The 135,761-nt window shown below is 50.4% G+C and overlaps 7 protein-coding genes across 22 annotated transcripts; 1 reads left to right on the top strand and 6 right to left on the bottom strand.

Moving 5' to 3' along the window:
• Positions 1-3,610: 3,610 nt before the first annotated feature.
• Positions 3,611-27,299, bottom strand: ARF3 (ADP ribosylation factor 3). The gene is made up of 5 exons (XM_066368820.1): positions 27,071-27,299; positions 8,451-8,691; positions 7,508-7,618; positions 7,150-7,274; positions 3,611-6,486 (listed from the first exon to the last, which is right to left on the bottom strand). Exons 2-5 carry the CDS (start codon positions 8,596-8,598, stop codon positions 6,325-6,327), a joined length of 546 nt encoding a protein of 181 aa, XP_066224917.1. The 5' UTR covers positions 8,599-8,691; positions 27,071-27,299; the 3' UTR covers positions 3,611-6,324.
• Positions 27,300-31,485: 4,186 nt separating this feature from the next.
• WNT10B (Wnt family member 10B) lies at positions 31,486-37,148 on the bottom strand. Its single transcript, XM_066365780.1, has 5 exons — positions 36,917-37,148; positions 35,899-36,018; positions 35,501-35,763; positions 33,406-33,779; positions 31,486-32,758 (listed from the first exon to the last, which is right to left on the bottom strand). Exons 2-5 carry the CDS (start codon positions 35,970-35,972, stop codon positions 32,300-32,302), a joined length of 1,170 nt encoding a protein of 389 aa, XP_066221877.1. The 5' UTR covers positions 35,973-36,018; positions 36,917-37,148; the 3' UTR covers positions 31,486-32,299.
• A 9,889-nt stretch (positions 37,149-47,037) lies between these two features.
• Positions 47,038-50,046, top strand: WNT1 (Wnt family member 1). The gene is made up of 4 exons (XM_066365778.1): positions 47,038-47,141; positions 47,877-48,130; positions 48,823-49,088; positions 49,558-50,046. Exons 1-4 carry the CDS (start codon positions 47,038-47,040, stop codon positions 50,044-50,046), a joined length of 1,113 nt encoding a protein of 370 aa, XP_066221875.1.
• Positions 50,047-62,198: 12,152 nt separating this feature from the next.
• Positions 62,199-67,478, bottom strand: DDN (dendrin). 4 transcript variants are annotated; one of them, XM_066368812.1, is made up of 3 exons: positions 67,409-67,478; positions 65,595-65,666; positions 62,199-65,187 (listed from the first exon to the last, which is right to left on the bottom strand). In XM_066368812.1, the coding sequence occupies exons 2-3, from the start codon at positions 65,639-65,641 to the stop codon at positions 63,273-63,275; spliced, it is 1,962 nt and encodes a 653-aa protein (XP_066224909.1). In that variant the 5' UTR covers positions 65,642-65,666; positions 67,409-67,478; the 3' UTR covers positions 62,199-63,272. The 4 variants fall into 4 exon arrangements, with proteins under 4 accessions (XP_066224909.1, XP_066224908.1, XP_066224906.1 ...); XM_066368811.1 differs by having other exon boundaries at positions 65,595-65,765; positions 67,409-67,428; XM_066368809.1 differs by lacking the exon at positions 67,409-67,478 and adding an exon at positions 66,492-66,660 and having other exon boundaries at positions 65,595-65,765.
• Positions 67,479-68,966: 1,488 nt separating this feature from the next.
• Positions 68,967-86,809, bottom strand: PRKAG1 (protein kinase AMP-activated non-catalytic subunit gamma 1). 2 transcript variants are annotated; one of them, XM_066368807.1, is made up of 12 exons: positions 86,691-86,808; positions 81,143-81,191; positions 72,535-72,644; positions 71,890-71,971; positions 71,736-71,794; positions 71,552-71,597; positions 71,397-71,451; positions 70,661-70,787; positions 70,388-70,553; positions 70,185-70,222; positions 69,823-69,969; positions 68,967-69,691 (listed from the first exon to the last, which is right to left on the bottom strand). In XM_066368807.1, exons 1-12 carry the CDS (start codon positions 86,697-86,699, stop codon positions 69,587-69,589), a joined length of 993 nt encoding a protein of 330 aa, XP_066224904.1. In that variant the 5' UTR covers positions 86,700-86,808; the 3' UTR covers positions 68,967-69,586. The 2 variants fall into 2 exon arrangements, with proteins under 2 accessions (XP_066224904.1, XP_066224905.1); XM_066368808.1 differs by lacking the exon at positions 72,535-72,644 and having other exon boundaries at positions 86,691-86,809.
• Positions 86,810-86,951: 142 nt separating this feature from the next.
• Positions 86,952-129,098, bottom strand: KMT2D (lysine methyltransferase 2D). Of its 10 annotated transcripts, XM_066368805.1 has the most exons (57): positions 127,526-129,097; positions 122,888-122,973; positions 122,517-122,643; positions 122,107-122,330; positions 121,871-121,980; positions 121,532-121,694; positions 120,474-120,639; positions 120,262-120,376; positions 119,986-120,140; positions 119,637-119,782; positions 117,955-119,493; positions 116,743-117,860; positions 115,841-115,954; positions 115,384-115,494; positions 114,685-114,789; positions 112,934-113,115; positions 112,589-112,753; positions 112,385-112,494; positions 112,239-112,286; positions 111,376-111,597; positions 111,031-111,150; positions 110,833-110,946; positions 110,495-110,625; positions 110,264-110,411; positions 110,010-110,075; positions 109,722-109,832; positions 109,368-109,499; positions 109,185-109,269; positions 108,694-108,935; positions 108,513-108,586; positions 108,270-108,320; positions 106,331-108,145; positions 106,047-106,229; positions 105,833-105,969; positions 103,752-105,601; positions 101,800-101,923; positions 101,583-101,667; positions 101,411-101,492; positions 101,068-101,300; positions 98,493-100,964; positions 98,166-98,303; positions 97,892-98,032; positions 97,601-97,768; positions 97,286-97,445; positions 96,570-96,645; positions 96,213-96,388; positions 95,978-96,108; positions 95,198-95,330; positions 94,992-95,119; positions 93,702-94,842; positions 92,677-92,813; positions 92,447-92,577; positions 91,906-91,953; positions 90,484-90,769; positions 90,177-90,250; positions 89,972-90,080; positions 86,952-89,834 (listed from the first exon to the last, which is right to left on the bottom strand). In XM_066368805.1, the coding sequence occupies exons 2-57, from the start codon at positions 122,934-122,936 to the stop codon at positions 89,742-89,744; spliced, it is 16,494 nt and encodes a 5,497-aa protein (XP_066224902.1). In that variant the 5' UTR covers positions 122,937-122,973; positions 127,526-129,097; the 3' UTR covers positions 86,952-89,741. The 10 variants fall into 10 exon arrangements, with proteins under 10 accessions (XP_066224902.1, XP_066224898.1, XP_066224893.1 ...); XM_066368801.1 differs by having other exon boundaries at positions 97,286-97,376; positions 98,166-100,964; positions 127,526-129,098; XM_066368796.1 differs by having other exon boundaries at positions 98,166-100,964.
• A 3,044-nt stretch (positions 129,099-132,142) lies between these two features.
• Positions 132,143-135,487, bottom strand: RHEBL1 (RHEB like 1). Of its 3 annotated transcripts, XM_066365775.1 has the most exons (8): positions 135,283-135,487; positions 134,598-134,669; positions 133,950-134,017; positions 133,590-133,672; positions 133,444-133,500; positions 133,192-133,239; positions 132,765-132,846; positions 132,143-132,604 (listed from the first exon to the last, which is right to left on the bottom strand). In XM_066365775.1, the coding sequence occupies exons 1-8, from the start codon at positions 135,332-135,334 to the stop codon at positions 132,515-132,517; spliced, it is 552 nt and encodes a 183-aa protein (XP_066221872.1). In that variant the 5' UTR covers positions 135,335-135,487; the 3' UTR covers positions 132,143-132,514. The 3 variants fall into 3 exon arrangements, with proteins under 3 accessions (XP_066221872.1, XP_066221873.1, XP_066221874.1); XM_066365776.1 differs by lacking the exon at positions 133,444-133,500; XM_066365777.1 differs by lacking the exon at positions 134,598-134,669.
• Positions 135,488-135,761: the final 274 nt, after the last annotated feature.

The following is a 135,761-nucleotide window of genomic DNA, read 5'->3' as shown; positions in this document are numbered from 1 at the left end:
AGGGAGGGGGGTTCAGATAAGACAAGTTCGTTCTGAAACCTTCCACCTGGACTGGCCAGACCTCCTCAGAGACAGCTCTCAATACCTGGTTCGAAGGAATGGTGGTGGGAGGAAGTGTGCATGGATAGAACTGTTTATTCTGGGCACAGATAGCCAGAGTTCTGGCTTGAGTGTCCTCTCTATTCCACCACATCCAGTTCAGAAGCCAGATTTGCTCCTAATCTATATAGAATCCAGATCCTCTCTTCTGTAGCCCATGGTCAAAGTGACATACAAGCTGACATTCACTTCATCAAGCCTTGATGGTGAACAGTACCAATCCAAGTTTCTCACTTCTAGACTTCCAGCCACTGCCTTTTCTATACTCCAGGATTGGATTTCTTCATACCGAACCCTTTTCTCAGGAACTCAGAGTCATTCTTACTGCCATCCCCTCAAACAGGGCCAGCAAACCCAATCAGAATGAAAAACTTGTAGCAGAAGGAAGGTATCTGGATCCTACCACTCCCTAGTGACCAGGAGGATATACCATCCCTCCAATTACCAGGTTAAAGGAGAGAACTGGACTTTAGCCCTCCTACCTCCACGTAACTTCAGAACTGGAAAAAGGCTGTTCTTAGTAGTACGGACTGCCTGCCCAAAGGCCACCCTCTCTGTACCAAGCAGCAGCAAAAGAAAGGACACCCTCTACAGTTATTTCCCACTGTCACTATTCCACATGCTGCCCTAATGGATATCCCAAAGGATTCCAGACCACCCCAGATATGGATCCCTAGATCTCTCCCTCAGTATAGTAGTTGACTATATTGACTCCATTCTTAGCACAGGTTTGGAAACAGAAGGTACTAAATAAATACCTCCCAATTTCCTGCTCTGACAAATCTAGGCACTTGGACTAGAAGTGATGCATTGAATCCCAGAGCCTTCAGGCCTTACACCTCTAGTCTTTGAAACTCATATATATTCAGAGTCATTCTCCCCACTGCTGCCCCATACTCTGGAAAGAAGGAAACAGTTTTATCCTCAATCCCACCTGGACTCATCCAAGGCCTCCCACTGGCTTTCTCCAGGCTTATTTTGGATGCACCCTTGCTCAGATAATCCTAAAATGGACCCTGGACCCAGGTCCTGACAAGTTGTGTCTGAAGAGCTATTCATGTTCTGAGAAGATGGAGCTACTATTTGTCCTAAAAGCTGGGTGCTAAGCACCTACCTTTCAAGTTAAACCCCCCTCTCTCCCCCATGTTCTCCAAAAGAAGCTGGAAGGTTTAAGCAACTGCTACAAGAAGGTTTCCTTCACCTCCTTCCTGGCATCCTAAGCTGAGTGCTAAGGGTCAGAAGGGACTAGGTCATCCTGTTTCCCAAATTTGTTCAGGGGTTAGAAGACCCCCCGGCTTGCCATCCAGCTGAAGTCTTCTCCATTATCACTATCTTATGAGTGACTAGAGCTCTAGAAGGTATCTATTTGTTATACAAATAAAGAACTTATGGAGGGATCTCCTAACTTATCAATAACCTCAAATAAGACTTTTGAGGAGCCTAGAAGGAAAATGTCATCAGATCTGGAGGCATAAATGGGTAATGCTTAAAGTTTATGGTGTTGAAAAGGATGTCTGGTTGGAGCAATTTAAGAATTTTATGAGGGTAGAAGCACTGGTCCTTGAGGTGATGGCTTATTTTAATACCAGGAGAGGGGCTGAAAAGAAAAACAAGAAAGAGAGCAGGGAGGTAACTGAAATAACATACTTCACACTGACACTTGGGGCTCTTAAAGTTATTACATGCCTACATTCTGTCCCTTTACCACAGCATCAGGGTGGGAAGACCTCTGTACCCAAAGCTTAAGAAAGTGGTAAGGGCCTGACCAGACAGCGGTGCAGTGGATAGAGCATTCACTTGGGATGCTGAGGACCCAGTTTCAAAAACCCGAGGTCACCGGCTTGAGCACAGGCTCACCAACTTGAGTGTGGGGTCACTGGCTTGAGCATGGGATCATAGACATGACCCCATGGTCACTGGCTTGAGCAAGGAGTCACTGGTTCAGCTTGGAGCCCCCCACCCCCGTCAAGGCACATACGAGAAAGCAATCAATGAACAACTAAGGAGCCACAACGAAGAATTGATGCTTCTCATCTCTCTCCTATCCTGTCTGTCCCTGTCCGTCCTTCTCTACTTCTCGCTAAAATAAATAACTAAAAAATAAAATGGTAAGAGCGAGGAATAACTGCCTGGCTCACCCAGGCCTTACCCACCCCAAGGGCAGCACTATTCCTTTGTTTGCCTGGAGCCAGACAACAGTAGCAGGAGAGGAAGAGAGTAGTGATTGGAGTAGGGTTGGAGGATGGAGGCTTTATGAAAAGGGGTTTTTTCCCCAAAAAAATGTTTGTGGAATCCCTAGATGAGGCTGGAATCTTGTGTGTGTGTGTGTGTGTGTGGCAGAGACAGAGAGAGGGACAGATAGGGACAGACAGACAAGAAGAGAGAGAGATGAGAAACATCAATTCTTTGTTGTGGCTCCTTTAGTTGTTCACTGATTTCTCATATGTGCCTTGACCGGGAGTCTATAGCAGACCGAGTGACCCCTTGCTCAAGCCAGCGACCTTGGGCTCAAGCTGGTGAGCCTTGCTCAAACCAGATGAGCCCGTGCTCAAACTGGTGACCTCGGGGTCTCGAACCTGGTTCCTTCACATCCCAGTCCGATGCTCCATCCACTGCGCCACCGCCTGGTCAGGCAAGGCTGGAATCTTGACAATATGGAAACACAAGCTTCAAGTAGAGTGGATGAAAGGCTATCAGTTGTAAGAAGGATCAAGTTCATTACATTACCTTTACCCTTCATGTTCACTCATTGCCAAAGTCCAGAACTAACTGGATGAGGGAACTCCAATCTACGGGTGAAGGAACCGTTTCAACTAAAAACACCTGATGCACAGGGCTGGAGAGGTCTGTGAAGGGAGGTAATACGGGGCCCTCTAGTCACTGAAGTCCCTAAAGTCTACCAAAAGGTGATAAATATGGCTAAGTTCAGGGTTAAACCTTTTCAAACTTTAGGAACAAAGTCATAACGACCTCACATTCCGGTGCCCAATTCATTCAGGCCTCCCTCTAAGGCAGTGGTCCCCAACCTTTTTTGGGCCATGGACCGGTTTAATGTCAGAAAATATTTTCACGGACCGGCCTTTAGGGTGGGATGGATAAATGTATCACATGGCCGAGACAAGCGTCAAGAGTGGGTCTTAGACAGATGTAACAGAGGGAATCTGGTCATTTAAAAAAAATAAAACATCGTTCAGACTTAAATATAAATAAAATTGAAATAATGTAAGTTATTTATTCTTTCTCTGTGGACCGGTACCAAATGGCCCACGGACCAGTACCCGTCCGCGGCCCGGAGGTTGGAGACCACTGCTCTAAGGTACGATGGGAAGAAGGAAGCAATGTGGAAATGCACCTGAGTTCTTCCATAACCTCACTCTCCCCCCATCAAGTGCCCTGCACCCCTCTGCTGAAGGAGCAGTCCGGAGACAGGGACCAGAGACAGAACTGCCCTCACCATTAAACCACTGTCCCATGGCTGCTGCACATCAAGGATAAAGGTCTGCTCCAAAGCTGCATAAAACATGTTTAATTTCCAACCATGGTCACAGTCATCGCGTATCCCACATTTTGAGCAAGGAGTGAGAAAGTGAGTTATTAAACATACACGGTCTACATTCCAGAGGAGAAAAAAAGAAGAGGAAAACCAGTTCAGAACTGCAGTTACCACTATAAATAACACCACAAACAAAGTTTGGGGGAGAAATGGAGCTATCTTCATGGAAAAGAAAGGCTGGAACAAAGGAAAACATAAAATTAAACCTACCAGAGGAGAGGCAGGGAGGGAGTAGGCAGAAATGGAATGAAACACCCAATCCCAAAAGAACTTTTAGGTGAATGGGAATGTAGAATGGTCCACCCCTGCTAAGGGTCTAGCAACCAGGGATACTACCAAGATCACTTACTGCCCCCTGCTGGTAGGATCTTAAGCAGCACGAAAGCAACCTCCAAGGCTGCTTCCTAACACCCTTAGCCCCACTGGTCCCTGTAGCCCCTCCAAAACCAGGTGGGGGTGAGACTGAAATGAGGAAAAACTATTTGGGACTAGTATCTAACTATGGAAGGCCAGAGTGGGAGTGAGGTGGGAGAAGAAGCAAAGTCCTCACTAACCACAAAGATATAGAGTGGGGAATCCTCAGTAGGAAAGAAACAAGGAAAGGGAAGACAAATAGGCAACAGCACTGAATGAGTTAGAAGGCAAAGGAAAGAGTTCACAGAGAGGCAGCAGGAGCAGAGGAAGTCTGAGGAGAGACACAGGGGAAAGAAGTGTGGAGGGAAGCATCTGTCGGGTCAGGGGAGTGAATACACGTTAAAATGAAATTCAAGCTCCAGCACCGCACTTTCCCCCCTCCACCAAACACACACATACATACACACAAAAGCCTAGAGAGCAAGAGACCTGCATACGCACTGCATCTTGGGTAAGTAAAACAGCATTAAGGAACTGGCACTGAGGGAGATACCCCTGGAACCTCTCTTTCACAGTTCAATCTGGGGTGGGGTAAAGGGTACTAATCCGCCTGTTATAAAGGTGGCAGGAAGCCTGGCCCCACGGTGTGGGGCTTGGGACAGCCCTCCTGGGAAGGGGTCCCTCATCCATGCTGTGGGGGCCCTGGGCCCTGACCTTAGCAGAAAGGCATGGGCGGCCATTTGGGAGCTCAGGGCGCAACCAGCACACACAGGAGCCCACAGAAGAGCCACGGCTTCACAGAAACCGCAGAAATCAGGACCTCAGGGACGAGTGTGCCCCCTGTAGACAGAGGGACGCAGTAGCAGCAGCTTCTGAACAACCGTGCAGTAACAGGGAGAGGACCCTGAAGACCACTGCATTACACCAGCACCAACAACCACTCTAGAGTTCTAGTTCGCCTCCAACCCACAGATCCATTTATATGCATGGGTGAAGAGGGCAGGGAAAAGCTGTTGGAATGGAGGTGGGAGGAACAGCAGGATGGGCTGACAGTCTGGAAACAGAAAATTTCCATCCTTCAGCACATCCTGGACTAGAAAAAGAGAACTGGAGAACAGAGGGATCGATGTTGAGGTCTGCTATGCCACCCCAACTCCCCCAGTCCCCAATCACCCGCCAGCCCAGGACTACTACTAGGGTGAGAAAACCTCTGACAAAGGACAGATGAACCACCAGCTCCCAAGATCAGAAGACTGGAGGGCAAGGAGGAGGGGGAAGGCAGGAATTGGACCAATCCATGCCTCCCTCATCTAAAAACAACAGGATGAAGATGGAAAACCTGAGGCCCTCCCCTAGTACCCTGGGTCCCATACATACAATATGGTCTTGCTATCTCCACCTCTCCTTCAAATTCCTAAGGAACAGATAGATCTAAAGATGAGGGGGAGGATCAGATGAACACACTGAGCTGGTAAGAGTGAGTGGGCCCCTTTCTCCTTCCCACCAACAAGGCATGACAGAACGGCATCTCTTTAGGAACAGTCATCTAGAGATAAATGCCACCCTCTTCCTTAAGCAGGGTGAAGAGAGGAGTAACAAGAAAGATGGTGATGGAAAATCCATCATCTGTCCTATCACCCAAGAAAACCTACCTGCAGAGAAGAGAGGAACCAGTGTAAGCCTGGGGCAGCCTTCCCTCCACCTCATTCCCTTTATCTTACCAACATGGGAGAGGCAAGTGATACACTGGAGTGGGCAGTGTCCTGGCTCCAGCCCTGAGCTGCATTCCACCTCCTCCACCCTTCTCCCTGGCCCCTACATATATATCTCTCTATACATGTATATACACGCGCACACATGCACGCACACAAAGAGAGGCTCGTGCAATTTCCATGTAGAACAGGGAGAGAGTGGTGAAGGGGAAAAAAAGATGGTAGGAGAGGGGCCTATAAGGAGAGGGAAGGGACTCAGATGCCAAGAGCACAGCAACCAGAGCCAAACGAAGCAAACAGAGAGACTACCCCTCCCGACCTCCCAAACCTCAGAGGATGGGGGGGGGGGGCATCCCATGAAACCATAACAACCTTGTTTTTGTTTAAAATCTGGTAAATTGGAATGATTCATCATGACAGCAGTTGGGGACTGGTCATGGGCAGGGGAAAGGAGGGGAGGCAGGAGAGACAAGGCTCTTGTTGGGCATACAGACATGATACCCAGGGCCCTGCCCACAATGGCAACAGGAAGGATGGGGTAGGGTTGGGAAGGGAGACAGTAGGTGTTAGGGGTGGGTGGGGTGGTCAGATGGGGCTGCCTGGCTCTCACTTCTTGTTTTTGAGCTGATTGGCCAGCCAGTCCAGGCCTTCGTACAGCCCGTCCCCACTGGTGGCACAGGTAGCCTGAATGTACCAGTTGCGATGACGCAGGGAATGCAGGCCCAGCTTGTCTGTGATCTCAGCAGCATTCATAGCATTCGGCAAATCCTGGAGCACAAGAGAGACACACAAAAAGGAGCCTCAGGGTCTTTCAAAGGCTTCTAGAGCACCCATTACAACATGATGTATACCAGAAGACTGGAGGGCAAAGAGGAGGGGGAGGGCAGGAATTGGACCAATCCATGCCTCCCTCACCTAAAAACAACAGGATGAAGACGGAAAACCTGAGGCCCTCCCCTAGTACCCTGGGTCCCATACATACAATATGGTTTTGCTATCTCCACCTCTCCTTCAAAATCCTAAGGAGCTGCTTTGGATTTAGTCATCCCAGAACCCCAGATCCAAAACATTAGATAGAGGTCATTCCATTGGGTTGGCAGAAAACAAATATGGGAATGGAAGGAAAGTGGAGAGGTGATTCAAATTGGGCAAAGAATCAGTTCCATCTGACCAGAGGGGTGAGGGCAGTTCCACTAAAGTAGACAATAGGGAAGATGAAAGAGGGATTTGAGATGATTTATCTACCACACCAATCCCTCAGGATGGAATGTTGCTAATTAAAGTCAGAGTGGGAGACAAGAAGAGCATAAAAAAGCCAGCTAATCCTATTTTATAGGATTAGGGGTTTCCCAAACAGTAAGTTTCAAGGCCCTGGACTACCGAGGCCAGCTTGCCCTCTCTCTCAAATCCAGGGGTCGGATGAAATCTCACCTGTTTGTTTGCAAAGACAAGGAGCACAGCATCCCGGAGCTCATCTTCTGCCAGCATCCTCATCAGCTCCTCCCGGGCCTCATTTACTCGCTCTCGATCATTGCTGTCGACCACAAATATCAACCCTAGGGAGGCAGAGCATGGGCTGCACAGAGATGACAGATGAACTCCCCTCCCCATCACCATAAGACAACACCCTCCTTACATCTTCCAAACATTTGCAATATTTGTTCCTCTTCTTCCACCCATAGGAGCTACAGCAGGGCCAGAGTTGGCTGCCCATAACCAAGAACAACAGCCAGTCTCCACTCATACCCAACCAACCCATGCCGGTCCCTCGGAAATTCATATGCCATACCTTGGGTGTTCTGGAAGTAATGTCTCCAGAGAGGCCGAATCTTGTCCTGACCACCCACATCCCAAACTGTGAAGCTGATGTTCTTGTACTCCACTGTCTCCACGTTGAACCCTTTGGGAAAAAACAGGCAATGGCCGGTTGGCCTCAAACATGAGGCCTGCCAACAATGCCCCAATTGGTTCATTTGTTTCCCCCAGCCTTGGTCACGATCTAGGCAAAGGAAAGAAAGCTAAGGTTTCCTTAGACCTGGTGTTCCTTGATCTTATAGCCTAAAGGTCAAAAAGAGAAACTAAGGGAAGAAGTGGAAGAGGATGAGGAGGACTAATCAGGAGGTTCATGATTGTATGGGTAATGTGAGCAAACCTTCCCCACTCATTCTCAGTCTTTGGTTTTCCCTTTTACAAAGAAATGACTCAGAACCACTCCAGTACGTTGGCCACCAGAGTCTTTTTTAGCTAAGATCTGGGGCCTCCAAAGCAGAGTGAAGAAAAAGAAGTGAGCTAAAGTTCTGGAGTCCCAAATTCAGAACTATCTACAGATGATGATCTGGAGCCTCATCTATAAGCCAAATGTTCTCCCTCCCACAGGCAGGTCTTACCCAGGATCAGGGCCACTGAGGATCTAAACTGAAGCATTTTAAGGCCTCTGGCAAGTACATCAAAGCCCTTCATTCACTTGCTTTCCAAACAACACAGAGCACAAACCAACTCAGTACCTGAGGGCAACTGTTGAGTGCCAGGTTGCAGAAGTTCCTGCATTAAAGAAGACCAGAGTAGGTAGGCAAACAGTGGCCCAGCACCTGCTAGTAAGCTAAATAACCATTCTTCCCTGAACCCCACAAATTGCATGGACTTGCCTGGTGGCCAGGTGGGGGAATCTAGGAATAGGCCCCGGCCTGACTCAGCTGCTGGAGTGAAAGCCTATATCCAAGCTGTGTCCTTACCAATGGTAGGGATTGTGGTGACGATCTCCCCCAGTTTCAGCTTATACAGGATCGTGGTCTTTCCTGCGGCATCCAGGCCCACCATCAGGATGCGCATCTCCTTCTTCCCAATCAGGCTCTTAAGAAGATTTCCAAAGATATTACCCATGATCACACCAGCTGCTTTCTGAAGACAGTAGGGGCCAAGTGGGGACAGTGGCAGTCTGGTTTTGGCCTGGTCCTTGGGATGGAGGACTTGATCCTAGGCAAAGAAATGTAAACTCATTACCACCGTCTGCTTGTCAGTTCATACAAATGGGATTTGTCAAAGTCGAGGCTGTTGATAAGCTGAGAGCTTGAGGGACAATGAAGATTAAGACCCACTTGCCCTGGCTGGGTAGCTCAGTTAGTTAGAGTGTTGTCTTCATAAGCCAAGGTTGTAAGTCAGGGCATATAACATATGAGACTCACCAATGAATATGTAAATAAGTGGAACAATAAATCAATGTTTCTCTCTCTCTCTCCCTACCCCCATACTCTCTCTCTAAAATCAATAAATTAATTTAAAAAAGATTAAGGCCCCCTCAGACACATCCTGGGCCTTTGGGAGAAGAGACAAAGTAGTGAAACACTCAGGACCCCTGCTCTACCAGCAATCTACACATGACTGTAGGTGGGTTATTTCACCTCTCCATATTTGCACCTATAAATGGAAGGATGTTGAAATAGATGATTTCTAAAGTTACTTCTGTTCTGACAATCTACACTATACCCCAAGGTGTTGAAAGATCACTAATGCCCCTCCCTCCGACATTACCCTGAGACTTCTGGAAAGGGTGGGAGAGGAGGGAGTGGAATGAGGAGTGGCTATCTGTGCCTCCTGAAAAGGTTCAGGCTTGCCAGGTTCCCAAGGTTTATGCTCTGTTCTAATTAAGAGACCGCTTCTGTCTTCCTATTTCTGTAATTCTACCTTCTTTCTACACACCAAAATAAGAAGGTAGCATGCCTAAAAGAGTATGATCCTTTCCGCTCTGTGAAATGCTGGCTGCCAGAGTGGCACCCTGTTCATACAGCAGTGCCCAAGAGCCGGGAAGTGGGGTGGGAAGAGACTACTCTCAGCCAGGGAAATCCTAGGCTTGCCATGGCCTATCCATGGACAGATGCTCCACATGATCACCTGCAATGAGGATTTCTTCCCTAACCCTCCTCAGTTTATTTTTCTTTCTTTTTTTTTTTTTTTTTGTATTTTTCCGAAGCTGGAAACGGGAAGAGACAGTCAGACAGACTCCCGCATGCGCTTGACTGGGATCCACCCGGCACGCCCACCAGGGGGCGAAGCTCTGCCCACCAGGGGGCGATGCTCTGCCCCTCCGGGGCGTCACTCTGCTGCGACCAGAGCCACTCTAGCGCCTGGGGCAGAGGCCAAGGAGCCATCCCCAGCGCCCGGGCCATCTTTGCTCCAATGGAGCCTAGCTGCGGGAGGGGAAGAGAGAGACAGAGAGGAAGGAGAGGGGGAGGGGTGGGGAAGCAGATGGGCGCCTCTCCTGTGTGCCCTGGCCAGGAATCGAACCCGGGACTTCTGCACGCCAGGCCGACGCTCTACCACTGAGCCAACCGGCCAGGGCCCTCAGTTTATTTTAAAACCAAAATCAGGTCAAGTTGCTCCTCTGTTCAATGTGGCTGACAAGGTCCTGCACAATCGGCATTCCCCCCCCCCCCCCCCCCCCGCTTCTCTCATCAGATCTACTGCTCTTCCCTTTGCTTATCCATTTCAATTCCCCAACACATTCCTGCCTCACAGCTTTTGTAATTGCTATTCACTCTGCCTGAAATGCTTCCTCTCCCAAACAATCTTCATGGAATACTCCCTCACTTCTTGCAGGCGACTGTTCGAATGTCACCTTATCAAAGAAGCTTTCCAAACCACCTATAAAACACTCTTTCTCTCACCCCCCACCTTTATCCCACTTTTCCTCTTAGTATTCATCATCTTATGACACATCACATATTTGTTTCTTGCTGTATTGTTTTTCTCTTTCTACTATGATGTCAGTTCCTTATCTATTCTGTTCCCAGTACCCTGAATAGCACCTGGCACATAGCAGTTGAATAAACTAACTCTCAGGGTCTCTACTGACCTCACCAGCAGCTTACCCAGATCAGATGCTATGCCTGATACATGGTAAGCCCCCCTAACTGACACCTACTGAAAAAATGAAAGGAGCAGGAAGAATCACTATAAAGCCTGACCAGGCGGTGGCGCAGTGGATAGAGTGTCGGGCTGGGATGCGGAGGACCCAGGTTCGAGACCCTGAGGTCGCCAGCTTGAGCGCGGGCTCATCTGGTTTGATCAAAGCTCACCAGCTTGGACCCAAGGTCGCTGGCTCGAGCAAGGGGTTACTCGGTCTGCTGAAGGCCCATGGTCAGGCACATATAAGAAAGCAATCAATGAACAACTAAGGTGTCGCAACAAAAAACTGATGATTGATGCTTCTCATCTCTCTCCATTCTTGCCTTTCTGTCCCTATCTATCCCTCACTCTGATTCTGTCTCTGTAAAAAAAAGTTAAAAATAAATAAAATAAATAAAATTTTAAAAATAAAGAACCACTATAAAGGTACAAAATGCACACCCCAACCAATGGCCCCAAAGGACAGGATCATAGAGTCATTTATTTCCTGTTGTTTTGGGGTTTTTTTGTATTTTCCTGAAGTTGGAAATGGGAGGCAGTCAGACAGACTCCCGCATGCGCCCGACCAGGATCCACCCGGCATGCCCACCAGGGGGCGATGCCCATCTAGGGTGTCGCTCTGTTGCAACCAGAGCCACTCTAGCACCTGAGGCAGAGGCCACAGAGCCATCCTCAGCGCCCAGGCCAACTTTTTTGCTCCAGTGGAGCCTTGGCTGCAGGAGGGGAAGAGAGAGACGAAGAGGAAGGAGAGGGGGAAGGGTGGAGAAGCAGATGGGTGTTTCTCCTGTGTGCCCTGGCCGGGAATCGAACCCGGGACTCCTGCATGCTAGGCCGACGCTCTACCACTGAGCCAACCGGCCAGGGCCTTTGTTTTTTGTTTTTAATGAGAGAGAGAGGGAGAGAGAAAAGGAAGGACAGACAGGAAGGGAGAGAGATGAGAAGCATACATTATTTGTTGCAGTACCTTAATTGTCCACTGACTGCTTTCTTTCTTTTTTTTTTTTTTTTTTTTTTTACTGCTTTTCCCATATGTGCCTTGATTGGGGGGGGGGGGGGGCTCCAGCCAGGCCAGTGACCCCTTGCTCAAGCCAGTAACTTTGGGTTCAAGTCAGTGACCTTGGGCTTCAAGCCAGTGATCATGGGGCCATGCTTATGATCCCATGCTCAAGCCAGCAACCTTGCACTCAAGCTAGCAACCCTGTGCTCAAGCCTGATACATCCACACTCAATCTGGCAACCTCGGGGTATCGAACCTAGGTCCTCTGTCAGGCATTCCCTCTCTTCTTGATGACATGGAACAGCCACAGAAATACATCTTTAAAACAATAATGGGCCCTGACTGGTTTGCTCAGTGGATAGAGCGTCAGCCCAGCGAGCAGACATCCCAGGGCACACATGAGAAGAGACCATCGACTTCTCTTCCCCTCTTCCTCCCTTCTCTCTACCCCTCTCACAGCCAGTGGCTCGACTGGTTCACAAGTTGACCCTGGACGCTAAGGATAGAACAGGTAGTCAGAGCATCAGCCTTAGATAGGGGGTGCCAATGGGTCCCAGTTGGGGCACATTCAGGAGTCTATCTCCCTTCCTCTCACTTAAAAAATAACCACCAATAATAAAAAGGGGGTTCATAATCGTGCCTGCCAGCCAGTTCTCTGTGCTGGCAGGAGACATGCGTCGGCAACCAGCTTATTCAGCAATCACCATATGCTGGCTTCTGGCATTCTCTATAGAGTCTGGGAACTAGAGACACATACACACACCCCAAACCCAGCAGGCTAAAGAACAGGTCAAGACAGAGTGCTCCCAAACTCAAAAATGTGAGAAGTGGATAGGGAGGAATCCTATTTACAAACTAAAGTAGGGGGGTTTGGTGGGAGTTGAGTTGTTTTTCCAAAAACTATTTCAGGTTTATTTGTTTTTTTCTTATTCCCTTCAGTTTGCAGCAAATTCCAGACTAGTACAAAGGAGCCAGATCAACAGCCCCTGGAGACCAAAGTACTAGTTTGTCCAAAAACAGAAACAATGAGTGCTTATGGAATGCTTCATCTTCAAAGGCCTCCTCAGACATCCACTAATGAGCCAGGCGTGGTGCTCCTGGTAGGTTTCCTAGATGAGCCCTGCCCCTGACCCAGAGCACTCACACCCCAGGGAGAGGACATGGCTCAACTTTAGGGCTCAGCTTCAGCCAAGTCACCCACTAGATATCCTCCCTGACCATCCTGCTTCAAACCAACTAGGCAGACCAGACAAATTCCTGAGAATCCCTGAGGCAGGTGGAAATACCTGACCAGCTTAATACGATCAGATCCCACCAAAGTTGGCAATTGGTGGCAGTCAGACTGCTGGTTCTACTACTATCACCTCCAGAAATTTACAGTATTTCCCCATGTACAAGATGCTCCCATGTATAAGACGCACCTTACTTTTGGGACCCGAAATTTGAAATAAAGAAAAGAATTACATAAAGTTACTGAAGTCAAGTTTTATTCACCATAGAATTCAGACAACTCCACATTACTGTCAAATGAAGTAAAAAAATAAATCTACAACCTCTGTGTAAGATGCACCCAGTTTTTAGACCCCAAATTTTTGGATAAAGGGTGCGTCTTATACATGGAGGAATATGGTAAAACTCCCCCAAGTCCTCCTGGTTTTCATCTTGTTTCCTGCTCAGGTAGCCTTTCCTTTAGCTCCAAATGATACTCTAGCTTTAAAGGTTAGGTAATAGTGTTTGACCCAATTTCTTTATTTTTTTCTTTAAGCCAAAGGAGGGGCAGACAGACAAGAAAAGAGAGAGAGATAAGAAGCATCAACTCATAGTTGCAACACCTTAGCTGTTCATTGATTGCTTTCTCATATGTGCTTTGACTGGGTGATAGGGGGACTCCAGTCAAGCCAGTGACCCCTTGCTCAAGCCAGCGACCTTTGCCTGACCTGTGGTGGAGCAGTGGATAAAGTGTCAACCTGATAAAGTGTCAACCTGGAAACCCTGAGGTTGCTGGTTTAAAACCCTGGGCTTGCCTGGTCAAGGCACATATGGGAGTTGATGCTTTCTGCTCCTCCCCTCTTCTCTCTCTCTCTCCCCTCTCTATAATGAATAAATAAAATCTTTATTAAAAAAAAAGCCAGCGACCTTTGGGTTCAAGCCAGCAACCATGGGGTCTATGATCCCATGCTCAAGACGGATGAGCCCACATTCAAGCTGGCAACCTCGGGGTTTCGAACTTGGGTCCTCAGCATTGCAAGTTGACACTCTATCCACTGCGCCACCGCTTGGTCAGGCTGACACAATTTCTTTTCTTTTTTTTTTAGGCTGACACAATTTCTTAACTGAATTTATACCATACATTTATTTATCTTGCTGTCCTTCATAAGTGGAACTATCACTGATTAAATTATTACTAACCATGAGTACAGCAGTGGCTGAAATTATCCATCACCTCAGAACATGCATCTAGTGTCCTTGGGTTTGCTTCTTTGCTATCATGTAAAGTCTTGGTTAAAAAGCTGATCCCCCCTGGCCTGCCAGGTGGATCCTTGTCGGGGCGCATGTGAGAGTCTGTCTCTCTCCCTGCCTCTCACTTAAATTAAAAAATTAAATTAAAAAAAAAAGCTTACCCCAGTGTTATATTTATTTGTTTCCTGGCACAGCACAAGGCGCCTGAATTTCTGAACCACTCATGTGGCACATACCACCTTTTAGAGCTCTTTTCTTCTTTTGTTAAGTCTGTACATTGACCGTCACCCCAATTTAACTGTGTGTTCGCCATGGGCCAGGACTATGCCTTTTATTTATTTTGTATCTGTCCTCACTCTGAGTGCCAAACCCTACTGTAGGAGTTCCACCAAGCACACTGGATGATTTAAGCCTCATCTGAGGATGTTCTTACATCATTTCTTCTGTCCTAGCAGTACTTGGTATCTCTAGGTAATGCACAGATGGTTGCTTAGACATCTTGTTGATACTTGGCCATTTTCTACACATACCTGACTTGGGAACTAGATTGGGAACACCATGAAAAGACTAAAGGACTAAAATTGGTGGACTTTTCTCTTGCCATTTCATATGCAATGCAGCTGGTGAGTAACTGATGAAACAGCCAAGTAGTTACCATGTGTCCCTTGGCGCAGTCCAAGGCTTTGAATTAATGGACAGGAGCTTGATTCAGATGAGCATTCCAAAGTGCGTACTAGCTTTCTTGTTTTAGCATTCTCTGCCCCTGCCTATTACCAGAGAGCAGGCTGCCCCTACCAAGAGGATGGTAGTAACTAACTTTGTGCTATGAACATGAATCTTTGGCTATAAAGCCAATTCTCACTTTCACCATAAAGCATTTCTAGAAAAAGCCCTGGGGAGCAGGTATTATAAAAATAAGTAAATAAATAAAAAGCCTGATGGCATCCCTGTGTACTGTATAGCCTATCATTACTCTCTTTTACCACAGATGGTACTCCTGTGTGGAGAGGGCAAAATGCCAGGGTTCTGTGGGCTGGTGGAAACCAGGAATCAGCAGTTAAAACTGAAGGTGAGTGGCTCAAGATGAAAAATAGAATACAGTAATAGCTCTAGTAACAAAGAGGCTATCTCAACGTTCTATTTTACAGTGACAAACTTTGTTATCATCAGTGGTAAAAATGACAACAGGAGCTCTAAAAATGTGTTCCAGTAAAATCTGTGTGGGACCCTGCAGGAGTTCAATCAAACGCATCGGCTGATTTAAGCTTCACCTAAGGATGTCCTGAGTGAGGACCACTCACTGTTTCCAATCTGCCCCCTCATCCCCACCAGGAAAGGCAGGCTGTTGCTGTTAACTGGCTGCTCAGCCATCTTGGCTTATGTGTGTTGCAGGAACATGCCTGCCTCACTCGCCAGGTGATTTCAAGACTCTGGCAATAGGCTCAGGCATGTATTTTGAGACACCTCTAGGAGACTCTTGATCTGACACCACCTCTTCCTCTTCAGGCTGCATGAGTCCAGGGAAAGGAAGACTACTCTCCCAAAGCCTCTGCTGCCACTCAGGATACACTAAAAAGCAGCTTTGTTCCAGATAATTTTCAAATTGAGATATCACTAATAGAGGTGCAATTTTCAGCACAGCCAATGAAACAGACCAATAAAATTTAAGTAAACAAAAACAGGGTCTGCGTGTGTTTAGTTTCCTTAGTGCAGCTGGCTTGTGACTGACCTCTGTAAACATCCCAATTTTTTGTCTTAAGAGCATTGTAATAAGCACATAAGAACTCCTAGATAGTATCTCAATGACTTCTATTGGACTCAAAGATTTCCCAAAGCCAAGAAATAGCTTCTGATGTCAGCTTCCATCCATTCATTAAATATTTATTCAGTATACTGACCTAGGGATATAAAGAGAAAGAAAGTTTCTGTCTTCATGAGACTCAGTCAATGGAGAGAAAAACTAGTGAACAGATTACAAAACAGTGTGAGAATAAGAGTGGAGTAAGCACATAGTATTATAGAGACAGAGAGCTGGAGCAGTTAATCAAGATGAGGGGGTAAAGAACAATTCCCAGACATATACTCAGGTCACACCTGAGCTGACTCCTGAAGGAAAAGTAGGAGGTAATCAGACAATAGAAAGGGAATGGGGAGGCCCTGGCTGGATAGCTGGTTGGAGCATCATCCGGAAGCGCCAGGTTGCCAGTTTGATCCCACATCAGGGCACATATGGGAACAGATTGACGTTCCTCTCTCTCTCCCTTCTCTCTCCAAAATCAATAAACTAAACTTTTTTTTTAAAGAGGGAACAGGCCAGAAGGAACAGCATTTGCAAAGGCATAACAAGTTGAGTTAAAGATGGCAATTTTTTTTTTAGTGAGAGGACAGGAGATAATGAGACACAAATGCCCTGACCAGGATCCACCCAGCAACCCCCGTTGCAAGCCAATACTCAAATCAATCAAGCTATCCTCAGTGCCCAGGCCAACACTTGAACCAATCAAGCCACTGGCTGCAAGATGGGAAGACAGAAAAGGGGGAGAGGGAGGGGAAGAGAAGCAGATGGTCTCTTCTCATGTGTGCCCTGACCAGGGATTGAATCTGGGATGTCCGCATGCCAAGCAGAATATCCACTGAGCCAACCATCCAGGGCTGGCACTTTTCCTAAAAAAGATTTCATTTTATTTATTTTAGAGGGGTGGGTGAGGTCGAGGGCAAAAAGCAGGAAGCATCAACTTGTAGTTGTTTCTCATATGTGCCTTGCCTGGGGTTTCGAACCAGCAACCTCAGCATTCCAAGTTAATGCTTTATTCACTGTGCCACCACAGGTCAGGCAAAGAGGGCACTTTTTATGAGCAAAAGCCAAGTGCAACTGGGAGGTAGTTCACTGGGATGCAGCATGGTGAGTAAAAAAAAGAAGTGATGAGGCTAGAGAGGTAAGCAAGAGCTAGATCATGAAAGGCCTTAAAGGCCATAGTAACATGATCAGGCATGTGCTTTAGAAACACTACTTCTGGCCCTGGCCAGTTGATTCAGCAGTAGAGTCAGCCTGGCATTTGGAAGTCCCAGGTTCCATTCCAGGTCAGGGCACACAGGAGAAGCAACCATCTGCTTCTCTACCCCTCTCCCTCCTCTCTATCTTCCCCTCCCATAGCCACGGCTTGAGTAGTTTGAGCAAGTTGGCCCCAGGAGCTGAGGATGGCTCCATGGCTTCACCTCAGGCGCTAAAATAGCTCAGTTAATGGGCAACAGAGCAGTGGCCCCAGATGGGCAGAGCACTGCCCCACAGAGAGCTTGCCAGGTGGACCGGGGATGGGGTGCATGTGAGAGTCTGTCTGTCTACCTCCCTGCCTCTCACTTAATAAAAAGATAAAAAGGGGAAATAAACACTATTTTGGCAGCAGTTTAGGGAATAAGTTAAAAGGGAAAAGACTAGAGGCAGAGAGAATACTGGGGAAGTAAGGTAATACAGATGAGAAATCAAAAGTTCTTAATTATAGAGGACAGACTTGAAACATCAAAATAGTAGAATGCCCAGGATTAAATGACTGATTAAATATAGGAAAGAAGAGAAGTGAAATATGATTCTCAGGTTTTTGGCCTGGATGATTCAGTAGCATTTCTTTAAACGAGAAATAAGAGAAACGGATCTGAGAATTAACATGTTTGTTTTTGGATTAAACACTGATTTTCAGGTGCTATGGCATGAAGCACAACAGAAAAGTCTGGACTGGATAATTGGGAATCATCTACACTAATGATTGAAGCCACAGTAGAATCAAGATGATCGATGTTTCAGGATGGCTGCCTACCCAACAGCCATTCTTCCCCTTCTTTCTTTCCCTTAATTTGTTCGGATGTTGGAGCAGTGGAGTATGAGATACCCTTCCTCAGCCTTAGGGTATGAAAACTGATCAGCCTAAGGGATGTGGGCATTCCATTTCCCTTGCCAGTAAATGAGTCACAAATGGTCATGTCCTAATTCTAGCCAATAAGATGTGAGCAAAGTCTCCTGGGAGCATCTGGGGAAGTTTTCTACAATCTTACAAAAGGACATATGGCAATGTTCTCTTGTTCAGCTTTGGATGTTGGTAGATATAGAAAGATAAGATACTAGAGTAATCTTGAGACCAGGAAGGGATAGACAAAAGAATTCTACAATGCTGGAGGAGAAAAAGGGAAAAAAACTTGGGTCCCTAAAAATACTGTCAAGCTGGTGGATTAAAAGCAAACAAACAGGCCCTGGCTGATGGCTCAGTGGATAGAGCATTGGCCCAGCAATGGACATCCCGGGTTCAATTCCCAGTCAAGGCACACAGGAGAAGCAACCATGTGCTTCCCTTCCTCTTCCTCTCTCCTTTTCCTCTCCCTCTTCCCCTCCCACAGCCAGTGGCTCGATTGGTTTGAGTGTGGCCCTGGGTGCTAAGGATAGCTAGGCTGGAGCACATCAGCCTCAGCCACTAAAAATAGCTCAGTACTTAAGCAGTGGCCTAAGATAGGGTGACAAGGTGGATCCTGGTCAGGGTGCATACAGGAATCTGCCTCGCTATCTCCCCTTGAAAGAAGGAAAGGAAAGGAGAGGAAAGGAGAGGAAAGGAGAGGAAAGAAGAGGAAAGGAGAGGAAAGGAGAGGAAAGAAGAGGAAAGGAGAGGAGAGGAAAGAAAAGGAAAGGAAAGGAAGGAAAAGGGGAAGGGGAAGGAAAAGGGGAAGGAAAAGGAAAGGAAAGGAAAAGAAAAGAGGAAAACAAAAAAGAAGTGCTGAAGTGCTCTGTTGCCTGACCACTTTGTGGGGCAGTGGATAGAGCCTTGACCTGGGATGCTGAGGTCTTAGGTTTGAAACACCGAGGTGGCCAGCTTGACTGCAGGCTCATCCAACTTCAGCGGGCTCGCCAGCTTGAGCCCAAAGGTCACTGGCTTAAAGCCCAAGGTCACTGGCTTGGCTGGAGCCCACCCCCACTCAAGGCACGTATGACAAACAAACAATGAACAAATAAAAGTTATGCAACTATAAGTTGATGCTTCTCATCTCATTCCCTTCCTTTTTCTCTCTCACACAAATAAAGTGCTCTATCTCTAGATGACTTCGTGTGTGTGTGTGTGTGTGTGTGTGTGTGTTAGAAAATATACATAGCACAGCCTGACCAGGTGGTGGCACAGTGGATAGAGCGTAGGACTGGGATGCTGAGGACCCAGGTTCGAGACCCCAAGGTCGCCAGCTAGAGCGCGGGCTCATCTGGTTTGAGCAAAAGCTCACCAGCTTGGACCCAAGGTCACGGGCTCGAACAAGGGGTTACTCGGTCTGCTGAAGGTCCACAGTCAAGGCACACGTGAGAAAGCAATCAATGAACAACTAAGGTGTCACAATGCACAATGAAAACTAATGATTGATGCTTCTCATCTCTCCGTTCCTGTCTGTCTGTCCCTGTCTATCCCCCTCTCTCTCTCTGTCTCTGTAGGAAAAAAAAAAAGAAAATATATAGAACTCAAACTTTACCACTTAAACCATTTTTAAGTGTACAATTCAGTGGCATTAAGTACATTCACATCACCACCATCCCTCACCAGAACTTTTTCATCTTCTCAAACAGAAACTCTATACCTATTAAACAAGAACTTCCATTCCTTCCTCCCCTGACCCCATCTCTGGCAACCACCATTCTACCTTCTGTCTCTGTAAATATGACTCCTCTAGGTACCTCATATAAGTGGAACCACACAACATGTGATCTTCTGTGTCTGGCTTATTTCACCTAGACTTCTTGCTATATGCTGCAGTAAATCCTCTTTTTGTTTGAGCCACAGATGTGTTTTCTGTCTCTGGGCAAGTGATACATCCTAACTGATATATCTAGGGTGAATGTATACGGTGGGACAAGAGAAAAGGCCAAAGGCAGAAACCTGGGGCACATCACCATTTAAACCAGTTGGCAGAAAAGGAGATCGGGAAATAAAGTAAGAAGAAACTTGTGGCCCTAGCCAGTTGGCTCAGTGGTAGAGCATCGGCCCAGTGTATAGATGTCCCATGTTTGATTCCCAGTCACGGCACACAGCAGAAATGCCCATCTGCTTCTCTATCCCTCCTCTTCTTGCTTCTTTCTCTCTCTCTTCTCTTCCTGCAGCCATGGCTCCATTGGAGCATGGTGGCCCCGGGCACTAAGGATGGCTCCATGGCCTCCGCCTCAGGCACTAAAAAATGGCTCCAGTTGCAAAGGAGCAAGGGCCTCAGATGGGCAGAACATCACCCCCACTGGGCTAGCCGGTGGATCCTGGTCAGGCCGCATGTGGGAATCTGTCTCTGCCTCCCATCCTCTCACTGAATTTTAAAAAAAGAGAGAGAGAGAGAAAGAAGAAACTGAGAGGTAGAAAGAGAATCTAGAGAATAAGACATCATAGACACCAATCAGGAAAGAACATTAAAAAAGGAAGGAAGGTCAAAGGCTGTAGAAAGGTCAAATTAAGATAAACCTGGCCAGGTAAATTAGTGCAGTGGTCCCCAACCTTTTTTGGGCCACAGACTGGTTTAATGTCAGAAAATATTTTCACAGACCAGCCTTTAGGGTGGGACGGATAAATGCACAAAATAAAATTATGCGACCAGCGTAAAAACTGTGGTATGTTTAAATATAATTGTCAGCCTGACCTGTGGTGACGCAGTGGATAAAGTGTCGACCTGGAAATGCTGAGGTCGCCGGTTCGAAACCCTGGGCTTGCCTGGTCAAGGCACATATGGGAGTTGATGCTTCCAGCTCCTCCCCCCCTTCTCTCTCTCTGTCTCTCCCTCTCCTCTCCAAAAATGAAAAAAAAAAAAAAAAATATATATATATATATATATATATATAATTGTCAAACTTATGAGACAAACGTCAAGAGTGAGTCTTAAACGGATGTAAAAGAGGGAATCTGGTCATTTTTTTAAAATAAAACATCGTTCAGACAAATATAAATAAAACGAAAATAATGTAAGTTATTTATTCTTTCTCTGTGGACTGGTACCAAATGGCCCATGGACCGGTACTGACCCACGGCCCAGAGATTGGCGACCACTGGATTAGTGGATCAAGTATCATCCCCATGTGTGCTGAAGTCACAGGTTCCACCCCCAGCCAGGGCATGTAAAAGAAGCAATCAATGAGTACACACCTAAATGGAACTAAGTATGAAACAAGGAGTTGATGCTTCTCTCTCTCTTTCCTTCCCTCTCTCTCTCTCTTCCTTCCCCTCTCTCCCTCCCTCTCTCTCAAATCAATGGAAAAATTAAAAAATATATATATATTGAATTTTGCTAGTGGGCAACCAAGGATGACCTTGTCACAAATTAAAACATACTATCTAGCTGCCTGATCTGTGGTGGTGCAGTGGATAAAGCGCCGACCTGAAATGCTGAGGTTTCACCAAGCCTGGTTTGAAACCCCAGGCTTGTCTGGTCAAGGCACATATGGGAGTTGATGCTTCCTGCTCCTCCCCTCTTCTCTATTTCTTCTCTCTAAAATGAGTAAGTAAAGTCTTTAAAAAATATTTTAAAGAAGAAAAACATATCTAGCTAAAATGAGGCTCCACTTAACTCAATTATTGGTGTACAGGCTCAGGCTAGTTTACTTTCTAGCCCAAGAAGAGACTCCAGTGCAGGATAACCTGAAGAAGGCCACACTATACACAAAAAAGGATCCTAAATTGCCATGACTGATGGAGACCTTGTGAAGGCTCTTGTTTTCCCATGGACAACACTCAGCAAGTGAGTCAAAACAGAGCATCAGGTCTGTTTCAGAATAAATGGCTTACCCAAATAAAAGTGACCAGATTAGCCTGACCTGTGGTGGCGCAGTGGATAAAGCGTCAACCTGGAATGCTGAGGTTGCCGGTTCAAAACCCTGGGCCTGCCTGGTCAAGGCACATATGGGAATTGATGCTTCCTGCTCCTCCCCCCCCTCTTTCTTTCTTTCTCTCTCTCTCTCCCTCTTCTCTAAAATGAATAAATAAAAATTAAAAAAGAAAGTGACCAGATTTAAAGAAAACTAGACTCATTTGATTCTTTGGGACATTCTGTGGTACTGCTCTCTAATCAAAGCTTTCGGTTTGCCCTAGTCTTAAAATCTGACCAGCTACAACTGCTCAATCTGCTGATATTCAATGGCTGTTCCAATGCCCACATCTGTAGGCTTGAATATCGGAAACACTATACTTTACTAATTACAAAATCACTGAAATTCCATGAGTAGTCAGCTTAAGGTTCTAATAAACCTTTGCCCCCAATCTGGTCCCAGAGCACAGGTCAAGATGGAGCTTTCAGCAAACAGATGAAACAGTAAGCCAGGATTTGGACAAGCCCAATATTGACAGAGCGCTCTAAGGGTACAAAAGACAGGAACTGACCACCTTGGGGAATAAGAGCTGTTTGTGATCCCTTATCACCTCAAACACATTTCTACTCTAGGACTCACCACAGTATGTTTTATTCTCATGTTTGTTTCACTCTCCAGAGCTGTTACTTCCCAAATAATATACCTTTAGTGCATTCAGGGCAGCTGGAGATACTGATCTCGTCAGTCCTGTATGGCCAGGCATGGCTTGACATGGCCAGGTGCTTAGGCTAGCCACCCCAGGTTTCAAGCAGCTCTGTCTGTTCCACTCTTACCATTTTTGGTGTATGCCATGATGGGGAAAAGTTTGGGAAGTACTTCACTATACTATGAGCCCCTTGCCAGCAGGGACCATGCCTTACTCATATTTCATGTCTCCAGCATCCACACTGTAACCTATAGCTAGTGATTTGACATTCTTGTTGTTGAGAAGCACAGTACTACTGATGGTAGCACAGTACTACTGATAGGAGGTTGAGGAAGACACTCCTCTTTAGGTAATCCCCAATCCTTTTCCTGTATCTGACAAATTTAGGAAGTCATTTCTTTCTTCTCAGAGCCCTAGGGTTCCTTGGATGAGATTCAGAGGCTGCCTGGGGGAAGAAAGAAATCATATGAAAGGCTCTAATTATGCTAACTCTCCTCCACCACCAGAGCAACTCCACTTTTACTCATTTTATGTATTAGACTTCAAATAAGATTTTACATAAGGTAATGTTTGATTGCTTTAAAAAAATGTGTGTGTGGAGGGGGAGCAAAAACCACCGCAACAGAGCACAAATGTTCTCCTGCATTCTACTCATGTTAAAGTATAAACATTCACACTGGACACTCTTGTGTTTAAGCTCATAAAGGAAGAGTTATTCCTTACCAATAATGGGAGAACTAAAAGGTAGTACCATGAAACCCATCATTTCATCTTTCTTTGGGAATATGGTGATAATGGTGGATCCCTGAAATCTCAGCCATTTCCTTTCTGGTCCATACGGTGCAGCAGATTCTTTGTAGAAGTCCATGACAAAGGTCTAACACAGGCATGGAATCCCTTTCTCAGTTCTTACCCAGACAACAATACAAAGCCTTTAAACATTTGTGGAACTCTTTCCAAATGCTCCCCTTATCTTTTCATTACCAAGAAGCTTTATCGGTACTCGACCTGTATTTGTGACAGATGTTGGAAAAGGTATAGTTACACAGATTATCATAACTCAGGACCTTAATATAATACATTCTGAAACATACTCAGAGGCAGACATTTAAAGCAGACAGGACTAAATGAAAAGTGGTCCAGAAAATGGAGGATGTTGAAATGCTCATCAATACCTCAAATAATAGGACCCACAGATCTTAATCCTGAACTAAGGCAGTCGGGGTACACCTTTCTGGAAGAGTCAACCATTACCTCAGAGTTGTGCTTTTCTTTTTTTTTAAACCTTTATTTATTTATTTTTTAAATTTTTATTTATTCATTTTAGAGAAGAGAGAGAGAGAAGTGGGGAGAGCAGGAAGCATCAACTCCCATATGTGCCTTGACCAGGCAGGCCCAGGGTTTTGAACCGGCAACCTCAGCATTCCAGGTCGACGCTTTATCCACTGCGCCACCACAGGTCAGGCTTTTTTTTTTTTTTTTTTTAACATGAACACTATTCTCGAGCCCCCACATCCTCACCCAAGCTGATGGCTCAGAGCCCCTGCCTTTCTCCAGCTTCACCTCCCACTCAGGCAACAGGAGCTGACTCTGTGAAGCTGATGCTGAAATGCTGAAAAAAGACTTCACTGCTGCTCATAAGCCTCCACCAGCACAGAAAGTCATGGTAGCAGCCATCCCTCTACACAGGCACCTCAGGGGTAAGCTGTTCTTTGGTAAAACTTTAAGGCAGCCCCGAGTGCTCATATTATTATTACCATTGTGATGATGATTATTAAAAGCAGTTAACATTTATTTGGGGCTTACTGTGGGCTTTGTACAATACTAAATGTTTTATGTACGCTAGCTCATTTAATTCTCATGCCAAGTCTATGAAGTCGATGCTATCATCATCACACTCTTCACGAATGAGGAAAATAAAGCTAAGAAAGGAGAAGTAATTTCACCAAAATCATGCAACTAGTAATAGCAGAGGCAGGATTTGAATCTAGTTTTGTCTGATTCCAAGGTCCATACTCTCAATTACTGTATCATTTTGCCTCTAAATTCACCTACAACAAAAATCATGAGGAGCACCAAACAGCAATACACTTTCAGTCTCAAGCCTCTTGGCATCCATTTCTAAAGATATACAGGGAAGCAAATTCCACAATTTCCCTCAGTTATTTACTCAGCTTTAACAAACTTGGTTTTAAAGAAGTTCCTTCTTCTAACCAACAAATCCCGCCCACTGTCCTCTGAGTCCATTTCCTCTTATGACTCCAGTGGAAGAGAGTAGCAGAGATGAGCACACACAATATAACCCTTTGTGCACTTGTCTTCACTTCCCTTCTTTCCAGCCTGCTGCCTGCCTGGCTGCCTTTATACTTGCATTCTGTTTAATAACAGCCGCTACAATTCATGAGCACTAATTCTGTGCCAGGCACCACATACATACATTGGCTCCCTCCTGGCAGACAATCCTTTGAAGGACTTACAGCTAATGGAGAAACCCCTTTGCCCAAAACAGGGGAGCAGGATATCTGAGATTTGAGATAAACAATGACTCTGTAGTCTAGTAATATTTTTCTTTTTGGGTTTTAGTTTCCATTATCCACGCCTGTTTTGTACCTCTTAGGAAGGTGGAGAAACCAAGACTTCTTAATCACAAAGGCCTTTAGCTATTTTGCTCAGCTATCTCCAAGAACTCTCCCTAACAGCCAAGGCATCTCTTTCTCCTTAAACAGGAATCAAAAAGCTTGTTGAACAAAGGCTTGACTTCGGGGGTGAAGGGTTTGAATGCACAATGTGGTGTACAGATATGTGTTATAGAATTGGGCACCTGAAAACTGTATAATTATTTTAATTAGTGTCACCTAATAAATTCAATTAAAAAAAACCAAACTTGTTGAGTCCTACCCATTCACACCCTGTATTCATCATGACTGCCCACTGTGTGGAAAGGCCTTGCGGGAGATGAAAGATGAGCTCCAGTTCCTGCACCCCAAAATGTTTATCTCCTTAGAAAAGCAAGATACGCACATGAAAATTTTGACTATGTGAAGGACTAATTTTATACTAGGAGGCAGAAAGCACGTGAATGTGTGATGATACATGGGGCCCCTTTCCAGATGAATGCAAGGTCAATGATTCATTCTGTGAAAAAGTCAACCCAATTGATCAACTTTTTTCTTAGAATAAGCTTTTTTTAAAGACATGTTATTGAAACTCAAGTCTAATATGCAATGACCAATTCACTGCCCCACTGCAATCATAGCAAGTGGAGACATCCCAAAAATAAGCTCAAGACAAAACTGCAGCAAATTAAACACAATGAAGGAAGTATGCAGAGACTCATTCTCTCCTGTTGCACTGACCCAAGCAATCAGACTCCTGCAGCATATCTCCTACCAATAAAACTTTCATGCCATAGACCAAGGGTGACCCAATCCAACAGCAGCAGAGACAGGTTTTAAGTTTCACTTCTCCCTCACCCAGATGACCTCACTATTTCTTCTCACTCCTGACCACATACCACACTCCTCCTGGCCTGGCCAGAGGGAGACCGGCAGTAATACAATCCAGAAAGAAGGAAACTCTTCCAAAAGAGGAGCTACCACTTTGCTAATCAAGATGCCTGTTTCGACGGGGAACTCCACCTCCCCCTCCTTTCCTCAAACACTGGTGTAAGCAATGGCTCCATTTTCTGTTCCGGGAATCCTGGTACTTCCTAGAGAAAGAAAGCGGATTGGAAGACACAAACTCAGAGCCAGCGACAAGACGCTCCCTCCTCCTCTGAGACCGCCCCCGCTTTGCCTGGGGGAGGAAGGCACCACCTCTTTTCTCCGAAGCTAGATCAGATACCCTCCCCCTTCTGCCTCCTCTCCTGCCGCTCCCCACCTGCTGCCCTCTTCCAATATGCTGATCCCAAGACTCGAAAGCGCAACCTCTACCAGAATAGTGCCCCTTGGGTGTTCCACTAGCCTGCCTTGCCGACTACCCCCTAAACACCTCCCCATGCACCCTTGTCCCATAAGGGCAGTGGGTGTCAACACAGCAAGGATTCTCTCTGGTCTCTTATTACTAACGTGGAGGGAAAGAGGGAGTAAAAAAAGGCAGCATCCCCCAGCACTTTAACAGGAAAAGGACACAAAACACCCATCACCGCCCCCGCACTACCTCTTCCTGGACTGCTCTCCTCCTTCTCAATTCCGACCCCTCCAAAGCCCACCTTCTGCAGGCGAGGTGAACCTAACTGCAGCCCAGGTCGCCCCCTTGTGCGAGGCGGAGGACAAATTCGTCTGAGCCCCCAACCCCCACCCCAGCTCCGCGTCCTTCAAATGCGGGGGCAGGCGTGAGGCTGGCCCAGAGCCCCCTCTCCCATCTCTCGGGTCGAAAGGACTACACGGACCCAAGCCTGGCAGTGCCCAGCATGGGGTTCTATGTCCTCAGCCCCGACCTCGAGCCTCTCTAATGGGGCCCGCCTTCCCTTCCCTCCCCAGCTCCTCACCTGTTCCGGCTTCCAAGCTCCGCCGCTGCGGCCGCCGCTTCCGCCCCCGCAGGTTCCGCTCGGCTTTCGCTCAGGTCCCTCGGGCTCCCTCAGCCGATCTGCTCCCCTGGCCCAGCTCCCCGATTGCCTTCTTCCTTCCTTCTACCAGCACCGGAAGCCGCGACAGCGACAAGAGCTGTGCGGCGCACCCATACCCCCAGACCGGTATACTTCCCACCTCCTCGATCACGCGAGAGCTGCGCGGCAGCGAGAGGCAGTTCTCGCGAGAGCCATCACCATGGCAGCGGCTGCAGCAGAGGCAACAGGGTGCTAGTGTTGAAGCCCGGGCTGGGGCTGTTGTAGGGACTGAAGGCTGTGTGCGGTGGAGGCGGAAGCCGGGCAATGAGGATGAAGCAGTAGGGGGAGTGAGGTGACAATACGAAGTTCCAGGATGATACCTAGAATTTAAGGACTGTGGCCGTAAGGCTCCTTGGAACAGGAGGCCCAGGGTCGGGGGTATGAGTGAATAAACCTTGCTGTGGCCCACTTAACTTCTCCAGACCTCATCTTTATTTACTAGGGCTGGCAACATCCACCTGAGAACTCTCCTACACCAGTGTTACTGCTCTCTCTGGGATCTGAATCAAGATATCCTTTCCAATAGGGAAGAGAAGGGAGAGTGATGAATTTAAGAGACTGAAGGAAACAACTGAACTCTGGGCCAGTTAGGAAATTGGAATGTTGAAGGTTGAAGCCTAATTCAGAGGTGTGGTTTGAGGAAATGTACCTAGATGATTATGAAAATTTAGTACCATAAGGAAAGTGAAACGTTGCATCCATGTTTCTCTATTCCTGCCAACCCTCACTTCCTTTATACTCACTTCTGCACCTAGAGCTGCAGAGCTGCGTTAGAACACTAAAGGCTGTCATAGAAGAAGGGCACTAGCAATGCTAAGAACAGAAGAAGGTTTTCTAAGTTCCCTCTCTCTACATTTACAGCAGTATAAGGGAATACGTGCTCTTCCCTAAGCCCTGAACCAAAATCGTTGCTTTTCTGGATTTTTGGCCTTGTTTCTTGTTTCCTTCCAAGAGGAAATAGGCTGGTAGGTAGTCACACTATGTCTGCCTCTTACTCCCATCAATCCCTGGTGTATGCATTCACCAGTCTCTTTCTCTAATTTCACTTTGTTTTCTTTCATATTTTGACCGGTGAATAACATGACCCTAGAATGTGAAGCTAAGAGGACCCTAATTTAAGATGGTGAGGGATGAAATGGATAACAAAGAGCGTGTTTATAACAAAGAGAATTGTATCTGTCCCAGGCCATTGCCATTAATGGCCTTTAACTTGCTAAGCTTTCTGTTTTAAATGGCAAAAGACTCCTCCAGTATTATTACAGACACCTAGAGTGGGCCCTCCACATAATACTTCCACATGACTACTTTACTCTTTCCATTTTTCCCCCCAGAATTTTCTAGGAACACCCCACCAGGTTATGCCCCTATACTGATCATAAAAACTATGCTTTACAACCCCCCTCCCTAGTACCCAACCACAGCAACATTACTTGAGGCATTATTATAGTAAGCAAACCTGTCAGTGTTACTGCCTAAGACTTCAGATCCTCCCAAGATTGGGTCTCAGGTGTGACAGGATGGAAATGATGTCAGCCTAATATGGTAAGCAGCAAGTACCATGGTACTTCAGCCAGAACTGATGGATGGGGCTGGAGAATTTCCCAGCCCTTCATCCTTCACTCCTTTGGAATCTTGAGAGGAAAGTGTCTGTTGCAGCATCACTAGGTGCATCCCATGGTGCAAACAAAAGCCAAGATAGGAGAGATGCCGCCCAGCTGTCAATTAGCCAACCAATGCCACTCCCCAGCTTCCTGATCACTTTAAAGGCTAACGGAGAAGAGCTCATTTAGGGCTGAGGAAGGCAAAGAGGCCTGACTTAACAGTTATCGGCTTTTCTCCCTCCCTCTGGCTTCCACTGGAGCCAAGTAAAAGCTGAAATTGTAGCCACCCACACTGTGGGTTGCACACTCCCACTCCTGCCACTGACCCGAGATCTGGGCCTGAGCCCAGAACGTGTGCCAGGAGCAGGGGTTGGGGGGTGTTGGCCTTGCTGACAAAATCCACTTGGAATGTCTCAAGGTTGTGGTTTGGGACTTAAGTTTGCCACAGAGTGTGTCTAACGAAAGATGAGAGCTAGAGAGGAGCCAAAGGGAGTACAGAGGATGGAAACCAAAAAAAGCTGAAATATTCTTACTGTGACTCGACCAGAGATTCTCCTCTCTCTTCCTGAGTGTGCGAGATTCCCATTCTGAATATTCCTCATCATTATTCTCTCTCATATTCTATGTCCAATCTAGCTGCATCCCTCTCTCGCCTACTCTCCCACCCCCACCCCGCCACATACTCACTGGACTCAGTCAGTGCCTCCATCAAATTTCCAAACCCAGAATTATCAATGCTCAAGTGTATATTTGGGACATAAAATTTTGCCATAAAGTACTGCCCTAACCTAACATTCCTCTAAAATGTTCTTACTACCATTATTTCATCTGACTTTGAGAGTAATTTGGGTAGCAGATATATATATTAGCTAGAGCAGTGATTTTCAACCTTTTCACCTCATGGCACACATAAACTAATTACTAAAATTCTGTGGCACACCAAAAATATATTTTTTGCCAATCTGACAAAAAGTAGGTACAGTTTTGATTCATTCACACCAGACAGTTTTTGTGTTGGCTGTTATTTTTTTATTTGATAATTTAGGGGAAAGAAGTCAGTGCCCCTAACTAAAAAGTATTGCAGTTTTAAAAATTCTTGCAGCACACCAGTTGAAAATCATTGCCCTGGAAGATTATAACAAACTACTGCTCTACATTCTACATTCTAGTTGTACATTCCTTGGCCCAGGAGATGACCTATAGAGTCAATATCTTGCAACCCCACAAACAGTCACTTGTAAAATTCTAAATGTATGGTGCATATCCTTTTTCCAAGTGGAACATAATGGTTTGTTTTCAAATATATTGGGCTAGAAATAGAAAGATTGGAATAAAAAACATCTTGCTGGCCCTGGCTGGTTGGCTCAGTGGTAGAGCATTGGCCCAGCATGTGGATGTCCCGGGTTCGATTCTTGGTCAGGGAACACAGGAGAAACAACCATCTGCTTCTTCACCCCTTCCCATTCCCCCTTTTCTTTCTCTTTGCCTTTCTCTCTTCCCCTCCCTTAATCATGTCTCGATTGGTACCAGTGCAATGGCTCAGGCACTGAGGATAGCTCTGTGAAACCTCCACCTCAGGCACTAAAAATAGCTGGCTTGCAAACATGGCCCCAGGTGAGCAGAGCATTGGCCCCAGATGGGGGTTGCCGGGTGAATCCCGGCCTGGGCGCATGCAGGAGTCTGTCTCTCTATCTCCCCTCCTCTCACTTGGAAAAGAAGAAAAAAAAAAAAAGACATCTTGTTTTCTCTAGTTATGGTTATCTCCTAAAAGATAAAGGAATTATTTCACTAAGGTTAAATGCAGCAGAGCTCTGAATAAGGAAGGACAAAATACATACACAAATAATTCAGTAGGAGAGCATGCTGGTTTTGCTGGTTTCCAGAGCAAAAAAAAGCTTCCATTTTGACCATGGGAGCCCCTTTTATGTGTTTCCCATTAGTCTTGTGTCTACTTCCCAAGTTCTCTAATTTGGAGCCAGAGAAAAAAGCACCTGCTCTTTTGAGTCCAGGTTTGATGTTGAGATACCTTCAGGAACTGAAACCCCTAGAAAAGAGGTGACCTCATGGTGTGGAGCAGGGGTCAACAAACTACAGCTGGAGGACCAAATCTGCTCCCGCAGACTGTTTTTGTGAATTAAATTTTATTAGACATCTTTTTCTTATACATATGGTCTATGGCTGCTTTTGATCTACAACAGTAGAGTTGAGTAGTTAATCCAGGGTTGAGTAGTTGTGACAAAACCGACAAACCTAATATATTTACTACCAAGACCTTTACAGGGAGCCCTGGTCCCAGGTAGGTCAGTTGGTTAGAGCATCATCCAATATGCCAAGGTTGTGGGTTCAAGCCCTGGTCAGGGCATATACAAGAATCAACCAATGAAGTTGACATTTCTCTCTCACTCTCTCTCTCTCCTCCCCCCCTCTCTCCTTTCTCTCTAAAATGATTAAAAAAAAAAAAACTTTACGGGGGGAGGAAAAAATCCAAGCCTTGTTCGAGGGCAGTGACCAAGGCATTATCTGGCATTGAGGCACACAGAGAGTAAAATGTTTGGATATCTAGCCCCTCATACGTAGAAATCCCCCCTGTTTTTTCACACTAAGAGTTGACAACTACTTCACTGAGGACCATTTCAAAGGTTTAAATCCTTTGTGAAACCAGGCAGGATACACATAAATAAAGTCATTGAATGTAGGAGGGTAGGAGAATTCACCTGGAAAAAAAAATCCAGGGACTGGGATCCCAAGTGTGGGCAGAAATACCACCATCTGCACCCACCAATCCAGTAACTTAATTTATTTTAGTTACAAACAGAAATCAAGAACAAGTCTCAGTACAATAAATTATCCATTCCCACCCCTTCTGCTGAAGAAAGATAGAGAGGCTCAGAGAGCTGTAGGTAAAACTCTTCCTTTGGAGGGTCCCGTTTATCAGCTGAATGGGGGGCAGATGGTGTCTGGACAGGTGACTCTGAGGACTCAGGGGAGAGCACCCCCTAGCACTCTGTCCCATCCCTAAGAAAAACCTCTGTACCACTGCCTCCCATTACCCCACAAGAGGGGGCTTAGGCAGCAGTAGAGAAGTTTGAGAACAGTAAATGGAGTGAGTGGTTTCTTTCTAGATATAGGTCTCATAGTTCTACACAATGCCTGAGGCTAGCCCTCAAAGAAGAAGAGTGGTTAAACTTTAGGGTCTCCTCAGCCAAAAGGAGTGTAAATCAGAATTAAAGGAATCTCAGGGTTGGGGAGAGGGAGGCAATACAGTGCATTTCACCTTAGTCCATCCAGGTGTTTAAGGAGCAGAAGAGGGGTGACATCTTCTCCCCAAGGCCTTTCAACTGTGAGGAGAAGGCCACATATCACAGACTCCATCTGACCCCCACAACCCCTAAAGCTGTTTCCAGGTAGATACTTTGAGCTTCCAGAGGCCAAGATTGACCTTGGACAAAAATTAGAGCAAAAGGCTGTAAAGGTGCCCCTCCCCTTCCCCACCCTGCTGTGAGGCTGACCCTCACTTACACACGTTGACCCACTCTGTGACCTTGCACTCATCACACAGCACGTAGCAGCACCAGTGGAAACGGCAATGACAGCGCTCTACTCTTGTCTGCCGAAGCACATTGTGCCCACGGCCACAACACAGGCTGCCACAGCCATCCAGCAGGCGGCTGGTCTTGTTGCAGGCCCGGCCCCGCGTGCCCGGGGAGCCCACAGTGGGGTCTCGCTCACAAAAATCAGGAGACTTCTCAAAGTAAACTAGCTCTCCTGAGAGGCGACGGGGACGCAGGCGGGGCTGGAAGGCTCCGGAGTTGCGGTTGTGGGTATCAATGAAGATGGCCCTGCCCAGTCGCTCCCTCAGTGCTGCCCCCACTGCTCGGAACTCTGGAGCTGCCCTCCAGCAGGTCTTGAACTGGCAGCTGCCTGATGTGCCATGGCACTTGCATTTCCGCTTTAGGTTTTCAGTTACCACCTAGAGCATCAGAAGGGAAGAGGTGAAGGAAAGGGCAGCAAGTGGGTAGAGTACAGAGGCACAGAAGAAGGGAGGGAACAGAGAAGCACAGGAAGGGACAAATGGAGGCAAGAATGACCAAATGACTTTGGAATATCAGAAGAAAAAGAGGCTGATAGCCTGACTCCCTCATTATATGGTTGGAGAACTGAAGCCAGAACAGAGGGATTTGTCCATCTTCAATCACTAGTTGGTAACAGAAACTCAATTGATAACTAGCTAGTAATAGGGCTGAACTCCAGTCATCCTAACTCCCAGTCCACTGCTTTTTCTAGAGTGAGCACTGCTAAAATGGGGAGTCTGGGCCCTGAGCACTCCTAAATCCCATAAGGAAGACAGCTGTAATAATAGTTACTGTGTAATGAGCATCTGTCAAGGATGAGGGACTCTGCTGGGGGCTCCATTTGCTAGCTCACTTTTAATGACATTGTAAAGTAGGTATCTTTAGACTCTCTTTACGTAGCAAAACTGATGTTAAGTGACTTGCTTGAGGCCACCCAGATGGTGACAATCACCTATCATATCTCATTCTCTTAGTCTGCTGTGCCTCTCAAACTCTAGCCAGCCTAGAGAGCTAGAGAAACCCAGGATAAGTTGTACACACGTACCTGTCGCCCCACCCTGTTGTTGTGGATTCGCATTCGTGCCTGGATGTCCCGGGGAGCTTCCCTGGAATCCAAGAAATCCCGAGAGAACTTCTCTCCAAAGTCCATGTCATGGTTACAGCCACCCCATTCCCATGTGTCCTGGGGGCTAGGGTTGGGGCCCGAGCCAGGGCCTGGGCTGGGCAGGGAGTGGGAGAAACTCTTGCCCCGGGACAGTGCCTGCAGCTGCAGCAGTTTGGCCCTCAGCCGATCCTGCTCACCACTGCCCTTCCAGCCGCAGCCGCAGCTCACCAGCTTGCCCAGGCTGCAGGCTGTGGCTACCGCGTGCATGACCCCAGCAGCCAGCATAGAGAAGGAAAAAGCACTCTCGCGGAAACCTGGGGAGAAAAGGGTGTGATTGTGGGGGTAAGGTTGACAGGCAGCTGAGAGTAGGGAGGCAGAGGGAAATAAACAGCCACTCTCCAATTCCAAAAATTCCTAACTGAATCCTGACCCTGCTGTTACTAGCTGAGTAACTTCTTGCGGAACTGAAACAAAGTCTCTGTTTCCTCATTTATAAAGCAAGAGGATGGGTTGAGATGATCTCTGAGGCTTCTTCTTACTCTGTAAACCTGGGGTTTTCAGGTGTGGATGAAAGAGCTAGCCTAGAGGGAAAGACCCCTGGGGTTGGGAGCTGACTACAAGGGAATCCCTGTGGTCTTTGAAGATGTATTCACTGACTTCTACATCTGAAAGCCTTAGAAATTCCCCAGCCCTAAAGGGAGCTTGGGTGGGGTTGAAGCAGAGGCCATTGGGGTTCATTTTTTTCCTTCTTCCTCAGGGTTATTTTAAATCAGTCTTTTAACCAGCCTAACCTCCACCACCCCAAAACCCAAAGCACTGGAGATGTAGAGCTGTCCTTCACCTTTCCTGTTTCTAGTTTTATATTTGTCCTTAAGACTGCTCTTTATGTTTATCCTAACCTGCTGTTACTCTATAAAATGCTAGGAAGAGGAGAGATGTGGGAGTGATTTTCCCTAAGGCCCTCTTAAAATGTTGGCTCTTTTGTTTTGTTTTTGGGGTCACAGAGGCTCAGGATAACCAGCCTTTCCCAACCTCAGGTAGACGTGCTTCTCATTTGGGCATCAAAACTTTCCCCTACAGAATGTCCTGTGGAGAATGAAGGGATCCCTCACTTCCTTTTAGAATTCTTCATTTTCCTGGAGCCCGGAGAGGATGGAGATTGCAGTTCCATAGGGGCCAGGCCTTTCCCACCCCAGGATGCAAGTCTCCTAGCCCAACCTCCTGATCCCCCCCCCCCAACCCCAACCCTCCAGGGGTGAAGCTGTTTGCACACGTCTTGGGAATTCCCCCGCAGATGGCAGCTGTCTATTAACCCTGTAGTCCCCGCAATACTCCCCCCACCTTGAGCCGTGACCGGGATGGATCTTCACTCCTTCAAGGAGTAAACCAGAGCCTGGCCTGGCAAAAGGCAGCGATGCCTCCGGACCACGGCTCTTCAGACCAGACCAGCAGTGACCTGTTCTCCAGCCAGTCCTCACCTGCTCAGGTGAAAGCCACCTGGGGCCCCCACAGCACAAGGAGGGGGCTGCCCCCTGCTTCAAAGCCATCAGGGTCTTTGTTCCCAGCCTCAACTCCTGGGAACCCCGGCAATTAGGAGAGTAGGTTTAACCCTTAAACGGTTGGGGGCGGCACCCCACCTCCACTGAGGTTCTGGGGACACCAGCCTGGGCTTGTTCCTCCGGCAAGGAGGGGGTGAAAATTAGGGGAGTAAATGGGGGGGGGGCATTTGAAGCTTCCAGGGCTGGGGCATCTCTTGTTCACAGGTGCAATCCAGATCCAGCTGGGTGGAAGCAGGAAAGGGGGGCCTTCGGGTAGGGAGCAGGGACCCAGCTGCCTTGCCGGCAGCGAGCAGGTGGAAGTCAGAAGTGCAGAGGCCCAGACGGGTAGCCAGACCTAGCTCTTCGAGGCTCCCGGGGGGAATTCCCGGAGAGGCACCTCCCGGAGTCGTGAACCCGTCTCTTCCCGCCTCCGCCCGCCCCGGCCTGCCCTCCGCCCCAGCCCCCGCGGCGGTGCAGGTCCGCCCCGCCAGGCTCACCGTGCTTGAGGATGGCGCTGTGGTGCGGCAGGCGGCCGCCGCCCTCCAGCGCCGAGCAGTTCCAGCGCTGGTCGCGCAGCTGGTGCTGACACTCGTGGACCGCGATGTGCAGGCCCTGAAGCGCAGACGCCGTCACGTCGGGGCTGCGCAGGCACAGGCCCAGCTGCCGCTTGCTGAGGCCCGACAGCGTCAGGCACACGGTGTTGGCGGTCAGCGGCGGCTCGCCCGGCAGCTTCAGGCCCAGAATCTCATTGCTTAGGGCCCTGGGGACCGAGAAGGTGTTTCTGGGTCTGCAGTCCCGGCCTCACGCCCCCTCCGACTCCTCCCGCCCCGGGGCAACGCTTCTGGCTGAGGGTTTGCTGTGGGGAGGGGGCCGGGCGACAGGGGAAACTCCTCACCGACTGCATAGCCCCAGGAGCAGGAGGCCCGCGAGGCCCCAGGGCGGAGGCCGCGGCCGGGGCTCCTCCGGCATGGCGAAGCCCGGGCCCGAAGGCCCCGCTCAGCAGACGGATCAGGGCCTGCGGGGCAGGGAGACTTGAGGAGGGTTCCGGAACAGGGCGGCTCTCCTGGCCAATGCAAGGGAGCCCAATTCCGGGCTCCTAACTCACCAGTGTCACCCACCGACCCTTCTCATCTGCTCCCAAACGAAACAGTAGGAATCCCCCCTTGCCTCTCAGAGTCCCTGGGCCCTGGAGGAGGAGTGGGGGCCTCGCAGCTGGGACTTGTTCGAGCGCCCCCGGAGCCGACCCCACCGCACACAGTGCCAGGCACACAAACGCTCATGGTCAAACTCAAGCCCGCACAGCAACACCCCTCCCCACCTAGCGCCCCTCCCTCCCTGGCTCCCCGTGCAAGGCCCCAGGCTTGCTCCCCCGCCCAGCGCAGCCTCACGCCCTCGCGGAACCGGGAGGGGAGACTGGGAGGGGGCTCCCACCACCGGCCGGGTGGGGGCGGGGAGCGCGTCGCCCCAGGTGCCGTCGAGGGCGTGCAGCCTCCGGGAGAAGGTGGAAGAACGGACTCCCCACCGCCTCTCCCCTCTCTCCGCAGCAGGGAAGGAGGGGAAGGCTCCACGTGCGGCAAAGACGGGGAGGGGACTGGTTTCCGCCTGAAAGGGATCGCGCCGCGCAGGCTGAGTCCTCTTCCTCGTCCGCCACCGTCTTAACTACACGTTCCCGCCTCCGCAACGTCGCCCATCGGGTCCTCACAGGTCCCAACCTCGGTCCCCACCCCTTCGCTCTCGTGTTCAGATCTGGGGGCACTGCTTTATTTGCGAGGTCTTTATTTCTGGTAGTACCCCTGGCGCTCTCTGCATCTCTGCGCCCCTGTGGGCGGACGCGTGTCTGTCCGACTCCCCGCCTGGCTGCCCAGTCCGCGTGTGCGTGTTCCCGCCCTCCCCGCTCTCCCGGTGCCGATTACCTCCAGCTGCTCTGGTTCGGGATCTGCAACCGGCGGGATCGGGTCGCCTCGGCTCGCGCTGCTCAGACCTTGGGGAGAATGTGTCGGGCTCTGCGCCCTCGGCAGAGCCGCATTCTTCCAGGGCAGGGCCACTCCTCTTCGCCGCTTTCCCAGTGCCGCCGCGGCCTCCGGGAAGAAGGGAGGGAGGAAGGGAGGGAGCGATGGAGAATGCTAGCGAGAGGGCGAGCGCAGAACTGGGGGCTCTGGCTCCGCTCGCGCGAAGCTCCCGGGCGGCGCTGCCGCAGCTGACAGAGCTGCGGCCCCTCCCCGAGCCCGGGGCATCCCCACCCCGCTGCGCGCACCCCCGGCTTTGACCCGGGAGCGCAGTCGCTCCCCCTCCTCCCGGCGAACACACACCCTCTCCCCCGACGCCCGGGTTCAGGCTTGGCTCTTCTGAAGGGGGAGGTGGCCAGAGTTCCTCTCACCTGCTCTGGAGTCGCCAAGGCTGCAAGGAGGGTGAACCGACCCAAACTGGGGAGCCAGAACCCTGGTCCCAAGTGGTCATTTCTCTCTGCCTCGGTTTCGGCATGGAGTGCTGGGTGGCTAGGAGGGAGTCTTTGACAAGACTGAAGACAAGCTGAGAACTAATTTCTCTCGTGGAAGTTTCGTGTAGAGTCCTCAGAAAGAGCACACCACCGGGCACTGGGAGCCAGCGGGGAAAACTGCCTTCTGGGTGGCTTGGCTTTCGCCCACCTCCAAGCCCTGCGTCTGCCCCCTTGGGAGGGGTCAGCTTTGGCCTCAACATTTGCCCTAGCAGAGCCTCTGGTACCCTCAACGATCTTCAGCTTGCCCCATGCTTCCCTTGGCTTTCAAGCATCCTTGCTCACAGAGGTTCCTGCCCTTTCGGATCCGCACTTTGGGCGGCCCATACTCCTGCTCCAGGCTCACAGACTTGCTTCACAAGAAATGAAGAGCAGCACCTCGGGATCCCAAACTGAGCCCAACCCTAGGACAGCCAGGGAAAGAGCTTGATCTTGGGGTTCACAGCCGAGGCAAACCACCTTAGGGAGCTCCAGCGGCAGTGAAGGGGTTAGATGCCACTGCACTCCTGCCTGACTCATCCTCCCGGCTCTAACCACTGCTGGCTATTTTTGCCAGAGAGGGGCCCCAGGCTTCCCAGCCGCCCCCCCAACCGCCCCTGCCAGACCGCAGCCCAAGGCACGGCTGGCCCCACCAGCCCAAGGCTGGCACGTTGACTCAGAGACAGGCCCCCCAGGGAAGCAGAGCCACGGGGCTAAAACCCACAGCCACAGTCATCTCTTCCTTGGTGGTGGCCATGCAACTCTGCCGGGCAGCCAGACTCCAGCCTCTGCTGCTGGAGTCCTGCCCCATGTTGCAGTGGACACTGCTGTGTAGGGGCAGAGCAGTCTGGAGATATCAGTGATTTTCATCTGTTAGGATATTTATTGACCATCTTTATGTGCCATGCCTTGTGCAGGCTGTGGAGGTGTAAGTGCTATGGTCCCTGACAATGGGCAGCTGTGACCACAGAGGGCTGCTTCTTTCTGCTTTTTCATCTGAAGGGGGGAGACACCCTAGAGCTTTTGCTTCTCTTTCCTGTTTAGGGGTCAAGAACCAAATCATTTGTGGCTTTTGAGGCCACCTGAATCTGCAAGACCTATCTCAGTAGCTTTCATCCTTCAACCTGGGTTTGGTGATCCTTGCCAGTGTCTTTGTCCGTCCTGTATGTCAGCCTGGGACTCCGTCCAGGTCTTTGGAGGAGGGGGGATGAAGTTTCCTATTCCCCTCTTCTCCCGTGGGGACCACTTGAACATTTATTTGTATGCCTCCATGTGTCTCTAAGTACCTCTCAGATTTGGATTGTTTCTTCTGATTCTGTCCCTGTCAGGCTGCAATATAGTCAGGTGCCAAGGAAGAGCCAGAGTCAGAAGCATAGAGTCCAACTTCTCAGTGACCCCCAGGACTCCTCAAGTAAGCCTGTCCCAAATCCAAGCCTGTGCCATACTGCTGGTCCCTTTTCCTACAGAAGACCAGCTCTGAGACAAGAGGCCACAGGCAAGCAGAGTGGGTGGCCTGAGCTGGCCCTCAGTGCCCTCAGCCCGACCGGCTGGCCTGAGCACTGACCCGCAGGCAGGCCGCTGGAGGGTGGTGGGGCAGGCGGGGCCTGGAGAGGGCTGCGGGTACACACCCATTGCCTAATATCCCAAGCACGCGGCCAGCTCCAGGAAAGGGGAGAGGCGGGAACTAGAGAGACCTTGACAAGGATTGGGGCCATGACTGGAGGGGAAAGTGAGGGGCTGTCATTACTTCAGGGAGGGAATGGGAACAAGCTGATCCCCTTTCCTCTTAGTGAGACCAGTGGAAGGCTGTCTTCCCATCACAAGGATGGAGGGTGTAGCAGGAGCACTCTGGGAAGAATACTGAGGCCTTAGAGGGCGGGGGGGGGGGGGGGTGGTGTCAAAAAAGAGGGGGGGGGCTGGAGATTGGGGGATCTAGCAACTGAGGCGGTGGCTAAAGCTGAGAGCCGCCTCGGAAACCTCCTTCTCCTCCTGCTGTGTTTGCCTTGGCCCGGGGTCCCGAGTGAGTCATCTATTGCTGAGTTGCTGATAGGGGCGGCCAGGCCTGGGGAACCCAAATTATAGGCCCAGGAGGGATGGATGCGCCCGCGGTGGTGAGCTCAGCTGCTCTGCCCACCCTCCGCCTCTCAAGCCTTCTGCTGCAACACCATAGGCCACCACCTGGAGGCACCAAAGTGTCTGAAGCCCAACTGCTCTGTATTCGCAGGAAGCCCTCGCCCCCACCCTGGCCCACATTCTGCATTTAGCCCCAACAAGTCTGTGGGATTACCCTACCAGGGGCCCCCAAACTTTTTACACAGAGGGCCAGTTCACTGTCCCTCAGACCGTTGGAGGGCCGCCACATACAGTGCTCCTCTCACTGACCACCAATGAAAGAGGTGGTCCTTCCGGAAGTGTGGTGGGCGGCCGGATAAATGGCCTCAGGGGGCCGCATGCGGCCCGCGGGCCGCAGTTTGGGGACACCTGCCCCTTCTCTACAAGAGGCTGATGCCTCCTCAGACCATGGAGGTAGTGCTGCCTGCTGGTGCTTTAAAGAAGGTAGGGTTCTTGTGCCCACAAACTAAGCCCTGGTCCCCTGTTTCCTCCCCAGACCTCAAGATCAAGGTAAAGCCCCTCTCTCCTCTCACATCTCTTTCTCCTGTTCCTATTCTAGAAAGGTGGTTTGCTACTGATTTTATACTTCAAGCATTTTAAGTTCTTTGTGATCAAAAGTGATACAGAGAAAAATAAAGCAGGATAAAGGAGATAGGTAGTGGCATTCCATTTTATAAAGAGACAGAAAAGCCAGTGCAAAGATCCTGAGACAGGAGCTTGTTTGGTATGTTCAAGGAAATGGCAAGAAAGCCAGTGTGGCAGGAGGGAGGAACCCACTGAAGAGAGAGTGGGAAGCAATGAAGTTAGAGAACAAGGAAGGAGCAGGGGTAGATCATAAAGGGCCTTGTAGCCTGACCGGGCAGTGGCGCAGTGGATAGAGCATCAGACTGGGATGTGGAAGACCCAGGTTTGAGACCCCGAGGTCACCAGCTTGAGCACGGGCTCATCTGGTTTGAGCAAAGCTCACCAGCTTGAGCCCAAGGTTACTGGCTCGAGCAAGGGGTTACTCGGTCTGCTGAAGGCCTGCAGTCAAGGCACATATGAGAAAGCAATCAATGAACAATTAAGGTGTTGCAATGTGCAATGAAAAACTAATGATTGATGCTTCTCATCTCTCTGTTCCTGTCTATCCCTCTCTCTGACTCTCTCTGTGTCTCCAAAAAAAAAAAAAAAAAAGGGGGGGGGCCTTGTAGGCCACAGTAAATATTTTGCTCTTTCTTTTCAGTGAGATGGGGAAATCACTGGAAAATTCTGAAAGGGGCATGGTATAATCTAACTTTTATTTTAGAAAGCATGTCTCTGGTTGCTCTGTGGAAAATAGACTGTGTGTGTGGGAAGGGGCAAGGGTAGAAGCAGGAGAACTGTTAGGAGGCTACTGCAATATAGAAGAAAGGTGATGGTGGCTCTGACCAGTGTTGTAGCAGTAGGGTGGTAAGAGTGGATTATATTCCGGACATAATTTGAAGACAGAAGGACAGGATTTGATTGATTTGAAGTACAGAATAAGAAAACAGATGAGTCAAGAATGACTTTAAAATTATTTTCCTGAGCCTGACCAGGTGGTGGCGCAGTGAGTACAGCATCAGACTGGGATGCGGAGGAATGAGGTTCGTTCGAATCCCCGAGGTCACCGGTTTGAGCACAGGCTCACCAGCTTGAGTGTGGGGTCGCTGGCTTGAGCATGGGATCATACACATGACCCCATTGTCACTGGCTTGAAGCCCAAGGTCACTGGCTTGAGCAAGGGGTCACTCGCCCTGCTGTAGCCCCCCTCACTCCCGGTCAAGGCACATATGAGAAAGCAATCATGCCCTGGCCGAATGGCTTGATTGGTACAGGGGTCCCCAAACTTTTTACACGGGGGCCAGTTCACTATCCCTCAGACTGTTGGAGGGCCGCCACATACAGTGCTCCTCTCACTGACCACCAGTGAAAGAGGTGCCCCTTCTGGAAGTGCGGCAGGGGCCGGATAAATGGCCTCAGGGGGCCCCCTGCAGCCCGCGGGCCCAGCCGGGCTGTAGTTTGGGGACACCTGGTTAGAGCATCGTTCCCAAAGCACAGAGAAAGCAATCAATGAACAACTAAGGTGCCACAATGAAGGATTGATGCTTCTCATCTCTCTCCCTTCCTCTCTGACTGTCCCTATATGTCCTTCTGTCTGTCTTTCTCTCTCTCTATCTCTGTCACACACACAAAAAAAATTCTTTTCCTGAGCAACTAAAGGATGGAGTTGCCATTTACTGAGATGGGAGTGACTGATGACAGAGCCAGTTATGGCAGAGAAAGAATCAGGAGTTCAAATTTTGGACATGTGCATTTTGAGATGCTTATTCAGGCCTGACCTGTGGTGGCACAGTGGATAAAGCATTGACCTGGAACTCTGAGGTCACTGGTTCGAAACCCTGGACTTGCCTGGTCAAGGAACATATGGGAGTTGATGCTTCCTGCTCCCCCCTTCCTTCTCTTTCTCTCTCCTCTCTAAAATGAATAAATTTTTTAAAAATCAAGAAAAAATTTGCCCTGGCCGGTTGGCTCAGCGGTAGAGCATCGGCCTGGCGTGCGGGGGACCTGGGTTCGATTCCCGGCCAGGGCACACAGGAGAAGCGCCCATTTGCTTCTCCACCCCCCCCTCCTTCCTCTCTGTCTCTCTCTTCCCCTCCCGCAGCCAAGGCTCCATTGGAGCAAAGATGGCCCGGGCGCTGGGGATGGCTCCTTGGCCTCTGCCCCAGGCGCTAGAGAGGCTCTGGTCACGGCAGAGCGACGCCCTGGAGGGGCAGAGCATCGCCTCCTGGTGGGCAGAGTGTCGCCCCTGGTGGGCGTGCCGGGTGGATCCCCGTCGGGCGCATGCAGGAGTCTGTCTGACTGTCTCTCCCTGTTTCCAGCTTCGGAAAAATACAAAAAAAAAAAAAAATCTAGAAAAAATTTTAAAAAGAGAGAGATGCGTATTGAAATGTTAGATGTGCAAGTTCAGGGTTCAGGGGCCAGAGTTGTAAATCAGGAAGCATGAGACTGGATGGTTCACCAAAAGAGTGAGTATAGACTGAGAATAGGCTCCAGATTGAATTGGGGTACAGTCCAATTTAGTTTAGAAACTGGATACACAAGGTGGAACCAGACAAGGAGACTGAAAAGGTAAGCAGCTGGGAGGTAGGAATGGTATTCCAGAAAACAAGTGAGACTATTTCAAGAAGGAGAAAGTATTCAACTTTGTGTGCTGTTCCTGGAAGGTTGAACAGGATGAGCCCTGAGAGTTCACTGACTGTAGAGTAACACAGAGTTAATTTTGTAACACAGGGATAATTTTGATAGAAGAGGGTTCAAAGGTGTGATTAGGAGCCTGACCTGTGGTGCTGCAGTGGATCAAGTGTCAACCTGGAACGCTGAGGTCCTCGGCTCAAAACCCTGGGCCTGCCTGGTCAAGGCACATATGGGAGTTGATGCTTCCTGCTCCTTTCCCCTTCTCTCTCTCTCTCTCCTTCTCTCTCTCTCTGTCTCCTCTAAAATGAATAAATTAAAAAAATTTTTTTGGTGTGATTAGCCTGACCAGGTGGTGGCGCAGTGGATAGAGCGTCAGACTGGGATGCGGAGGACTCAGGTTCGAGACCCTGAGGTCACCAGCTTGAGCGCGGGCTCATCTGGTTTGAGCAAAGCTCACCAGCTTGGACCCAAGGTCGCTGGCTTGAGCAAGGGTTTACTCAGTTTGCTGTAGCCCCACGGTCAAGACACACATGAGAAAGCAATCAATGAACAACTAAGGTGTCTAAACGAAAACTAATGATTGATGCTTCTCATCTCTCTCCGTTCCGATCTGTCTGTCCCTATCTATCCCTCTCTCTGATTCTCTCTGTCTCTGTTAAAAAAAAAAAAAAAAAAAAAAAAAAAAAAAAAAGGTGTGATTAGGGTGGAAAGAGAGAATAAAGAAAAGAAATTGGTGCTAGTTATTAAAGCAACCCTTCTGAGTTTTGCAGTTAAAGAAAGCAGACAAATGGGGGAATCTTCAATGGTAATGTGTAGTCCTATGAAGTTTTGGGGTTTTTAGATGGGAGATATTACAGCATATTTATATGCTGATGGGTATGATCCAGTAAAGAGATAAGTTGATGACGCAGGAAAGAAACAGGCAACAAAGGACAAAGTGATGATTTGATCTAAATAGAAATTTGAGCCAGGTCATACATAATGTAACCCAGACCTAGAGTTCTCTTGCTCTTCCCTACTACTCCTGGTAGATGGAACACTGGCTCCTTCATTTCCTCTCTTCCCACCTCTGCTTGTCACCAGTGGGCACAGATAGGGCTTCTCTGTCTTTTGGACCACCTCCACCAGATCAAAATGTTGACCCAGGCCCCAGTGAGGAGAAACTCCCAGGAGATAAAGAACAAGCTGTCCATGGTACATGGTCTATGTACTTGAGTCATCTGTGATGGGCTTGTGGAGAATGCAGGGCCAGTATACCTTGTCCCTCAGGGTTGAGTCTTTAGAGGAGCCAGGTACATTGGACTGAGCAAAGGGCCTGGGGAAAACATTGCTTCAAAAGTAACCTCCATCAGTCTTCAATCGGGTTAATACACATCTCATTTAAAATGCAAAGAGAGGAAATTAATTAAATTTATCAGGTATTTATTTCTTAGAGTGATTTCCCTGTTTTGGGGAGGAGGGAGACTTGGTCATTTCTTGAACTTGGAACTCTTAGCATCAGTCCTAGTTACATTATTCAGTAAGAGAGCATCGTAGGATCCAAAAGGGAGGCAAGAAGCTCCGAAGGATAATTTTTATTTATGTGTCAGTTTTGAGAAGGGTCCCTAGCCTGCGATTGCTTGCACTATCACAAACAGCTGTTTGGGTGAAAAGGGCATGGGCTTTGAGTCTAAATGGTCTAGATTTTACCCTGGCTCTATCATTTACTCATTTATCAGCTGTGTGGACCTTGGACAACTACCTATTCTAATTCTTCCTCTGTAAAATGGAAAAAAAGATGTATAGGAGGAGGTCCTCCCTCCTTCCAGGGGCCATCTATGTGTGTTGGTGGGGCATGATAACCAGGCTGGCAGTGCCCCCGTGCCCTTTACAGTGGTACCTTGAGATATGAGCAGACCAACATACTTTTTTTTAAAGATACAAGCTGCGACTCAGCCCATATTTTTGTTCGAGATCCAAGCAAAATTCCAAGATATGAGTCGTGATTCAGGAAGCTGCCGCTAGTTGGCGCATTGGCGCATGGGTACAGTGTTGGCAGCACAACACCAGCATCTCGTTCTTTCTCATGTGTTACCCGCAGAATCAAGTCGAATCTCTTGCGCTGTACTCATTCTTGCATCTTTTTTGCATTTTTTACTAATTTTTTTGTGTGCTATCACTTAGTGTTAAGAAAGTGCAGTTTTAGTTTACATATCTACAGTGCCTGCATCCCTTCCTCCCTCCCTTCTCCTCCACCATTCACCTTCGTTAGCAGTACTCGTCTGTCTCCAAGGTAAGAGTACAGTACTAAATAACACTTTTTTCTTTTATTTCATGTATTTTGTTATGCATTGGTAAAGTATACATGTGTGTTTCTAAATTAAAAACATGTCTTTTTTCATAATTTAGGATGGTTTGGGGATGTTTCACAGGGCTGGAACAGATTAAATCTATTTTAGTTATTTTAAATGGGAGAAATTTGTTTGATATACGAGTTGACTGACTTATGAGCTTGGTTACAGAATGAATTAAACTCGTATCTCAAGGTACCACTGTATAGGCAATAGCAGCCACTTCTTTAATGGGAGGCCCAGGTCATTCTGAAGCTGAGTTGGAGTCCCTAGGAGAGGAGAGGACAGTGTACAACAGAGGAGGTGTTTGCTCTGAGTCTCCCAGAATGGTGAGAGTGGAGAGATCGAGAGTTTGGGGGTAAGACAGAAACTTGGCAGAAAAATCCAAAAAGAATCAAACACATGGAGATACAAGTTTCCTATTCTGGGTTCAGTTTAGTCAGTAGCCCTTCTCTTCCCAGTCGTCCCCCCTCACCATACACACACCTGATGTCCACACCACTGTCCTTCCTTTCTGAGCCTAATCCCCAGAGACTCAGACACTCCAGGCCTTTTTCATCTTGACACCACCTTGGTTGCTGGTTCAGCCCTCATCCCAGTGACATGTACAGTTTGACACGTACCACAGAGTGACACACCATAAGATGACACAGGTACAAGGCAAGAGTGACACATATATATATATATGCATGTTTAATCTCCCCACGCATACATTCACCCACCCATCCACCTACCTCCCCACACAGTCCCAGACATTCTCCCACAGTCAACTGGGCCTCTCCTGATAGTAACTGCCACCTCCTTTCCAACACATAGAAGACGGTGCACTGCCCCAGGTGGTGGCTGTGACAAGATGACTTGATCCTTTCTAACCTGTACCAAATTCTAAGATTCTTTAGAAAGGTTTCTGACATCCCTCCTCAAGACATGGAGTTTCTGCACATGAGAACACACGTGAGTGGGTACACTCAGAACACATTCTCGTGCATTCTCGCATGCACTCACATTTGCATTGTACTTACACATACCACACAGACACAGCCACTAGTGTGCACCTTCCAATCCATAAACACAAACTGCCACTTCCTCAGGTTTCTCCTCGTGGCTGGGCTCTGTTTAGTCAGCTCACCCCCCTACCTACCCCCGGGATTTCCCTGACCACAGCCCCACCTCCACCCCCAGTCTCCCCCTTTTCCTTCACTATCCAGCCATTGGAGGTTCCTGGGAGGGAAGGCGTCTCCCCAGAGTCGCTGCCCAGACCGCAGCTTTCCTTCTTCCACTCAGGATGGGGGAGAGAGGGGATGCCGGCGGGGCCCGGGGTGACGTCGAGGGGACAGCCCCAAGGCAGGCGGCAAACCGGCTGGGCTTCGGTGAATTCTCATGGAAAATCCAGAGAGCACATTTGTTGCCGCGCCCCCTGGTGGACGCTGGCCCCCGACGGGCTCCCGACGCCAACAGGAGTGAGGCAGGCGGGCGCGCGTGGGAGGGCGCCCTAAGGGGAGGGGTCGGCGGACAGTGCAGGCCCGGAGGCGGGAGCCACAGGGCAGGGGGCGGAGGTGAGCCCCGACGGCCAGCCCGTCAGCGTTGGGCTCAGACGGGCGGGAGCCACGGCCCCGCTCGCTGGCCATTGTCTGCGCCCCTGACCGGTGCGCCCTGGTGCCACAGTGCGGCCCGGCGGGGCAGCCTCCTATCGTCACTTCAGCCAGCGCCGCAACTATAAGAGGCGGTGCCGCCCGCCGTGGCTGCCTCAGCCCACCAGCTGGGACCGCGAGCCATGCTGCCAGTCGCCCGCCCCCAGGGCTGTTAGAGCCAGACTGCGAACTCTCACCACTGCCGCCACCGCCGCATCCCGTCCCACCGTCGCGGGCAGCAGTCAAAGCCGCCCCAACTGCAACACAGAGCGGGCAAGGCCGAGCAGGCCATGGGGCACTGGGCGCTGCTGCCCGGCTGGGTTTCTGCTACGCTGTTGCTGGCGCTGGCCGCTCTGCCTGCAGCTCTGGCCGCCAACAGCAGTGGCCGATGGTGGTAAGTGAGCTGGTGCGGGGTCGCCACTTGTCCCGGGGCGCAGAGCCAGAGGCCAGCCCTATCCAGCTCCCACGCTCCAGGATCCGTCCGCAGACAGGCTCCCTCCAGCGCTTCGACCTCCCTCCGAGACACCGAGGGGCGCTCTGGAGCGGAGTTACTCCAAAGAATCCAGCTCTGCTGAACTGGGGTGAATGGTCCGGCCGCGGCAGCCCACAATAAACCAGGCGGGGAGCCCACTGCCGTCTGGCACTGCCCTTTTTCCTTGAGCCCCAAAGCCAGTCTCACGGCGGTAGCCACACCACAGGTTTCCCTGCTTTGGGAAACGAAGGGCCAGGCGTATGCTTAGAAAGGAGGCAAGGAGAGAGTGGGACTCCTAAGCATTTCACGCCTTGGGTGGGCACGAACTGCAGGCCAGGATTTCTCCCCCAGGCTTCCTGGAAGCACGCTCTGAGAGCTAAGGTGGACATTTATTCTCCGGCTTCCCCATCCTTCCTCTGTCCAGTTCCCGGACCCAGGATCCCCAAGCACTTTTAGGGCTCCTGGAGACACAAAAGTCTGGACGATCAGTCCTTTCATCTAACAAGCCCGGGGAGCGGAGTCATTACCTTCTTACTGATCTCCTGCCGCTCTTTCCAGGCAAATAGCCCCAGAAAGAGAGCAGAGTGGACACGACCTTTTTGGTTAGGGTGAAGGTTCCCTTCCAGATTCTGAGCTATCTATCATGCGTCTTTCCAGGGGCATCGTGAACGTAGCTTCCTCCACGAACCTACTGACCGACTCCAAGAGTCTGCAACTTGTGCTGGAACCCAGTCTGCAGCTGCTGAGCCGCAAACAGCGGCGGCTGATCCGCCAGAACCCGGGGATCCTGCACAGCGTGAGCGGGGGGCTGCAGAGCGCTGTGCGGGAATGCAAGTGGCAGTTCCGGAACCGCCGCTGGAACTGCCCCACGGCTTCGGGGCCCCACCTCTTCGGCAAGATCGTCAACCGAGGTGGGTACCCAGGAAGGCGACGCTTCCGGAACAAGGGGAACGCGGGGTCATCCCCAGGGCATGGGTGGGCGAATGCAGGGAAGACGTCCCGGGCTCCTTCCTGCAGGGTCACACGATCAACTCGCCCAGAGCTGTATCCCCAGCGCCAGCTCTAGACAAAACGCGGTCTACCAGACGCTTTCAAGACGTGCACCTCGGGCATGAAGCTTAACTCTTCTGAGCCACTGCCTTAGAGAAAGGGAGTTCTGAGTTTTAGACGCTGGCGGGCTCCGCTTTCGCCAACCCCCCTCCAAGGCGCCTGCCTGGGAAACTACTCTGCCGGCTTGCGTCTTGCCTCAAGCCCAGCAAGGCTTGCTGCGCTGACAGGGGCTGAGTTTGCACTGCGGAGAGGTCTTGACCATGCAGAGTTCTTCCGCTCCCCTCTCTTCCGTTTTTCTTTCTAGGATTTGGCCCACCTCAGCCAAAATGCGTGCTGAGTCTCAATAACGCGTGATTACTAGCGTGGACGTGGTTGCGTGCCTACGCACGTGCTTTCCCTATGAGGCCAGCTTCCCAACGCAGCCCGCCGCCTGGTTCTCAGGTCTCCAAAGGCGGAGGCGGGGCGTGGAACTCAAGGGTCCCAAGCTCTCCTCGGAGGATGCTGGCTGCACACCGCCTGCTCCCTCGCTAATTCCTGATCCCTTATCCTACAGGCTGTCGGGAAACAGCATTTATCTTCGCCATCACCTCCGCCGGGGTTACCCATTCGGTGGCGCGCTCCTGCTCCGAGGGCTCCATCGAGTCCTGCACGTGCGACTATCGGCGGCGCGGACCTGGGGGCCCGGATTGGCACTGGGGCGGCTGCAGCGACAACATCGACTTTGGCCGTCTCTTCGGCCGGGAGTTTGTGGATTCAGGGGAGAAGGGGCGGGATCTGCGCTTCCTCATGAACCTTCACAACAACGAGGCGGGTCGAACGGTGAGTCGAAGCGGAATAGCAGGCATCTGCGCAGGGGCTAACCTCGGGCTTGGGAAGTAACGGTCAGTGATAAGGCCAGGGCTCAGGGTAGGGAACAAGAAGAGGGAGCAGGAGGCTTGAAAGGTAGGTGGAGAATGAAAGGGGTGAGTGGCTGAGGACAAAGGGATGCCTGGGGCTGAGGATAGGTAGAACCGAAGAGATTAGAAGTTATGCAACCTATAGAATTTATTGCCTATAGCTCCTCCATTGTACAGATTAAAAAATAAGGCTGAGAGGCCAAGGCAGACTGCTGGCGTGGTTTCCAAATCTCTGCGGGACATTTCCTGCCTCCCTTCCCCGGGCATGGCTAGGCCTAGCCCTGTGCGGAGGTCCTGGCGGCACCCGGGAGGGGGCGGTATCTGAGATGGTGGCTCTGGCTCTGACAGTGCCTTGGGACAACCCCCCAACCCCCCGCCCCCCCCGCCACCAGACCGTGTTCTCCGAGATGCGCCAAGAGTGCAAGTGCCACGGGATGTCCGGCTCATGCACAGTGCGCACATGCTGGATGCGACTGCCTACGCTGCGCGCGGTGGGCGATGTGCTGCGCGACCGCTTCGACGGCGCCTCGCGCGTTCTCTACGGCAACCGTGGCAGCAATCGCGCCTCGAGAGCCGAGCTGCTTCGCCTGGAGCCGGAAGACCCCGCGCACAAGCCGCCTTCACCCCACGACCTCGTTTACTTCGAGAAATCGCCCAATTTCTGCACATACAGCGGACGCCTGGGTACAGCCGGCACGGCGGGGCGCGCCTGCAACAGCTCGTCGCCGGCTCTGGACGGCTGTGAGCTGCTCTGCTGTGGCCGGGGCCACCGCACACGCACGCAGCGCGTCACCGAGCGCTGCAACTGCACCTTCCATTGGTGCTGCCACGTCAGCTGCCGCAACTGCACGCACACGCGCGTCCTGCACGAGTGTTTGTGAGGCGCTGCGCGGACTCGCCCCCAGGAGTGTTGTCCTCAAGCCCACGCCCCCCAGGCAGATTTGCTGGCACCTAAGACCCTGATATGCGCCCACTGAGTCAATCCAGCCACACTCCCCGCGATTCATACGCATCCTACAGGTTCTCCCACCTCCGCCTCCTGGGGACTCCGGAAACCACTTGCCTGAGGCGGCAGGAACCCTCTTGCCTTCCTGATGGACCTGCCCCCCACTTACCTCCCTCCCTCTCCGCGGGGGACTCCGTTGCACTGTCCCCTGCTTGGCCAGGAGGTGAGAGAAGGATTCGTCCCCTGCCCCCCCGTAAAGAGTCAACTCCAGACGGTGTTGCTCTGCGTCTGCCACCGCGCCAGCGACTTCCCTGCCTCTGTCCCTCCCCTATTAACTCCGTTTTTTCCAGGCCCCATATGTCCTTGCCAAGGGTGCAAACTCTGAACACACACCTGGACATCAAGGCCTTTCTGCTCCCCGCCTACAGCTGAAGCGGGTGGTGCTAGGATGAAAGGGCAGCTGCAGCTGTGGTGATGTGGAAGATGAGGCTGGGGACCCAGCAGAATACCCCCATTCCCTCAGCCTCTGTGTGGAGCCATTGAACAGCTGTGAGCCATGCCTCCTTTGGCCACCTCCCACCCTTTCCTGTCCTGCCTCCTCATCTGTGTGTAAATAATTTGCACTGAAACGTGGATACAAAGCCACGAGTTTGGTTGTTGTAAATAAAACTATTTATTGTGCTGGGTTCCAGCCTGGTTTGCAGAGACCACTTCCACCCAAACCCAATCCTCCATTTTCTCTTCTTTTGCCCTCCAGCCTTTTCTGATCCCTCTTTTCCTTTCCCCAATTTTTCAAAGATGACTTTGCCTAATGGAATCAGTATTTCCTTTCACTGTAGCTATTAGTGGCTCCTCGTCCCCACCAATGTAGTATCTTCCTCTGCAGAATAAAAATTTTATTTTTATCAATGGCTTGGTGGATTTTCCTTCCATCCAGAACACACTATTGTTTATCTCTCTTAAATAAATAGAATACATTGTTGGGGGTTGATTCTGCAAGAGGACCCTGAGATGCTGACCCTGGGTTGACCTTAATGAAGCCACTGGGGATCCAGGTCTCCCAAAGAACCTGGTCAGAAGCCTCAAAGACTCTGCAAGTTTCTTTTTCCTATTTGAACACCAACTGGCTGTGTGATACTGGGCAAGTTCATGGCTGCCTGTCTCTTCCCTTGCTGAATGGTGATTAAACAAACTCTGAACCTGTCTTTCCTAGCTGGAAGAGTCTGTGTGAAAATAGCTACAATTCAGTAATAGCCATGACTGAGTTCTGAAAAGAAACCAAAGAAGAAAGAGAAACCCAAGGAAGTGTGCTGCTGCCCCTGGTGTGGAGCTGTTGGTTCCTGAAGCCTATCTATCTGCTTAGCTGTGGTCAGGGCAGTGGGCAGTGGGGACTTAAACCATTGTAACCAAAAGGAAATTCAAGTGTGGCTCATAACCAAACCATGAAGCTAGCCATTCCCAGAAAGAGCCCGTTGAGGAATCTGTTACTAACAACATGGCACTTCTGAACGCACATTCACCAGAGTAGGTGGGAGTACTGATATTGCCCACAGCCCTAAACCTATCTCTAACTTTAATACTCTCCCCATGCCTAGGTCTAAGTGTAACCTTAGCCTTAACCCTAACTTCAAACACTAACCCCTTTCTAAACTCTGATGCCTGCCCCTAATCCTAACACTCTTCCCCAGGGGAGGACTTGAAAGGCAGAGGGAGCTAAGAAGCTACTCCAATTTCCAAGGGCAACAACTGATCCCACTGACTGGAGAATTCCCCCCTCTCTTCAGGACTCTTTTGCTGTTGTCGCTGCCTCCCACCTCTCCCTAGATATGTGAACTCTGACCCCATTGCCTTTGGGATGTGTAGGGGTACAGGAGTGAAGCCAGGAGCTGCTCAACCCTGCAATGCCATCCTTTTCCTTCCTCTTCACCCTCCAAGGTAGCACCAGCTCAGCTCTGATGGGGACCTAGAGGGAGGAAAAAAACCTTATTGATCTGGGGGGGGGGGGAGGCACCTGACATGCCTTGGGTTTCCAGTAAAGAATCCCCTTTAGAGAATGCCCAGTCTATAATCCAATGAGCTATTAGATCCCCCAGCTCTTAAAGCAAGAAGTTAATGGGCTGCCAGAGGCAGGAGAGGGGGCTGTGCCCCCTGCTGGACAATGCCCAGAGTTGAGGAGAAGCAGCAGGGTGGGGAGTGGAAGGATGGGCAGCTGGCCCCAACCACTCTCACTCCAAGAGCTAGATCAGTATCTGCTTTAGGCCCAGAAGCTGGGAGGCTCTGGACTGAGCTGACACAGAAGAGCTGGAGGAAGAGCAAGAGAAAGCAATGAATCCTGTTCTGCCCTGAACTAGCTTTAACCAAATCTCTTGTTTTACCAGCTTCAGTTGCCTTGTCTATTAATCAGAAATGATTATGGGTACTTAGTCTTCTTTAGGAAGGTGATGATGTTCAAAGGAGATCATGTACGTGAAAGCTCAGATCTTTTGAATACTTGCTGACACCTCTTCTGTGACAGGCATATATGCCCAATGCTGGGGATACAGTGAGATACCAGCCATAGTGCCTGTTTGGAGGAGTTTACAGTCCAGCTGGGGAGTCAAGCATACCAACATATATTGTCAGTAAAATGGGGGGAATACAATGACTACTCAGGGAGGTGCAACACCCTTTGCACATGCATGAGGCTTACGGACAGACTCAAGTCCTCAGCATGGAAGCCCTTCAGTTCCAGGGACTGGGACTTCGAAGGGGAGGTAGGGAAAAGCAGAATGAGAGCTGGCTGTCAAGGAACTAATAAAAGGGAAAAAACAAGCAAAGGGGCTGTAGGATCTGCAAAGCACTACATAGGAGCTAATTATTTGGTGATTATGGTCAGCCATGCCACCCTCAAACAGGGCTTGAGCAGGTAAATTTGAGGAGAAAAGCAGCTGTGCCTGGAGAGAGGCCTCACTAAGCTCTCAAGGCCAAGCCAGCGAGGGAGGTTGCCATTGACAGTACTATCAGGAATGGACCTGATGCCTCAGCCCTGCCCTATCGCCCTGCCCTATCCAAGTAGGCTATCCTCCCACCCCCTCTGATCTTCAGGTGCCAGATGCCACACACCCAGGAGAATCCGAGGCTGCCAGGGACCCCAGGCCCATGGTTGACCTCAGCAAGTGAGGGAGGTGCTAGTCTTGAAATATCCAGGGGGAGGGGGAGCGGAAAACCTGAGAGGACTGAGATGGTAGGCCTGCACAGTCTCCGGGGGGTCAGCAAGCCGGCACCACACACACCCTGTCACACGCACCCTGGAAAAACCCTGTCAGTGGGGCTGCAAATACCCCAGGGTCTAGCAACCCCCCCCCCCCCCACACACACACACCTCAGGCTGGTTCAGTCTTCCTCTCCAGGCCAGAGGGAGAAAAATAACAAAATGAGGAGAAAATAAGCTGTTTGGCTGTGGTGTGAGCAGGAATATCCATGCAGAGCTGCCCACCACTCACCCTTACTCACTCTTTCCACACCCAGCCAGGGCGCCCAGCATGAGACAGACCACCCCTCTGCCCCCTCCCCCGTCTGGGCTAAAAGCAGACGCTGGTGAGCGAGCAGCAGGTTATAAATATGCCCAGGGAACTGCCGCCAACTCGCTCCCCTGTCATCCCCTGGGAGGGGATAGGATAGGGTGGCTCCCGGGGAGGAGCCAGGGCTGCCCTGCTCCCTGGGGCCCAGGAGGAAGTGGGGCTTCCAAAAGGCTACTGCATTTTTATCTTATTTTATTTTATTTTTGGCCCTTTTCAAAGGGAAAGAACCAGTGCCACTTTATTTTTTTTTCTGGATATTTGCTCATCTGCTCAGAGGTGGGGTCTCCATCCTTCCTGAGCTGTGGCTAGGAGCTCAGAGTGAAAGGGCCCAAGGCAGTGGTGGGATTCAGCCGGTTCACACTGGTTCGGCAGAACCGATTAGATACCTAATTTTTTGTTGAGTTCAGCAAACCAGTTGTTAAAATGGCACTTGTAATCAGGGTTTTCTCTAAGGTGGGCACCTGGGCAGCCGCCCAATGTGGAAATCACAAATTTACATTCCTCAGTCTTTTTTTTTTTCTTTCTGAGGCTAGAAACGGGGAGAGACAGTCAGACAGACTCCCGCATGCGCCCGACCCGGATCCACCCGGCACGCCCACCAGGGGGCGACGCTCTGCCCACCAGGGGGCGATGTTCTGCCCCTCCGGGGCCTCGCTCCGCCGCGACCAGAGCCACTCTAGCGCCTGGAGCAGAGGCCATGGAGCCATCCCCAGCGCCTGGGCCATCCTTGCTCCAATGGAGCCTTGGCTGCAGGAGGGGAAGAGAGACAGAGAAGAAGGAGAGGGGGAGGGGTGGAGAAGCAGATGGGCGCTTCTCCTGTGTGCCCTGGCCGGGAATTGAACCCAGGACTTCTGCACGCCAGGCCGACGCTCCTCAGTCTTTTTTTTAACGTTCATCTGTGCAACAGTGTATTCTAAGCACCCCCGTAGTAATGTTCATTCTGTCCATAGGTGAAAAAAATCACAAGTGAGGACACCAATCAAGAATCGGTGTGGAAATATCTTAAATAACAGTTTTATTGTTTTTGTCAGGTATTATTTAATATTTTTCATTCATATTTTAAAACTTATAATCTAGTTTTGGGTACCTCTTTTATTGTTCTTATTTAAGTATTAAATGTGTGAAATAATAAAGTACCTTTTGGTTTATCTTTTTTTATACTTAAAACGGTCATTGGGCAGAGAACCAGTTGTTAAATTATTTGAATCCCACCACTGGCCCAAGGCCACTTGCTTTGTTTCATGGCACAGCCCAGCACCACTTCTCTTCCTCACACCTATTTACTCTGTCTGGGGAGTCTTGAACTGAAGTTCATTTGTACATTCAACAGGCATTTACTGAGGATCTGCTGAAGGCTAGGCCCTATGTATAAGCACACCTGCGTGCACAAGCATGTGCCCATGTATGTGCATGCACATATAGCAGCCTCCGCTCCCTTGTGTTCACACCAGCTCCAGCCCCCAGCACGGACTCCTGGCTTTAACCTGGCAGCCTCATCAGGAAGGGTAAAGCTTCAGGCTCCTGGTTCTGCCTTAGACTAAGGGGTGGGGTGGGGGTTCAGAACAGACCCCATAAACATTCCTGCTTCCATATTTTCCTGATAAATGAGAGAGTCCTTTCTCTCCTCCCTGCCCAATCATCTTCCCAATGTAAGCACCATTCTAGAAAAAAAGAGCTACTCTGTAAGATGCTGGAGGAAACCTACTCAGGTTGCTAGAGCCTCCTGCCTCCCAGACACTTGCCAAGTAGGTGCCAACCTGGGCAAGAGGGGGCAGTGCCACCCTGGGAAGATTCCAGCTCTTCACCTCCAGGAGTGAACCCCTCCCCATCCCTATTCCTATTAATCCTCGGAAGTGAGGCCCCTATTGTGGCCCCTCGCCCTCCTCCGCTGGCGTCTAATTAACTCCTCCTGCCCTGGTTTTGTGTGCCCCCCTTACTCCACCTTGTCGACCCCGCCCCTCCGCTCCGCCTGCTCCCCACCACGGACATTCCACCCCGGCCGGGCTGCTGTGCCAGGGCAACCAGGGCCGAACCAAGACCTAATCCCCCCGCCGCCTGGCCGGGCTGAGGGAGCCCCACTCACCTCCCCGCTCTCTGGGGGCTGCCCGGCTCTGCAGTGGCGGAGACACACAATCGGGACAAAGGCGCGGCCCCCAGGAGGCTAACTCAGCCTTCACGCCCAGGTTGTGCGGCATTTGGGGAGTTTAATGAATTGTCCATCACGCCTTTCAGGGCCCGCCCGTCAGCCTGGATTAATCTTCGGAGCCCTGGTGGGGTAGGAGACACTAAGCCTGTATTTATTACTCTCCCATTGTCACTAATTGAGGTAATTATCTGTGACTCTGGCCTGGCCAACAATGCGGCATTCACTACCGGGACCTGGATGGGCCTGGCTCCCACTCTAAGCACCAAACCTCCCTCCTCTCTCAAACCCACCAAGGGCTAAGTTGGGCCCTGGAGCATGTTGGGAAAGTAGACAGTGCCCCATAATGCTTCGCCTCCCAGCTACTTCTCCCACAGCCACCACTATGGAGTTGCTGCTAGAGAGAGGCCTGCTTGCTCTCTCCTCCCCCCAAGTAAGAGAGAAAAGAAGGCAGCCTGTCAGGGGAGATGTTTTGTTGTCAGACCCCTCAACCCAGACAGGCATGTTTCTGAGGTCTTTTTAATTTTTTTTCTCAAATCTCCAACTCTTTTTAAAATTTTATTGATTGATTGATTTAAGAGAGAGAGAGAAAGAGAGAGGGAAAACATCAGTTTATTATTCCACTTATGCATTTGCATTGGTTGATTCTTGTATGTGCCCTGACTGGGGATGGAACCTGCAACCTTGTTGTATCTGGACAACGCTCTAACTGAGCTACCTGGCCAGGGCTGGACTCTCCATCCCTGGGCTGGTGGTGCCAGAGTCTCACTGTATCCTTCTCTGGTTCCACTCTCATGTCCCTCGAGCCTCCAGAGCTCTAGGGTATTGGAAGATCCTAACCCAGACCAGGTGTACTCGAGGGAGGTGCCTAAAGCTACCAGAGCTGGCAGAGTGGCTGTGAATATGATAGGGAAGGTTGGAAGAAAGACTAGGAAAGAGCTCATCAGGGAGCATAGGGGAAGGGCAAGAAGAGCCATTCAAGGAGGGAGTATCCAGGAGTCTCACTAATGTGGCCACGTAACAATCTTAGAGAGAAACGTGGATTTGGAGGGGTGAGTAGTGCCAACGAGTAAATTTCATTTAGAGATGGCTTCCCAGGTCAAGGAAAGTAGCCCTTGGGAACCAATGTGTGTGTGTGTGTGTGTGTGTGTGTATGTGTGTGTGTGTGTGTGTGAGAGAGAGAGAGAGAGAGAGAGAGAGACAGAGACAGAGACAGAGAGACAGAGAGAGAAAGAGAGAGAGATAGCAAAGAAAGATTTGTTCAGGTCTAGATGGTGAGTTCCTTGAGGGCAGGAACTATGTCTTGGTCACTTGTTTCTCCAAGAGCCTAACATTGTATCTAGCACATACTAGATACTGTTAAATGAATGGATGGATGGAGGAGAACTTTAGTACTTGCATTGGGGATGGGAGCAGTCTGTCGGCTCTTCTCTGTCATGGATGCACTCAGGCCCCTTCATTCTGTCTCGGGACTCGCTGGAAGGAAATGTCTAGAAGATCCTGGGACAGTTCTTCCAGGGGCACTTCACCAGCTGTAAACGTTAAGGACCTTGACAGAACTCAGAGCTACAGTTGGAACAGCGCCACCTTGTGGTGTCTCTTAGGAGAGCTACTGGAGAGACCCCCAGCAAAGAGAGCAGGGTAATCTTTCCTGAAGGGAAAGGATAGGGGTCACAGCCGCCCTTCTTCCTATATCTCTGGCGCTGAGTTGCTGTACCAGTGTTCCTGTGGCACATTTTTCTCATCTGCTCCTTCCGCTGCTAGTATTTTTTTTTAAGTTAGGCTTTTTTTTTTTTTTTTGTATTTTCTGAAGTTGGAAATGGGGAGGCAGTCAGACAGAATCCTGCATGCGCCCGACCAGGATCCACCCGGCATGCCCATCAGGGGGTGATGCTCTGCCTATCTGGGGCGTTGCTCTGGTGCAACCAGAGCCATTCTAGTACCTGAGGCAGAGGCCACAGAGCCATCCTCAGTGCCCGGGCCAACTTTGCTCCAACAGAGCCTTGGCTGCGGGAGGGGAAGAGAGACACAGAGAGGAAGGAGAGGGGGAGGGGTGGAGAAGCAGATGGGCGCCTCTCCTGTGTGCCTTGGCCGGGAATTGAACCCGGGACTCCTGCATGCCAGGCCAATGCTCTACCACTGAGCCAACCGTCCAGGGCCTGCTAGTATTTTTTGAGAGCCTCCAGGCCAAGCTTGTAGGGGATACAGAACTAAATCAAAGGCTCTACCCTTAAGTAGCTCATAGTCCAGAGGGGAATTCCACAAGGTAACAAGACCAACAAAGGTCATAATCAAGCAGCAGAAAAAACAATGTTAAAGGAATTGAAAACATTCTCAAATCAAACATTCTTTGCCCCTCACCTCTCCCTCAGCTCCTCTCACTAAAGCTCAAATGTTGTATCCTTGTTTTCCTGAGACATTTCATAATTTGGCTCCTATACATCATTCCAGGGTCACATCCGTCTGCATCTCTTTATTCCCCAGTGTCTCTGTCCCAGTGAAAGCTGTGTGCTTTCCCGCCCCTCTGCCTTCACCCACAGCCTGGAGTGTCCCTTGTTCCCCAGTCTCCCCTGTTGGAACCCATCTGACCCCCCCATGGAGCTGTCCTAATCTCCCTCAGCAGGGCTGCTTTGCCGCCTGAGGCAGGGCTTTCATTAACAGCACACACTGGCTGTCCCGTGGGTGGTATCTGTGTAATGTTACTGATCCTCCTACTAGGCTTTCAGCTTCCTGAGGACATGTTTTGTTCATTTTAGCATCCCTTGCAGAACTGAGCTAGGCACATCAAATGCTATTTTTAACAGAATAAATGGATGGATAGATAGATAAATCAATCAATGGATGGATGACAGATGGGTTGGTGGATGGATGGATAAATGGATGGGTGAGATGTGTAGATGGGTGAATGCATGCATGGATGCACTGATGGATGCACAAAGGGATGGATGGATGGATGGATGGATAAATGAATGGATGGAGAAACTGTTCTCTAAAAGAACTCACAAAAGACTATGTAGTATCAGGGGCTTCCAGGGAGGGAGCGTGCCCCGTGTCAGGACATGCAGAGGAGGGGATAATATCCAGGCTGAGTCTTCCTTTACTAATATATGCACTCTCAGTGGCTTGTCTCCCAGAGGCCTGGGTGTATTTCCACTCCCCAGAAGTCACAGTCTGGGAGCTACTCCTTCCTTCTTGCTCCCCTGGACCCTCTAGAATGCCTCTGTTAACATGTTATTTTGTTCTGCCTGCAGTGTAACAACTCTGTGTTTCCTCTTCTACATCACTTCCCCTATCTCACACACCATAGATTTTGAACCATGAGATAGAAAAATGTCTGAATCTCATGTGTCCCTAGTGCCTGGCATACATGTCTACCAGATAAGTGAACAAATGAGTAACTAAGCGAATGCTGACTATTTCCCCACAGACACACTACACACTTCCCATGTATTCTTGTTCAGCCATCTCTCCCAGCCCTTTTCTCACACACATACCTGTGCTCCTGACCCTGAGTCCCCTCAAGTCCCAGAGTTATGGCCTGATTGTTTTCTTCACTAACTTGTAGGTGATCTAGGGAAGTCCCAGGGCTCTCTTGAGAGTCTGAAAGGGGAGGAGGCTCTTAGCTCCTCAAAAGACATATTAACTGGGCTGCATTTGGAACAGAAAAGGGCTTCCCTGGGAAGAACCTGGCTGTGGGGAGGGTAGTAGGGTCCTGTGGTAACTTGAGGGCTGCTGCCCCAATCTGACCACGCCTTCCTGTGGCGGCTATCCCTACTCCTGACCTGTGATGCTCTCCCAAGGTGGGGGGTAGTTGTGGCCTTGAGGCTGGCTGGCTGGCTGGCAGACACAGCCAGATTTAGAAGTCATTTTCACAGCAGGGAGCCTCCAGCCTACCACCCACAGCCCCTGCGGAGCCAGTCTGAGATATGGCTCATCACGCACTGGCCCCCAGACCTGCAGTTGCTCCTCCCCTCTCCCCGGATCTTTAGCAGCTGGTGCTGACTCCACTTTTAGGCAAAGATGGAGGAAGTCCTGGAGGATGAGAGCATGTTACATTGACACTCTAACCACCCAAGTGCTCCCAGTATACCATTCACCTATTCCGGGGCTTGTCTACACCTTAGGGATCCCCTCTCTTCTCAATCTGGCCTCTGCTGCCTCTTCCTTCTCTTCTCCTACCTCTACCTCTCTCTTCCCATTCTCAAGTTCCCATAACCCCAACACTAATGAAATAGCCCTGGAGAGAAATAATAATCAGAACTTAATATTTTGTGTCACTTACTAGGTACCAGACATTGTTCTGTGTTTTACGTATTGAATCCTTTAATCCTCCCAATAAGCCTATGAAAAGAACACTATTAATAATCCAGTTTTATAACTGATGACAAGACACTGAGAGATTGAGTACTTTGCCAAGGTCACACAGCTAGTATGAGGTAGAGACAAGATTTAAACCCAGGCCCCAGAGTCCATATTCTAAACACAAGACTACCTTAGTTCTCTGACAATCGAAGCAGTGTGGGTAAGCTCTAAGAAACTGACCTCCTGGGTGTTCAGCCTCAAAGAGGCTCAGGCAACATGGTGGAACCCACTTCCATAATGCCAGCCCCTCCACTCTCCCATTCAGCTCATCTCTTCTACTAGCTTCAGAGCCCTGGAGCCCATGAACTATAGCACAATGTAGATGCTCTCACCACTGCCCTGGTCTTCCTCTATCTTCCTCCTAGCCTGAAGTCCATCCTCTTCTCAAGCCCGGAGGTGGAAGGCACACACTTCTCAGCTGGACCAGGCTCACCCCAACGTGGCCTCAGTTTTCACTCCTGTCTTCATCTTTCACAACTTCCCCTGAATGTATCTTCAACTTGGTCAAACCAGACCATTTCCCTCATATCCACACCTCTTATTTTTGCTGTGTCTCTACTGGAAACCTCTTCCCCAAATTTAGTCTCCCTTGTTTGACTCCTTAAAGTCCTTAATACTCACTGCTCAATACTAACACTACTTGTGTATTTTCACCTTCGTCCCATTGTCAGGCAGCCCTTACCCATCTCTTTCTAGGAGCCCAGCCCAGTTCCTTGTTGTTCCTCTCAGGTGCTCAGTAAATGCTCAATAGCTAGAACCTGTAGCGGATAGAATTGTAAGTGGAAGGGAGACAGAACTCAGGAACCTTTGACTCTGCCCAAAGTGACCCCCACTTCCCTTACTTCCTCTAACTGAAAACCTGGCAGTATAGATTTCCGGCAGGTTCTGGGATAGACCTTTCTGGATGACTCTGGCCAATGCTCTCCCCTCAGGTTCAGAAGCCCAAAGAGGGCCTCTTGCCTCCTCCAAAGAACCAAGGCCAGGCAGCCTGCTTAAGGTCCAGTCCCACGGCCTCCCAGGCCAACCATCTGCCCAGTCTCTCCAGGTGCGGGTGGAGAGTGACGTCGAGATAATTGGAGACCAAAACCATAAGTGGTTTGAGAGCAGGACGGGTGATTTGAACGCTGAGCCCGAGTCTGAGTCGGCGGGACTCGGTGGGGGAGGGGGCTGAGGCGGAGCGGAGGGCGCGGCCAGGACTTTGCCACTGAGTCTAGGCGAAGCCCCCGCGCCCGCCGAGTGGGCGGCTAAATTTACCCAGGCTGACTCAGCCCTTGCCCGGAATGGGGGGTGCGGGAGTGCGCTGGGGCAGTGGGAAGAGCCAGCGGGGGTGGGGTGGGGGGCAAGGAAGGGAGAGTCCGGACTGGGGGAGACAAGAGTGGGCCGGGAGTTTCCATCAAAGAAAGAAGTCCTCCCCACCGCCCACCCAGCGGGAAGGAGCGGAGGAGCCCAGGGGGAGGAATATTGTGGGGAAGGGGTCGGTGAAAGGAAGAAGATGCCAAGGTTGGACAAAGGGAAGCTTAGATTTACTGAGCGCCTATTGTGTGCCAGGCATTGCGCAAGGCGCTTTACATACATTATCTCATTAAATCCTCACAACAACCCTGCGAGGTAGGTGTTTATATCCCCCCATTTGACAGATGAGGAAACTGAGGATCAGGGAAGTGAAGTGATTTGGCCAAGTTCACATGGCTAGTAAATAGAGAGAGGAGGTGTCCAAGATCAGAAAGAAAAGACGTCAGAATCTGGGTCCCAAGCCATTTGGCGTGGATAAGTACAAAGAGGGGTTTGGCTCTCTCCAGAGGTCTAGATGGCCAAAGGCCTGCTCCTGACATCACATGCCTGGAGGGGGCAAGGCAGAGGACCCCCGTCCGCGGTAACTAGGGATCAATTGCTTAACTAGCAGTACCGTAGTAGGAGGGTCTCGCAGACGAGCTACAGGGAAAATCCGCGACCTGCGCGCGCCCCGTAGTGGCTACAGCGAGTATCGCATCCTATACCTACAGGCTTTTTTTGGCCCCAGCCTCCCTTTACCTTTCCTGGCTAGTGTCTGGAAGAAAGAGGCAGAGATGCAAGACATATTCAAGGTTATTTCTGATGGTTGATACCACCAGGGTGAGAAATCGTGGCAATGATTCAGAACATCACGAAGAAACATCAGGGAGGAGGTAAAGGGAAGGTCTGAAGAGGTCTCAAGCCGATTCATTGTCTGCCTTTTGGACCTCTTCTTGGAACACCACAAACCAGGGACAGTGGATAAGGCTATCATCCTGCCCTGCCTTGGGGAGCCCTCACCTAAGCCTGAGAGACGGGGATAGAAGCCCTTGCCTATTTACTCAGCTCTCTGTAAACCCTGGACAGTCTCTTGAATTAAGAATGAGTACAGGTGACAATGAAGCCACCCAGGGACCCTCAGACTCTATTCACCTATTGTTAACTCTTTCTTGGCTTGCAAAGGGGAGGATAAGATAAAAAACTTCCCCCAAAGGCTCAAAAACATCAGGGACGGGCCTTAGCACTCCCTCATTTTACATATTACAAAGTCTGGAGAAGGGCAGTGACTTGCCTAAGGCACCCCAGTAAATCTGTGTCAAAGTTGAGATTGGAACTCAAGACTTGTGACTTCAAAGTGAGCCCTCTTTCTTCTTTGCTGGTTGCTTCTGGACCCCTTCCTCTTCTTCCAGGGGCTTCTCACTCACCTGTTCATCTCAGTTCAAAGCTTCTCCATCAGTTTCTCCCTCCTGCCCAGAGGCCCTACCCTGAAGCTGTCCTCCCATGATTACATCATCCCTGCCCTCTGGCCTGCTCTTGGCCAGACCTCTCGGCTCAACTCTACACCCAGTACAGCCGCCCCTGCCGAAGACCTTACCTGAGTGAACTGAAAGGAGCAGGTATTAAAGTCTACTGCTCACCTTCACCTCTCCTAATTAAAAAAAAAAAAAAATCACGAATTGGCATATGCTCCCTTTTCTTTCATTTGCGTGACTTCTATTTGGGAAATGGGAACTGGTCTAGGGAAGGGGTACAAGCGTCTGTGCGGAGAGGACCAGTGGGCCAAGGATGGGTGGCTTGGGGAACACAAAAACAACAATGGGCCTCTTACTGCCGCTCCCCATTACCCTGTGGGGTCTTCTTAGTGTCCCTCTCCCCAAAGACAACCTCCTCGGTTCGGCAGATGACATCTAGAATCTCTCGGATACTGCCGTTCTCTTGTGCTGTCTTCCCGCCTTTCCGGGGAGGGGTCCGATCATTCCGCCAGGAGGCGCCGGAGGCTTCTGTGTCGCTTCCATCAGAAGAGCTGCTATGGACACTGAGTTCCGCAGCTTCGTCCGAGTCCGAGTCTGGGGCGGTGTGGCGCCGGATGCGGGACACGGCTTCCCGCAGGGCCCCGGCGTAGGGCCCTGGGGTCCGCGCCCAGCCCCGGCCCGCGTGCCGCGGGACCGCCGCCACTTCCCCTGAGCCCTTCGCACCGTTCGCGCCTCCTGACGTCGCTGGGCCTAAGGCTGAGTGCTCTGGGCTACCTGGCTGCGTGGGGGCGTCCTGCAGGTTTACTTCGCCCACGGGGAGCCCCAAAATACGGGAGGCGCGCTCCTCCAACGAGGAGTCGGCGGGCTTCCCGCCCTCAGCTTGGAACTCGCGCCCCCCATACGGCGAGTGTGAAAGGCGACTGCTCAACAGCAGCTTTCGGCAAGGGGAGGGAAAGACTGCGGCGCCCTCGCCCTCGCCCTCCTCCTTGTTGGGCTTCGGTTGGCTGGAGGCATCCCCCACAACGCGTGGCACCCCAGCGGGCAAAAGCTGCACATGCTGGGTTCGAGGGGTCGGAACATACTGGGACCTTATCACCACGCACGTGGCGTCAATGACAAAGACACCTTCGCCACGAGCGGGGCCGCGGGAACTGCGGGGCAGGGTGTGGGCGCGGCGGCTCGCCTTCCAGCCTTCCAGGGTTTCAGGCCCGGGCCCGTCTCTGTGACCCAGGGACTCTCCCCATCCCGTGCCTCCCGGAGCCCAGGGTCTGGGAAGGGTCTGGCTCTGTCGGGGCGGCTGCTTTTTAAGGGAGGGAATCCAAGGTTTGGGGAGCCAGCCCTGTGCTCTACATTCTTTCCCTTCCCCGGAGCCCTTGAGAGGGGGCCTGGACCTGGGAGCAGGACGCGGGGTTCTGGGGGTCGCAGTTGCAGACCCCGCGGGAACTGTTGCCCCTGGGGTCCCTGCAGCTTTAGCTTGGGGGTGGCCGTCCCTACCACTGTTCAGGCCAGCAGCAGCCAGCCCCAGGCTTCTCTCCGCGGCTCCCCTGCGGGGCTCCAGCCTTGGCCTGGCTGTTCCACAGCCTGGGGATCCCCCCAAGAGACCCCGTCCCTGCCGGAGACCCCAAGCCCCGAGGACGTCCCGGTAGATCCGGGGATCCAGCTTCTTCTTGGTGCACCCTCCCTCTGTCCTGGCCGGAGTCGGATCAGGGGCTGATGCGACGGGCGCCTGGGAAGGCTCGGGGCCTCTTTTCGTCCCCAAAGTCCTGTGCGGGCCGTCGTAGGACGGTGGAGCCACGTAGGGCGGCGGCCGGTCCCAGCGGCGTCGCGGGGCCGTCCCGGCAGCGCCTCTCAGGAGCAGGTGGGCCTCGTAGCTGGGGGGCCCCGGCCTGCGGCCTCCGCAGGGCCCCGCCCACGCCGCCCTCGGGTCGCTCTGCGGCTGCGCGGATGGACGGGGCGGACGCCCCCCCTGGCCCAGGCGCTCGGGCCGCGATGGAGCGGGGAGTCCTGCAGACTGTGCCACCCAAGGGACGTTCCGAGGCTCTAGGCGAGGGCGAACCGGGGGGCTCCTTCGGGCCCCACCAGCCTTGCGCCTTTTTCGCTCGATTTCCTTGGCCTCCCGCTCTTGCGATGCCGCTTTCCTTTTCTCTTGCTCCCGGGCTCGGGCCTCAGCTGGGGGCCCCACCCGCCAGTTGGTCGCCTCCTGTAGCACCCGGGAGGCCCAGGGCCGGCGGGGAGCCAGCTCGGGGGATCCTGGGCGCGGCCGACACCTGGGACAATGAGCGGGAACCCAGGTGAGCAGTTGGTAGGGGAAGGGAGCCGAGGTCCGGGAAGCTGGGAGCATTGCAGACCACTTTGGACAGCCATGGGGAGGTGTGTGTGTGAGTGTGTGTGCACGTGCATATATGTTGGGGCTGAAGTCTGAAGCAGGATTCCTCACTATCTCTCCATGCACACTTTAATAGCCTCTGCCCCATCTCACCTCCTGCCCTTTCTCACACCCACTCCTGTTTCCCCAAAACTGCGCGGGATAGGTCAGACCCTGTTCTCGGGATGGGGGCGGGGAAGGCGTGTGGGAGTGTGGGAAAGAGAAAGGGGACCGGCAGCGCTGGCTGGTGCATGGGGGAGGTCCACACCCGCCCGACCACTCTCTTCCTCTGACCCCTCCTTCACTTACGTGCGGCTCTGGGGCCCGCGGACCCAGTGGCTGGCCTGGAAGTCCATGGGCTGTCGAGGAGGGGCGCGGCGACTATAATGACAGGAAATAGTCTTCACTTGGATCACCAGCAGCTTGGATTTCTGAACCCAGAGGCAGCTTCCAGACTCCTCATCCTGGAGCTCTTGGGGGCTGTCGGGCCCCTCGGAGAATAGATGGCCATCCAACATCCTGCCCCACCCCACCCCGGCCCCCCACCCTCCCACCCGCCCCGGGAGCCCCCTCCCAGCCCAGGAAGCCGGCGCCCACTGCAGAGCGGCGGGCCCAGAGACTGGGGACTATATATACCCGGGCACACGTGTGTGTGCCTGTCTGCGTGTGTGTGAGCGCATGTGACATGGCGCGGACCGCTCCGCGCTGCTACCTCCCCCATGTGCACGGCCGCCCCCTGGGGCCCGGGATTGGGCGCCCCTTCCCACTGCTTATGTCCCCTAAGCCTGATGGGACCTGCATGAGTGGGCAGAGGACTTCTTATTTTTGCCAAACTGACAGTGCCCCCTCCCCCGTCTTATCATTTTAACCCTTCACTCCCCTTGTCAGGGTGCTTGACCACTAGGGTTCTATCTACCCTTGACTTCCTGCCTCGGACTTCGGTTTCTCCGACAGGGAGATGATGGAAATAAACTCAAGGTCTCTGCCTGCCACTCTTGCTGGTTTCCATGGGACTGGGGTGCAGGAGGGGCTGGCCCACGGCTGGGGGCCTATTTTTAGCGGCTTTCGGGTGCAGAGAGGAGATGAGTAACCAGCTTCCATGTGGTGGAGGGAGGAGGCGGTGGTTTTCATGCTGCTTTTGTGTGACTCTGGGGCTAGGTGGGAGGAAACTACTTTCTCCAAGCTCAGAAAGGGTGACCCCCATACGTTGGACACAGGAGTCTGTCTTGGCCATGGAAGCTGCCCAACACTCTCATTCTAGATGTTTGTACTTGGGCCCCCATGGAGCCGTCTCCCTGCAGCATGCTCTCTCCCACAATCCAGAAGCTAGGATTTTGGGGTCATACCGTTCTGTGCCCACACAGCTCTGCTTAGCCTTATGGAGAACAGATTAGGGTGCTTATGCATTTGCACCCTTTCAGAGATGGAGGAGGAACAGTGCTCCCTTGGCAAAACCAATCCCCTAGCAACTGAGATGATAAAAGTGGCCCGTTTTCCATAGAGCTCCCCATCACCACTACCACAATGCCTACCTTACTCAGCCCCCACCTAAAGTGGTGCCCAAGATGCTCACCTTTTAGGCTCATTTTTCCTGGGGAATTGTTGCTTATACCCACATGATCCCTGCCCCCCTCGAGCCTATACCAGGTGTCCCCTGATTCACCATGGTAATGTTAGTGGCAGCACAGCCCACGCCAACCCTTCCATGCGGAGACTTAGCAACCATGCCTGGCAACCATGGCAGCAGCTCCAGTGGAGGGGAGGGGTGTGGGGAAGTGGGGGACGAGTGTGTATGGCAATAGTTCCTGAAGAAGGGATAATTTGCCTCTCCTGAGAGGAATAGGTAAGAATAGAAGGCTATGAGGCTTCCAAATTTTGTTCCTTGTCCTTCCTTCTGCTCCATCCTCAGACTGAGAGTGGTTGGGTGTTAGTAGGGAAGGGGAAAAGCAAGCAATCCCAATTTGTTTTCCACTAGCATTCCTGAAGCCCTGGAAGCTTTTGTGGGGCAGAGACCAACTTGAGAACCAGAGCAACCAAGCACAGGCCTCCTGCTCCCTAACATGGACTTTAAAATAGAACCAACACATCCCCTATCCCAACCACTGAGCCCCCTTCACACCTACCAGCTGCACTGATGGCTCTTTGCTTCAAGGTGCGTCCTTCCACCCAGGTCTCACCAGGGTCCTAAGGCTTTTTAAAGCCCTTGCCTCCTCCCTAGACAAACCCCACTTCATAATGGAATGTGACACATGGGGACATCTGTCCTTTCCTCCATGCACCCGCCCCCACATGCATAAACATACCCTAAATCTAATAACTTGCAATGCCTCCCTCCCTCAAGTCTGGGAATGTGCTGTGAGAGCTGTGAAGAGGTGAATGTAGAAGCAGGGGCTTTTTCAAAGCCAGGAGGTAGAGCTGAAAGCTGCCTTGCTACTTTCCCCGTGTTCCATCAGGATGCCTGGTTTAGAGGGACAGGTATGGTATGGCTGGGTTCATTAGGGCCCTTAGGTACAGTGCAGGTAGGGCCAAGGTGTTACTGAAATTGCTTCAAGGCTTGGTATACAAGACAGAAATTGTATTGTCGGTGTGAAATGGTACCCAGAATTTGGCTCATACTCAAGCCTAGGAGTGGCCTTATGCTGTTTGGCGCTGACGATTTTGCCCATATGGTTTCAGCATAGGGAAAGGGTCTGATGGGGTGCCCATAGTCCTGCAGCTCCATCACCTACCCTTCCAGCTCATTCTCACCTTGGAAGAATCACAAGGGACATCTAGGTTCAAAGACAGTGCCAGTTCAGCAAAATCCAGAGTCCAACTTTCTGATAGTGTCGTATGTCTCTACCTAAAGGAGACACAGTCTGTCTACTCTCTGGAGACCTAACACTGTTATGGGATTTCTCTGGGGTCCCAGCTATGGTCCAGCAGAAGGAAAAATAGGGTATTAAGGAGGATTACAGGAAGCAGGGTAAGGAACAGTTATGAATGGAGATTTAGAAAGGTAGTGAGTCTAGCATAGTAATAAAGAACATGTACTTGCCTGACCAGGCGGTGGCACAGTGGATAGAGCATTGGACTGGGATGCAGAGGACCCAGGTTCGAGACCCCGAGGTCGCCAGATTAAGCGCGAGCTCATCTGGTTTGAGCAAAATGCCCACCAGCTTAAACCCAAGGTTGCTGGCTCCAGCAAGGGGTTACTCGGTCTGCTGAAGGCCCGCGGTCAAGGCACATATGAAAAAGCAATCAATGGACAACTAAGGTGTTGCAATGCGCAATGAAAAACTAATAATTGATGCTTTGATGCTTCTCATCTCTTTCCGTTCCTGTCTGTCCCTGTCTATCCCTCTCTCTCTCTGAAAAAAATAAAAAATAAAAAAAAAAGAACATGAACTATGTAGCCAGACTGGGTTTAAATCCTAGCTCTAATTTTTACTAGCTCTGTGGTCTTGGGCTAGTTACTTAGCCTCTCTGTGCCTTGGTTTCTTTTAAATCTGTGTAACAGGAATAATACCTACTATTGTTGTGAGAATTAAATGAATTAATATATGTAAAGCACTGAGAATGGTGATTGGCAGTTTTCTATAAAGTGTGTGTATTAATATTGCCGGTAGAGTTGAAGAAGCCATGGAAAGCAGGAAGGTTGGAGCAGTAGTGTCTATCAACTACAAAAAGCAAACACGGCAATAACATGAAAAGGTTCTTGTCACTTTAATTAGGTTTGCCATGAAAAGCCATAACCTCAGCTAACCACTCTGCTGTTCTCCTCCATCTAACCCCACCTCCCTTCATATGAATGTAGCACAGAAACCCAAAGGCCTTCCTCCCCATATTCTCCTCACTCCTGTTATGGGAAGAAAGGTCACTAAACAGACTCAGCCTCTTCCATACAACATGAGACAGGATGAATAAAAAATATTTTTATGATGAGTTGTGCTATTATCTTAGGGTGGAGTCAAGGGCAGAGATAGAGGCAAAGCCTGGGTGAGGTCTGGAATCTCTTAGAGATCAGATTTGCCCGAGGGGCACAGAGCCCATAGTTCACCCAGAAGAGGGGTGCTGTCTAAGTGGACAGGGGCTAGAATGGGCTAGACTGAAAGTTTCCTCAAGGGTATGTGTGAGGATAGGACAGTTAAAAGTCCAATGTCCCTTCCCCCACGCCTTCCCTGGCTTCCAGGTAGAAGGGTAGGGATCTCCTGGACAGGGAACAGTCACAATTCTCTCAAGGTTTCATCTGTGGTTCCCAGAGCTTTGTGCAGGCAGTGAATGGGCGTAACCCCTGGTGCTGCCTGATCCCTTCCCCTAGCTCAGGGCTTTTCTCCACCTGTGAGCACCAGGGCCTGAAGGATGTCTGACAGTGATACAATTCCCTTGACCACATCATTCTCATCCACCACTACAAGTCGGTGAACCTGTGGAGAACAAAAGGGGAGAAAGGGATGTTTAGTGTCAGCTTCAGGGGAAGCCCTTCAAGCCCTACCCTTGCCAAACCCTAATGTCAAGGCTGCTACCCCAGCTCCTTTCGGACCACTGGCCCCCTTACCTCTGCTTCCACTAGCCTGTTGATAATGGTCTCCAGAGTTTCATGCAGGTAGCACTTGAGGACACCCTCAAAGTAATGTGATCGATGTTGCAGGGCTTTGGTCACAGACACATCTAGATTGTTGTAGGTCTTTTCTGCTGCCAGATTCTGGGGAGAGAGGGAAAGGTGCTTGCAGAGAACAAAGGGAGCCAGCCCCCAAGGCTTGGGCCCACCCAACCTCAGAGGGATTTAGGGTGGTTTTCATTGGTCCACAAGCTTAGAAGCTTCTTAAAACCCTCAGGTCCCAAAAGAGACTCTCTTTGCTCACCATATTCAACATGCCACCCCTTCCCCTGCCTCCCGGCCCCTCCACAATCACTCACAATAACATCAAACTTGGAGTAGATGTCCACCACACGTCCTAGGGGGACAGAGACAGTTCAGCAAGGAGGATCTGGCATCCAAGACTCCCCCTACCCTACCCACAGAATCACCCTCTTGGCTTAGCTGGAGGGGAGCAGCACATTTTCCCAGAGCCACCCTGACTTCCCTGGAACCCTTCTTCTCCTTCTGCATAATCTCTCACCTTTTTCATCCACCACAGGCAGGGCTGAGACTCGATGCTGTACAAAGATGCCCAGAGCCACATAGACGGGGGTGGTAGTGCGGACCATAGCAATGTTGGCATAGGTGCCGATCTGTAGCTCTTCCAGAGACTTAGACATGAACTCTGGCTTGGGAAACTCAGTTATCTGAGGAAGGAAACCATCACCTGGATTTTCAAGGCCCCCCATACCACCCTTGGATACCCTTCCAGTTAAGTATATAAGAAGTAAAAACCAGGCTGAGGAGCACTTACAAACAACTTGAGGAACTTGAGGATGCGCTTGTGGGTGAGGATGTATAAGGTGTTGCCTGATTCTGGATCAATAACTGGCAGCCTGTGAATCTTGTTGCGAATTAATGAAGAGACAGCATCAAACAAGCTGTGGGAAGGTGGGGGACAATGATAAGTTCCAAAGTGCTGGTCCTGAGGGTGGTTATATAGCCCCTTGGAAAACCGGTGGTTGAGGGAGGGGAGGGAAACAGCATGTACATGTGTGTGTTTGGGAGAAGTGTTTTTTTTTTTTTAATTAAGTGAGAGGCAGGGAGGTATAGACAGACTCCCGCATGAGCCTTGACCAAGATCTATGTGGCAAGCCCCCTAACAGGGGTTCTGCCCATCTGGGCCGCTGCTCTGTTGCTCCGTTACTGGGCAACTGAGCTATTTTAGTGCCTGAGGCGAGGCCATGAAGCCATCCTCAGTGCCCAGGGCCAACTTTGCTTGAACCATTCAAGCCATGGCTGTGGAAGGGGAAGAGAGAGAGAGAAAAAAGAGGGAGGGTAAGGGGTGGAGAAGCAGATGGGCACTTCTCCTGTGTGCCCTGACTGAGAATCAAACCCAGGACTTCTACACACCGGGCCAACGCTCTGCCACTGAGCCCACTGGCCAGGGATTGGGAGGAGTGTCTTTTCTCTCTCTGTCCCTGGATCTTTGGGTGTCTGGCACTTTAGCTGTGCTTATGGCAAGGCTCCTCTTCAAAGCTAGAACTCACCTCGCATTAGGAGAAATGCAGACAAGTGGTTTAAAAGAGTCCTGTAGGTACACCTCTGAAGGGAAAAGGAGAATCATAAAATATCACCATGGAAAACCATTTCCCAGGAACTCTCCATCCCTTTATCGTTTCATACTCCCCAATTCTCTACATACCTCTCCAAGTTTCTATCTTGTGTTCTTCCAGCTCATAAATCTGTACCTGGAAGCAGAAGCAACAGAACTTGAGAACTGATCTCCCTGCTTCATAAATCCCTTGTTGTTTGCTTGGAAGAAGGAAATGATAAGGAGGAACTTTGGCAAGGAAAGTGGTTTTGGTCATTGGGCTAAGATTCCTTACCAAGGCTGATTTATAGTAACGGTGCAGGATATTGATGAAATCGGTGATGGTCAGCATGCCTAGAGGCCAAGACAAACACTCTCAGCACTGCTCAAAGATTTTCTCCATGCCCAGCACAAGATGTCAATAATACTGTGTTCCAGAAACTGCTTACCCACAAAGCTTTGCTTCTTACTATCCCACAAAGGGGCAGCTCGTACACCATTAGTCACCAAAGCAAAGAAAGCTTTTTTCACCTGTAGCCAAAAGAGTTATCTTCACAAAAGGAAATTCATGGGCAGAACTTTAAAAGAACAGGGGTTAGGTATGGTGGGGAAAATAGACTAACCCTATAGAAAGACGAGGATATTACCCTTGGGATAAGATAGGATTCAAGGTATTAAAACACAGGCTCTGGCCCTGGCCAGTTGGCTCAGTGGATAGAGTGTTGGCCCAGCGTACGGAAGTCCTAGGTTTGATTCCCAGTCAGGGCACACAGGAGAAGTGACCATTTGCTTATTTTCTCCTGCCTCTCCCTTTTTCTCTCACTCTTTTCCCCTCTAACAGCCAGTGGTTTGACCAGTTCAAGCACTGGCCCAGGTGCTAAAGATAGCTTGGTTGGTCTGAGCACCGGCCTCAGCCACTGAGGATAGCTCAGTGGATTCAAGCATCGGCCCCAGGGGGTTGCCAGGTGGATCCCTGTTGGGCACACGCGGGAGTCTGTCTCACTATCTCCCTTCCTCTCACTTTAAAAAAAAAGAAAGAAAATAAAATAAACAGAGGCCCTAAGCAAGGGGGAAGAAAAAAGGATTCCACTCACCTGCAAGGAAGTATCAAATACAACCAATTTGGAGCTTGTGGGAATCAGGTCATAGCAGCGATGAGATTTCATGAAGGAAGTATACACGCTATTGTTGGATTCTGGGGACTCTGCATAGGGTAGGAGAGTTAATAGCTTCCTTCCAAGCAAAACTTACAATCAAAAAAGGCAGAAAATACAACAGTGTTGTAGTTGCTCAAATATGTAGAGCATTTTTTTTTAAATTTATTCATTTTTAGAGAGGAGAGAGAGAGGGCGAGAGAGAGACAGAGAGAGAGAGAGAGAGAGAGGAGAGAGAGACAGAGAGAGAGAAGGGGGGAGGAGCTGGAAGCATCAACTCCCATATGTGCCTTGACCAGGCAAGCCCAGGGTTTCAAACCGGCGACCTCAGCATTTCCAGGTCGACGCTTTATCCACTGCGCCACCACAGGTCAGGCCTGTAGAGCATGTTTTTTTATAAGGCCCCTATTTTATCTATTTTATTCCTACTGTTCCATTAGGAATAAACTCTTTAGAAGCCATTTCACCCAACCTCCATTTCCAGGCAAGATTAGATCTATTGGTTCCTTAGGCAAAAGATGGCTGACTAAAACAGAAAAGTCTGTAATATCTTTTATTGACCTATTCTAGTCTCAAATTTTTTCGTTTTAAACTTGTTTCCCCCTTCATATATTTAGCACATTTTTACGTATCTTTTCTCAATTAAGATGTAATTAAGCTGCCTGGCCAATGATGGTACAGTGGGTAGAGTGCCCATCTGGGACGCTGAGGTTCCAGGTTCAAAAACCCAAGGTCACTGGCTTGAGTATGGGTTGCCAGCTTGAGCATGGGATCATCCAAATGATCCCATAGTTGCTGCCTTGAGCCCAAAGGTCACTGGCTTGAAGCACAGGGTCACTGGCTTGAGCCCAAGGTCGCTGGCTTGAGCAAGGGGCACTGGCTTGCTTGAGACCGCCCAGTCAAGGCATGTATAATAAGCAATCAATGAACAACTAAAGTGGTGCAACTATGAGTTGATGCTTCTCATCTCTCTCCTTTCCTGTTTGTCTCTTTCACTAAAAAAAAAAAAAAAAAAAAAGGTAAACTCTTTAAAATTCTTTTTCTAAGACACACAGATGAGAAAGTCATAGTCCAAGATGGACCATTTCAGATCAGCATGAAGTTGGAGTCCAGTGCTCAAATCAGCCTGGTCCAAAACACCCTGAGGGTCCATTATGGGATGACCTGGTGCATAAGAAATCATCCCACTTATTCCAGACAAATGGGAGTCCCTGCCTGTGTTTACCTTTCCAATCTCCTGATTTTAATTGCTTGCTCTAAACCAGAGAAGCAACCCCCAAAATAATAGCCCAAATACACTCCCTACTATGCTATGTGTATGTAAAAATACTATATCATTTAACCCTTACAACAAATCTGTAAGGCAAGTATTGTCCTCACTTTTCAGATGAGAAAGATGCAAACAGTTAAATAAACTGCTTAAGTTTATACCATTAGTAAGTGAAGTGACAAGACTCAAACACAGATCTACCTGATACCAAAGTTCATGCACTTAAATCCTATGCCAGCTGCTTGTCTTTAGTTTTTATTATTATTATTTTTACCAAAGTAATACAGGTACACAGTTTAAAGAGTCAAATTGTTCTACAAAGTTTTCAAGAAAAATTGCTGTCCCTGGTACCCACCACTTCCACCCACAGATGAGACCTCTTTTAGCTGATTATTGTGGTACTTTTTTGCTCCTTTTTTTAAATTTTTTCACTTTTGGAAATTATCTAATATCAGACAAAGAAGATGAGAATTTTTAGTTTTCTTTTCTCCCAGGACCCCATCACAAACAGGCACCTCCCATTCCCCCATTCTTTCAGAAGTTAAAATATAATGTTGGTTACATCAATATTTAATTAATTTTGACTGAATATTTATTATTTAGAGCTAAGCCAAATAGTAAACTCTGATTTTTTTCTTTCAAATCTGGGCTGGTTTGCCTGGTGTGCACTGCTGTCATTCTGAAATCTTTTCATCACCATCAAGGGTACCCTTTCATGACTCTCCTATATTGGCTCTCCCTTGTGTCCTGTAGCCCAGTGGTCCCCAATCCCTGAGCCGCGGACCGGTACCGGTACGTGGGCCATTTGGTACTGGTCTGCAAAGAATAAATAACATTATTTCTGTTTTATTTATATTTAAGTCTGAATGATGTTTTATTTTTTAAAAAATGCCCAGATTCCCTCTGTTACATCCGTCTAAGACTCACTCTTGACGCTTATCTTGGTCATGTGATACATTTATCTGTCCCACCCTAAAGGCTGGTCCGTGAAAATATTTTCTGACATTAAACCTGTCTGTGGCCCAAAAAAGGTTGGGGACCACTGCTGTAGCCCATGTTTTCATCTTTTTGACTACTCCCTTGTTTTGGTAAAGTACCTCTTCCAGTAGCTTCCTGAGAAAGGGTGCATGGGAGGTAAATTTTTGAGCTCTTGCAGCCTATAGATACCTTTATTTTACACTCATCTTTGATTTAGAATTTGGATGAATACAGAATTCTAGGTCAGAATTTATTTTCCTGCAAAATGTTGAAGGCACTGCCTCATTGCCTTCTAGCTTCTGTTTCATTGAGAGTCCCAGGCAATTCTGATTCTTTGTAGGTGACTTGTTTTTTCTGCTCTGGAAACTCAGGATCTTCTCTTTGTTTCCAGTGTTTTGAAATCTCATGATGATTGTGCTTTGGGTGAGTCAATTTCATCCACTGTGCTGAATATTCAATGAAAACTATCAATATGAAAACATATCCTTCAGTTTAAGAAAATGTTCTTAAATTATTTCCTTGATCATTTCCTTTGCTTCATATTGCCACGTTTTTCTTTCTGTAACTCCTATTATTTAGATATTAGACTTCCTAGAATGACCCTCTGAAGTTTTGCTTTTATTTTTTTTTTTTTGGTGAGTTTTTATTGCTGTTTTTAAAATACCTTTTCTTGCCTGACCAGGCGGTGGCGCAGTGGATGGAGCGTCAGACTGGGATGCGGAGGACCCAGGTTCAAGACCCTGAGGTCGCCAGCTTGAGTGTGGGCTCATCTGGTTTGAGCAAAAGCTCACCAGCTTGGACCCAAGGTCACTGGCTCGAGCAAGGGGTTACTCGGTCTGCTGAAGGCCCGCGGTCAAGGCACATATGAGAAAGCAATCAATGAACAACTAAGGTGTCGTGAAGAAAAACTAATGATTGATGCTTCTCATCTCTCTCTGTTCCTGTCTGTCTGTCCCTATCTATCCCTCTCTCTGACTATCTCTCTGTCTCTGTAAAAAAATAAAAATTAAAATACCTTTTCTTTCCTGTTTTCTACTTCTTTGACTTTTTCTCACTTCTTTTGTTTTTAATCCTACTTCTTAACTTGATTTCTAAACTTTCTACTCAATATTTTGTTTTGTTTTGAAGCAAGAGAGAGACAGACAGGAAGGGAGAGAGATAGGAAGCATCAACTCATAGTTGCGGCACCTTAACTGTTAATTGATTGCCTTCTCATATGAGACTTGTCCAGGGGTCTCAAGCTGAGCCAGTTACACCCTGCTCAAGCCAGTGACCTTGGGCTAAAGCCATCAACCATGGGGTCATGTCTTCCATCCCACATTCAAGCTAGCAATCCTCCACTCAAGCTGGTTAAGTCCTTGCTCAAGCCGGCAACCTTGGGGTTTCGAACCTGGGTCCTCAGCATCCCAGATCAATGCTCTATCCACCGTGCCACCATCTGGTCAGACCTTTCTACTTAGTTTTATTTTACTTTGTTTTGTTTTCTTAACTTTTTTTCTTTTCTTTTTTTTAGGGAGAGAGAGAGAGAGAGAGAAAGAAAAACATTAATACATTCATTTGTTGTTTCAAGTATGCATTTATTAGTTGATTCTTATATGTGCCCTTACCAGGAATTGAAACCCGCAACCTTAGTGTATTGGATAATGCTCTAACCAACTGAGCAACTGGCCAGGGGACATACTTCCTACTTAGTTTTAATTATTTTTAAAAACTTGCTACTTTCTTTTTTTAAAATTTTATTTATTTATTTTAGACAGAGAGGGAGGAAGGAGAGAGAAATTGAGAGAGATAGAGATCAATTTGTTGTTCTACTTATTTATGCTTTTGTTGGTTGATCCTTTTTTTTTGAGAAAGATAGAGAAAAGGAGAGATGAGAAGCATCAACTTGCGGTTGTGGCATTTTAGTTGTTCATTGCTTCTCATATATGCTTTGATGGAGAAGGGGAAGGGGGCTGCAGCCAAGCCAGTGACCCCTTACTCAAGTCAGCGACCTTGGGCTCAAGCCAGTGACCTTTGGGCTCATGCCAGCGACCATGGGTTCATGTTGATGATACCACACTCAAACTAGTGACCCTGCGCTCAGACTGGTGAGCCTATGCTTGAGCCAGAGGAGCCCACGCTCAAGCTGGCAACCTCAGGTTTTGAACCTGGGACCTCAGCATCATTGCTCAGCAACCGAGCTCTTATTAGGGCCTGAGGCAGAGGCCAAGGAGCCATCCTCTATGTCTAAGGCCAACTCACTCCAATTAAGCCATGGCTGCAGGAGGGGGAAGAGAGAGATAGAGGGGGGAGGGGAGAGAGAGAGAAGTGAGAGAGGGAGGGGTGGAGAAGCAGATGGGCACTTCTGTGTGCCCTGACCAGGAATCAAACCCCGGATATCCACATGCTGGGCTGATGCTCTACCACTGAGCCAAATGGCCAGGGCCAAACCATATTTTAAGAGTAAAGTTTTTTGCCTGACCAGGCAATGGCGCAATGGATAGAGTGTCAGCCTGGGACGCAGAAGACCCAAGTTCAAAACCCTGAGGTCGCTGGTTTGAGTGCAGGTTTGCTGGCTTGAGCCCAAAGGTTGCTGGCTTGAAGCCTAAGGTCACTGGCTTGAGCAAGGGGTCACTTACTCTGCTGTAGTCCCCCAGGTCAAGGTACATATGAGAAAGCAATGAACAAGTAAGGTGCTGCAACGAAAAATTGATGCTTCTCATCTCTCTCCCATCCTGCCTGCCTGTCCCTCTCTGTCTCTCTGACTTAAAAAAAAAAAAAAAAAGAGTGGAGTTTTAAAATCTGATTGGAAGCTCTAAGTGTGAAAGTGAGTTTGCTGACTGTGAGCCACTTATATGGGGAACACTCAACATATATTTGTGTGGCTTTTCCCTCATGGGGCATCTGGAGAGGACTATTCATTTAATTCCATGCTTGAAGGGTAAAGTCTTTCTTGTTAGCATTCTGGAGACTGGGGTTCTCAGTATTAGGTATAGTTAACTTCTCCTCTGTTTAGGATAGTTCCTCAGACCTTAACTGGGCCTCAGCCTCTTTCCAGACCTCCAGGCTTTGCAAAAGTTGGAAAGGGGCGTTGCCAAGCTACATTCAATGAAGGAGGGAGTCTTGAGATCTGACTGTTTCTCAGACCTTCAATGCTTCTTGGCTTTCCCTGCTGCTAGGTTATTTACTTATTTGGGGGGGAGGAGGAGGTGAAGAAGGAAACTTCATCCAATGCAAACAGTGATACAGTATGGCTGTGACGTGGACCGGGGGCCAGATCCCTCTCCAGTTAAGCAACTTAGCTGTGCTCTGCTTTGCTCCACTCTGTGATGCTCTGCTCTGTCCTCATGAGACATCTTCAGAATTTCAGCTGGGAAACTCAGTCCTTGGTGAAAAGTGTGCTCCCCCACTGCTAGTTTATAATTCAGTTTTCTCTTTACCTCTCATCCATCTGCTTTCCAGCTTCCAAAAACTCATTGCTATTGCCTACTCTCTTGGTCTTCCTAGTGGATTTGTACTTTTTTAAGAAAAGTTCCTTTACGGTTGTTTTAGTGGCTTTTTGTGAAGGAATGAAAGTAGATGCATGTAGTCAATCCACTATCTTTAACTAGAAGCTCACCATTGTTTTTCAAATTTAAAAGCCCACAGACTCCCAAGAACATATCTTTTGACATCAGTTTAAGACACACTACTAGGCCCTGGGCGGTTGGCACAGTGGATAGAGCATCTGCTTCTCCCCCTCCCTGTTCTCTTCCTCTTCCTCTCCTGCAGCCACTGGCTTGATTGATTCAAGTGTTGGCCTTGGGCGCTGAGGATAGATGGGCTGGTCTGAGCCAGGTGTATCCCTGTCGGGGAGCATGTAGGAATCTCACTATCTCCCCTCATCTCACTTAAAAAAAAAGACACACTACTCTGATAGCTAAATACTATCATTTGAGGCTACACATCTACAAACATATTTGATTTAGCTTTCCCAGTGTTTTAAAAATAAAGCAGTTGCACCTAGCCAGGCGGTGGCGCAGTGCATAGAGTGTCAGACTGGGACGTGGAGGACCAAGGTTAGAAACCCCGAGGTCGCCAGCTTGAGTGTGGGTGGGCTCATCTGTTTGAGCAAGGCTCACCAGCTTGAGCCCAAGGTTGCTGGCTTGAGCAAGGGGTCACTTCTTCTGCTGTAGCCCCCCTACCCCCCGGTCAAGGCACATATGAGAATGCATGCAATCAATAAACAACTAAGGTGTTGCAATGAAGAATTGATGCTTCTCATGTCTTCCTTCCTGTCTCTCTGTCTCTGTCACTAAATAAATAAATAAATAAATAAATAAATAAATAAATAAATAAAGCAGTTGCTAAATTTTAAAACTCTGGACATTTACATCCAAATCCAAATTCTTCGTTTCTTTTCAAAATCAGAAGATCTGACTAAACTGGGTCTTGAATTCTGGAATAGTAACAACTGACTAGACCTGGATAGTTGCTGCCTCCTTTTAGATGCAACAAGATCTACAGGTTGGTCCTGACTGGGAGCTCTCAGTTGGTTAGAAAGTTGTCCTAATATGCCACAGTTGCAGATTCCATCATAATCAAGGCATACACAAGAATCAATCAATGAATACATAAGTAAGTGAAAAACAAATTGATGATTCTTTCTCTCTCCTCTTTCTTCTCCCTTCCTCTCTCTCTGAAATCAATAAATAAAATTTTAAAAAAGATCTACAGGTTGCTATAGTCATATGCACCTATCACTGCTTGGTCCATGTTGACAATTTGAGGTTTTTTTAAAAATTATTATTATTAAGTGAGAGGCAGGGAGGCAGAGAGACAGACTCCAGTATGCACCCCAACCAGGATCCACCTGGCAAGCCTCTTTATGGGGCAATGCTCTGCCCATCTGGAGCCACTGCTCTGTTGCTCAGCAACTAAGCTATTTTAGTGCCTAAAGCAAGGCCATGGTGCCATCCTCAGCACCCAGAGCCAACTTGCTCAAATGAGCCATGGGCGGGGGGGGGAGGGAGAGAAGCAGATGGTCACTTCTGGGTGCCCTGACCAGGAATAGAAACTGGGACTTCCACACACCGGGCTGATGCTCTATTGCTGAGCCAACAGGCCAGAGCCAACAATCTGAGTATTTGACCCCTGCCTTGGTGTTAATGCAAATGTACTCAGAAACATAAAATAGGCACTGATACCATGTTGCAGTATTCAATTATGAAACAGCATCCAGATAATTCAAAATATCACTATAATAACTTTTTTTTGGATGCAAACAAAATGAAAAAAGGATATTAAAAAAATTCTTGTGGAGAACTCCCAGACCCTTAATAATATATCCTTGGATCTCAGCCCTTATTTTAATCCTCTGAGAAAGCGTGTACTCCTAATGCCATAAACATGTCCTTAGAAGACTTAAGAGTATTCCTGGGAAAAATCAGAGGCGCCTTTAAGTTCTGCCTCTTTCTAGATGACCTAGAGTTGGACCATTCCATTCTAACCAGGTATTTGGGCAGGTGCTGAAATTGCCTGGTTGATTTTACTTCTATTTCTAGATTAGTTCTATGGGCTATCAAGGCCTTTCAATAATTTCTTATGTACACTCAATGGCTTTAAATGAGCTTCTTGGATGATAAAATCCTAGTGGCATTATTTCTAGGCCACTCATAAAATACCAGGGACTTCTAAAACCTGGTTAGTCACCCTAGAGTTGCCTATGGAAGTTTCCCAGTACCTCAAAAGTTTCTAACAGGTGGTTTGAATATTGAAGAAATTGATTATCCCTATCCTGCCCAAGATTTATTCCTAGGTGATCTTGCCAAATTATTGTTCCAGATATCTTTTTAAGAAAGAGAGACAGAGACAGAAACAGGGAGGCAGAGGGGTGAGAAGCATCAACTTGTAGTTGCATCATTTTAGTTGTTCATCAATTGTTTCTCATATGTGCCTTGACTGGGGGATCCAGCTGAGCCAGTGACCCCTGGCTCAAGTCAGCGACCTTGGGCTCAAGCCAACGACCATGGGATCGTGTGAATGATCCCAAGCTCAAGCCAGTGACCCTGTGCTCAAGTTGGTGAGCATGTACTCAAGCCGGCGACCTCAGGCCTTTGAAGCTGGAACCTCAGCAACCCAGGTCAGTGCTCTATCTACTTTGTTACCACCGGTTAGGCATCATTCCAATTATTTTTCCTTATTTGTATGGTTTGGTACATTATCTGGCCCACCTTTGATATTCACAGGGGGCAGGGGGGCTGGGAATGGTTCAAAAGCATTGCTGAAATTAGTGTCAGGCTATTGCTTTCAAACTCAGTTTCTTTTCTTCAGTACACTTACCTTGAGGTTGCTCATTTTCCAGAGTTAGGGAGCTATCCGAAGAAGTGACCTGGAGAGACAAGAGAAACAAAGATTCAGCCTATCCTAGGCTCCATCCATTTTAGCCTAGCATTAGGAGAAGGGCTTGGTGACCTGACAACTTCCTTTAAAGTGCTATATTATATCATTTAGTCTTCATTAACAGCCCTGAGATAAATACTATTGTCAGCCTTATTTTCACTGATTAGGAAACTGAGGTTCAAGAAATATTAAGCAAACTGCCCAAGGTCACATGGCTGGTAAAGGGTGGAAATAGGGATTTGAATACAGACCTGTGTGGTCCCAAAGCTCATGTCCTCACATACTACACTGACAAATGAAACATTAAATCTTAAAAGCTGAAACTAGAAAATCTAGGTTTAAGGCTGGCTTCCCAAAATTCTCACAGGTTTACTTTATAGAAACACAGAAGCCAGAGAAAACACTGATTTTCTCCAAACATGCACTAAGCATAACTGTGGGCACTAGAATCATAACCCTTTACCTTACCATTGAGAGCGCCAACCTGGGGAGGATCCCAGCAGCTGTCAGAGTTAAAGCTTGACTGAGAAGTGGATACGCAGCATAAATGTTCTGAAAGGAGGGACCTGAGTCTCTTAGCACCCTTGTGAGTGGAAGGCTGCCACAGCCCAGAGGACACTAGTTTAACAAGTTTCCTTGACAATGACAATCTGAGATTAGAGAGAGAGCTTTGAATAGAAAAACTTATAGAATCATCTCTATGCTCCCTCAAGTGGGAACACTTGGAAATTTCATTGTTATCTAAGACCCAGAAGGGGTCATAATTTTCATACACTGGAATCAACAGTTTGGCTTTATTTGCTCTGGATAATAAACCCAAACTAACTTAAAATCACACTTTACCTACATAGCTGCTATAGTTATATGAAGTTAAAGGCCTTGGCTTGAACCTGGGAAGCTGACTGGCTCAAGCTGGGTTAATTTGGCAGGACAACCCTGAACATCCCTGTTCCAATGGACCGGGGTGGGGGCAGGGGGAAAAGGGGATAATCTCCCTCTCTGGGCTACATAAAACCATCAACTTGTCCTGGCATTTTGGCAAGGCTGCCAAAACAACAGCCTTATCACTTTTAAGTGCCAGAGAGGGCTGGCTGTTCAGCTTTAAAAACACACACATGGTATACAACAGTCTAGCAAAGATCTATATACAAAGACACAGAAAAAGTTACTTGTAGAAATTACTGTATCCATCATATAATATTTTACATGCCTCACTGTGCTACAGTTATTTTGTTCATTATCTAGCCAAACAAATGATAAATTCCTGGAATCCTGGATCTATCTTACACTTCTTTGTATCCCCCCCACCATCTAACATGGGGTTTTGCATATTGCTTTTTAACTCTCAAATTGATAATGATAATGATGCACCCTGATATGAACAAAGATCTAAGACTAAGTTACAGAGAGAAAAAGAGACACAAGCTAAACAGAGATACAGATACCCATAGAAGAGAGTCAGACACAACTAAATATGATTTTATCTTTCTGCCTATTTCTCCACAGAGAAGTGGGGTAATTATGTACATTCCCCTCTACTTTTTTTTTTTTTTTTTTGCATTTTTCTGAAGCTGGAAACAGGGAGAGACAGTCAGACAGACTCCCGCATGCGCCCGACCGGGATCTACCCGGCACGCCCACCATGGGGCGACGCTCTGCCCACTAGGGGGCGATGCTCTGCCCATCCTGGGCGTCGCCATGTTGCGACCAGAGCCACTCTAGCGCCTGAGGCAGAGGCCACAGAGCCATCCCCAGCGCCCGGGCCATCTTTGCTCCAATGGAGCCCTGGCTGCGGGAGGGGAAGAGAGAGACAGAGAGGAAGGTGCGGCGGAGGGGTGGAGAAGCAAATGGGCGCTTCTCCTGTGTGCCCTGGCCGGGAATCGAACCCGGGTCCTCCGCACGCTAGGCCGACGCTCTACCACTGACCCAACCGGCCAGGGCCAATCCCCTCTACTTTTAATAACACAGGGGACCTGAGAAAGTATCACTGTACTACATAAGTACAAAATATTAGTTCAAAGACACAGGCAAGATCTGACATATAGACTCACAATTTTTTTCAAACTTTTTTTTTTTTTTTAATTTTAGTGAGAGTAGGGGAGGCAGAGAGACAGACTCCTGCATATGTCCCCACCGGGATCCACCTGGCAAGCCCACTAGGGGTGATGCTCTGCCCATCTGGGGCTCTTGCTCTGTTGCAATCAGAGTAATTTTTGTTTTTTTTTGGTTTTTTTTTTTAACAGAGACAGAGAGAGTCAGAGAGAGGGATAGACAGGTACAGACAGAAAGGAACGGAGAGATGAGAAGCATCAATCATTAGTTTTTTGTTGCGCATTGCAACACCTTAATTGTTCATTGATTGCCTTCTCATACGTGCCTTGACCGCGGGCCTTCAGCAGACCAAGTAACCCCTTGCTCGAGCCAGCGACCTTGGGCTCAAGCTGGTGAGCTTTTGCTCAAACCAGATGAGCCCTCGCTCAAGCTGGAGACTTCGGGGTCTCAAACCTGGGTCTTCTGCATTCCAGTCTGATGCTCTATCCACTGCGCCACCACCCGGTCAGGCTTTTTCAAACTTTTGATCCACATTCCCAATTGTGTACTGGACACCGCAGATATCATAGACTCCTCAAATGATTCAATACAAAACAGAACAGCATCTATCCCTCCAATCCTGTTATCCTTACTGTAGTTCCCATCTTTGTTTTTGGCACTGCCCTTCTACTAGATGCTTAAGAACTGTAGTCTTGAGTCCTTCAAGAAAGAGCTATGCTAACATGTGTGCTTAGAATCACAGAGCAGAGCATGACCTACATTTGTCCCTACTAAGCTCATTCATCAGCCTGACCTGTGGTGGCGCAGTGGATGAATCGTTGACCTGGAATGCTGAGGTTGCCGGTTCAAAACCCTGGGCCTGCCTGGTCAAGGCACATATGGGAGTTGATGCTTCCTGCTCCCTCCCCCCTTCTCTCTCTCTTTCTCTCTTCTCTAAAATGAATAAAATATAAAAATAATAAAAAAATAAGCTCATTCATCAGAAATGCCTCAAATCCTTCTCTCCTTTACTTCTTTACACAGCTTTAACTTAGGCTTTTACCTTTCGCTTCTGCAACATTCTCTAAACTGGTCTCTCTTCCCTAAAGCTATCTCTTCTTTAATTTTTTCTCATGCTGTCACCAAGTTCTTTTGCCAAGCACCTCCGGTTTGGTAGGGACTTTCATCCCAGCAACCAGGAATTCACTATTTTCTGAAGTAGATCCATCCATTTACAGAAAGCCGTTAAGAACATTTTTTTTCTTCTTTTCTAAGTGAGAGGAGGGGAGATAGACAGACTCCTGCATGCGCTCCTGACTTGGATCTACCCAGCAACCCCCATCTGGGGCCATGCTCACAACTGAGCTATTTTTAGCACCTGAGATAGAGGCTCCACAGAACCATCCTCAGCCTCCAGGGCCAACTCGCTGGAGCCATAGCTGTGGAAGGAGAAGAGAGAGAAAGAAGGGGTAGGGGTAGGGGTGGAGAACAGATGGTCAATTCTCCTGTGTGCCCTGATCAGGAGTTAAACCCAGAACGTCCACATGCCAGACTGACGCTCTACCACTGAGTAAACCGGCCAGGGCCAAGGAACATTCTTAAAGCACATTCCCTGCCTTGCTCCTAAATCTTCATGGGTTCCCTTATTATAAAACTAAGATCAAAGTTAGCTGAGGTATACAGTACCTTCAACCTGACCTCAGCCTACTTTCCCATTCTTTTTCCCCACTGTGACCGAAATCCAAAACTCCAGCAACATTAAGCCACTGGCTCATCCCCAGTTAATCTCTACATTTCCCAATTTCTATGTTCTTGCTCACACTGTTCTCTTAATGTGTGCAATGCCCTCTCTAATGTTCACAGTAATTTCTCCCTCCCCTATGCTTCCCCTTGTTTGCATCTCGATGACAGCATTTATGGTAGTCTACCTTAAATAATAGTTATCACTGGCTTGCCTCACCCCTGACTCCAGTTAGGCTGAGCATTTTCAAAGCAGGGGTTTCTTTTTTCTTCTTCTTTTTTTTTTTTCTGAAGCTGGAAACGGGGAGAGACAGTCAGACAGACTCCCGCATGCGCCCTCCGGGGCGTCGCTCGCGACCAGAGCCTCTCTAGCGCCTGGGGCAGAGGCCAAGGAGCCATCCCCAGCACCGGGCCATCTTTGCTCCAATGGAGCCTTGGCTGCGGGATGGGAAGAGAGAGACAGAGAGGAAGGAGGGGGTGGGGGTGGAGAAGCAAGTGGGCGCTTCTCCTGTGTGCCCTGGCCGGGAATCAACCCGGGTCCCCCGCACGCCAGGCCGACGCTCTACCGCTGAGCCAACTGGCCAGGGCCTCTTTTTTCTTCTTTTTAAATCAATTTCTATCCCAAGAACCTGATATATACTTTGTAAACCAGGATATCTTTATAAGTAAAAACTGGTTTGTCATTTCGAATTTATGGAATCAGAGCTTTTATTCTTGTTCAAAATCTTCTTAATCTGTAAGAGCTGACTCCGTTGCCTGGGTGATCAATTGCAAATTGCTTTATCACTTTGTTCTGTTTTCTTCTTTATAACCTAAGGGACATGACCTCTTTGCAGGTAGACAAAGGATGCCTGCCATAATACTACTCTCAGCGGGTAACTAAACCAAAGAAAGGTGAACATACAGCCTGTACAACTACAGTAGATGATAAAAACCAAGGAAGAATTACTCTGCCTGACAAAGGAGATCCATGGTTAAAAACTCTTGGAGGGGAAGTAAATGGGAAGGGTTCCAGAGTGCTCCATAAGGCTTCTGAGAGAGAGGGTGGGTACATGTAGCAGTCAGTCTGTAGCACCTCGGGGAGGATGATAGGGAACTTGCCACAGTTGGTCATGTATGCTCGCCAAGAATAAGTTATGCCAACATGCTTGCTTAGAATCGCAGTGCAGGGCATGACATAAAACTTGTCCAGTAACAGAGCCGTCTCTACTACTTACTGTACGATCCCTTTTTCAGGGAAACCCCATTTTTCATTCTTATTAAGGACACCTTGAGGCAGAATAAAAGTCTTTCAGATGTCCTTTCTGCCAGAGATTGCAGGGGTCACACTTAAGACAACCAGGGCCAGGTGATACCTGCAAGCAGGGTCCCTCAGAACCCCCCTGCCTCTCCCAGGAAAGACGAATCAAAACCGTTGAAGGGCCTTAGGTGCTAAGACAAAAGGAGTCCCGAGATCGCTTGAACGTGAGCGGGAAACAAGGAGGGGGGGAGGTGCCTGCACAGGCTGAGAATACGGCAGACGGAAGACAGCGGCACAGTGCGGCCCAGTTCCAGGAGATGCGACCCGCGAAGGAGCGGAGGGCAGTTTCACGGGCAGAACCGACACCCAGCTTCTCGTTTACTGGGTACCAGCGCCCACCCCTGCCCAGGCCTCCCAGTCCCCTAATGGGGGTCACGGGCACCACAGCGCCCCCCGCCGCCCTACCGCCCTCCTCACCGTCTCCATTGCAGGAGGAGCCCGCTGGTAGTGTTCGCTTTAGGAAGCTTGCCCGGGAAGGGGTGGTGGCACCACCCACATCCGGTACCGCGATGCTACTTCCGCTGACGTTCAGACAAACGCCTGCGAAGGCCAGAGGGCGCCGAGCTCACTTTTCTGGCGCGGCCTGGCCTGGTGACCGCCCTCCTCTGGATCTTCTGGGACCTCACGGATCCCGTTGACGGCGAGGGTTACGGGACGGAGCCGCTTGTATTTAAAATGTTCTTTTTTTTTTTTTATTGTCGTTTAAAAACAAACTTGGAAGAAGCAAAATCCAAAACTTGCCCTTTGCCTCTTGCAACATAAATTATGTACAGTTCAGAATGATCGCTGATACAAAACATGCCAAGGACAGGGGGCGCTGGGGTGGAGGGAGAGAGGGCGCTTTAAAAAGGGGAATCATTTCATCCGTTGTTACGAAGAACCAACCTTGCTGTACAGGATACACACAACACAAAATAAAGTCTTCACGGGATTCACACTTGTCAGCGATTTATTTTTTAAAAAGGGGGAGGGTCCTGGAGGTCGGGGGAGAAGATTAAAGGGGAAAAACTGAAAACTGAGTATGTGCAAGTGTAAACCAACCCAAAATACAAACATGGGGGAGGGATTCTGATGCAATTATACAGGCGGGGGTACTTAAAAAAAAACAAAAAAACAAAAAACCAACAACCAAAATTCCAACCTTGTAGCTTGGGTCTGAGTTAGTTTATATAAAAATTAAAAACTGTATAAGGTTTCTTCACTAAATTCTACAGGACTATCCGATACCTAGCATATGCTTACAAAGTCTGCCCCCTTCCCTTTTCCCAATCCGAGGGCCCAGGCCCCAACCAGAGCCTGACTCATAGGAGCCAATCTCCCTCTTCCCTGTAGCCTAGACCCCTTGCTCTTGGAAAAGGAACATCCAATGGCTTTGGGGGCAGCAGACCAGTCTCCCCATTGTCTGATTTAATTACAATGGTTTCTGAGAGGGTGGAGGGATGTTATTCTCTTAAAACATTTGCAGCTTGAAACAGTTGAGGAAGCAGCTTTAAAAAAAAAATCTCCCTACCCCCATTAATCCGCAACCCCCCAAATTCAAAAACAAAACAAAAACCTAAAATCACAACAGCAACCGTGCTCCCCCTCCAGCAGGCCTGCCCATCCACCAACCACCAAGCCCATCCCTACACTCCAGACATTTGATTCTTGAAAATATTAATTACAAAATGCCCTTTGCCCACAGCCCCTAGGAGAGAACTGCATATATGCTTCATCTTCATCCCCATGGCTCCCTACCACACAGGGGTCTGGTCTGGGGCCTCACCCAACCCCTGATCTACCCCTACCCCAGGAAGAATTCACTGCAGCACAAGCTTGGGCAGAAAGGGGAAGGAAAGGGAGGCAGGGAACCCATCACCCTCTGGCTCCCCCTGGGGCCAGCTCACTTTTGTGCGTTATAACATAGTCCAACTATACAATAGGGAGTGGGAATTGCCCAGCCTCTATACCCCCACCTTACAGCAGTCACAGCCAGGGGGTGGGGAGGAAGGGGTGAGGAAAAGGGCGGTAGGTTAGGTAATGGAGGGGGCCCCCCCACAAGGGGAGCTCCATGTGTCTGCCCCACACCCCCCTACCATTTATAAACTGGTTTTGTAAAAAGAAAATAGATATATTTATATAGAATATATAAAGCACAAAAATTAGTAGTTTTACATTTGCTCTCCCCGGGGGTAGGGGGAGAGGGGAGGGTTCTCACCTCCAGCCGGCTCCCCCATGCCCCACAAGACTATGTACAATCCCATGTATAAATAGATAAATACCCCCCACCCTCCCCGCGCTGACACTAAGCTCCCCACCCCTACATCACCACCCCTTCCCACCAGACCAGCAGCAGTTTGGTGACTGAGGGAAAGTGGGAGCTCCAGGCCACACCCTGCCTCACTGGGTATGGGCATGCCACTCAGGGATAGCCCCTCACCCTACCACCCACCCACCCCATCCAGGGGCTGGAGGGCAAATGGGCTCATGATGGGGTTGGGAAAACAGGAGGGAGATATCCTGGTCCTAGGTTTAGCACATCCCTCCTGCCCCCATGTCCAGATGGAGAAGGAAATCCTAGAGCAACTAGGGGCTAGTCATCCCCAATCTTCATCATTAGCCTCAACCGCCATACCATGCCCAGAATTAAAAACAAAGATGGATTTTTTGTTGTTGTTTTTTCTCCCTCCTCCTACCCCCCTTCCACCCACTCAGAAGAGGGCAGTGAGGTGGGGGAGAGGGTTGGGGCAGTAGGGGGCTTGGAAAGGGTCTCACATTTCAAAACAGCAAAAAATCCAACACTTAAATGAGGTAGGTGTGGGTGCGGGGTCTCCTTGCCCGGCTTGCCTGGCTTGCCCTCCTGGGCAGCTGGGCACCTCTTTCCCGTTCACGTTGCATTTGTCAGAGTGGAAACAAGGAAACAAAACCCATAGAAAGACAGAAACACAGAGGAGAAGAGGGAGACAGAGACAGATTGAGAGGGAAGGGGTTAGGGGTGAGGGTGGGGGCAGGGCCCGGCAGGCAGGGCCAGGTGTGGGACCCAGCCTTTGGGATTGTCAAGCTTAGTCAAGTCTCTTTGCAGCCTTGAGTTGGGCCAGAGAGGTCAGTGGGAGCAGCAGGGCTGTGAGGCCCGGCCACACATCCTCCTCCCCTCTCCCTGCTGCCTCCCAGATGCTTCTGGGTAGTTCCCGGCCCATATCCCCCCCTCAAACCTGAGATGCCCAATGGCTGCTTCTGTCTGGCCCCTCCTGAAGCTGGGGGCAGAGATGCCAGCCTGGGGGCCGGTGGCGGGGAAGAGGGTTGTCCCTGGTGCCCAGGGTGGGCTTGGCCGAGGGCCCTCTGCCCCAGCCTCCTGCTCCAGGGGCTCCGGTTAGCCGGCAGCCCCAGCCCTGGGTCCTGGCTCTGGCTGCTACCTCTCTTCCCCCTCATCCCTTTCAGGGAAGAGGTTGGGGGTGGAGGGACTCCCCTGCCTGGTAGCCTCAAAGCTTTTTAGTTCATCCATTTCCGACAATTCCAGGCTCCACAATGGCAGGGGATCTTGTGCTGATCGTCCTCAAAGTCAAACTGATAGTCATAGGTCAGCTGTTAAGAGAAGAGGGCAGAATCAGTACCAGCCCCCTAGAGGAAGTGGAGAGGGCAGATATGATCTGATGAGGGCAGTGGCCTTGGAATTTGGCTCAGCGGAATAGCAGAGAAGAGAGAGCTGCTTTGTCACACACCTCCTCTCCTTTGGGGATTCGCCGGCTGGAGATGATGATGATTTTATCCTCCTTGTCAAATGTCACAACTTCGGCCACACAGTTAGGGGCACAGGAATGGTTAATGTACCTAGGCAATGGGACACAGTCAGGGATGATTGAGTTGGGATGATTTTGGTTCCTTGTTGGCCCACTCCCAGCATATCACCCTCTTAATTCCTCTCACCTGGCAGGACCTCCAGTCAATGTAGCATCAATCACATGTTCATTGTTTATCCGGAACATGTAGATGCCTCGATTCTAAAAAGGCAAAAATTGCAGAAGAAAGGGCAAGAGTATCACAGAATGGCCGTAGTGTGCTGGTGGGATCAGGTGGCAGACTCAGGCAGTGGGCTTCATTTCTTATTTTCCCTTTCTCCTGTCTCGCACCTCCTCCCATAGCTTTCCACCTGCTCCTCTGGCCCCCATCCTGCCCCATGGTCCTTGGCTGAGTGTGGACCAGGCACCATGATAGCCCCTCTGTCAGCCCATACCTGCTCCTCATAGATTTTCTCCCGCCGGTTGGCCACCTCGTTGCGAATGATGGTACCAATATACTCAATGACCATTGTGTGCTTTTCTAGGTCCTTGGCTGCATAGAGCCCCAGGCCCTGGATGCGGGAACGAGCCAAATACACATTGTTCTTCCACTCAGTGCGCAGTCGCCGATACTGAGATGACTTGGAATGCACAAACTGCTTGCTGTACGGGGTGTTAGTCTCGCCTGTGAAGGTGCTCTGATATGCCTTGGACATGCTGGTGCTGTTCAGGGTGTGGGGCCTGGGAGGTGATACAGTGCATGACAAGACAGCTCTCCCTCAGACCAAGCACACACCACCCACCTCCTCCCTGGGATGTGCAACATGCCAGTTAGGGGCATGTGCTGCTTTGAGAGTGGAGTAGAGGCATCTGGGTTTTGGCTTTGGTGAGGCAACAATTAGCTATGGGGACCCTTCCAACACCCTGGGTGGCACAGAGAGCCCAGGATGGGGGGTGGGGAGTGGAGGGAAGGGAGGCACCAATTCCCCTACACTGAGCCTGTTCTCCCATCTCCCCACCTTCTACCTGTCAAACCATATTCAAGGCCATGCTCCTCTGGGAGGAATTCCACAAGCAGGCCCAGAATTAAATTGGCTCATGGTTTGGTCAAATGCCTGAGTCCTACCTCCTGCACATACTGGAAGCCCTGAAAATGGGGCCATGTCTACCACACTGGACTAGACTTTAATTAAATCTGGCTCTGAATTCATGGCCGAAAGGTGGTGTTCTTTCCTTTCTCCAGACTGTCTCCTTCTCTGCTGTAACATTGGGCTCTGTGCAGATGGCTCAGTGCAGGGGAATACTGCTGCCTGGCAGGATGCCTTTTCACCACCCTAGGGCACCAGCCAAATTTTTCTCCATCCCAGAGCAGTGGTTTTCAAACATTTTTTTACCCTTCTTTATTTAGCAGAAATAGATATTTTTTTTCCTTAACAATGTTATTAGAACTCCAATACATAAACTAGATGAAAATGAAACTTCTGGTTGAATTCAATTTGAGGAACGGGTAGTTATACACGGGGAGGGCCAAGTTCTGCCTACTCAGTTTGTGTGCTCCAGGGCTTTTTGGAACACACACAGTTTGAAAACCACTGTTATAGAGCACCAGGGACTAGGGCTGACTGGGGTAGAGTCTGACACTCTACGACAGCCTGAGGAGCAACCGAAGGCCTTCACAAAGCCCTGCTACCATGAATTCTGCCTCCCTCTACCCAGGGACCAAGGGCAGGCTACTGCGGTACACAGGAGGAACAGGAAACTACAAGTCAACAGGTAAGGTTCTGGTCCCAGCTGTGACCTTAGTCTAGTCACTTAACCTTTCTGGGTCTCAGTTTTCTCAGCTGTAAAATGGGGGTCATACCACCTGCCCTACCTACCTCATAAGGTTGTTGTGAGGATCAAATGAGATAATGGATGTGAAAACGCTTTGAAAAAAAAAGTATAAAGTGCTATACAAATTTAAGGTTTTATTATTTTTCTATTATATTTCTAATTATTTACTTTTGAAACCAACTCAGCCTGGGGAAGGGAAGGTGACCCTACCACTTATGGGGCATCTGAGGTTTGGGAGAATCACAGGCCCTTGGGGAGCAAAACAGGAGGAAAAGGAGGTGACTGGGTCCCTTTTATAGTTCATAAAGTTTTACCACTGTCTACCCAGAACCTCCCCAACAACCATTCCCAGGATGCCTGAGATAAGTCTGTTCTAGACCCTAGGTCAACCCAGGATACCTGAGAAGGTTGGGGGGAGAAAGAAAGGGATACCCTAGTGATACCTGCATACCCTCTCTCTCATCAAGAGGTATAGACTGAACCCCAGTCTTTCCAAGGGAACTCTAACTTGTAATCCCCAATTGGCCAGAGGGTCCCTACCAACCCTCACACCCATACCCCTTGGCCCTAGCCCCAGAAGCTCACCGTTTGTAGTGTGTGAGGATTTTAGGCTCTGATCGGGCACAACCAGTGGGGTTGATCATGAGTGGTAGCTCCATTAGGGGGTGGCGTCCATAGCGGAATAAATAGTTTTGACAGTTCTCCACTCCAGGCAGCTGTGGGCACAGGTCATGCTCGCCTTAGCCTGAGCACTTACGGGGCAGGACCAAAGTTCTCAGTTGCCCACCGGGCCCCCAGCCCCGGCCCCTCCTTACTGATTCAGCTATGCGCAGCACAGCATGCACCGTCAGCCCAAAGAGCTCCTCGCCTTTCAGGTACTCAGGGAAGAGCCGCAACATGTCGGCCTCTTTTCTCATGGCAGCCACAGGCTCAATGATGCGATTCCACACAGCTAAGAGGCAAGGAAAGACAGCAACCCTCAGAGGGAACTTCTGCTCAGGGAACCCAGCCCTAACCTTGATCTGGATCTACAGTTGTTTCCTATAGCCTTGCATACCTCCTTGTCATGGGCTATGTGGTTCTTTAGGACACCCTCATGGCCTCTCAGTCCCACTCTATCTGAACAAGATACATTTCCTACCCCAGAGGAGTATGAGTGCCTTGTGAAACAGAAACATGAACCCAACATCCAGGAGACCCAGCATGGGTCACAAGCCTTGCTGAGAACCAGAGCAACAGGAATGCTTTCCCGTCTGGAAGACTTGGGTTCAGGTTCTAGTATTGGCCATGGACCTTAAGCCAAATACTTAAATCTCTGTAAGACTCAGTTTCTTTATGTATAACCTGGACAGAATAATAGTTCTTATCAGAGTTGTGTGAACAAAATAGCCTATATAAAAACAGCTTAGTTTGTGGCACACAGTATATGCTCACTAAAAGATAACTGTTCTTAATGTTATTTTTATCATTAACAGTAAAACTAAGATCAAAGAATTTTATCCAAAGAAAAGCAACCAAAAGGAATGCATGGTTCAGATCAGCTTGGGTGAGCCAGATGACAGGGTCTCAGAACTAGATCCTTTTGTTTCACTGAGAATAGGAAAAAGAGCCAGAATGAAGTTAAACAAGCAAAATATCTTCAATTACAAGGGAAGCTCAGGTAAGTAAGAGAGGCTAAAACACTTTCTCTGGAGATCTTTAAGAGACCACTGCCTACCCGAGATAAAAGGAGGAAAGATCGCTCACAAGGACCCTGTAGATCCCTTTTCAACAATGTAAAGGTGATTCCAGGAGAAACTTGCCCAACTCCACATTACCATTTCCAGGGCCCAGTGCTCACCCTGGGGAGAGGCGTCGATGAAGACCAGGTCCTCCAGGCCCTGCTCGATGACTTTGATTACAAACTCTGGCCGCCCATTGTTCTCACCAATAGAGCAGCGGTAGCAGCAGCGGCGGTTGTTGGTGCGGAGACTCCAGTAGATGCGTGTTGCCTCATAGCCCACGGGATAAAGGGCAGTGGCACTGTGGAAGTCAGCCATCTGGTGAGGGAGCAGCTGTCCAATGGCATGAAACACAAGGCCCCCCACCCGGAACATGTGTAGCCGCTCTCCCCGCTGGATGATGCTGGCGATTTGCTTCACCTCATCCCGCTCAATGTAGACTCGCCGGAAGACAGCAAAAGAGCTTAGCTCTTGCTCACAGGGCCCTTTGATCTTATGCATTGGACATAGCATGGTCTTGTCCTTGAAGAACATGCACTTGGCGCGAATGGCGCAGGCAAAATGGTAGACGTTGGGACAACGCATGCGATTGCAGCTGCTGGTGGCACCAGTGCGCTGGCACAAGGAGCACTTAGTTAGCAGTCCTCGGTGTAGGGCCACCTCCACATTCATCAGCGCCCCGCCCTGGGTCTCATAGACCTCCGTGGACCACAAGGCACAGTTGAGGTGTACCCACAGGTCTAGGTCCAGGTTCAGCAAGCGAGCGGGCCCGTCAGTGGCCCCATCACCCTCTTCATGACAGAAGCAGCAGCGCCGCATGTCTCGAGGAACCTTGTCAGGTCGTAGGGCTGTGCCAAGCTGTTCCATAAACTCTGCCACTTCCCGCTCATCCTCCTGCCGCCCACTGCTCTTCTGGATAGTCAGCAGCAACCGCAGCCGCTTCCAGCGTACCCCTTTCCACTTCTTGAGCCGAGGGGGTCGGGAATCTTCACCTTCTTCAGGGGGCCGGGCTCGAGGCTTGGGCCGGGCAGATTCAGGGGATGAAGCCAAGGGCAGAGGCGAGGGGACTAGTGGCTCAACTGAGGGTTCAGCTGGGAGTTCAACCAGGGGTTCAGCAGGGGGACTGGCAGGAGAGGGTGCCAAGGGGGATGGAGGTGGGGAGGGTTCTTCAGGAGGTGGGGCCGAGAGCTGCCGAACATCCAGATTGGAGACATTGTAGGTGTAGCTGTGTTGGGTGGGTGGCTCTGGGGCAGGGCTCTCCTGTGGAGGAGGTGGGAGCCCTGTATGGTTAGTGCCAGCTCCTCACTTCATTAGCCCTCTCCTTTCTCCCATCCAGATCCCACTGTCTCAAAAACCCTGTTATCTCTAGCCTAGCCAGAGACCCACCCCTTTTTCTTTCCCAGACCCACCTGTTTGAAGAGGCTCAAGATATCTAGCTGGCTCTTGAGAGTATAGCCAGGCAATACTGCATCAAACTGCTTCAGCCAGTCAGGGCCAGCTTCTGGGCTCTTGCCTCCCAGACTCTTTTCTTTCCCACCTGCAGGAAGGAAGGGGTCAGAGCCTCCCACCAGAATTTTGCCCCTTAGATCCCAAGGTAATTTCCTGCCACACTCACCAGGGCCCTCAGCTTCCCCCTTCTTTGGGTCAATGCCTGCCCGGGCAGCGGTCTCTGGGAAGAGCACCTCATAGGAATTGGGGATCTTCATGCTTAGCAGCTCTGCCACTGCCACCATCACACCATTCAGGTTCTGCCAGAGCAGGGATGGGGAGGGGGATAGTTGTGTCGGCCAAGTGTGTCCAGCTTGTAGGGACGAGGACCCCTAGAACACAACTCCTCAAGTGGCCAGCCAGGCCAGCCCCTGTGCCATCCAGCTCTTCTCATGTACTTGCTTTATAGAGGCCTTTCCCAAAGTGCTGGGGGCATTAACAGGAGCTCCGCAAAAAGGGGCCTGTGTCAACTAAGTTTAGGAAATGAAATACATTATAGCCACAACTTGGGAGATCAGCGATACACATTAGCAAATTAAAGCTGAGGGGTCTTACAGTAAGGAACCCCATTTTGTTGTCTTAACTGGGATTTCCCACTTTCTTTAACAAAACTGTTAACATTAAAAAAAATAAAAGTTTCATAAAATGTAACAGGAACATGATGTTTTTTGTGTATGTCACATTATATAGTCTGCTTTCTGCTTATTTGTTAACTTGTATCTTGACCACAGGACTGTGAACCCCTGAAAGCATCATTTACTCTAATCCCATAGTCACTAGCCCAGGATTTTTACACAGTAGAGCCTCGGTATAGAGTTTTAAATGACCAAATTTACCCAGACAAGCTCCAGGGCCTGCACTCTGCTCAGCGTCCCCTAGGACCCTGAGGCACCCCCCCAAGACGCACCTTGGCTGCCGCAGCAGAGACTGTCAGCATGACTGACACCTCACTTCCTTTGCCCTTTTCCCAAGTCGTGGCAGGCAGCTTTCCAGGGGCCTCCAAGTCCAGGGTCCCATAAGGTTTGGTATCTGGGAAGACTAAATGAGAAAGAGGGATCTGTGTTAAGTCCCAGCTGCTCCTTTCCTCCGGCTCTGACAACCCAGGCCAGCCTGGCCTGGCCCATGTTCAGGGCAGCCCATACCTGGAATGCTGGCCCGAGGAATGATGGGAATGACGGGAGAGAGAGCTCGGTCTTCCTGCTCCCACCGGCCTGAGCCCAGCTGAGGGAAACGAGGTGTCTCCTCCCCTAGGATGCTCTCGGGGGACGAAGCCGGCACAATGCTGTCAGGAGAATCACTGTCCTCGTCACTCTCCATTCTGTGGACCAAAAGTAGACATTTGTTGCTATAGCCCTGCAGACTGCCCTTCTCATCTAGATAATAGTAGGTATCACTAATTAGTACCATAGATTACTTAAACCTACTATTGGTCAAAGGGAAAATGAGACAACCTGTCCCCTACCCCCATTCCTCATCCCCATTTCCAGCCCAACCCCCACCTGACATCCTCAGTTTGATTGTGAGGGGGTGTAGGCAAGGCGGCCAGCAGGTCTACACTCTTCACCTCTGAAGCATCTAAAGGGTAGATAGGGAGAAGAAAGTCAGGCTGAGGGTAGCCAAAGTGGATGGTGCTTTCTCCACACTTCAGTCCTAACTAATATAAGATCTAGCTTAGCTATCATGACCACTGGCTACCCATCTACTAGTTTGGAGCAGACGAGCTATATTTGAGTATTTCCAATGTGTCAGGCCCTGGGCTTTAGGTATACTCTGTATTTATATTTTAACGAATCCATTAGGCAAGTATTGTAATACCTATTCTACAGTGAAGAAACTCAGGCTCACACAACTCAACCAACTTACTGGGCTAAAATAGTATGGCTAAATTAATGCAGGAACCAGGATTCAGATCCAGATCTGACAGTAGTTCCCTATCCACAAAGGCTGTTTGTTCATTATAAACAAAAGTTTCATTAACACTCTCCCTGTCATCCATCTCCCTCACTGCCTTGGCTCTAGACTCCAGATGTTCATCCTTGTCTCCAACAAAGCAGTCCTGAAGAGGCTGTTTTTATCTCAGGTACCAGTCATGTATGCACAAAGGGCAACATGCAACCATTTCCTATCTCATACCATATGACTGGGAACACTGACTAGCTTGGACCCCAACCACCAAATCCTACTACAGGAGAGGCTCACTCTGCTCTTGACTTACCCTTCAGTGTCCTTTCAGTATCCCGGGAAGAGGCGGCATCCTTGGGGTGCTCCCCCAGCTCTTCAGATGGAGTGACGCCATTTACCATCTTCTGCTGCACCGATGGGGGTGGGGTGGGGGGCAGCGACGAGGGTGGTGTCGGCGGGTTACTCAGGTTATTCTGGGGGTGGGGTGGGGCGTTGTGTGCAAGGTGGCAGAGGGAGATGGACAATCTCCTGGCCCCATACTACATCAGCAACTTCCTCAAGTCTTCCACTCCCACCTCCACCTCCCCAAGAACCTCATCATTCCCAAAAGATATTGTCACTTTCTGACCTTGGTAAGCAGCTGTGAATAGTAGTCAGGACCAGTGGGCAGCACCCCACTTCCAAAGGCCCCCCTCAGCTGGCACTGCCCATTGACTGGGCAGCCACTGCCAAAGGGAGCAAAAAGGCTAAAGTTGGCGGTGATTGTAGGCTCTGTTAGGGGCAGCAGGGACAGCTCCTAGGAGGGGCAAGATGACAAAGTTGGAAACCTGCAGTGCGTACATCTCTGCCACCGCATAGCTGAGGGTCAGGGTGCCCTCTATCCTGGGTTGGGACCAGGGGACTGGCTCCTGGGGGTCACCTGTTTTAGCTGTTTCAGCAAGGCCTCGCTGGCCCTGACCCCGTCCTCCTTCCGCAGCTTCTTTCGGGAGCTCACCAACCTGTCGCTTGCCTTCTGTACCCGCTTGGGCTTCGGTGTCAAAGGCTTCCTGGCTGCTGTATCCTAAACCAGATAAACTCACAGTGAAGGCTGCTGTCCTCAGAGCCCTCATTTCTTCCCTCTGACCAGGACCTGCTCATTCTTCCCCAGGTTCCAGGCCCCACTCTACCTGCTCCACTCTAGCTGGAATACTCACCTCCTTATTGCTGGGGGTACCCTGTAGTTTCTGCTCCAGCCCAGCCAACTTGCTGTCAATGTGCCCGTTGATCTCTGCTCGCAGCCCCTCGGGCCCCCGCCCAGTGCTGAGTTGCACATTCTTTGCCCGTAGAAGCTTCTGCAAGAGCAGATGCCCGGCCTCTGAGCGGGGGCCTGCCAGCAGGAGGTGGTTGCTGGTACCTGCTGCCCCTATTGGCTCCCCGTTGGCCTCCCTCTTCACCACCTGGGCTCCCAGGGCACATGGCTCTTCCCGAGGCTCCTGCTTAATGCTGAGATACGATGGCTCGGGCACTGCCTGTCCATTCACCTGTTCCAGATGCCCAGGTATCAGGCTGCTCTGCTCCAGCTTCTGGGCTTCTGCTAGATTGTCTGGGGGATCCCAAGGTCCCAGCCCCTTGCCAAAGAAGGTATCTGCAAGCTGGGCAGCAGCAGGTGAGACCCTCCCAGAAGGCAGCTCCAAGGGTGGCCCCTGGGGTTTTGGAGTCCCTGGCTGGGTAAAAGGGAGCTGGGCCTCAGAGGGGTGCTGGGAGCTAGGGGATGGTAATTGTGACGGTTTCTTTGGCTCCTGTGGGCTGGATGGTGGATGCGTAGGATGGACAGGACCAAAGACTGGTCCAGTTGCTAAGGCTCCATGTGGGGCAGGGAGGCGAGGTGGGCCCTGAGGTCGAAGCCCTGCCCCTAGCTCCTGCAGGGGGCCTGTCTGGGATCCAGGAAAGCCCCCAAGTTGGGTTTGGCGGCCTAGGAGGCCCTGGAGGGGAGAAGGCTGAGTCCCAGGCTCCTGATAGGGTGGGGTCTGGCGTACTGCCTGACTCTGCTGTAGCTGCCGCTGCATGAGGAGTGCCTGTAGCTGCTGCTGCTGCTGAGGACTCAAGTGCCGCAACTGTGGGTTTTTGGCCAAAACTCCTTGGAGCTGTGCTCGAAGCTGACCCACTGTAGGCATGGCTCCAGCCCCAGGCAAACCCTGCCCAGATTGGGGGACAGATCCTGGTTTGGCAGCCTGCGGCCCTGCATTATTTTGCAAGGGCCGCTCTAGTCCAAGTGGCTGTTGGGAGCCCAGGAGGTTCTGAGTCAAAGGCCCAGGCTGCTCCCCTAAGGAAACAGAGGATTGGGCTAGCAGGTGTGGCATAGAAGAGGCCTCTGAAGATGATCCACTGTTTGGTTGCCCATGGCTTCCGACACCTGCTGTGTGGAGCAAGTTAACTTGCTGCTGTTGTTGTCCTGGGAGCCTCAGAGGTGGCTGCAGTGGCACAGAGTTAGGCTGAGGCTGAGGCTGGCTCTGGGGTTGGACAAGCAGGAGCTGTGAGTCCCCAGAGAGTGAGGGCTTTACTTCCCCAGGTTCAGCGGCCACTGCCTCAGGTGCAGTCCCTATTGCTACCGGCCCTCCCTGATGTGTGGAGGGCCCCTCACTGGCCTCTGGAGGAAGAGGAGTCTCTACAATGCTTTGTTCCTTCCCTGTTAGGAGGAGGGTTGGGCCCAGGGCTCCGGGGCTAGAAAAGTGTTGCAGAGGCTTGGCTGGCATTCCAGGACCAAGTGGTACCTGCTGCTGCTGTTGTTGAGGAGACAGTAAAGTTCGACTCTGGTTTAAGAGGCCTATCTGCTGCTGTTGCTGCTGTTGCAACTGTTGCTGTTGTTGCTGTAATTGCTGCTGCTGTTGCTGCTGTTGTAGCTGCTGCTGTAGCTGCTGCTGTTGTTGCAGCTGCTGCTGTTGTAGCTGCTGCTGTTGCTGCTGTTGTAGCTGCTGCTGTTGCTGCTGTTGCTGTTGCAGCTGCTGTTGTTGCTGCTGTTGTTGCTGTTGCTGTAGCTGCTGTTGCTGCTGCAAGGAGGCCATTGGTGGAGCACTAAGTTTGGGCTGTCCACTATGTGGCATCAGACCCTGCTGAAGATGAGAAAGCCCTGCCATGGATCCCTGCTGTTGGTGCTGCTGTTGCTGGGCTGTGACCAGCCGATGTCCCATAAGGCCCTGACTCTGCTGTGCCAGCTGAGGTGAACTTGGCACCCGAGACTGGGTCAATAGCACCTGCCTGTGAGGAGCCTGGGGGCCCAAAGCTGCAGGGTGCTGTTGTTGCTGCTGCTGCAACACTGCCACCTGGGCAGGGCCCAGCATGCCCTGGGGCCCCTGGGGTGGTTGAGGAGACAGCTGCTGGACCAAGAGGCTCTGATGGCTACTGGAAGGGAGAAGCCCCTGGGGCTTGGGACCCAAAGCCTGGTTTGTCTGTACCCCCGGGCCCTGCTGCTGTTGCTGCTGGATTGCCACCTGTCCTAGAAGGTGGTGGTGGTGGTGGTGGTGCTGCTGCTGCTGCAGTTTCTGGGCAAGCTGCATGCGTTGCTGCTGTAGCTGCAGCTGTCTTTCCTGCAAAAGCCTGGAATCAGGTCCCAGACCTCGAAGAGCAAGGTTGCCAGGAAAAAAGCCCCCTGAGGGGCCAGTCAGGGGCCCAGCCGCACTAGAATGTTGCTGTTGCTGCTGTTGGGCCAGAGTCGTGTTGAGGAAGGGACCACCAGGCTGTCCAGGTAGTGCCATGCCCCCTGGGGGCAGGCGAAGACCTGTAGTTTGTCCACCAGGGGGCCCCTGTGGTGGCTGCAGCGCATGGCCAGGAAGCAGTTGACTGGGGAGCTTGGTGAGTAGCCGAGGACTCTGGGAAGGGCTAAGGGCCAGCACAGCTGAGTGTTGTTGGTGTTGTTGGTGTTGCTGTTGTTGTTGCTGTTGTTGCTGCTGTTGCTGCTGCTGCTTATTCCGATATTCTGCCATGAGATTCGTGTGTTCCTTCTGCTGCTTCCGCACCTAACAGAGGAGGGTTGGGGATGTCAGCCTCAAGCATGCTTACCCATGCTACCCCTCCTCCCGGCTGGCTCCTGGTTGCTAGGCTGAAGCCTGCTTTCCTCACCTGATCCAGCTGTTTCTGGATCTTGCTCTGCTGCTCTGTAACCAGCTTCAGCTTCTCAGCATCAGCTTCTGGGAACTCCCGGCCAGCCTTTTTGGCAGTGCGCTGCTTGGCACACAGAGCCTTCCGGGATTTGCGGTGCACACCAATCTGCTCCTCTAGCACCTTCAGCTGCATCTGTAGGAGCTGTTGGGTATGGAACAGCCACTCCTCATACTGCCGCTGGTCAGCCTCATCTGGAAAAGAAAGCTGGGTGTCAGGACCTGCAAAACAGTGATTCCAATTCCTCTTCCTCCATATGCCCCAATCCACTGTCTTTTAGGCTCCTCCACAACCCCATACTCACTGATCACTCCCTGGGCAAAAGTAGGTGGATTGGGACGAGCCTGGGAGGGGTCACCAGCATTCCGCTCCTGCAATGAGAGAGACTGCTAAGGGGTTATTGTTCCATACCAGCCTCTAAAAAGGGTGGCCCGATGGCAGGGGACACAAATTCTTACTCCCACATGACCACTTACCTGGCTACTCCCTGCTGCCACGTGGTTCTGCAGATCACTGCCAGTCCCCCCTGAGAGCCTCTGGGCTAGCAAAGACACTTGCTGCCTAATTTGCCCAAGCAAAGAAGATGTGTTGGTAATGGGGAAAGTTGAAAGGCAAAGAGGTGGAATAAGTACAGAAGGAGATCAGGAAGGACCTGGAAAGGACCAACCTCTACCATCCCCACCCAAGTCTTACCTGTTCATACCAGGTGCCACTCCAATGCTGCCCTGAGCCATCACCTTCTTGATCCCTTTCAAAGCTACCATCTTGGCCTTTGCAATCGGATCAATGATATCTTCTGCAGCAAATTTGTCCAAGTCTGGAGAGGGAAGAACCAAGTGAGCCAGGCATTTGGGTCAATGCTCCATTCTATGGTTGCGGTTTCTTCCAACACCTTGATCTCTACCAAGCCAAGCAAAACAGAGGCATGGCATGATGGAAAGACCAGTGGACTAGGATCCAGGTAGCTTGGGTGACTCAGCTCTATTATTCGTAGGACATGTGGCCCTGTTTTTACTTGTACAGTGCTAGGAAAAGGTACTCAGTAAATATTTGTTAAACCAATATATCAATGTTATTTCACCTCTCTGAGCCTCTCAGTTTACTCCTTTATTTGGAAAGATCATGACTCCCTACTCTGCCTACCTCATGGAGCTACTGAAAGGATTACATATGACAGAAATAGGAGTATAGCTGACCCCTGAACAACATGGTTTTGAACTGCAGGGGTTCAATGCAGATTTTTTATAATAAATACTGTAAATGTATTTTCTCTTCCTGATTTTCTCAACATTTCCTTTTCTCCAGCTTACTGTATTGTAAGAATACAGCATATAATACATAAAACATACAAAATATGTTAACTGACCATTCATATTACCGGTAAGGCTTCCAGTTGACAGTAGACTATCAGTAGTTAAGTTTTTTGGGAATCAAAAGTTAAACACAGATTTGACTATGTGGGGGTCAGCGCCCCTAACCCCACATTGTTTAAGAGTTATCTGTACATTTTATGACCTAGAAAGCATTCTTCAAAAGTAGTGTTCTTAGAGCAACTAGTACAGCCCAAGATATACGCCCTGTGATAATGCCCTAGATGCCAGAGCTGTTGTGGGCCTGACATGGATCACCTATATCCTATTCACCTGCCTGTCCCAGATGCTGGAAAAACAGAAAGCAACCCCAAAAAACTTCCATCTTCTTAAAATTATGCACATTCTGTATCTTTACACCATTCAGAATACTTTTTTTTAAAGAGAGAAAAAAGTAGAGCGCAAGACAAACATAGATGTTTCTGTATGCACCCTGACCAGGGATTGAACCAGCAACCTCTGCGTATCCAGATGACACTCTAACCAACTGAGCTAATGGCCAGGGCAACTCCCCACTTTTTAAAGGGTTAAGCAAACCCCCTCCCCTGGTCTTTTGAGGCAATAACACAGTTAAGAGGATCTGAGGGCCAAATTCAAACTGTTAGTGATATGATCTTCGGCAAATTACTAAACCTCCATGCCTCGGTTTCCTTTTCTATAATCAAAGATAATAATAGTATCTGTTTAATGAGTTTGTTGTGATTAGATAATGAATGTAAAGTGCTCAGCACACTGCAAATAGTAATTACTCAATAAATGCTATTAATAATTTGGAGTCTTCTTCAATTTGGCCCCTCTTCTTACCTCTCCAGAACTATGGCAGTACCCCCTCACTTCCCTCTATACGTCTACTCCAGCCTAACCACTTCACTCCGTCTCCAAATATCCATTGGCTTTCCTGCCAATATGGCCCCTTTTGTTCCACACTCAACTGTGTTCCAGTCTTTTCACCTACCTCAAGTGCTTTCTCTCTTGCACAACTTCTCTCCAAGTCCTAATCTTTTGGTCTCTCTACAGCTACAAAGCCAATCAGACTTCATGCATCCATCCCATTCACTCACTCAAAGACCTGAATGACTGTTATATGCCAGGCACTGTTCCTCCCTTCTTAAAACCTAGTATCTCTGCCTACAACACTCGTATGGTATTCAGTCAAAGCTTATGTCCCAACTCCATTAACTATGAAATTACCTTAAGTTGTCAGCCTCAGTGCCCATTTGTTGGTGACAGTGATCACCCCTGAGTAACTGTACCAGTGCCCTCAGCTGAGGTTACCTGTATCTGGGAAGAAGCTGTTAGCCAGCTGCTGCTGCATCGCCAGCTGTTGGGGTTTCATGCACATGGAGGGAGGCACGGTACCCATGGGCTTCTGTGCCAGCACTGGCTGTGAGTTCTGCTGGGGCACCAAGCCTGCCTGCCCCCCATGCTGCCCACTTAGCATATGACCTTGGTTGGACACCATGGCCATGGATGGGGCCAGGCGCTGCTGAAGAGCATGAGCTGGTGGCTGGGTGGGCATCAGTGGTTGGGCCAAACCTGGCTGTCGGGAGCCTCCGAGTCCCAGGGTAAGTTGTTGCTGGGACCCAGCCAAACTAGAAGAGCCCTCATGTGGTAAAGACATGGCCTGGGTAGGGCCTGGTGTGGACAGTAAAGAATGCTGCTGCTGCTGGGCAGGCTGCAGCTGTGCTGAAAGTTGCTGCTTCTTCTGCAGCTCCTTCTTCTCATGCTCCAAAAGGTCCTCAATGAGCAGGGGTAGCTCACTGGCTACCAGTGAGCTGTCCATCTTGTCCAGCTCATCCCCAGATGCTGCATGTCCACCAGGCAAGGTCAGGGCCCCACTCTCTAATTCAAACTTTTCCAGCAGGGAGGACCCTCCTGGGACACTCAGTGGACTAGAGGTTAGCAGGTGAGCTGGTGGTCCTCCTGTGGCTCCAAAGGGGCCCTTTTCAGCTGTGTGCCCACTGCTGGAAAAGGGTCCTGTGCCCATCCGTGTGTCCCGGTTGCCCATCACACTCTGTCCTGGCTTCAGTCCCAGACCTAGGGAAGTGGTCGCAGGTGCTGGCTCTACTTTGGGGGTGGTGATAGTGAACTGGCAAGGGGAAGGATGGCGCCCACCCTCCTCCACCTTGGGTTTCACCTCAGGGAGCACAGGTGCCAAACGGGGCTCAGTGGCATCAGTAGCAGGGGGAGCGCGCTCCTCAGGGCCCAGGGGTCCTGGCTCCACCCCCCGCAACAGGGCCTCCCGCTCAGCCTTTTCATTGGCTGACTCCACCAGCCTCAGGTGCTCATTGAAGATGTCCTTCTTGTCCCCAGTGTCCAACTCAGGGTCAGTATAGGCCAGTAGGTCAAATTCATCCCCATTGAGCAGATCATCCAGGTGAGGATCATTGGTCTCCAGGTTTTCCAAGGTGCCCAGCTCATCATCTCCCTTGGCCACATCCACACCCAAGCCCAAGTGAGCAAGCTCCTCATCATCCTCCAGGGCCTTGTGGGCATCAAAGTCGTCATCCAGCTCAGGGTCCTCACAGGGTAACTTCCCAGCTTCCAAAGCCAAAGGAGGGGGGCGGCCAAGCTCAGTGCTTGAGGGGGGCCGGCTGACCAGCTCCAAGCCAGTGGGCAAGGTAGGACCCTTAGTATGGGGTGCTGGATGGAGGCTGTGGTTCAATTCAGGGGCCAGTGGGACTGAGGGTTTCTGCGGGGGAATACCTGACATCGCTAGACCACGCAGCCCCTCAGGAGCCAGTCGATGGGAGTCCTCACTTACAGGGTAAAATCGGGGTCTCTGAGGGGGGCCCTGACCAGGAAATGGAGCCCCCCCAGATCCTAGTCCTTTTTGCACATTATGCCGCAACTCAATAAACTGGGCAGGACCAGCTGGACTAGGCACTGGCTCTCCAGGGCCAGGCAGGCGGGTGGGAAGCCCTGCCAAGGGGGAACCTAGGGCTTGGCGGCCAAGTTCAGGCCCAGGAGTTGATGGAAAACGAGTAGATATGGCAAGTCTCATAGAGTTTGCTGCTGTTGCTTGCTGCTGCTGCTGCCACAGGTGTTGCTGCTGCTGCTGTAAGGGCAGGGACCCAGGATAGGGTGCTCGCTGATAGAAGGCTTGGGAGCCTCCCACCAGTTGCCTGAAAAAATATACAGTAGTCAGTAAGATGATATCAAGATGAAGAAGAAATATCTCATGGGCCTCAGGCAGGAGGAAAGGGTAGAATTAATGTGGCAAGGGGGAAGGAACAGGGGAGAAGAGTAAGTGACACTAGAAAAAGATTAGCGAGACAGGTAAATCAAAGGCAGTACACAAAGGTAGTAAAGTCTGTGCCCTTGGGTTACCCCCAGGGAACCCCTTAAAGCCTCACCGGCTATTCACATCCATAGAAGAAGGGGTGGCTGGTGGAGGTGGCCGGGACAGTCGGTCATCACTGGAGAAAGCCCCTGGCCCTAGAATGGGGCCACCCAGCTTGCTTGGGGGCAACCCCATCAGGCTGCTTTTATCCTAGAACAGACAGAAGTAGATGAAGGTGGGGCTACCTTCAATATCCTGGGCCCACCACACGTTGCCACCCTACCTACCTGGGTCCCAGAGAAGGGGGTCTGGCCTCGACTCAGCTGCTCAAAGGCAGGGTTGCTGGGCTCAGCACCCCAGCTTCCCGGGGGCCCCACTGTTCCTGCAGCGGCCGCAGCTGTTTCCTTCTCCTGCCGCAGGGTGCTGCGCTGGATCTGTTGCCGAATCAGCAGCTCTCTCAGTCGCTGGCGCTGCGCAGAGAAGAGAGAAGTGAGTCTGTCCTACTCCAATCACAGGGCTGGCACAGGGACAGTGGTGACATGAAGAACTCAGCTCCACGATGTCAACTTACCTGCCGTTGCTTCTCCAGCTCTGTCTGGCTGAGGCTGGAGATGCCTGGGTCCTGGGCACCTGGAAGATCAGGTGCCGCCAAAGAGCCGGCCATTCCAGCCCCTGGGTCTTCTCGCTTATCGACTGGAGAGGTGATGCCAGCCCGCTGTGAGGCTCCATGAGGCGGGTAGGGTAGGGACCCATCGGATGCAGGTGGTGGTAGGACTGACGGGGGGCGTAGTGGGGACAGCCCATAGCCCTCTCCTGTGGACCCGCTGCTGGGTCCCAGGGGGCTGCCCGATGGGTGGAAATTTCCTGTGGCTACTGAGTAGTTTGTGCTTTGAGGCTTGCCCAAAGTAGGGCCAGGCCCAAAATGGCTGTTGATCCCATGAGGTGGAGGGAGACCAGGCTGAGGGACGGGGGGTTTTAGGGAAGAAGGCTCCCCTACCGCCTGAGGGAAAGTGAAACGCATGGGAGAGGGAGTGCCCACAAATGCACCTGTCCCAGGGGACCGGGCGAAATTGGGGGGCTGCCCACTTGGGACCTTGGCATGGAGCTCACCTGCTGGCCCCGAAGGCAGGGCAGCTGGAAAGCCTCCAGCCCCCAGTGGAGTGTGGGCTGGAGGCCCAGACTTAAAGGCAACTTCAGGGGGCTGGGGTCGGGGTGGCTTATGCAGTGGGGCAAATGGGTCACGGGACTGAGGGCGAGAGGGTGGGCGGGAATAAGGGTCAGGGGACTGGAAGCGAGGGGTCACAGGGGATGGGCAGAATGCCTCAGCAGACAAAGGACGGGGTGTCAATGGGGACTGGGAGCTGGACTGGGACTGGGGACTGGCTGGCACTCGGGAGAAAGGGTCAGAGGGCAGTGAACGAGGGGGTAGGGCACAGCAGCTCTCAGGGGGGGGTGGTTGGGGCCGAGGGGTCAATGGGGGTTGAGCATAAGGGTCAGAGTAGGGGCCAGGGCGAAAGATATCAGAGTGGCTGGGGGGAGAAGGGGCCAAAGCCTGGGCAGGGGATGGCTCCTGGGGCCTTAGGCCCAAGCCTGGGCTCTGAGGCTCTACCTGAGATGCCCGAGGGGTCAGGGGGGCTTTGAAAACATCAGGTGCCTTTAACTCCAGGCTTCCAAGATGGGGGCCTGAGGAGGGTGAGTCAACAAAGCCCAAATTTGGGGGCCCATAGCTAGGAGAGGATGCCCCAAGCTCTTCCTTCTTCACCTCCAAGGCTTTCCGAGACTCCCCAAAAGGCGGGGGTGACAGCAGGGGCTCAGAAGCCTTGCCACCCCCTACCCCTGGGCTCTCAGGCACAGCCAGATTGTCCAGTGAAGGGCAGCGAGGTTTGAGGAAGGGGTCAGGTGTGGAGGGCTGGTGTCGGGGGGTGCCAGGTGGGGTTGTGTGGAATTCCCCTGGCTGACCAGTCCCAGGACGAGATGAGGTACCCAACGTTGGGGGCTGCGTAGGGGCCCCAGTCGGACTAGGATAGGGAGGATAGGCGGGTGGTGCCGTGGGGAAGCGGGGCTCCAGAGCGTAGGCAGGGGCCAGTCCAAAGGGGTCCTGCGAAGGCACTTGGGCGGGCACCTGGGGTGGGAGCTTGAGGAAGAGCTCACCGGGCGAGTCGGGGCCGGGCACCATGCCCGCTGGTGGCTTCAGGAACCCGTCCGCAGAGGTAGACAAGCCAGCGGGGGTAGTGGGGCTGCCAATGAAAATGGTGGGGGCCGCAGCAGGGGGCGGACTGCCCAGTGCCCCTGGCTGGGGGGGAATGCGGAGATGTAGGGCCGGTCGGTCAGTCTTACGGGCCATGTCGCCCACCTTGGTCTGCTTGTTGATCTGGCTCTCAGCCTGCTACGGGAGGAGACCAGGCACAGAGCAGTCAGGCTGCTGTGGGCAGGCCCTACATCCCACTACCCTCACAGAGGTCACCTGCTACAGGACTTCAATGGCACAGCCTGGTGGGGCCCCCACTCACCTTTTGCACCTTGTTGATGCGGTGAGCTGCCCGGTTATCTTTGGCCTTTTGCTGAAGGGTAAGAGGACTGAGTCTGAGGGCTAGGGCTCAGTCTCATGCCCAGCCCCCAGCCCTCATGTCACACACTCTACCCAAAAGGTGATCCCTTTTGGCCCAGTCGCTCTATGAGCAGGGGAGGGAAAGAACTGAAGTGAATTTCCCCCAAAGCACCCTCCTCAGTTCCCATGCCTCCTTCTGTCTCACCAGGTAGGGGGCTTTGTCAGCAGCTGGAACTTTTCTCCAGAGCTTCATGATTTGTTTGCAACGGCTAGACCAGTCTGGAGGACAGAGGGATTACATTAGGAAATTTGGCAGGTGACCCCTGCACCCACCATGTTACCAGGTTGTTGTCTCCCTTTTTCCCTTGCCCTTGTCCCACAGGTACCTGGATAATCTTGCTTGAGATTAGGAAAGTTAATGTTGGCATAGAGCACAGGTGAGATGGTGGAGAGTTGGCCCAACTCTTCATCCTTCTCCCAGCGCTGAAGACTCCGCTGGTTATAGGAGAGCCCGTCGCCCTCGCCCTCTGTGGTGGGGGTGGTGGGGGTGGAAGGCGTAGTACCCCCTGAGCCTGTCCAGGGGCTGTCTGGTTCACCAGGTTCTGGGCTAAAGAAGCCCCCGCGCTCCCTGGGGCGCAGGGGCAGAGAGTCATAGGGGGCAGGGATGCCATACCCCACCCCAGACAAACTGCCCAGATGTCCCACGTTGATGCCCTCCCCCAACAGAGAAGGGCCACCAACAAGAAGGTAGAAAGGAACAGGGAGAAGTACTGCTACAGCAGCACCCAGGAATCCAAGGTTCCTTCCCTTGGCATGGGCCCAGTTGGAGGGAAGGGACAAGAGAGACAGCTCACAAATGTTAAGCATAGATACCAACCTAGAATCCAAGAATGGGGACTGGCAAAGGACCGGGTAGGAGTCCATTGGGCTGCTGGAGGGGAGATTGCCCAAGGCGAGTCCACCTATAAGAGGCACAGGATCAGAGAAAGGAAGCAAGTGGCCCATCCTTCGGGCAAGCTTGGCCATACCTGCCCACCAGTCTTCAAATCACCCATATCACCTTGAAGAAAGGGCCTCTGCAGTGGTGTACGGCTGCCGTCTGGGGTTCCACAACCCAGATGCTGCTCTCGTTCGGAACCCAAAACATCCTTGAAGAGCTGCTGCAGGTCCTTGGATTCCATCTTGGGTAGTTCTGTGGGGGATTGGGAGGATGCTGCTGAGGCAGACTTGGAGAGTTGAGGGGACACCACATGCTACAAATAGAGCTGGAGGTGCTCGCTTTGGCAGCACATATACTGTCCATGGCCAGCGATGGTGCCAGTGCTTCCTAGTGCACAGATGAGAGTACCAAAACAGGACCTTCTCCTTCTCCCAAAAGATCCTTATATAGGAAGAGTGCAGGTCACAGCCTCACCTTCTGTGGGAATCCTGTCTAAGTCAGAGCTAAGCATCCCTTCTCCCGGGGTGCCTGGTTTCTCGGGGTCACTGGGCACTGGGGATGCCTTTACGCCCCCATCCTCAGGTCCTGCAATGGCCAGGAGAAAGCCATCAGCCAAGGCCAGTACGGAGGTACCACATTGACCAAACTGAACCACAGCAGGCATGGAGCAGTTTGCAGTCTCCTACCCTGATGGTGCTCAGGGGCAGAACAAATTGACAAAAGCAAAAACCAAGCTAGGACAGTCTTCCCAGCAGTCCTCACCTGGTGTATCAGCCTTGCCCTCAGGGCCACGGGATTCTTCATCTGCAACCTCTGCACCATCATCTCCTAAAAGTAACAATCGCCAGTCTAATCAGAGGTGCCCTACATCTAACATCCAGAATGGGTCCCCAACTCAACAGGGCAGGGCCCTGGCCTACCCTCAATTCCCAGAGACTAGCCCATTCCCCTTACGAGCTCCTAAGCACAGACAAAAGCTGGGTCCCTTCAGATCACCTCACCCCTAAATGACTGACCTTTCTGTGAGGTGGGGAGCTCCTTCCTATCTGAGCCTCCATCCCCCTTGGCCTTTGGGGTTCCTAGTGCAAAGCTTGGTCGGCCCACCCCAACTGCAAAAAGGGCCTTCCGGCTCAGGTCCAGCAGCTCTTTCCCAAAGAAGGCCTCCTGTAGGAAGAGGCAGGGAGAAATAGGCTTCTTCATGTCCAGCAGGGCAGACACCCCCTCACCCTTCGGAGCTTAAGGCCCACCTGCAGGTAAGCAGGAAACATGTCCTCTAGTTTACTCTTCTTGCGCCCTCGCCGCTGCTGCTTCTTTTTCTCATCCGCATCAGCTAAGCTCTGGTCCACAGAGCCCTCTGCAGGCAGGTCAGCAGGCATCACTAGGGACAGAATGGGAGGTGTTGGTTTCTCTGGGGACACTGAGCATGCTGCTCCCTGAGGATGTTTTCTGTCTACTCTCTCCCAGCACCAACTGGGCCAACCACTCGCTCAGCATTTTGAGTGAGCCCTTCCCCCAGGCCTCCCTGGCAGTGCCCTGTATGTCCTATGACCCCCACCTTCTCCCAGACCCCAGCCTGAGCCCTCACCCGTCTCACCCTCGTCGGGCTGCCCATCCCCACTCAACACCTCCGTCTGAGCAGCAGGCCCCTTTTTCACACGTGTGTGGGATTTCCGCTGTCGCACCATGAAACCACCAATGCCTATGAGGCAGAGACAAGGCTGAGAGGCCACTGGGGATTGGGCGAGACGCCCCTCCCACCCCATTACCCAACCCAGGGCCTCACCAGGCCGGTAGGGTTTGCGTTTGCGTTTTTTACTATCCTCAGTTTCCTCCTTGCCAGGCTCCACATCAGGGCTGACAGGGCCCTCCAGTTTGATTTCGCACTCCATGTGCTCCACACCACCTGCATATTAGGACAGAGATGGAGGCAGAGCAGAGGAGTGGGCCCTTTTAACTGTGTCATCCTGCTACCCAAGAACAGAGAGCTGAATGCCTTGACAGAGCCATTTGGACAAGACCAACAGTGGATTGAGAGAGACTGAGAAAGCCAACGCTGTTCCCACCCAACGTCCAACTCTCAAGTCACACAGCCGTGACTTTGTTACTCCCTGAGATTCCCCAGTCTAACCTTCACCCTTGAGCAGCTCATCGGTGTCCAAGTCCCCATCCTTCTTGTCATCAGGGCCAAGGGCCTCTGAGGGCTCAGAACCTTCCAGCCCAGGCTCGCCTGGGAGGCCAAGCCGTCCTCGCCGCTGGCGCCGCTTGTGTAGTGGCGACATGGTAAGGTTACGGAGCACAGCCATGCCAGTTTCTGTCAGCCACACACCCTCGAAGCGAAAGTACTGGGGCTCTACACAAAGGGGAAGAGCATGTGACTCAAGGGAAACCAGAACTCCAAGTTTCGGCCTAAGTCCCCAGCTGGGACAAAAGCAGTGAGAGACAGACAGATCAGACAAAGTTCAGCCGGGGCCAAAGAAGTGAAAAGAATAGGCCACCACTGGTCACTAATTAAGGTTCCAATTCTCCATCAATGACCCAGAGACTGCTATTGCAGAAGGCTGACTTTGCTCTTGATGAACCCGAGGTTCACCAAATATATTCTCTGTCTGGGGCTAGGAGTGCCCCTGCTTGCAGAATGCCAGCATAAAGTGCCCTAGATGCCAAGAGCAATGCCTGCATCATGACAGAAGAGATGGCTCCAGCCCCTTCACTGAGGAAACAGAGCAGTGTCCTGTGCTCTCTGGAGATGACATACTGGCAGTACAGAGGCCATGTTTCCTAATGAATGGAACTCAGTCTGGGAAACTAGAGGTGTTGGTTGTAATCATAACTTTGCCATTAAACTATTGGGCAACCTTGAGCAAAGTATTCAATCTCCCTGTATCTTAGTTTCCTCCTCTTAAAATGAGATAAAGTTAGGGGGTTGGAGCTGGACTAGACAATATCTAAATGCTCCTCTGGCTTTGGCATTCAAAATTCTTGTTAACTCACCTGGCTCTTTCACCTTCAGAGGCACCAACTCTGGAGGTGCAACAGGAGCTGTGGAGAGGACAAACCAAGGCAGTTTGCGGTCCTGTCCCAAAGCAAGGCACCCCAGCCCTGACTTCTCCTCCCTTTCCTCAACATCTGGTACTCACCAGTAGGCTTTATCACATAAGGCTGGCAGGAGACACAGTCAAAGCCCTCATCAGCTGCTTGTTCTACATCATCCTCTGTGAAGAGGCTCTCACAGCCAGCATGCATCCACCTGAGAGAAAGGAGACATGAAGAGATAAACCCAGACTACGCAAGGCTGAGAACAGGGAAGAGGGAGCCAAGCAAGGCAAAAGGGGTACCCTCACCGTTCACAATGGCGGCACTGGATCAGTAGGTCCTCTTCCACGTATGGGGCATGACAGATAGGGCAGGTCACCAGGCTGGCACAGGGCCCACAGTGTGTGTAACTATTCTGCCATTCACAGTGGAAACCAGGGGAGGCAGCCCCACACTGCATACAAGACACACACCTGGTAGGAGGAGAAAGACAGACCCTCAGCACCTAACCTACCCAAGGCACCCAGAGGTACTTTCACTACGAACCATGCAACCAGCCTGGCCTTCTAAACCCTGCCTCTGTCATACAGTCAACATCACAGCTGCTCTGACATCCCTGGCCTAGTCCCTCTGAAGATCCTGGGTCTCCTTACCACTTGCATTTCCAGCCGCCCTTGGGCACGGTGAGCAGTGGGGGATCCAGGCAGTACGTGTGGTAGCTAATGTCACAGTCATCACAGAGCAGCAGGCGTGAGGGGTCGGAGGCCTGGCCGCATACCTCACACACGATGCACTCCACACAACGCCAGCCCTTTAACAGCATCACCTTGGTGATCTGGTGCAGAAGATGGCAATTCCTCAGAGTGTGATGCGGGGGAGGGCAGACTTCTTAGGGGAGGGTGAGCCTTATATGGGTAGGGCTGGAGAACCTCAGTGCCCAGGCCAGACCTCCATTTGAGCACAGAGAGGCTATGCAGAGCACTCTTACACCAAAAATACAGGGTGGAACAAACTCAATTTACAGTTGTGAGTATGCAAAACAGTTTATTCTTGTATTATTATATTGTATTATTTTCTATACAAACAACTGTAAACCTACTTTTGCCCCACTCTGTAGCAACTCTCAACTTAGGCTCTCAGGGATCTCTACTTTCAGAGAATAGCCTCACCTGGCCACTGCCTCATTACAGAGTGAAATGACAATCTTTTACTACTCAAGTCCCCAACAAGATTGTGGATAGAACTAGGTTGTATTTCCCCAAAATTTTCTTGAACATTTAAAACCTGCTACTGCAACAGAAGAAAGAAGGCCATGTGAAGACACTGGAAGAGATTGGAGTTATATGGCCACAAGCCAACTAAAGCCAGGAGCCACCAGAAGCTGGAAAGCAAGAAAGAATTCTTCCCTAGAGACTTCGGAGCATGGTCCAGCTGAAACTTTGGGTTCAGATATCTGGCCTTAAAGAATAGTGAGAGAATTAATTTCTGTTGTTTTAAGTCACCAAGTTGATGGTAATTTGCTACTGTAGCCCTAGGACATGAATATAATCACATTATTTTTCCTGAATAAGTAATACACATATAGTAAAACAACTACTACTGCAATTTAGGGAATGTTAGCAATGGGCAAGTTCTAAATTAACAAGAACAAAAACACCAAAACCAACTGATTGTAGTTGGGTCAAAAATATTGCTTTCTCGGCCCTGGCCGGTTGGCTCAGTGGTAGAGTGTCGGCCTGGCGTGCAGAAGTCCTGGGTTCGATTCCCGGCCAGGGCACACAGGAGAAGCGCCCACCTGCTTCTCTACCCCTCCCCCCTCCTTCCTTTCTGTCTCTCTCTTCCCCTCCCACAGCCAAGGCTCCATTGGAGCAAAGTTGGCCCGGGCGCTGAGGATGGCTCTGTGGCCTCTGCCTCAGGTACTAGAATGGCTCTGGTTGCAGCAGAGCAACGCCCCAGATGGGCAGAGCATCGCCCCCTGGTGGGCGTGCCGGGTGGATCCCGGTTGGACGCATGCGGGAGTCTGACTGCCTCCCCGTTTCCAGCTTCAGAAAAATACCAAAAAAAAAAAAAAAATATATATATATATATATTGCTTTCTCTTGGGGACATTTGCTAGGATTTTCATTTTACATTTTACCTCCAGACTACATCATGTTTTCTACTAATAAAGTTTTTGGAGCTTCTATGATGGACTGAATTATACCAGCAAGTCATGGTCTACCACCAGGAACCTATAAAGACCACCACTATTTCCAAAGTGTTATTCCCCAAGATGAGTCTGATAATCACTGGTAACTGATAAATGACTTCCATGACCAATGGCCACTTTAAGTATTGTGAGGGCCTAGAATAAGAAATAAGTGACCCCATTCATCACTACAGGCCTCCTGGGCCCTGAACTTACCTTGCTGTTGACACAATACGGGTGGTAGCACTGCGAGCACTGGGAACAGGCAAGGAGGTGGCCCTCTGCCCCCCGGCCAAAGCTGCCACATACCACACACATGTCCTAGGGAAACACAAAGAATATCCAACTAGGTCTCCTCATCCCATATAGTCCTGGCAACTGACTACAACTCTAATCTGCAGGAAAGAGTCAAAGAACCAAAAGCCTATCCCCTGTCATCAGGACACGGTGAGCCATCCTGGGACCCTGCTCCTCTTAGCATGCCTTGTGCATCTGATCAGGTAATTTGAACTGAAATAGCCTGACATGGGTAAAGGTAAGGAGAAATGAAAGGAAGAGGTGAGTAAAGAGTGGTCAGGCTGAGAGAGGAACATATGTGCCAGTATTCTACAGCTTTGAGGTTATTCAGGTGAGAACATACACAAGCTCCCTACATGGTCAGAAATCATTTCTGCCTTTTCACTGCTATATTTCTAGCTCATGCTCAGTGCCAAGCTCAGATGAGACACTCAAGAGAAATTTGATGGGTGGATAAATAAACAATGTGATTCTGATTTACTGTTTTCTAATTAGCACGGTAGAAAAGTAGGTCCTTGGTTTTCTGCATCTGCTCTTCCACCTAAACACATACACCCAATGTTAGTCTGCCAGGTCTCTCACTACTAAGGATGGGACTACAACAGTCACATATGGTACCTGCATTAGGACAAATTTGTCTGTATTGGAGAAGAGAACCACAGTATTTTGCATGGTGTCGTCATCATCGTCTTCTTCCTCCTTGCTGGGAGAGCTATCGATATCAGCAACCTTATAGGCAGAGAGTTGTGAAAAATGAGGCAGCTAAACTTGCCCCAACTAAACTGCTTTCTTCTTTGGCATTGGGGGAAGGAGGTATAAACCCCTGGCTAAACGAAGGCCAGGAGCCAGACTAAGAAGCAGAACACCCCAGCTCCCAAACTAGGCCTCAGCCCGACAGCAGAGATTTCAGAGAAGCCTGAGGGCCAAGCAAACAGAAGGAGCAGATAGAGCCAGACACAGGCCCTAGGCTAGCAGGCAGGTAGGTGAGCATGCAGGGGACTGACAGGATTAAAGAGTGTTTAATCTTGAAGGGGTCAGCTGAAGTATGTTTGGGGGATGGGAAGCCTCTCCTTACTACCAGAGTCTCAATGGAAGAAGTGGTTGATTTTAGCCGGGCACGTCCTCTCCCACGTCCTCCATGTGCTCCTCCACGTGGCCGGCGTCTTCCTGGGAAACTACTGCTACGACCCTGAGTGAGAGAAGTGGATGATTATAGGGACAAGTTGAGGGTCAGTATGTTGGGTCCAGGTATGGAGGGAAGAGAAGATACTAATGGACAGAACATGACAGATAATAAAGACCAGGAGTCCCAAGCAGGGCAGGGGAAATCTAGCTCTCAGATAGCAATAAGTAGAAAGTGTTTCTCTCAAAAAAAAGTGGCCAAGTGGTGTAATGACAAAAACTATTGGCATTAAAGACCTGAGTTTCTGCCTGACCAGGTGGTGGCGCAGTGGATAGAGCGTCAGACTGGGATGTGGAGGACCCTGGTTCGAGACCCGGAGGTTGCCAGCTTGAGCGTGGGCTCATCTGCTTTGAGCAAAGCTCACCAGTTTGGGCCCAAGGTCACTGGCTTGAGCAAGGGGTTACTCAGTCTGCTGAAGGCCCGCGGTCAAGGCACATATGAGAAAGCAATCAATGAACAATTAAGGTGTCGCAATGAAAAACTAATGATTGATGCTTCTCATCTCTCACTGTTCCTGTCTGTCTCTATCTATCCCTCTCTCTGTCTCAAAAAAAAAAAAAAAAAAAAAAGACCTGAGTTTCTAATCCCAGTTCTATTACTGAGTAACTATGAAGCTGGCAAGTCACCTGCACTCTATGAATCAGTATTCTCCTTAATATAAAAAATAGAGGATGAGCTAAAGGACCTCTGAGTCTAGAATTTAATAAGCCAGGTAGGAAGGTACTGGTGACACAGGACTGTACTTTTGACATTAGCATGAAGTTGACCACATCCAGTGATGGACAGCCCCTCACCTGTTTGATGCGGGAACGAGCTGGGGAGCTGCGTCGCCTCCCTTTGTCCCCCTCAGCTTTGCCTCCACCAACAGATGTCCCAGTATCACACAATAGCGAGTCATCCGTCTCTGGCAGAGAGTCAGTACAGAGCCGAAGGGAGCCTTCATCTCGGGCTGGACTAACGTCTGTAGATACACCCAACTCCATAGACAAGGAGCCGCCCCCCTCGGGGTCAGGAGAGCCCAACAGGGGCTCTGAGCCAGGGAAACTGGCACTGGCATCGCCCTGGCTCAGATTGGAGATCTCATTAACAATGTCGGATTTGATGAGAGCAGGTGGGGTAGGAGCCACTGGTGCACGTGGCTCCTCTTGCTCTTCACAGGGTGAGCCCTGCCCTGTCTGCTTGCATTCTGGGCCATAGACCTCCACAGGGGTCACAGGGGCCAGCTCCTCGGGGTCCAGGAGCACAGGGGAACCCTTCAGTTCACTAGCCAAACTGCCAGGAGTCTGTCCAGCCTCTGGCTGGGAATCAGGAGTGTCAGTCCCATCCAGAGGGGCTGTGTCTTCACCCAGGCCAGAGAAGTCATCGAGGGCTGGGGCAGGGCTTGGGGCAGGGCTTGGGGCAGGGCAGGAAAGGTTCCCCACGGAAAAAGGGAGAGGACTAGCAGGGCTGGGCTCCAGGGCTGGGCACTCAGGTTCAGGGACTTTCTCAGTCTCCATCTGAGGCAACTCAGCCTCATCTGAGACCTCTACAGTCTTCTCCATGGGACTCAGTGGAGAAGGAAGGGACAGTGGCAGAGCAGGAGGAGTGCACTGGGAAGGGGAGTTCTGGGGAGGCAGGGAATGCTGGAGGACTGGAGAACACCGAGGGGGAAGGGGCTCCATCAGGATGGGAGAGGCCAACCCCATAGGGGAGCCTGGAGATGGAGGAAGGATCATAGGGGGTACAGGCTCAGGGTCCGTACAGTTAGCTTCCGGTGGAGGGCTGATGGGTGTTTCTAGAATGGGGGCAGCCAATGGTGAGTCAGGGTCACTGTCCCCTTTGGCACCAAAGGGGTACTCTAACTCCCCCAAAGGAGAGAGGGCCGGTGGAGCTACAGCTGTGATAATGGGTGAGAGCGGAGGAGGAAGAGGATCTGGAAGGAAAGAGAAAAAGGGAGGCTATTAGGTTAGATGTACCATGAAAACTTAAGACTGTCACAGAGTAAGGGAGTACTAACATCCCTTTACCTGGTGGCATCAGCTGAGGCGACAAGGATGGCTCCCCTGGCGGGGACAACGGCAGCTCCTCAGGCAGAGGGGACAGAGGTGGTTCCCCAGGCTCAGACAGGGCCGGCTTTCCATGTAAGGAGCATAAAGGTGGTTCCCCAGGTGGGAGGAATGAGGGCAATTCCTCAGGTGCAGAGCATAGGCCTGGCTCCTCAAGGGGCTCTTCAGGTCGAGGGGACAGGTGTGGTTCTTCAGGCTGGGGGGACAGATGTAGTTCCTCAGGCTGGGAGGACAACTGCGGCTCCTCAGGCATGGAGGCCAGGCGTAGCTCCTCAGGCCGGGGGGACAGGCACAGCTCCTCAGGCATGGAAGATGGCTGTGGCTCCTCAGGCATGGGGGACAGGCATGGTTCCTCAGGCTTGGGGGACAGGCGCGGCTCCTCTGGTGGGGGGGACGGGCGCGGCTCCTCAGGTGCAGGGGATAGATACAGCTCCTCAGGCCGGGGGGAAAGAAACAGTTCCTTGGATGCAGGGGATAGGCACAGCTCCTCAGGTCGAGGAGACAAGAGCGGCTCCTCAGGCCGTGGGGATAGACTCGGCTTCTCAGGCGCAGGGGAAAGGCATGGCTCCTGAGGCACAGGGGACAGACACGGCTCCTCAGGCGCAGGGGACAGATGCAACTCCTCAGGCGTGGGGGACAGGTGCGGCTCCTCAGGCAGTGGCAACAGGGGTGACTTCTCCAGCGGTAGGGACTCGAGTAAATCCTCCGGTGGCGGGGAAGCAGGTGAGTCTTCAGGTGGTGGGGATGTGGGTGAATCCTCAGGTGGTGGGAATGGGCGTGAAGCCTCAGGAGGGGGGGATGTGGGGGACTCCTCAGGTGGTGGGGACAGGGGAGATTCCTCTGGCGGTGGGGACAGACGCGACACCTCAGGCAGGGGGGATAGGCGTGATACCTCTGGTGGAGGGGACATAGGTGAGTCCTCAGGTGGTGGGGACATGGGTGAGTCCTCAGGAGGTGGGGAAAGGCGTGATGCCTCAGGTGGTGGGGAGAGGGGAGACTCCTCTGGGGGAGGGGACAGAGGTGACTCTTCAAATGGAGGGAACAGACGTGATGCCTCAGGTGGTGGAGACATGGGTGACTCTTCAGGCGGGGGGGACATAGGTGACTCTTCAGGTGGAGGAGACAGGCGAGATGCTTCAGGCGGTGGGGAAGTGGGCAATTCCTCGGGTGGGGGGGACAGGGGAGACTCCTCAAATGGTGGGCACAGGGGTGTCTCAAGTGGAGGTGATGGGGGTGACTCCTCTGGTGGAGAAAAGGGTGACTCCTCCAGTGGAGAAAAAGGTGATGATTCAGGCGGAGGAGACAGAGGAGACTCCTCAGGCGTTGGAGAGAGGGGTGATTCCTCAGGCGGTGGGGACAGACGCGATGCCTCAGGCGGCGGGGATGTGGGGGATTCCTCAGGTGGTGGGGACAGGGGCGACTCCTCAGGTGGGGGCAGCAGTGGCATCTCCTCATTTAGGGGGGCCTCCAACTGGGGCTCAAGTTGGGCCCCTGCTCTCCCTGTAGACATAACATACTATGCTCCTACCTAGCTCAACTCCACTCCACTCCACAGAAAGTGCAAGGTCTGGGGCAGAGCAGAAACTGGCCTTTTCCACAGAATAGAAGGGGATAACTTTCAGGGACCCTCAAACCCTACTCACCTAGTGGTTTGGCTTCACATTGCAGGGGCCCTGGTTCCTTGGATTGCATAGAGGTCACATGCCCAACCTTTGGCTGCCCTTGGCATACAACGTACAGAGCATCAGGCTCATCAGTGGGGGGATCGCCAGGCTCTGGGGGTGAGAATCTGCAGAGGGTATAGGGAAGCAGGCACCAAGGCTCTCATCAGATGTCAACTCCTAGAGAGCATGCTGGGACGAGGCATGAACACTTTGGATTGTACCATCCACCTTAGGGTTCCCCTCTCAGAGTCAACTTGCTTTAATACAGCCCCTGCCAATCTCAGCACTTCCAATCCCACAGCCCAGTCTCGTCTAGTCCATTACTTACCTGCTACAGACTGCAGGATGCTGCTCAGCAACAGAACTGATAGGCTGTTCTCTCTGGGCTTTGTGACAGCGGTAACAGAGTGAGTAGTTCTCAAACCACTCAGAGTTGGGATTCAGCTCTGAACCGGCCCCACAAGCCCGGCATACCCGGCATGCCTAGAAGGAAAAGGCAAAACAGGATTGGTCAGACAACAGAGCCTACAAGGGAACACGGGACTTGCTCTGGATGTTGTAGGAGGCAGAATTAGGAGAGTACAGCAGGATCAAAGACCCTCACCTTGCACTTCCAAGAGTGAGCAGGCAGTTCTTCCATAGGTGGGTTTAGGCAAAAGGTATGGTATCCTTTGTCACACGTCTCACAGACCAACATCTTAGAGTCATTCCCAGGTTTCCTGCAGAGGCAGGTCAGATAACAGGGTCTTCCTCACCTTTCTTTTAACCCTAAACTGTGCCCTGCCCAAGGCTTCACTCCTGCCCTCTCATTTTTACCTGCAGGCTTGGCACACTTTGCATTCAGGGCACTGCCAGCCAGCACGCTTACGGGCAGTCAGAGCAGTGTCCAGGCAGGCCCCGTGATAGTGATGCCCACAGCTGGTACAGAAGAACAGGTCACATAATTCCCCTGGCCCCTCACACACTGCACAACGAGCCTCCTCTGCAGTCAGAAGGGACAGAAAACACAGGTCAGCTATGGATTCCCTGCAGGACTCAGCTCAGTGCTGTCTACACTACAGGCACTCCATGGACTTGAATAAACAAATAGTTACCAAGTATCTGCCTAATATATGCCAGGCATTGTTCTATACACTGTAGACACCATAGTAAACAAGACAGGCAAAGCCCTTGCACTCTCAAAGTTCACATCTGTTTTAGTGAGAGACTGACTCTATAAAATTTTTTACTTCAATGAGTGTTCTGCAGAGTACAAAACCCCATGCACACTTGGTCCTTCACTGCCCGATAAAGAGTGGGACTTCTTTTTAAATTGAATTTATAGTCATCCCTTGTCATATTGTGGTTCACTTTTCGTGGTTTCACTATATCACGGATTTTAAAATTGTATAAATCTAGTTTTGTATTGCGAATTTTTTGCTGTATCGTAGGATTTTGCAGTATATAGGTATTTTTATATATTTATTATTTTACTTATTTTTATGGTAAAATAAGCAAAATAAGTGTGGGAAAGGTTAATAACAGTGTGGGAAAGGTTTACAAGAATGTGCGGAGCGTTTATAAAGCCTTAAAATATATATAAATAATAAAATAAATATAAGGTCACTACTTCGCAGATTTTCACCTATTGCGAGGGGGTTCTGGAACCTAACCCCCGCAATAGACAAAAGATCACTATATTGGGATGACACTGGTTAAGAAAATTATACAGGTTTTAGATGTACAATTCTATAGCACATCTTCGGTACTCTGTATTGTGTTGACCACCCCAAGTCAAATGTCCGTCCATCACTATTTATCCCCCCTTTACCTCCTCCTCCTCCCCATCCCACAGACTCCACACTGTTGTTTGTGTAAAGAGCAGGACTCCTTACCCAGATGTGCGGCCCCCTCACTGTGCTCCGGGCATAGCAGCTGCAGTGTTTTCATGGATAAGAAGGAACCGCTGGCGGTTGCACAGGGGAAGTGGTAAAGCCGTGGACATCCAGGCGAGCGGCAGGGGATGGAGGCACCAAGCCTGGTGCAGTGGGAGCAGTGCTACCAGGGTATAGACAAAGCCTCAGTGCCAGCCAGCTCACTCCAGAGCAATAGGTCAGGCACTAGGTCTGCCCCAGTATGCCCACTGCCCTTCTCATTCTACCCTGACTCTCGGAAGCCAACCAGCCCTGCCCACCCTGCTCTCAGCCTATGCAATCCCCTGGCCCCAGCCCCACCTGTGAGATCCCTGAGAAGATGGCCTTGTCCACACCACATAGTTCTGGACCCTCCTGCCCCCATACGCCAGCTGACCACGCAGCACACCAATGATGAGCCCAGCAGGACCCTGGATAGGTGGAAAAAGGCAAACAGAAAATTGAAAAATTAACAAAAAGGTGACCACTGGCTCTGGACCACCCAGCCCCTACCCTCTTTCCTACCCAGGTAGGTTACCCCTCTTCCCCTCACTTACCTCCAGGTTCTCCTAGGTGGGCAGGTGTCAGGCCCTCAGGGAAACCAATCTGTGATAGGTCCTCATTGGGCAGTGCTGCCTCACTGGGCCCTGGGTTCCCCGCAGGGGACACCATTGGACACCGGGGCCAGTCAAATGGCAACTCAAAGCGTCGTAGCTCCCGCTGCCCATGCAGACTGGGCTCCCCGCAGTTACAGAGAGCACAACGCCGCACTGGACCCCCACTGTGGACACACAAGCATCAGCACCGTGCCAGGGCTCCTGCCCACAGGCACCTCTGACAACCCCACAATTTAACATGCCTGTGCTTCCCAAACACTCATTTTCCTAAACAGTCCTCCTTTAAAGCCCCAGACTCTCAAATCAAACTCTTATGTGCCCTTATATCCTCACTTGCCCACACTAGTTACCTGCAGTCCTGGGGAGGCTCCTGAAGCCTGGGACCCCCAGAACTGAGCACAGAGACCTCCACCACATGTGGGTTGGGAAGGTCTGCCTCAGTGGCGCCTGACTCCTCAGAGGCTGCAAGTCCATCAGCTGAATGAACAAACAGAGAAGCATGCATCAGCCATCATCCACTATTTAATACTAGTCCACTCATCAGACCCATGAGATTATCTAAAACCAAGTGATGGCGTTTTGACTTTCTGTCCCAAAAAACAAAGTCCTTCAATTACTTATTAGACAGACTTAGCTTCTGTCCTTGTGCCAGGACCAGATATCTAAGGTTGCCTGGGATGAGCAGAAAGCTGCCAACAAATTCAGAATTTTCCCTACTCACCTGCTGGTTCTGAATCTTTATCCTCACCAGGCGGCTTCTGGCTGTCCATCCCTCTCTCCGACTGGGCAGGGCCCTCTCGGGGAGACCTGTCAGAGCCAAAAAATATTTCTATATACCACCCTAGCCAGATAGCTTGGTTGGTTAAAGCATCATCCCAATACACCAAGACTGTGGGTTCGGTCCCTGGTCAGGGCATACAGTAAATGGTCAATGTTTCTGTCTCTCCCTCCCTCTCTCCCTTTCTCTCTCTCTAAAGCCAATCAATAAAATTTTTTTAAAATTAAAAACAAAAATAAAATAAAGTAAAACGGCTGACCTACGGTGGTGCAGTGGGTAAAACATCAACCTAGAATGCTGAGGTCACTGGACTGAAACCCCAGACTTGCCCAGTCAAGGCACACACAAGAAGCAACTACAAGTTGATGCTTCATGCTCTCCAACCCCCTTCTCTCTCCTCTCTCTAAAATCAATGAATAAAATCTTAAGGGAAAAAAAATATTTATATGCTTAGGAAGTCTCTCCACTAAACAATTTTTTTTTTACAGAATCCTAGCAGGGAAGACTCCTAATGGTATCTAGACCCTACAGAAATCAGAGCAAAACCTACCCTACAAATTCCTGCACTAATGACAAAAAACGTCCTCCTCCCAAACCTTTATCCCACCGCCTACTTCCTTCCCAGATAAACGCTGACCTTCTTCTCCAACTCTGGATTCTCGGAGGATCCTTTCCCATTTCCTTACTCCTGTCTAAGAGTTCCCAGGGCAATAGTATCCAACTAGAAGCACATACCATCTACATCTAGGACTGCCCTCTGCCTCACTTCTAAGCTCTGGGCTTTTGGTGGGCCCCATCCCTCTCCTTTTTCCTCAGGTCTCAAGTCAGCTACCATCCTAAAGATCAGTCAGTGCCAACCTATGGGTAATCATAACCCAAAAAGTCTGAATATAGCTGAAATCCCTCTCCCAGAGACGAAGTCTGGGGTCTTGCAGGATGGAGAACACATTAGTGAAACTAAAGCCCAGATATGAATGGATCTCCTCAACTTCCACTGGTCCCAACCAGACATCCCAATCACAATATAAGAAACTCTCCAATTTCTACCCACTGCCTATCCAAATCCAGCTCAGGCCCACCCCCATGGCCCCTGCAGTGACTGAATCCAAGACCCCATTCAGCCTGAACTCTTCAGGTCATTACGTTACCCTTAGCAACACCAACTGCCCTTCCTCCTCAGATATCCCTAGTAGTTAACAGAAGTGGGCCTTAAGAGTTACTGAGCATGTGTAACCAGGCCTGAAGCTAAGCATGCTGGGAGTTGTAGTCTCAGGAAGCACACTGCCACTTGGAGGAGTTCTAAACAGGGCAGGACACGGCCCAGCAGAGTAGCTTCCTTCCTCTTCCGTCAAGCAGGGTTTCCACACGCACTATGGGGGTGGGGGGTAACGGTCCCCTCTTTTCAAATGCCTACTTATACCAGAGCCAAATGAAACATACTAAAGTTATGCCTAAGAAGGTTGAGACCCACACCTTTGGGCATATTTTCTAAAACCTCCAAGGGAACTAAGTATAGTCCAAAAAAGAAAAAGAGAAATAAAGAATAAGAAAAATTACAGAGGTGAGAAAGAGAAAAAGGATCCTACAGAAGGAAGACAAGGATAGGTGCCAGCAACTCTTAGTGGGAAGGGTAGAGGCTCAAGCAGAGAAAAAAAAGTATAGTGTTCCCAGAGAAGAGGGAGGGGAATCCCTAAAACAACTCTAAATAACATTTGAGAAGTTTATCTTTCACCTTTTCCACTCCTTTGTGTAACCAGTAAACCAACTACCAAATAACTTTGTCAGCCACTTGGGGTTGAGTGAATGAGGCACCTCAAAAGTGCCCAAAATCAATAAATCAATTACTTAAGAACCATAATATTAGTCCTCCTCCCCTGAACTCATACTCCATTTCCAGAGATTGGTAATAAGCCTATTGTGATGTGTCACAGGAAAGAAAATTTTATTTTACTTCCCCTGCCACATACACTATGAAAATCTACTAGATTAGCAAAGTGAAGTATCACTTGATACCTGTTACCTCCATTCCCAGATCATCTCTTTCCAAAATCTATTACACATAAAAGGAAAGCAGGATGGTCATCCGGCCAGCCTACAGAAAACCTGCTCTGGAAATTCAAGGGGCCCTTATAAGCTGCCTATGGGAAGCAGGGGCTGGAGGTCAGAATCAGCCAGACCCCTCTTTGTACTCAGTCATTCATGGCTTGACCACACCCAGAAGACTTCAAAGTTTCCTAAATGTGTGCATTTTACTGTATGTCTCCAAAGATCCTCTACCACTCTGTTCTCAAAGTTGAGGTCAAAGGAGTCACAAACAGCAAAAAATAAAAAGCAACAGCGATAATACAATGGGTGGGAGGAAGACTGCCTCACACAAGGCCAGAGGGACAAATTCCTCTGCCCTCCCCCGAGCACAGCCCTTTCAAGCTGGTAAACTAGCAGAGGTACAGAAACCATCTTTATCCAGCCCTGGGAGACCGAGTCCCATCTTCCAAAGCCGAAGCCTCACTCATGGAGCCACGGAAGATGAGAGATCAAGAAGTGAAGAGAATGTTCCCTAAGCTATATGGAAAAGAATGTAGGGGCACTTCCAAGAAGCCTGAGCCTCATTTCCCCACCCCTGCAGTCTAGCACCTGCACCCCAATGCTGCAGTCTCAGCTGTCAGGTCCCTGAAAAGATCTAAACAAATAAAGACCAAGGTTCCCTATCCCATCATTCACAACCAGAAATCACACATACATATACACCAAGGTTTTTTTCCCTAGTTCTAAACTAGGCTAATGCCTGGCCAGGCTTCCTCTGGGAAACTAGAGGTCCCTGAAAAGTACAGAACTAGAGAGCAAAACTGTGTGGCTCTCCTTAGTCCTAGGCCTAAGAAGTCTAAAACAGCAAGGAAAAGGCAGGGTGGTATACTGTCCTCCCTGCCACTATTCCAGACCAATAGTTTTAACTCCATTTTCCCAGCCAAAGAAGAAATGGAGCCCTGGAGAGGTGAAAGGCTTGAAGCAGGCTCTTGAATGAACAGCTCTTCTGTAGGACTCAGGACTTCCTGGTTCCCAGCCTGAGAATCAAACCACACCTCTTCCCACCCCCATTTTGGGGTTGGACCTCCAGAAAGAATTGAAATGGCAACATTGGCCCTGTAGACCCTCTGGACTGTCCCTAGGTCATCCTGAGGTAAGCCACAGCTAACAAGGAGAGGCCCCTACTCAGGAAGTTCTTAGGGGACAGACAACAGGAAGGGCCCTCCATAGGAGGCAGGGGCAGAGAGCATGGGTGACAGCTAGACTCACTGTACCACCCCTGTGCCACCTTCCACCTTGGGGTTACTACTCAGAAACCTTTCAAGGGCAAAACTCCTATTTTCTCCTTTCCAAGACCAGATTTAAGAAGATCTAGCCCGTGTATATATGTTGCAGGGGCTAGAATGAGGGAGCAGAACACAGGAGCCAAATCTCTGCTGGGCAGCATGACAGCTGTGAGAGGGGCTGTCCCAGCCCAGGGCCCAGAGGCATGAGGCTCATGCTGCACCCTACATACATTCACATACACACCCTTTCTCCCCAACACCTTTGGCCAGGGCTTGAAACACTAGCTTCTGCAGAAACAGCTCTTATCAGGTAATTTCTCCTCCAAACAGGTATAGGCTACCCTATTCTGTAGGGTTGGGACAGGATCGGAGGACCAGTTAACATTCCCTGGTCAAAAAGGGTTGGACAGATCAGGAGGGGCCTATAGGATTGGCTGAGAACTTATGGACAACCAGCTCACCACACCAGGCCCAGAAAGCCGGAGACAAAAGCCATTTTTTGCAGTCCACATTCGCAGGGAGCAAATCTCAACTGCCTCTTCTATAATCCCCTAGAGATTATGTCCATCCTGAGAGGAGGGGAGGCAAAGCAAGATAGCACTAGGCCTCGCTGCGGTCACTTTGCCAGGCAGGGGTAGTTTAAAGTTGAACAGCAAGGCCACAGCTGTCCCCAGCCCCACCTCCTTCTTGTCCCAGCCACCCCCTTCATCACACTAGTCAGTTTCCACACAATCTCCCCTGTCCACAGTGAAATAAGGCCTGGTGAAGGATCTAAGGCTCCTTGAGTCTCCCAGAGACTCCGCTGAGTGCCCCGGTGGGCAAGAACAACCTTAAAGTCCAATCTGGCAGTAAGTGTGACCTGGCAGTGGCACTCTACCCACCCTCCCAAGTTGTTCTGTTCCCAAGGTCCACAAGGAACCCTGAAGAAGCAGCTGACGGGATTGGTGCTGGAATCAGGGCCTCAGTCCTACTTTAGTAGAGCTCCCACCAACACAAAAATAAACAGGCAGAGAGGCGATCTGGCCAGGTTCCCAAACTCCTGTGGCTCCCTGAACCCCCAGTCTTTAAAGAGGCACACCCCAAGACACCAGGCCTCAGTTCTGCCCCGGGCCACTGGCTCAGGTTCCCTTGACAAACCCTGCCAAAAAAACCTTCCTCAGCCCTGGCACCCCTTTCTCCAACCTAAAGGCCAGCTCCGGCCAAGATAGTCCATCTGGCTATGCCCCTAGTCCAACCCTTTCTGGGCCTTGGCTGGGCAGACTTCACTCACCTCTTCACAAGGCGATCCAGAAATCCTCATCCGAGAACATGGCCAGAGCCCGGGCCGCTTCCCGACCTCCAACCACCAGAGCGATCACAGCCGCCCCCCGCACGGGGGGGCTTAGGGGGACCAAGAACGGTAAATCCAGGTCGGAGTGGCCACCCTCCCTTCCAAAAACAGCAAAAAGCCAAAGAAGGGTTCTATGCTTCAGGTTCCAGCAGTTTAGGTTTCCATGGACAGCCCGAGGGCGGCGAATCCCGAGCGGACACAAAGAGAGCACCGGTGGCTTTGATCTTGGGCGAGCAGGCTCTGCATCCGCGTCGTCGGGCGGCCTCTCAGTCCTAGGGCCGGGCCAGCGCCCCGGCCGCCCGCGCCGGGCTCGGGCAGAACGTCGAGGCTCTCCAGATGGAACGTCGAGGCGCCTCCCCAGCAGCCCGGAAGGAATGCCGCGCCGTCCCGCGCCGGGACCGGATGGAACGTGAGACCCTCACAGGAGCGCGGAGCTCCACTCCCCGCCCGGGCCGGCGCCCCGGGGCCGCGCGAACTACGGCGACACGGAGACCGCGGGGCTGAACCTGACACACACCCAGCGCCGGGCTTCTCGACCCCGAGCACTCGCCCTCGGCGGCTTCGAGCCCCCCACCTTCCTCGGGGAAGGGAGGAGGGTAGGTGGGCGAGGAAGAGGAAGGGGCGGGCGGTGCGAGCCCTCTGCCCGCTCTCCTCCGGCCGCTCCAGGCCCTGCGCTCGCCTCCCTTCCCCTCTGGCCTCCGGAGCTGCCCCGCCCCCGGCCTGGCCGGCTCTGATCGGCGGCACCCCCTCGACCCCCGGCTGGCTGTGATCGCGGCGGGCCTAGCGGTGCATGGCCCAACCCCGGCTCCCGGCGCCGGGGGGTCAGGAAACTGAGCGGAAAGTGGGGAACCAGGCAGCCATTTGCAACCGGAGAGGAAAGTAGTGCAGCGCGGCGCCGCTCCGCCTCCCCCCCCCCCTCCGCCTCCTGTTCGGCCGGTAGGGTGGTTCCTCCGAAGGGGCTATTTCCTGGCCCGAGAACTCGGCAGCGATCGTAGAGATTCAAGAAGTCTCCGGTGCGAGACGCAGAATGGGGGGAGGGCCTTTTTCCTAGAGAACCCCACTCGAGAACGGGAGAAAGGAGAAGACTGGTCCTATTTTGTGTTGGAGCAGAGCGGCGGAGGGATACGGCCCTCTCGGAGGAAAGGCTGTGACTTTGCAGTTCTACGCACACGCTGCGGAATCCCTCCGCCACGCGTTAACCCCAACGGCGCCGGGCCGGCTGCTGGGCAACACGTGGGAATGAAGCCCCCCTCCTCTTCGCTCTGACCCTGGAACCGTTTCCTTCACCGCCTGGCTCGGGAAAGTAGGACTCCGACCACTTTCTTATTCCGTTCCCTTGTAGTTTCAGGTCTCTGAAACTCCAACTGCCCCCTTGACTTGACCAGGGACGATCTTTCCCGAGAGGGGAATGGAAGAAGAGCCAGGAGATTGGCTGCTGCTCTGCATCCTGGGAACTGGAGTCCGCAAATGGAGAAAGTGAGGCAGGGCTCCTGGCGCTGCAAAGCGTGGGTTCTTGCCGCGCCCGGGCTCGAAGAAAAGCGGAACGATCGTTGCTTCTGACTTTCAAACTCCCTCGTGAGGAAAAAAGACTGTCAGTAACCCCCCCCCCCCCCCCGCCCAATCACCACACACACCTCCCCCCTCAAAACAAATGTAGTTTCTCTTCCTTTCCCAAGTGCCCCCACCCCCAGTCTTTCTCGCTGGACCTTCAGGGCCTATGTCCCCTTTTTCAGTAAACAGTGGGGCTGTACCTTGGAGCCTGGCTGCTACCTGGCTGGAGTACTGTCACTCTGGACAAGATCCCAAACACTGCTTGCAAGGCCCCCCCCCCCCTTCTTCCATAAGTCTGGATGAGAAATGAAATGGCTTTTTCTGTCTTAGCAGTGCAAGGGATGGTCAGGAGGAGACAAATTAACTATGTACTAGATACTTTATTCTTATTCCTCACCATCATTATGCATTAGGTGGAGTTATGTCTGTATTACAGATGACAAGTTGAGGCTAAAATGGGTAAAATTGTCCAACGAACCACAACTATTGAGAAGTAGAGCCATGATTCAGCCAATGGCCACATTTTTCCTAGGATTGAGACTTATTTATTTATTTATTGGAGATGTGGAGAAAGAAGCAGACTAATCAGGGCCAGTTTTGTGGGTAACCGTTTACAGTGCTATCCAATGGAATTTTCTGCAATGACAGAAATGTACCATAGCTACACTAATATACACTGTAACTACACTATCTAATATAACTTGGCCACAAGTAGCTATTGGGCACTTTGAAATGTAGGTGGCGCAACTGAGGAACTTTTTATTTTATTTAATTTTAATAACTAAATTAAACTTAAATAGCTATGTGTGACTTGTGTATTCCATATTGGACAGTGCAGGAGACCTAAATCCCTACTGGCCAGAATCATAGGAGGGATCCAGAATAGGCATCCTGTGCTAGCCACACACTGACATCATGTGCCCTGCACTGACCATTCAGGTCTATTTCAGCAAAAAGAAATTCCAATAGTGACCATACACCTGTCCCAGCTATAGTGGAATAAATAAACCAAGAAACAAAATTTGGAAAATGGAAGGCCCCTACCTACTCTCTGCACCCAAAAGCAAGAAGGCAGACCCTCACCAGAAAGACCTCTATTATAATAGCTACCATTTCTTAGGGGTTTATTATGTACGAGAAACTGCTAAGCATTTCATATATCACCTCAGTTTAACTCTCACCTCTACCCTATTAAGGTTTAACTACACTTCATAAATGAGAATCTGAGGCTCAAAGAGGTTAAATGACTGCACAAGATTACACAGCTAAGTGGAAGAGTATTCCAACCCAGTCATTCTTCACTATTCTTTACTGCTGTCAGGCTCTGAGTTTGCTTGATACACTTCTAGAAAACCTCGGGCATTTGTAAGTCTATACCAAACCTCATGGAAATGACAGCAGGAGAGTGGGTACCTTATAATAAGTATTCCAGGTAAGAGGTGCAAAAGGACCTAATTTAATGTAAGGAGAGGTGATGACAACCCTAAAGAGACTCCTAAGCCACTAAGATTGCTCTTTGTAGTATGCCTCTTCCAGCAGCTATTTCTTTTTGGATTCTGGATCAGAGGTACAAAAGCAGTTGGCAGGACTTCTGAGAACCAGCAAACAAACCATTATCCCCAAATGTAAGCCCAACTACCCTGAAGCCAGGCACTAGCAAGGTCACAGCTAAAAATCATACCTATATCTTATCTATCCTCCCCAACTAAGAATACTTCAATCTCCCCCAGCCAGCAGAAGTCTATGTCCTCCCTCCCTGTGAAGGATACCACTCAGGTAACTCCTTCGAGGAGATACTCAATTAGGCCCTAGGACTGGTAGGAAGTGAGGGGTGGACATGGAAACTAGAGGTATATAAGACCAAACCATCTTAGCTGAAGTATATCCATCCTCCTACTGATGTGGTGGGTCAATAAGGGCAAAAGCAATAAATAGCCTTGACACCTAGAAAAGGGAACACAACTCCAAAGGTGTGAAAAGTATCAAAAGGTCACCAAAGGTATAAAAATAGCAAAGAAAATCTATTTTAATGAAAGGCACTGTTGACATTGCAGTATGGGGGGGGGGGGGGAGTGATAGACACCAGAGGCATTATTTCTTACTTAACTCTCTTAGACAAAATCTTCACAACAGTTTAGTCCCTGCCTCTATATGCCTCAATTCTTTTTTATAAAAGGTAGCATTTTTTTAAGTCAAACTTTAAAAAAATATTTTTATTGATTTAAAGAGAGAGGAAGTGAGAGATAGAAATATTGATTTATTGTTCCACTCATCCATGCATTCATTGGTTGACTCTTACATGTTCCCTGACTAGGGATCAAACCTGCAACCATATCAGGATGATGCTCTAGTCTAACCAATAGAGCTATCTTACCAGGGCCACAAAACCGGCCCTGATCTGTCTGTCTCTCTCCACATCTTCCTCAAAAAAAAAATTTTTTTTTAATTAAAAAAATAAAATAAAATATATATATACACACACACACACACACACACACACACACACACCCGTCTCAGTCCTAGCTTAGTCCTAGGGAAAACATAGCCATTGGTTGAATCATGATTGTACTTTTCAATTCTTTCATCATTAGGAATGAGGAGCTTTCTTTCTCTTCACCAAATTGTATCCTCTGAATTCCAGCAAATGCCAAGGCCCAGAAGAGAAATAGGACAGCATGTGGCTGCTGGCCGCTAGAGGGTAGTGTTTCTGTAGTTAAGGGGCTCTTGAGAGCCTACAAACTTAGATGGGAGTGGCAGCCAACTAGTACCTGTATAGGGAGAACCCTGTAGAAAAGTAGGCTGGGAAAGACAAGTATTAAGTTTTAAGGTAATGGTCTGAATGAGTGAGGAGAAAAGAATAGGAAGAAGGTAGGAGGAAAGAAATTAGCCCTGATTCCCCACCAAAGACCATAGTCATCAATCATTGGAAAAGGAGATATTGGCCCTGAGCTCTCCCCATATACAGAGAAGTCAACAACAAAAAGAATTCTCAGTTTATTTGCATATATACATTGTCACCCCAGGGAGTAATCTCCACTTCACCCAGCCAACATACAAAACCTACATAGGAGACTGGGTCCTGAATAAATAATACCCAGGACTCATATCACAACCCCATACATAGGTTATGTTATAAGAATTTATTTAGCAAAAAAAGAGGCCAGTGCCCATAAGACATCTTTACCCCTTTGTAAACATTGACTACCAGGCCACTGGAGCCTGGGGAAAGTGTGCAAATATGAGGGTACCATACTGTGTGCTCAGAGGGCCAGGGACACACCTGGCAGCCATACCCGTGAAGTCCTGAAGAGCTGCACTCACTGGAACCTGGCAGTGCCAGGGGAAAAAAATCAAGGCAGCTAGCCCATGCCTGAGGGCTCACATGAGACTACAGCGGCGCTCTTGCCCATATGAATTCTCCACACGGGCAATCTCCTGGATGACTTTGGTGAAGATGCCTTGAGTCAGCTGCACGAGATAGAAATTCAGGGCAAAAAAAGTCAGTTTACTGCCAAAAACACCCAGCTCTGAGGTGAATACTCCACTCCCTCACCATCTCCACCACTAAGGAGTTACATAAGAAAAACACTGCCACCCCCACCATCTTCCTAGTCTTCAAGCCCAGCACCTGATTCTCTCGAGCAGATGACTCCATAAATGTTGCACCCCAGGACTCTGCCAGCTTCTTCCCTTCAATTGCCTGGACCTCCCTAGAAGCAAATTTCGGATATGAAGATGAAAAATAGCAATGTCCTCATGTTCTCTGCAAAATCTTTATAAAATCCAGATTTCTTATAGCCCATCCCACTTCCAAGGTTTAGAAGGAGGGTTGGGGAAGGAGAAAATATAAGTAAAACAAAGACACCTGGAACTGAGGCTTGAAATGTGAAATGATAGCTTTGGTAATGGAAGAGTTATCTTCTCTTATCCTTCAAGTTAGAAACAAAAAGAGGTGAAATGACTTGTTCAAGTCAGTGGCAGAGCCAGGACTAGAGCCTGACTGATTCCTAGCTCAGCTCACTTTTCTTTGCCCTGAGCTGCAAAGATTTCCATACCTGTCTGGAGAGAGATCTGCCTTGTTCCCCACTAGCACCACCGGCAGCCTGTGAGGAAATAGTAGTTACTACAGGATCCCCTCCAACTGCCCTTGGACTCCCAACCTTCCTCACATCAGGGCTAGACAACTCCCTATCAGACCAGACAGGATCTATATCCCTGTCTCCTCCCTAACTTAAACCAGTATTTCCCTCTGCTCTCTCCCATGTTGTAGTGTCCATACTATGTCTCTATCCCCTAGGACCACTTACCGGGTTTTCCCATGGCCCTCATGTAGCTTTTGGTACAGACTCTCAATGACTTGGAAGCTTTAAACACAAGAATTTGAGCTATAATTTTATTCTGGGACAGCCCTCAGATCCTCACAAGCCCCCCACTCACAACCTTGGTCCCTTACCTATGCAGAGAGGTGACAGAATACACAAGCACATAACCATGGACCCCAATGATGAATGAATAAGGCAGAATGCTGTACTCATCCTGAAAAGAAATTGAAACATCAATGCCTAGATCCATAACACTCAGATGGCAAAGGTTGGTGGGCTGCATCCTGGGAACCCTCCCTGGGGCACTCCCTATTCCAGTCATACTTTTATTCAACAAGCATTTATAGAGTAGCTCCAATGAGTGCTACACACTACTAAATGCTAAAATGCTTTTCTTTTAATACTACTGTACAGATGAGCCACAGAAGCTACCAGACCTCATCTCTCAGGACTGAACTGCTACATTTGGATACCCTACCCCAAAGCAGTACCTGCCCTGCTGTGTCCACCAGGTGTAAGTGAAACTCATCTTTGCCAAGAGTCACTATCTTGCTGTAAGCTGAAAAGAAAAGAAAACTTGACTTAAGTTGCCTTGTAGGGCTAGTGATATGTGTCCCAATACATTCTTAACCCTGGGGTAGACATAGATGGACCAGGTCCAGGGAGCTCTCCAGGAAACTATAGAGACAATGTTAAGGGGTTTTTTTTGTTTTGTTTTGTTTTAATTTAATTTTATTTATTAATTTTTAGAGAGGAGAGAGAGAGAGACAGAGAGGGATAGAGAGGAGAGAGATACAGAGAGAGAGAGAAGGGGGGAGGAGCTGGAAGCATCAACTCCCATATGTGCCTTGACCAGGCAAGCACAGGGTTTCGAACCGGCGACCTCAGCATTTCCAGGTCGATGCTTTATCCACTGCGCCACCACAAGTCAGGCCGACTGTCTACATCGACACCATGCTGGACTCAGTATCTTGCAAAATCCACACTCTAGCTCAACTAATAGAACAAGATTGCTGGAGAAGAGATTAGATTTAATATGTAATTAAATCATTCCTTGGCACCAGGAAAATCTCACATTCTGGAGCTGGGTGGGGCACCCAAGCCCTCCCTGACCAACCCCTAGGCAGAAATCCACTCACTATTCTCCACTGTAGGATCATAGCTTTCCAAGAACTTGCTCTCCACAAACTGATGTGCCAAAGATGTCTTCCCTGTGGGAAGCAGTGGTAGTTGTATCCAATCAGCTATCCACATTTAGCACCCTCTGTCCTTTTGGGCTCTGGCCCAGGAATAAAGGGGGCCCCAAATTAGCACCCTAGCCTGTGAGTGACCCATGCAATGCTTTCCTTTAGCCTACTCTCACCCTCTTTTCGCCCTGGGTCTCTGCACCTTGGCCACCAGATGCATTCAGTAACCCCGCAGGAAGCCTTTCCCGCCGCTTTTTCACACCCTACCCCTGGGAAGATCCGAGATTGCCTAGGATCAAGTGTGCGCTTCACCCGGGCACCTGCGATTTGCCCAACGCAGACAGACCAGGCCTTGTCATCAAACGCTGACCCCACCCCTGCCCCCCAGAGTGACACTGGAGACCACTTTGGTGTTCCTGCAGTCAGGTCCACATTAAGCCTTACTTATTTCGCTCCCTGCAGCCCTCCACACACTACGACCACCCCAGGCGTTTCTCCAACATCCTTTCAATCCTCACTCTACATCCCCATCCTAACGATGCCATCATTCCTCCCTGGGTCGCGTTCCCGCGGCAGCGCGCCTCCTCTGGCCACAAAGTCTCGGTGCGTCCATGCTCTCCCCAGTGCGGAAACTCACCTACAGAGCGGTACCCGAGGATGACCACCTTCCTATAACGGACTAGCGGCATGGCAGGAGCCGGCCCCGAAGGGCTTGCAGAACTGCGGGCTGAGAAAGCCCTGAGAAGAGGAGGTCACAGGTGCAGCAACTGGCACAGAAAAGCGCTCACCCGAAGATGCCGGGGGCAAGCTAGAGAGAAACCAAAACAAGCGCCGCACCCGGAGCTAACCACGTGATCACAACACAGCAAGACTAAAGCGAGGGAGCGGCGCGCGGGGGAACTACAGTGCCGCGCCGCTCAGGGCTCCGCCTCCCAGGCCTCTCGCCATTGGTCTACTAGAAAGGATTAGGGCAGGGCCACAAGCGGGAGGATTGGGTGGGCCTCACGTGTAGCGGGAGAACCAGTAGCTGCGCATGCGCAGAGCGGAGCTGGTTCATTCATAAAGAAACAGAAAGGAACCCGTGGTCTTAAAGGTCTTTGCATATTTGCAACCTAC

The sequence above is a fragment of the Saccopteryx leptura genome, chromosome 2 (assembly GCF_036850995.1).
Source record: "Saccopteryx leptura isolate mSacLep1 chromosome 2, mSacLep1_pri_phased_curated, whole genome shotgun sequence".
Classification (NCBI taxonomy): domain Eukaryota; kingdom Metazoa; phylum Chordata; class Mammalia; order Chiroptera; family Emballonuridae; genus Saccopteryx; species Saccopteryx leptura.
The sequence above is the reverse complement of the archived record's forward strand: the minus strand, read 5'-3'. Positions and strand labels throughout refer to the sequence as shown.

Excerpts from the sequence above, each read along its gene's own strand:
- ARF3 (XM_066368820.1), bottom strand. The coding sequence starts at position 8,598 with ATGGGTAATATCTTTGGAAATCTTCTTAAGAGCCTGATTGGGAAGAAG. Across the intron at positions 7,275-7,507 it reads TTACTTCCAGAACACCCAAG|GGTTGATATTTGTGGTCGAC; the intron begins GTATGGCATATG and ends CTGCCTCCCTAG. Across the intron at positions 6,487-7,149 it reads TTGTCTTTGCAAACAAACAG|GATTTGCCGAATGCTATGAA; the intron begins GTGAGATTTCAT and ends CTTGTGCTCCAG.
- WNT10B (XM_066365780.1), bottom strand. The coding sequence starts at position 35,972 with ATGCCGGAGGAGCCCCGGCCGCGGCCTCCGCCCTGGGGCCTCGCGGGC. Across the intron at positions 35,764-35,898 it reads CTCCTGGGGCTATGCAGTCG|GGCCCTAAGCAATGAGATTC; the intron begins GTGAGGAGTTTC and ends CTCGGTCCCCAG. Across the intron at positions 33,780-35,500 it reads CAGCGCCATCCTCAAGCACG|GTTTCCGCGAGAGTGCTTTT; the intron begins GTGAGCCTGGCG and ends TTTTCTCCCCAG.
- WNT1 (XM_066365778.1), top strand. The coding sequence starts at position 47,038 with ATGGGGCACTGGGCGCTGCTGCCCGGCTGGGTTTCTGCTACGCTGTTG. Across the intron at positions 48,131-48,822 it reads CGGCAAGATCGTCAACCGAG|GCTGTCGGGAAACAGCATTT; the intron begins GTGGGTACCCAG and ends CTTATCCTACAG. Across the intron at positions 49,089-49,557 it reads ACAACGAGGCGGGTCGAACG|ACCGTGTTCTCCGAGATGCG; the intron begins GTGAGTCGAAGC and ends CCCCGCCACCAG.
- DDN (XM_066368809.1), bottom strand. The coding sequence starts at position 66,589 with ATGCTGCAGGGAGACGGCTCCATGGGGGCCCAAGTACAAACATCTAGA. Across the intron at positions 65,766-66,491 it reads GACAGACTCCTGTGTCCAAC|CCCCCAAGAGCTCCAGGATG; the intron begins GTATGGGGGTCA and ends GGGGCCCGACAG. Across the intron at positions 65,188-65,594 it reads CGCGGGCCCCAGAGCCGCAC|GTGTCGGCCGCGCCCAGGAT; the intron begins GTAAGTGAAGGA and ends TCATTGTCCCAG.
- PRKAG1 (XM_066368807.1), bottom strand. Across the intron at positions 71,972-72,534 it reads TATTTGATACTTCCTTGCAG|GTGAAAAAAGCTTTCTTTGC; the intron begins GTGAGTGGAATC and ends TTTTGGCTACAG. Across the intron at positions 69,692-69,822 it reads ACAGGCTAGTGGAAGCAGAG|GTTCACCGACTTGTAGTGGT; the intron begins GTAAGGGGGCCA and ends TGTTCTCCACAG.
- KMT2D (XM_066368796.1), bottom strand. The coding sequence starts at position 122,936 with ATGGACAGCCAGAAGCCGCCTGGTGAGGATAAAGATTCAGAACCAGCA. Across the intron at positions 110,626-110,832 it reads GCCCGACGAGGGTGAGACGG|TGATGCCTGCTGACCTGCCT; the intron begins GTGAGGGCTCAG and ends TTCTGTCCCTAG. Across the intron at positions 105,602-105,832 it reads TCTATGGATGTGAATAGCCG|GCAACTGGTGGGAGGCTCCC; the intron begins GTGAGGCTTTAA and ends ATATTTTTTCAG.
- RHEBL1 (XM_066365775.1), bottom strand. The coding sequence starts at position 135,334 with ATGCCGCTAGTCCGTTATAGGAAGGTGGTCATCCTCGGGTACCGCTCT. Across the intron at positions 133,501-133,589 it reads TCTGTCACCTCTCTGCATAG|CTTCCAAGTCATTGAGAGTC; the intron begins GTAAGGGACCAA and ends TTGTGTTTAAAG. Across the intron at positions 132,847-133,191 it reads GCAGATCTCTCTCCAGACAG|GGAGGTCCAGGCAATTGAAG; the intron begins GTATGGAAATCT and ends ATTTGCTTCTAG.